Source organism: Antechinus flavipes, chromosome 4 (genome assembly GCF_016432865.1).
Source record: "Antechinus flavipes isolate AdamAnt ecotype Samford, QLD, Australia chromosome 4, AdamAnt_v2, whole genome shotgun sequence".
In the NCBI taxonomy this organism is placed as follows: Eukaryota; Metazoa; Chordata; class Mammalia; order Dasyuromorphia; family Dasyuridae; genus Antechinus; species Antechinus flavipes.
In genome coordinates, this window is record NC_067401.1 from 184,864,353 (window position 1) to 184,984,053 (window position 119,701).

General features: G+C 39.2%; 5 protein-coding genes and 1 non-coding gene across 26 annotated transcripts; 3 read left to right on the forward strand and 3 right to left on the reverse strand.

Annotated features, from left to right (window-relative positions):
* Positions 1–707: 707 nt before the first annotated feature.
* On the reverse strand, positions 708–34,945 carry CNTROB (centrobin, centriole duplication and spindle assembly protein). Of its 8 annotated transcripts, none has more exons than XM_051995752.1 (20): positions 33,999–34,945; positions 33,558–33,838; positions 31,359–31,443; positions 31,092–31,173; positions 30,709–30,865; positions 29,920–30,036; positions 29,364–29,480; positions 28,363–28,461; positions 25,367–25,603; positions 24,690–24,836; positions 22,982–23,115; positions 22,623–22,748; positions 22,294–22,447; positions 3,057–3,324; positions 2,509–2,642; positions 2,226–2,289; positions 1,917–2,087; positions 1,607–1,742; positions 1,124–1,196; positions 708–882 (listed from the first exon to the last, which is right to left on the reverse strand). In XM_051995752.1, the coding sequence occupies exons 1-20, from the start codon at positions 34,021–34,023 to the stop codon at positions 769–771; spliced, it is 2,721 nt and encodes a 906-aa protein (XP_051851712.1). In that variant the 5' UTR covers positions 34,024–34,945; the 3' UTR covers positions 708–768. The 8 variants fall into 8 exon arrangements, with proteins under 8 accessions (XP_051851712.1, XP_051851713.1, XP_051851715.1 ...); XM_051995753.1 differs by having other exon boundaries at positions 1,634–1,742; positions 31,092–31,200; XM_051995755.1 differs by having other exon boundaries at positions 1,611–1,742; positions 31,092–31,200.
* Positions 34,946–35,061: 116 nt separating this feature from the next.
* TRAPPC1 (trafficking protein particle complex subunit 1) lies at positions 35,062–40,914 on the forward strand. Of its 4 annotated transcripts, none has more exons than XM_051995765.1 (5): positions 35,095–35,290; positions 35,461–35,559; positions 35,914–35,984; positions 36,396–36,534; positions 40,520–40,914. In XM_051995765.1, exons 1-5 carry the CDS (start codon positions 35,159–35,161, stop codon positions 40,646–40,648), a joined length of 570 nt encoding a protein of 189 aa, XP_051851725.1. In that variant the 5' UTR covers positions 35,095–35,158; the 3' UTR covers positions 40,649–40,914. The 4 variants fall into 4 exon arrangements, with proteins under 4 accessions (XP_051851727.1, XP_051851725.1, XP_051851728.1 ...); XM_051995768.1 differs by having other exon boundaries at positions 35,172–35,258; XM_051995766.1 differs by having other exon boundaries at positions 35,174–35,290; positions 40,687–40,914.
* Positions 40,915–41,005: 91 nt separating this feature from the next.
* On the forward strand, positions 41,006–54,285 carry KCNAB3 (potassium voltage-gated channel subfamily A regulatory beta subunit 3). Of its 5 annotated transcripts, XM_051995761.1 has the most exons (14): positions 41,006–41,977; positions 43,681–43,724; positions 43,827–43,864; positions 44,199–44,278; positions 45,272–45,316; positions 45,423–45,467; positions 45,980–46,023; positions 46,268–46,354; positions 46,685–46,770; positions 46,910–47,030; positions 47,218–47,312; positions 47,472–47,592; positions 48,385–48,473; positions 48,625–54,285. In XM_051995761.1, exons 1-14 carry the CDS (start codon positions 41,721–41,723, stop codon positions 48,700–48,702), a joined length of 1,230 nt encoding a protein of 409 aa, XP_051851721.1. In that variant the 5' UTR covers positions 41,006–41,720; the 3' UTR covers positions 48,703–54,285. The 5 variants fall into 5 exon arrangements, with proteins under 5 accessions (XP_051851721.1, XP_051851722.1, XP_051851719.1 ...); XM_051995762.1 differs by lacking the exon at positions 46,268–46,354; XM_051995759.1 differs by lacking the exons at positions 48,385–48,473; positions 48,625–54,285 and having other exon boundaries at positions 47,472–47,890.
* A 4,622-nt stretch (positions 54,286–58,907) lies between these two features.
* On the forward strand, positions 58,908–62,374 carry RNF227 (ring finger protein 227). Its single transcript, XM_051995786.1, has 2 exons — positions 58,908–60,969; positions 61,732–62,374. Exons 1-2 carry the CDS (start codon positions 60,477–60,479, stop codon positions 61,782–61,784), a joined length of 546 nt encoding a protein of 181 aa, XP_051851746.1. The 5' UTR covers positions 58,908–60,476; the 3' UTR covers positions 61,785–62,374.
* A 1,037-nt stretch (positions 62,375–63,411) lies between these two features.
* Positions 63,412–92,301, reverse strand: CHD3 (chromodomain helicase DNA binding protein 3). Of its 7 annotated transcripts, none has more exons than XM_051995772.1 (39): positions 92,025–92,301; positions 87,372–87,484; positions 86,889–87,059; positions 86,560–86,681; positions 85,721–85,992; positions 85,314–85,444; positions 84,983–85,121; positions 84,633–84,808; positions 84,048–84,281; positions 83,560–83,763; positions 82,773–82,984; positions 82,155–82,286; positions 81,190–81,289; positions 80,542–80,733; positions 80,034–80,234; positions 79,493–79,630; positions 79,095–79,216; positions 78,556–78,729; positions 78,294–78,435; positions 77,774–77,905; positions 76,596–76,713; positions 75,995–76,119; positions 75,607–75,838; positions 74,026–74,192; positions 72,891–73,068; positions 72,240–72,305; positions 71,689–71,774; positions 71,399–71,532; positions 70,714–70,858; positions 70,290–70,452; positions 70,021–70,136; positions 69,798–69,924; positions 69,255–69,383; positions 68,178–68,286; positions 67,786–67,918; positions 67,181–67,422; positions 65,885–66,048; positions 65,510–65,639; positions 63,412–64,771 (listed from the first exon to the last, which is right to left on the reverse strand). In XM_051995772.1, exons 1-39 carry the CDS (start codon positions 92,284–92,286, stop codon positions 64,537–64,539), a joined length of 6,168 nt encoding a protein of 2,055 aa, XP_051851732.1. In that variant the 5' UTR covers positions 92,287–92,301; the 3' UTR covers positions 63,412–64,536. The 7 variants fall into 7 exon arrangements, with proteins under 7 accessions (XP_051851732.1, XP_051851730.1, XP_051851731.1 ...); XM_051995770.1 differs by having other exon boundaries at positions 84,633–84,826; XM_051995771.1 differs by having other exon boundaries at positions 84,983–85,133.
* Positions 71,121–71,272, reverse strand: LOC127563672 (small Cajal body-specific RNA 21). Its single transcript, XR_007954110.1, has one exon. It is a non-coding gene; the product is annotated as a small Cajal body-specific RNA 21 (non-coding RNA).
* Positions 92,302–119,701: the final 27,400 nt, after the last annotated feature.

Consider the following 119,701-nt stretch of genomic DNA (forward strand, 5'->3'; position numbering starts at 1 on the left):
CTAAGACAAGGTTGAGGTTAGGACATTTAAGAGTTTTAGTAGAGCCTCAGCCTTAAAAGAATGGTCTCTTTCACCTAGTCCAACCTTAACCAATGAATGGATGTGGCCACAGTCAAACTGGGACCTGTTGAAGATGTTAGTTTAAAAATACCAATATCTCTCGCAGCATACGTGGCCATCCAGTTGTCGGGATTTATATCTGGCCAATGACCCCAGATGGATCTGAAGGAAGAAAGTGAAGCAGGTGACCTTGCACAGCCCTCCCTCACTTAAATTCAATTCACTTGCATCAGTTCCCTGATCAGGTCCTCTTTGAAGACAAAACAATAATATTCAAAGCATTTGATAAGCAGTTCAAACTCAAGAGAAGGGAAGATTTTCTCCTTTAGGAAGGAAAAATTATTTGAGGTTTTAAAAAAAAAATTCTAAAATTCAGTGTAGCATTTGTAACTAATTTGAGACAGTATTAACAACCCAACTCAGAAATATATTAAAAGTAGCTTTTAATCCCCCGCATGTCTCATTTTCTTGCAACATCAAACCTCAGCTAGGGTCCCAGGCTAATATTGCTCTCATATATTGTGATCATTTTTTAATTTATTTATTTTATGTGTGTGTGTGTGTGTAAAATTTGTGATTCTTTTAGAGAATTATATTTAATTTACCTACTTTCCCAATTCCCCAAAGATTCAGATACAACCAAGCAGTTTGTATTTAATAAAACTTTTCTTTTAAAAAATATTAAGGGCCTGGATGTAGAATATGGGGCTATCTCCAGATTCCACTTCGACTCCTAGCACTGCCTGGTGCTGGATGGCCGCTTTTCTTCCTACCCACTGGTTTCTCAGCCTTGTGAGTACTAGCGGGGCGACGAGATGAGGCCTGAGAAGGAAGCCGTGAATGAAGGAGAAAGATAAATGTCAGTTTTAGGCATTTTACACACCCTTGATCTCCCAATCACTTACTAAAAGTTAAAAGGAAATATTGGGGAAGGAGGAACCATGAGCAAACAAAACAGATCCAAGTGTCCATACCCAATAGCAGCTAAGAAATAAGGTAGAGTTGAGTTGACTGGGGCTAGCAGGAACCCTCTCAAAGTCTTTAGTTCCTATTCTTTTCTCACCTCTTTCCGGAGAACCTCTCCCAAGCGTGTATCTACATTTCTTCTGGGGATACCATCCCCTCGACCTTCAACTCTGTCACACAAAATTGAGAAGCAATGAAAAGGACATTAAACACTGGCCTAGGAAAGGATAGTTACCAGCCGCTCAGAACTGAGAAACATCTGTTATCCCAAAAGGTAAGGTAAGAGCAGGAAGGGATGACTGCAGGAGAGACAGGACAATGGAGTAAAGAAATGCTGGAAACTGAGCAGTCAGGATGATGGAATCTTGAGTGGGAGGGGCTATAAAGTAGAATGCAGAGGAGAGAAGAGAGAGAAAAGGTAAAGAACAAGCAGTGGGGAAAACTTACAGGCCTGCCTCCTTGCTTTTCCACCACTCAAGACCAAACTATTCAAGATGTGGGATGACAAAACCCCACTGTTTCTTGTCCCTCCCTGGTCCCCCATAGCCTTATCCCACCTTCCCCTATCCAATTCTTTTACCCACTATGCTCCGACCCCCTTAAGTACAGTAAAAGATCCTCAGTAGAAGGGCCACCATTGCCTCGGGGCTGGTACTGTCGAAGCAGCCGAGATAGCTCTGCCAGTTGCCGGGGAGATATTGGTCTCCCCTCTCCACCTTAGGAAAACATGATCATTATTCCAGTAACTTCTATACCTTGCCCTTCCTCCTCTTATTCCCCAAATTTTTGCATTGCTCCCATCACATTTCTCTCTGAAGAAAGTGTTTGTCTCCTCCATATTCACTCTTCCCATACTCAACCCCACTTTTTCTCCCTACTGCACCACTCACCTCTCTCTGGGGAGCAACTTTCATGGCTATAGCTTTGTGGAGGAGTTGGAGAGGGCTCAGGTATCCGGAAAAGACAGGATGCCTTGGCTAGTGGTACTTTAGTTTTGTGGACAGGTGGTGGGGGCCGTGGTAGTGGAGGGGCTTCCTCCCAAGGAGGAACTGTCAGGGTACCTGGATAAGGGATAAGATTTTCCTAATTAGGAAAAGGAAACTATCAGAGATTCCATTCTCTAGTAGGAAACACTATAACTTTGCTTAGCACCTCATTGTTTACCTTAGAAAACCAGGTTGTACATTCCCTAGACTTACCAGATTTACGGGGCAGCAGATCAATGGTGGGACTCACAAAGCTCTGGGGTACTGGTTCCAAGAACTGTGGAGAGAAAGTGGTAGAGGACCCTAGGAAAGAGGTGTAGTCTGGGGAAAGGAAAGGAAATATCAGATGGGGCTGAGTAACCTAAAACCTGGGAATGTCACCAAGAAGTTAATAGCAAAAAGAGCTAGAAACAAGGAGCAACAAGGGATCTGTAAAGAGAGTAGTAATGCCTGAATCCCTGGAGAAGAGCCCTAAAATAATCCAGGAGTCCTATACCTGGTGCAGATAGTGCTTCAGCTCTTCCAGCTGTGGAGGGGGCAAGTCTTGTTCCAGGGTCCCTTCTCCTCTGGCTCCAAGAACCTCAGGGAATGGTCGTTCTGCTCTATGATCAGGAGGAAAGCCTCCAGGGTCTGAGGGGAAAAAATTAATTACTAGCAGGAGTCAAAACTGCAATCCACCTAGAAGAAGAGGCACACTACATAACACAGTAAAAATCAAAGCTAAAGGCAGAATGGTTGTATCTTGGGAAGTTTGGAAGAGAATTAGAAAGAGAAGGCCGAGGATCATACTGCAAGACACATGGGGCCCATTAGAGAACAAATACAAAATAATTAGGAGATAAGATGAAAAAGTCTAGAAACATTATTGAGGGTAAGGAAAGAAGACAGGAAGAAAAAATTAAAATGAAAGTTGTTACAAAGGAGACTAGAACTCAGGGTTAGAAAAAGCAAATATTCAAATTCTAGAAGAAAAGAACTGGAGTCGTGGAAAGGAGACTAGAGAATTAAATAGAAGGAACTCTGGTAATGGTCATTCCACGTTACCTGAAGGTGGAGTAAGATCAGGTTTAGGCTCCAAAGGCTGAAAGTTATGCTGGCTCTGGAAATTAGGACCTAGTAGAAGGCTGAGATCAGGTGAGGGAGTACAAGGATGTGCTAGGCCTCCAGGCAGCTCCTCCCTTAGCTCCCGGTTCTGTTGCAATACTGGCTTCAGAGCCACTGCTGCAGGGGGTATACTCCAAGCCCTCCTCTCCTCTTTTTCAGGTTCTCTGGGACAGGAGGCCAAGGAATTGGGAGTACCAGGAGGAGGGATCTGTGAAGAAATGGTGAAAAGGGGAAAGAAAAGAAGAGAAGTAAAGTTAAGAGCCAACTAAAGAGGCTGGAGAAGAATCAATGAATGTGATAGCTTTTGTGAAAGTGGTCCAGGGCAATACTTTCTATACTACTCTAAAACAGAATATAGCAATTTCTTAAACTGGTCAAAGGATATTCTTTTTTCTTTAACATTCTTTTTTTTAAAATTCTGCATTCCAAATTCATTCTCTCCCTTTCTCCTATTAAGATGGAAAGCAATTAAATAGTTTATACATATACAATTGTGCAAAACTTATTTCCCTGTTAGTCATATTGTAAAAGAAAACATAATCCAAATTTAAAAAAAAAGAAAAATTTAAAAAGTAAAGAAAAAGTATGCTTTGATCATCATTCAGAATCCATCAGTTCTTTCTCTGGACATGGATAGTAGTTTTCATAAGTCCAAAGAAAAGACTTTTTTTTTTTAATTTTTCCTCAAATTTATTTTATTTGAAGAAACAAAATAAGCAAAAAGAAAAACAGAAAAGCAATACAAAACAAAATGAAATAAAGCAAAAGAGAACATTATCATGTGCCCAACAGAACATCAGGGAGGATTCAAAATATGTAACAACAAATACCAATTTAAGAAAATAGTAGAAGAAATTATATTCACAAGTGTCCGTCTTTACTTCCTTGTAAACTGTTCTTTTGTTCTCTGATGCTCACTTTATTTACTTTATTCTTTTTTACTCCTTTCATTCCACCCCCCTCCCCCCCATACCCAATCAGGTTATAGTTAAGAAAGGCTATATTTATATATACATATGTGGATATGTACATACACATACACACACACACATATGAACATACATATCTCTTTCAAGTGTAATTCTGGAGAAACTGAGGCAAGATAAAGGTTAGAAAGTTTTTAATATTTTATTTAAATTTCTGAGAGAGAGAGATAGTATGGAGACAGAACAGAATCCATTCTCCACAGCTGAGTTAGACTTACCTCTCCAAGGACCCAGCATGGAATGTGAGACTCCAGAGATTCTTTATATGGTTTTAGTGATAAAGGACAACAAAGACAGAAAAGGGCAGGCAGAGTGAGTAGTAGACATTCTGATAAGTTGGAAAGGTCTGGAATCATGATGTCTAAAATAGAAGATCTTCCCTTTAATTGAGATTAAACATTTACAGTTTACAACCTTAGAGTAGCCAGACCTAAATTATATCAGTCCTAATGGTTAGGAGGGAGAGGGGGTTTACAACCAGGGAGATTGAGGCAGAACAATTAAGAGAATTGAGGCAGAACAATTTAGGGAAACTGAGGCAGGACAATAAAAGAGAACTGTGGCACAACACAAGGATACATTTTTCAAAAGATGGACTGCAAACTATAAATGATTATTTAAAAACATGCTCTTAACCATTAATACTAAAAAGAAATACAAATTCAAAATAATTAAGTTTTATCTCATGTCCTATAAAAAGTCAAATATGACAAAAAAGGAATAATTAATGCCGGAGGACCTATGGCATACAATGATATACTGCTGATAGGACTATAAATTGATCCAATTGTTCTGGATATTAATTTGGAATTCTGCAAAAAAATTTTCTGAACTCTTTAACCAAAAAAATCTCATTGTTAGAATCTATTCCAAGGAAGCCAAAGGCAAAAGGCAAGGCTCAGTAAAAAATAGCAGCACTCTTTGTGGTACAGCAAGCAACTCATAACCAATTAATCAGAGAATTGCTAAAAAAAAACTGAGGTATATGAATAGAATGGAATACTATCAAATAGTAAGACATAATAAGAAGCAGCATGTGGTACAATAGATAGAGGGCTGGGATAAACTTCTGGGTGCAAATCCCCTGTCTCTGACACAAAACAGAGGCATGATTCCCCACCCTCTTCTTCTCCCCAACCCAAGTTATTTAATCTCTGTGTCCCAGAACTTTCTAAGGCACAGAGATCACTGAATCATATTAAAATGTAATAGGGAAATGTTTCAAAAATAAATAAAAAAATTAAAAATGTTAATGTGTGACTTTTTAAACAATGTGCATGACAATTCAATGTGGTGCAGGAGAAAGATTGGAATTCTTATTTATATATAAAAAAGAAATTGGTCTCAAATAATACTTATGTTCTTTTCTGGCCTCCTCAAGTAGCCTGTTCTCAAAGTATCCAGAGGGAAGAAAGGATTGATAGTGAATCCCTCACGTGTATTGTAATATTAAGTGGATTTATGAATTACATTATCTATCTTTAACCACAACAAACCAGACCAGTGGCTTAAAAAGATTCCTATAGAGAAACTATAGACTGAAGATAATATTAATAATGCAAGCACAAGCAAACAAAAATGGCAGCATTGGTTCTATTCTACTCTTAATAAAAGCTCTTTGTCAATGTCTAACAATGATACTCTAATTAGATCTGTCAAGAAGCTAGCCAAAAGCAAGAAACTGGAAACTGAGTGAATGCCCATTGGTTGGAGAATGGTTGAACAAGTTATGGTACATGAATCTAATGGAATATTATTATTCTATAAGAAATGATCAGGAGGATGACTTCAGAGAGACCTGGAGAGACTTACATAAACTGATGCTCAATGAAGTGAATAGAACCAAGAGAACATTGTATACAACAACAAGATTTTGTGATGATCAACTCTGATAGGCGTGGCTCTCTTCAACAATGAGATGATTCAGACCAGCTCCAATGATCTGGTGATGAAGAGAGCCATCTACACCCAGAGAGAGAACTGTGGGAACTGGGTATGGATCACCACATAGCATTTTCACTTTTTTTGTTACTGTTTGCTTGCATTTTATTTTCTTTCTATTTTTTCCAGTCTGATTTGATTTTTCTTGTGCAGCAAAATAACTGTATAAATACGTATGCACATATTGGATTTAACATATATTTCTACCATGTTTAACATATATTGCTATCTAGGGGAGGGAGTGGAGGAAAGAAAGGGAAAATTGGAACACAAGGCTTTGCAAGGATCAATGTTGAAGAATTATCCATGCATATGTTTTGAAAATAAAAAGCTTTAATAAAAAAAAAGAAGCTAGCCAAAAATAATCAAAATAATCTCAAAACTGAAATTACCAAATCAAAATAAGAATTTATCTTCACTGTCATTAAGAATGAACATTCCTTTAAATCAGTGAGGGTTTGAGCCTTGGGACTTCTTGACAGAATTCTACATTGCCTAGCCCAGAAAAAACTTCCTCTAATATGTGAATTAGCAAATATTCAATTCACACTCTTAGAAGAACAGTGAAACTTTTTTTTTTAACTATATACTCCAATGAATAAAAAAAAATTTTTTTTAGCATGCCTAAATATGTGTAAGGGAAAGAAGTCTTATTCCTCACATCAGGAAATGTTTCAATATATAAACAAGATAAATTTATAGCCTCTAATTCCTTTATGAAGCTCAGGCCAAAGTGGTTCTAACTGTGGAAAATATCAACTAGAAGCTGAAAGCAAAGAGAATGGCCAGTACCAGTAAAAATAAACAAAGCAGCATCTCAGTGATCAGAGATGGGCAAGAGACACATGAAGCCTACAAGCCTCTGTGTCCAAAGGCAGGAAAAGCAGAGGAGCTTCTGAGAAAAGGAGAGAATAGGGAACTTTGGAAAAAGGCAAAGATCAGAGTGCATTCAGAAGAGGGATTCAGAGGTTCCTAATATTCTGCTCAGAGATGCCAGAGAGGGCCCTGATGATAGTACTCAGATAGGGCTCAGAGGGCCCAGATAGTGCTGGAGCCGGAGATAATATTAAGAGGTGGAGTTAACCCAGAAACCCAAGTAACAGCCAGGACAAGACAAATAGAGCAAACCACTCTATCCAAAAGTACAGCTTGAGGCAGAACTAGCTCATAAATCCTCAATCATAAACTAAAGCTGGAAGAATGAATAAATAGCCAAAACCAAAAATTATAGCTCTAGGATAGACCAACAAGGAAGAGCAAGTAACTCAAAAAATGGAATAAAAGCTCTGGAGGAAAGAATCAGAGAAAATGGTATATCTGGCCTAAGTAACAGATGCCCTGAAAATTAGAGTTATCCAACACAAACTCCATGAAACAAAAATCGATTTTAAAACAAAATTAAAAGATTAGAAAAATGTAAGAAAATATAAAATAGCTAATAACAAAAACTGACCAACTGTTGATCAAAGGAAAGGAAAAGAAAGGTATTAATCATTGGGAGTCCTTAAAACTATGATTTTTTTTAAAAACATGAATATTATATTTCAAGAAATTATAAATGAAAATTGCCCAAATCTGCTATTTAAAGTCAAAATGAAGTAAAGATAGAAAAAACTCACTATCACCAAAGAAAGAAATAGCAACAGGAAGTGTTGGGGTTTTAAAGCAGAACCCTAAAATATTGTTAGGGTTCTAGCCAGTGTTACGAGATACCTCAAAATAATTTGTAGGCTTCAATTATCTCTAGTTCAAGAGGAAAAAATTTTATTGCTATGTTGTTAAAGCAGACTTGTTATGACACAATCTCCTTGAATTGTCTTACCTCAGTTGTTCTGCCCCAATCCTTCTGGTTGCAACACACCTTTCCCTCCTGATCATTAGAACTGATATAATTTAGAGTGGGCTATGCTAAAATTATAAACAGCAAATGTTTAATCCAGATAAGGAGAAAGATCTTCTATTTTAGTTATCATGACCTTCCATACTTATCAGAATGTGCCTCCCCCAATTCTGTCATTGTTCTTCTTGATCTCAACTTATCAGAATGTCTGATCCCTTCCCCTACCCTGTCAGAACTGGATTGATAGTCCATTCCCACTCTCATGAGGTGCTCTGACTCTGCTCTACCTCGATCTACCCCAGTCACTTAGAGCCATGTGCATATATACTTCATGGAAAGCATACATTAGTGCTCTTTGGATATACGTCTTGGGAGCAACATGCCCCCAGCCCAATCTCTCCCTCTCAAATAAAATATAAAATATTAAAAACTCTCTAATCTCTATCTTGCCTCAATTTCTCCAGCATTACAAATTAAATTCTAAAAGAGGAAGTAGCAAAGTAGTGGGGAATAAACTTAAGAGAAGTAGAAGGATTTCTAATTTTGCTGTCTGTTTAGATTATTAGGGTTTTAGGGTAATAATTTTCAGTTTATTTAGTTTCAAAGAAAGCCTCTGATTTGTTAATTCTATGAAGGCTACAGATATGCTAATAGATCAGTTGAAAAACTCTATTGATATGCTAATTTTATAGTTTACAGGTTGTTTAGAATTAGGGCTAGTCTAGTCTCAGGTCTTCTTTCAGCTCCATCAGTTAGACATCTTCCTTTCAGAGTCAGCAAGATGCCAACTTTATTTTGTAGTTAGTTATCTCCTGTCCAGAGCCAGCATAACTAAGTCCATAAAACCAATATTCCTTTGTAGTTAAAACTAATATAGTGTTCTTAAAGCAGACATCCTTGGAGTCAAAATGTATATACTTAAGACAATCTAAATGGCAAGGACAACTTGGAGTTATGGTACAGTATTCCTGAGATTACAAACACATCATTCTCCTTTCAAACAGTATTCCCGAGATAGCAATCCTTCATTCCCATCTCAAACAGTATTCCTGAGATCAGTCACACCAGAAATATCTCAAGAATGTCAGAACTAAAGTTTGTAAAGTCAAATGAAAAATATTGGCAGTAATCAAAAGAGTTCAAGTACCATGAAAGTATAGTCAGAACCCCACAAGACTGAGAAACTTTTATTATTTATGAGAGGCAATCTTGGAATACAATACTCCAAAAGACATAGATTTACAACTAAAATTAACTTACCCTGAAAAATTAAGTGAGAATAATCCTACAGATTAAGGGGAAAAAAATCTTTAAGGTAATAAAAGACTTTCCAATGTTTCTGATGAAAAGAGCTGAGTAGGAACTTTAAAATGCAAACACAAGAATCAAAAGAAATCTGGAGGATAAATTTATTCAAGGCAACTGGAAGGGGCTATATAATGATGTAATGTTAATATTATAATAGAAAAAAACTTTATCTTAAAAAAAAATACTGGTCCTGAAGATGGCCTGGTTCTATTCTGTGGGTTTTAAGAGAAGAAAGGGGTAATAGGAATTCATATGGTGTAGAAAGGAGGGGGAAATGAATTGAACTTACAAATGAAGTATAAGAAAGGAGGAAGAAGTGGGGAAAATGGGTATCATTCTCTCACCTTTAAAAGGACAAACAAGATTTGAATACTTTAGCACAGTTTTCTGTAGAAATACATCAGACTTATCAGGGAAACAGAAGGGAAAAAAGGGTGAGCTTAAGAGCAATAGTAATCCTGGAAAAGGGATAACTGTAAGCAAAACAAATTTCCTTATCCTAAAGGAAGGAATAATAAAAAAAAGAGGAAAAAAAAAGCAATAATGATACATCAAAGGGGAGCTGAAGGTCTCTATGAAGAAAGAATTTTGATGCTCTCAGTAACAATAGATGAAAGTCTTTTTTAAAAGGTTTATCACATATGTAATGACGGCACAGTGGATACTGGGCCTGGAGTCAGAAAGACTCTCATCTTCCTGAGTAACTGTGATAGGAAGTGGAAGAATATCACTATTAATGTTAAAGGTGCTACAGAGAATGCAACCAAGAGAGAAGATCTTCTTTTAGTTACAACAGGAATTCTTTTTTTTTTTTTAATTATTTTTATTATTATTTTTTTAATTTAAATTTTATTTTATTTAATAATAACTTTGTATTGACAGAATCCATGCCAGGGTAATTTTTTACAACATTATCCCTTGCACTCGCTTATGTTTCGTTTTTTCCCCTCCCTCCCTCCACCCCCCCCCCCCAAGATGGCAAGCAGTCCTATATATGTTAAATATGTTGCAGTATATCCTAGATACAATACATATTTGCAGAACCGAACAGTTCTCTACAACAGGAATTCTTGAAGAGAAAATCCAGAGACCTCACCAAGTCCAGGAATAAAAATCCAGGGAAAAAACTTTTGTTGAGAGATGTGAATCAAACTTTACAAAGGAAGATTTCAGAAACCAAGACTCTGAAGTCAGAAAAGAGAGTAACAGAATCTCAAAGTTGGAAAGGACCTTTTAGTCCAGGGTTTCTTACCCCTGAATCCATGTGTTTTTAGAAATATTTTGAAAATAAAATAAATTGAAATTATTATGGTTCTCTTAGTAATACTATATATTTTATGCACTTAAAAGCATTATTCTAAGAAGGGATCCACAGGCTTAACCAGACTGTTAAAAGAGTTCCATGACACAACAAAATTTAAAAATAGGTTGAGTACCCTGCATTATTCTACCCCATGCCTGAACAACACAGTGGAGAAGTAAAGAGAGATTGTGGATATCAAATACTATACTGTAAGGTCCAGGCTAGCTCCCTGGAGGCCTCAGGAACAGCTGGAGTCAGGATAAGTAAAAGTCCTTAGTCTTTAGGGGGAGAAGTGAAAGAGACAGACAAAACTGCCATAAGGCTCCTGGATTCTAAGTCCAAAGTCACCAACCTCTCTCCTCCTCATCCTGGGGCCAAGTGAGTCTGGCTTGTTTCACCCACCCTCTAATCCTTGCCTGTATACACTAAACACCAAACGCTGAGTAAGCACCAATAGTGAGAAAGGCCATTTTTCCAAACACATGCTAATAGAGTGATTGTCGAATAGGTAATTAGACTTAAGTGTTGGGTTATCTGATTCAAGTGCACCTTTTAAGAGTTTCGGCCCTTTTCACTATATACAATGTCAGACATTTTTTATACTTAGGTTAGTTCTGCTGACCTGTCCTTTTGTTACCTTTTTTTTTTTAAACTATATCTTATAAAGAATAACTCATTAGAAGGGAGAAGGGAAATATAGGCCATGTAATAACGTATCATATGAAATGTATTATCGTTATTTGAAGATGACAGAGTAGCAGAAATTTTTATAGGAAAAGCTAGAAAAAATCAGTGAGTTATTTGGCCAGTCCAGATCAGCATAGGGAGAGAAACTGAGAGATCTATAGACACTGGGGAAGGTAGTGGACCAGAAAGACATTGCTCCCACAGACCACAGAGGAGGTCTCAGTCTCACACAGAGGTATTATGAAGGGGAAAGGTAAACAATAACAACTTTTGGGGACCACTATCCTTTTCTGGGTTACAGATCCAAGTTGGATTAAGAAAGAACCTGCCCCTAGAAGGTCGCATTTCTAGGTAGAAGAGGTCCTTAGCAGTATACCAAGAAATGAGGAAATTCAGAAGATAATAGCAGCAGTGTAGTTCAAACCTCAAGAGCACAGCAGGATTATTCTAATATCTAGATAATCTATGGAGGATAAGAATCCCAGACCAAAGAGTCTATAATTCTGTTACTCTGAAAGTTTTCCAATTGCTGACAGAGGCTGATGAGTCCAAAAGCAGCATACTGTTGTTCAGATGAAAACCCAGGTCAGGAACTTGCAGAGTTTAAACCAGAAAAACAGCAATCAGACTTTGTCCTAGGTCAGAAATAGAAGCACTGAAAGCTGCCAGATCCCCACCCTGCCACTGAGATCTTGATCTAAAATAATACAATACTCAGTACTCCAAATAGTCTCAGGACCAGCCCAGACCTTCTATTCAGAAGTACAAAGGAACCCAACCTTAACATCAAGTTTAAAGTCAGGAAGTAGGTACTGGGCTTATATCCCAAAGAAATACTAAAGAAGGGAAAGGTTCCTGTATGTGCCAAAATGCTTGTGGCAGCCCTGTTTGTAGTGGCTAGAAACTAGAAAATGAATGGATGTCCATCAATTGGAGAATGGTTGGGTAAATTGTGGCATATGAATGTTATGGAATATTATTGTTCTGTAAGGAATGACCAGCAGGATGAATACAGAGAGGCTTGGAGAGACTTACATGAACTAATGCTAAGGGAAATGAGCAGAACCAGGAGATCATTATACATTTCAACAACGATACTATATGAGGATGTATTTTGATGGAAGTGGATTTCTTCAACAAAGAGAAGATCTAACTCAGTTCCAATTGATCAATGATGGACAGAAGCAGCTACACTCAGAGAAGGAACACTGGGAAATGAGTGTAAACTGTTTGCATTTTTGTTTTTCTTCCCAGGCTATTTTTACCTTCTGAATCCAATTCTCCCTGTGCAACAAGAGAACTGTTTGGTTCTGCACACATATATTGTATCTAGGCTATACTGTAACCTATTTAACATGTAGACAGCTTGCCATCTAGGGGAGAGGGTGGAGGGAAGGAAGGGAAAAGTCGGAACAGAAGTGAGAGCAAGGGATAATGTAAAAAATTATCCAGATATATGTTCTGTCAATAAAAAGTTACACTTAAAAAAAAAAAGTCAGGAAGTAGGAAGAATGAGCAAACAAACATCAACAAAAAAAGAGAGAATCCAACCAGAAGGTAATATAATGGTGGCAGGAAATCTCAAGACACAAATGCAGAAAAGAATGACAACAGCATCTATAAGCAAAGCCCTGGGGAAAAAAAAAAAATACAACTTGAGCAGACAATTCAACTAAAATTCCAGGAAGAGATAAAGCAAAAAAAAAAAAAAAAAAAAAAAATTAATGTTAAAATGTTTTACTAAATTTAATGAGAACATGAGGGGAAAATTGGAAAAACAAATGAGTGCTATGGAAAAAGAACTGGAAAGAGAATTACTAACCTGATAAAGGACATACAAAAACCTTGTCCAGGCAACAAACTCTCTGAAAATTAGGATGGACCAAAAAGAAGCCCATGATTCCATGAGACAACAATTTTCAAATTTCAAACAAAGTCAAAAGACTTAGAAGGAGAAAATGTAACATTTTAATAGTAAAAACAACTGACCTGAAAAACAGATGGAGGAAAAAAAATTTAAGAATATTTGCCATTCACAGACCCACACTTAACACCGTACACCAAGATAAAATAAAAATGGTCTACCAAACATTTAAAGAATAATTAACTCCAATGCTAAATAAACTATTTGAAAAAATAGGGATTGAAGGAGTCCTACCAAACTCCTTTTATGACACAAACATGGTACTGATACCTAAACCAGGTAGGCTGAAAACAGAGAAAGAAAATTATAGACCAATCTCCCTAATGAATAATTGATGCTAAAATCTTAAATAAAATATTAGCAAAAAAATTACAGAAAATCATCCCTAGGATAATACACTATGACCAAGTAGGATTTATACCAGGAATGCAGGGCTGGTTCAATATTAGGAAAACTATTAGCATAATTGACTACATCAATAACCAAACAAACAAAAACCATATGATCATCTCAATAGATGCAGAAAAAGCATTTGATAAAATCCAACATCCATTCCTAATAAAAACACTTGAGAGCATAGGAATAAATGGACTTTTCCTTAAAATAGTCAGGAGCATATATTTAAAACCATCAGTAAGCATCATATGCAATGGGGAAAAACTGGAACCTTTCCCAGTAAGATCTGGAGTGAAGCAAGGTTGCCCACTATCACCATTATTATTTAATATCGTATTAGAAACACTAGCCTCGGCAATAAGAGTCGAGAAAGATATTAAAGGAATTAGAGTAGGCAATGAGGAAACCAAACTATCACTCTTTGCAGATGATATGATGGTATACCTAGAGAACCCCAGAGATTCTACTAAAAAGCTATTAGAAATAATTCATAATTTTAGCAAAGTATCTGGCTACAAAATAAATCCCCATAAATCCTCAGCATTTTTATACATCACCAACAAAATCCAACAGCAAGAGATACAAAGAGAAATTCCATTCAAAATAACTGTTGATACCATAAAATATTTGGGAATCCATCTACCAAAGGAAAGTCAGGAATTATATGAGCAAAATTATAAAAAAATCTCCACACAAATAAAGTCAGACTTAAATAATTGGAAAAATATTAAGTGCTCTTGGATCGGCCGAGCGAACATAATAAAGATGACAATACTCCCTAAACTAATCTATTTATTTAGTGCTATACCAATCAGACTTCCAAGAAAATATTTTAATGATCTAGAAAAAATAATAACAAAATTCATATGGAACAATAAAAAGCTGAGAATCTCAAAGGGAATTAATGAAAAAAAAAATCAAATGAAGGTGGCCTAGCTGTACCTGATCTAAAATTATATTATAAAGCAGCAGTCACCAAAACCATTTGGTATTGGCTAAGAAATAGATTAGTGGATCAGTGGAAAAGGTTAGGTTCACAAGACAGAATAGTCAACTATAGCAATCTAGTGTTTGACAAACCCAAAGACCCTAACTTCTGGGATAAGAATTCATTATTTGATAAAAACTGCTGGGATAATTGGAAATTAGTATGGCAGAAATTAGGCATGGACCCACACTTAACACCATATACCAAGATAAGATCAAAATGGGCCCATGACCTAGGCATAAAGAACGAGATTATAAAAAAATTAGAGGAACATAGGATAGTTTATCTCTCAGACTTGTGGAAGAGAAAGAAATTTGTGACCAAAGATGAACTAGAGACCATTACTGATCACAAAATAGAAAAATTTGATTACATCAAATTAAAAAGCCTTTGTACAAATAAAACTAATGCAAACAAGATTAGAAGGGAAGCAACAAACTGGGAAAACATCTTCACAGTTAAAGGTTCTGATAAAGGCCTCATTTCCAAAATATATAGAGAACTGACTCAAATTTATATTCTCCAATTGATAAATGGTCAAAGGATATGAACAGACAATTTTCAGAGGATGAAATTGAAACTATTACCACTCATATGAAAGAGTGTTCCAAATCATTATTGATCAGAGAAATGCAAATTAAGACAACTCTGAGATACCGCTACACACCTATCAGATTGGCTAAGATGACAGGAAAAAATAATGATGAATGTTGGAGGGGATGCGGGAAAACTGGGACACTAATGCACTGTTGGTGGAGTTGTGAACGAATCCAACCATTCTGGAGAGCAATCTGGAATTATGCCCAAAAAGTTATCAAATTGTGCATACCCTTTGATCCAGTAGTGTTTCTATTGGGCTTATATCCCAAAGAAATACTAAAGAAGGGAAAGGGACCTGTATGTGCCAAAATGTTTGCAGCAGCCCTGTTTGTAGTGGCTAGAAACTGGAAAATGAATGGATGCTCATCAATGGAAGAATGGCTGGGTAAACTGTGGTATATGAATGTTATGGAATATTATTGTTCTGTAAGAAATGACCAGCAGGATGAATACAGAGAGGACTGGCGAGACTTACACAACTGATGCTAAGTTAAATGAGCAGAACCAGGAAATCATTATACACTTCGACAACAATATTGTATAAGGACATATTCTGATGGAAGTGGATTTCTTTGACAAAGAGACCTAACTGAGTTTCAATTGATAAATGATGGACAGAAGCAGCTACACCCAAAGAAAGAACACTGGGAAACGAATGTGAACTATCTGCATTTTTGTTTTTCTTCCTGGGTTATTGATACCTTCTGAATCCAATTCTCCCTGTGCAACAAGAGAACTGTTCGTTTCTACAAACATATATTATATCTAGGATATACTGAAACATATCTAACATATATAGGACTGCTTGCCTTCTAGGGGAGGGGGTGGAGGGAGGGAGGGGAAAAATCAGAACAGAAACGAGTGCAAGGGATAATGTTGTAAAAAAATTACCCTGGCATGGATTCTGTCAATATAAAGTAATTATTAAATAAAAATTAAAAAAAAATAAAATCAAAATGGGTTCGTGATTTAGGCATAAAGAATGAGATTATACAGAGAAATGCAAATTAATTCAACTCTGAGATACCACTACACAGCTGTCAGATTGGCTAGAGTGACAGGGAAAGATAATGCGAAATGTTGGAGGGGATGTGGGAAAACAGGGACACTGATACATTGTTGGTGGAATTGTGAACACATCCAGCCATTCTGGAGAGCAATTTGGAACTATGCTCAAAAAGTTATCAAACTGCACACCCTTTGATCCAGCAGTGTTACTACTGGACTTATACCCCAAAGAGATACTAAAGAAGGGAAAGGGACCTGTATGTGCCAAAATGTTTGTGGCAGCCCTGTTTGTAGTGGCTAGAAGCTGGAAAATGAATGGATGCCCATCAATTGGAGAATGGTTGAATAAGTTGTGGTATATGAATGTTATGGAATATTATTGTTCAGTAAGGAATGACCAGCAGGATGAATACAGAAAGGACTGGCAAGACTTACATAAACTGATGCTAAGTGAAATGAGCAGAACCAGATCATTATATACCTCAACAACAATACTGTTTGAGGATATATTCTGATGGAAGTGGATCTCTTCGATAAAGAGAGCTAATTCAGTTTCAATTGATCAAGGATGGACAGAAGCAGCTACACCCAAAGAAAGAACACTGGGAAATGAATATAAACTGCTTGCATTTTTGTTTTTCTTCCCAGGTTATTTATACCTTCTGAATCCAATTCTCCCTGTGCAACAAGAAAACTGTTCGGTTCTGCACACATATATTGTATCTAGGATATACTGTAACCTAGTCAACATGTAAAGGACTGCTTGCCATCTGGGGGAGGGGGTGGAAGGAGGGAGGTGAAAAATCGGAACAGAAGTGAGCGCAAGGGATAATGTTGTAAAAAATTACCTTGGCATGGGTTCTGTCAATAAAAAGTTATTAATTAAAAAAAAGAATGAGATTATAAATAAATTAGAGGAATATAGGATAGTTTACCTTTCAGACTTGTGGAGGAGGAAGGAATTTGTGACTAAAGAAGAACTAGAGATCATTACTCATATGAAAGAGTGTTCCAAATCACTATTGATCAGAGAAATGCAAATTAAGACAACTCTGAGATACCGCTACACACCTGTCAGATTGGCTAAGATGACAGGAAAAGACAATAACAAATGTTGGAGGGGATGCAGGAAAACTGGGACACTAATGCATTGTTGGTAGAATGGATCCAACCATTCTGGAGAGCAATTTGGAATTATTCTCAAAAAGTTATCAAATTATGCATACCCTTTGATCCAGCAGTGTTACTACTGGGCTTATATCCCAAAGAAATACTAAAAAGAAGGGAAAGGGACCTGTATGTGCCAAAATGTTTGTAGCAGCCCTGTTTGTAGTGGCTAGAAACTGGAAAATTAATGGATGCCCATCAATTGGAGAATGGCTGGGTAAATTGTGGTATATGAATGTTATGGAATATTATTGTTCGGTAAGAAATGACCAGCAGGATGAATACAGAGAGGACTGGCGAGACTTACATGAACTGATGCTATGTGAAATGAGCAGAACCAGGAGATTATTATACATTTCAACAATGTATTCTGATGGAAGTGGATTTCTTTGACAAAGAGACCTAACTGAGTTTCAATTGGTAAATGATGGACAGAAGTAGCTACACCCAAAGAAAGAACACTGGGAAACGAATGTGAACTATCTGCATTTTTGTTTTTCTTCCCGGGTTATTTTTACCTTCTGAATCCAATTCTCCCTGTGCAACAAGAGAACTGTTCAGTTCTGCAAACATATATTGTATCTAGGATATACTGTAACATATCTAACATATTTAGGACTGCTTACCATCTAGGGGAGGGGTTAGCGGGAGGGAGGGGAAAATCGGAACAGAAATGAGTGCAAGGGATAATGTTGTAAAAAAATTACCCTGGCATGGATTCTGTCAATATAAAGTTATTAATAAAATAAAATAAAATATAAAAAAAAAAAAAAAGACATAATCAGCAGGATGAATACACAGAGGCTTGGAGAGACTTACATGAACTGATACTAAGTGAAATGAGCAGAACCAGGAGATCATTATACGCTTCAGCAACAATACTGTATAAGGATATATTCTGATGGAAGTGGATATCTTCGACAAAGAGAAGATCCAATTCAATTCCAATTGATTAATGATAGACAGAATCAGCTACAACCAGAAAAGGAACACTGGGAAACGAATGTAGACTACTTACATTTTTGTTTCTTTCCCCAGGTTATTTTTACGTTCTGAATCCAACTGTTCTTGTGCAACAAGAGAATTGTACGGATCTGAACACATATATTGTATCTAAGATATACTTTAACATGTTTAACATGTATGAGACTGCCTGCCATCTAGAGGAGGTAAAGGGAGGAAAGGGAAAAGTTGAAACAGAAGTGAGTGTAAGGGATAATGTTGAAAAATTACCCATGCATATGTTCTGTCAATAAAAAGCTATAATAATAATAAAAGAATATTTGCCATTAGCCAAACAAAAGATCAGACATTCTATTTCAAGAAATGTTAAAAAGAAAACTGTCCAGATCTCTTAAACCCAGACAACAAAGTTAAAGAATCTACCATCACTTCTTGAAAATCCAAAATGAAAACTTCCAACAATATTATTGCCAAAATCTTGAATTTCTAAGGTCAAAGGAAAAAAATAAAAGCAGACAGAAAGAATTCAAGTACCAAAGAGCCCTAGTCAGGATCAAACATAATTTAGCAGGCATTTCTATAAAGGAGCAGAGAATATGGAATATTCCAAAAGGCAAAGGATATAGGCTTGCAGCCAAGAAAAACTTATCCAGCAAAACTGGGTATAATGCTACAAGGGAAAAAAATTGATCTTTTAAGAAATAAGAGGAATTCCAAGCAGTCTTTTTTTTAAAAGGACTTCCTACCAAATACTGAAAAACCTACTAGACTTCTAAAAAAGCTGTAACTTACACTCAAGAATTCTTAATGCAAAGACCTGAGCTTAATAGATACTCTGAAGTTCAAACACAAGAATTAAGAAACATAAAAAGGTAAACATAAATGAACAACAATAAGCAACTAAACAAGAATAAACTACTTAATTCAAATATAGGAAGATGATACAAGTGGCCCACCTAAACCCTAACACATCATCTTGGGGTTCTATTTATATCTTAATGATCTTAAGAGAAGAATGGAAGGAGAATAAGAGAGGAATACATTACAAATGAGGGAAAGGAAGGTTAGGGAAAATTAACTCACATAATCAGGGAAATAGGAAGGAAAGGAGATGGGGAATTAAAGAGAAGATAGACTAAAGAAGGGTACAGTTCTAAGAAAAACAAACTCTAAGAATATACAGAAATATTTTACCTACGTGAGATGGCAAAGAATGAAAATCTGATGTGTTGTCTATCAATTGGGGAACAGCTACTGTGTATAAATGTGATGGAATTTGTGCCATAAGAAATGATTAAAGTCCTAGAGAAACCTAGAATGACTTATATGAACTGAAAGGGGGTCAAAGGAACAGAATTAAAAGGATAATTTGTAGAATGACCAACAATATGGTCTAGCAAACAACTTTGAAAGCACCAGGAATTCTTCTTAGAATTATGACCAAAACAATTTCAGAGGATTAATAATGAAACATACTTCCCTCTCCTGATACAGAGATGAAGGACCCAAGAATGCAGAATGAAACAATTTGTGTGTGGGTGTGTGTGTGGCCAATTTGGAAATTTGTTTTTAATTACATATGTTTGTAAAGAGTTTCATTTTTCTTTTGTCTTCAACTGAGAGAAGTGCCTGAGCTAGGATAAGAAGGCAGATTTTTGCTGACTGAAAAAAAAAAGAATTATGGCAAAAATGTGTTACAAATGAATGTCATATCAGTTTGGTCCAGTGTTCTAGCATGAAAAAATCTTTTTGAGTTTGATAAATCCAAAGACTCCCAGCTTCTGGGATAAGTACTCACTATTCAACAAAAACTGCTGAGGAAATTGGAAAATAGTATGGCAGAAACTAGGCATCGACTAACATCTCATACCCTATATCAGGAAATGGGTTCATGATTTCGACATAAAGGATGACAACTATAAGCAAATTAGGAGAACAAGGGATAGTCTTGCTCTCAGATTTGTGGAAAAGGAAAGAATTTATGGCCAAAGAACAACTAGAGAACATTATAAAATGGATAACTTTTATTATATTAAATTTAAAAGGTTTTATACAAACAAAACTAATGCAGCCAAGATTAGAGGGGAAGAAAAAATTTTTATAGTCAGCATTTTTGATAAAGGTCTCATTTCTAAAATATATACAGAATTGACTCATATTTATACGATACAAGCCATTTTCCGATTGATAAATGGTCAAAGGATATGAACAGACAATTTTCAAACAAATAAATTAAAGCCATTTCTAGTCAAATGCATTTTTTCATTTAAAGCACTTTGAAAAAATGCTCTAAATCACTACTGATAAGAGAAATGCAACTTAAGACAACTCTGAAATACCACTACACACCTCTCATTGACAAAATGACAGGTTTCCTAAGATTGATCCAATTTTTAATTTCTTTTTTCTGTTATATAATAAATAAACTCTGTTAATCACTCCTTTATCTCTGACCAATGAAGAATCAATGACCTGATTTGACTGGCAAGAACTGACCTTGCTCATTGAATTATTATACTCTGAAGTTTTGAACCTTAGATAGTTTCCCTTTTTTTTTGACTTAAAATCAAAGTGGAAAATGTCAAAGCTAATACATACACTTCAACTTCAGTTTTGACCAACTAGTTCCTCGAGCTTCCTGATAAAGAAATTCTTTTCTTTCCCCTCTGTATTTGTTCTTTGTACCTTCTCCTCTTGCTTTCCATAACATTCCACTGCTTATATATTCATATTCTATATAAGGATATTGAAACTGATGATCACTTTGTGTTCAGTGAAGACTACGTTCTTGGTTGTAATGATTACAGTTAACTATGCCTTCGATAATCAATGGATCCTTAGATAATTTTTATTTCACTAATTAAATATACATTTTTTGCACAGGAATAGTATGACTGACATTATCAAATGTATTAAAATTTACATTGTCTACAAAATTCTCCATATCTAACAGTTTCAAAATTTTATCAAAAAAGAAATATGGTTTGAATTTGGTGCTAGAAGACAGTTCTTAGACAGTAAGGAGATCAATTCAGTTAATATTAAAAGAAATCAATTCAGGCTATTCACTGGAAGGTTAAGAATGAAACTGAAGTTTAAATACTCTAGCCCAGGGGTCCTCAAACTACGACCCGTGGACCAGATGCAGCAGCTGAGGACATTTATCCCCCTTACTCAGGGCTATGAAGTTTCTTTATTTAAAGGCCCACAAAACAAAGTTTTTGTTTTTACTATAGTCCGGCCCTCCAGTCTGAGGGACAGTGAACTGGCCCCCTATTTAAAAAGTTTGAAGACCCTTGCGTCTAGTCACATAATGAGAAAACAGAACTCAGATGCTAGGAAAGACTGAAGGCAAAGGCAAAGGGAAAAAAAGCAGAGGATAAAATAGACAGTGTCATGGAAACATGAACATGAACTTTGAAAGACTTTGAGAGATAGTGGAAGATAGAAGGGCTATGTTATAGTCCATGGAGTCAGGAAGAATTGGATGTGAATGAATGAATGAACAACAACAACTGGCACAATGTGTTCTTGATAAAGCTTTACTGACTCTGTGATCACTACTACTTTTTCTAGCTAGAAATCCAAGTAAAGTTCATTGGCCTCTAACTGATATTCTTTTCATTTTTTGAAAATCAGGACTACATTTGTCTTTCTCCAATCCCGTGTCTATTGCCAAAGATCAGTGACAATGACTCAGTAATTCTATCTACCAGTTTTGGGTTTTTGTTTTAATTTTAGTACGATTAAAGATATAGGTCACTGGGGTCAAGTGACTAGAATTTATAAGGGCATATAGGTATTCTTTAACTATCTCTCTCAGTCTTAGAAATTAACTCCCTATTAGCCACTTTTGTTCTATATTTTTAAATACTAAGATCACTCTCCTTGGAAGAAATGAGCAACTCTGCTTTTTCTCTGACATCAGTTATAACCATATCTATTCTGAAAATCAAATTCTATTCCCCAAAATAGCTTCAAAATACTTGTCTCATTAGCCTTAATATTTTTTATCTGAATCCAAGTGATCTCAGCTCACTGTGCATGTCCAAAAGACAAGACCTACCTGAGAAGGGGCTGTGGTACTGAGCAACTGGTGTGCCTCATCCCAATGAGCCCGAAGCATGGACTGGAACCTTTCTACCAGCTCTACCCGCTGTTCTTCTAGCTGCCTGTGTACCATACGTAATTCCCGTACTCGGGCCTGCTCATGAGCCAATCTAGGAAAATGAGAGGAAAAGGGATTTAAGGCTAGACTCTTGAGTTCCTTGGGAGAATGGGGTGATGAGACAAATTAGGACTTAGGAAATCTGAAGCTTAAAATTTGAGAGAAGCAGAATTCTGGGGCACCTAAAAGTCAGAAGAGAAGTTTGAGGAGGTTCTCAAAGCCAGCACCTGAGTTCATAGTCTTGAGCCACCTGCTGATGCCGATCTTCTCGCTCTGACAACTCCCCCTGGAGCTGATCCAACTGATTAGACAGTTCCCGTTGATGCTGCTCAGTTAACTCCTGTAACTGCTTCCTAATAACAATAAAATTCCAAATAATTAGTTATAAAAACAACTTTTATGGAATACTATAAGTTTCTAATTTCTAAGGAGGTAAGACCCAGAAATGAAAGAGGCCTGAGTCTGGGAATGAAAAGAGAAAAACAAGAAAAAAATCAGAAAAAGAAAAAAGCTAGCTTGCCCATAAACACAGGGCAGGAGTGGGAGACTGCTAACAAAGAACAAAACTGCGGACCATCCCTGATACCTGTGTTGTTCCCGAAGACTGCTCACTTGCCGAAGGCTGCTCTCTTGCACCTGGGCTAGTCTTTCAGTTACTCTCTGCTCTAGCAAAATAGCAAGCTCTGACTCCATTTGTACTCGCTGGGCTTCAAACCGGGCCTGGTAATGAGGATATGCAGAGGATACTCAGGCTGGCCTAGGAAGCTAGGGTACAGTCTCTGCTCCTTATTGAGGTTTAAAGAGGCCAGAGGCAGAACATAAAACAAATCTTAATTTATGTTTCTCTGTGTGTACACACACACACACACACACACACACACACACTCTATTCACAAGCATAAGGAAAGAAAAGCAAAGAGTTTCTTTCAATCAAGATGTCACCTTCTTCTTACATGTCTATGAATTAATCATCTTTCAAAAGTTGAAACCAAATTATTCTTTTAAATGAGAAAGACTAACCACCTTCTAAATTTACCTAACTTGAGAAAGCAGACACATTGATCTACAACAGTTCATGGTAGAGTTATAAATTAATAACACCAATTTGGAAAGCAAATTAGGACAACACCCAAAAAGTTACTAAACTGGGCATACCCTTTGACCCAAAATACAACAATTAGACCTATATTACAAGAAAATCAAAGAAAAAGGAAAAGAATCTGTGTCCAAAAATATTTATAGCAGCTCTTTTTATGATGCAAAGAACTAGAAACTAAGAAGTGGGAGTCCCTATCAATTGGAGAATGGCTGAACAAATTATGGTATGTAAACATAATGGATTATTATTATACAATAAGGAATTAATAAAGAGATAATTTTTGAGAAACTTGGGAAGACTTGAGCAGAAGAATAATTTAAAATATTAACATTAACACTGTAGAAACAAATTTGAAACACTTAACTGATCAACACAATGATCAATTATGATTCCAGATAAGCAACAATGAAGATTATAGCCTACCGTACTGACAGACAGAATGAGGCACATTTTGGATACAGTCAACATGGGCATGTGTTTTGCTTAATTATGAGTTTTTTTTGTAACAAGGGTTTTGCTTTTCATTCTTCACTGAGGGGAGTGAGAAAGAAAGAAATGCTACTATGTATGTGTATGTGTGTGTGTGTGTGTGTGTAATTTAACTATTAAAATTGAAAAAAAAATTGAATTAAAAAATAAGTCTACAAGGAATGAAATACGCATAAACTTATTAACAGATAACATACTAAAACTATGATTTAGACTTGCATAAAGGTACATACTTTACTGCGTAATTACTTCCAATTCTAATAAATTGAACATTAAATATCTACTTTTGTGGCAAGCCCTCAAGACTCCCATGGGATGGGAGTACCAGATCATGTTACTTGTCTCCTAAGGAACTAATTGATTATTTCAAGATTGAGAAAGGAATATGGTAAGTTTATATATTACCAACTCATTTATTTAACTAAAATGAAGAATACATTTTGCAAAATGCCAGGCTGGATGAATCAAAAGTTGGGAGTTGCTGGGAGAAATAGCAACAGCTTCTGACATGCAACACTGACACAATGATGCCCTCAAGTGAAATATATTTGGAGGAAAAGTAAGTAGTATGTGTATTAGTTCTACAACATTGGCAATGTAGTAGAAATATACACTTAGCAACTGAAAATCAGTTGTTTTTTGATCTTGGATAAACCTTTCTCAACTAGAGAAAAAGTCAATAAATTACAATACTCTAACCCCTAACCTGCACCAAGCTGGTTTCCAGCTGTAAAGCATCTCTTTCTCGCCGTACTGTGTCCAATTCCTCTTCTAACCTCTGCACATCAGACTGAACCGATGATAGGAGTTGCTGAGCTTCTCGGGCTGCTTGTATGTCCCGCTGGGAGTTTGCCTGAGGAGAAAGGAAAATCCAAAGACTTTATATTCTCTTCAGAGCATATTGGACAAGTAGTGGACAGGTAGATGGCACAATGAATAAACCACTAGTTTTGGAGTCAGGAGGACCTGAGTTCTGCCTCAAGACACACTTCCTAGCTGTGTGAAGCTGGGCAAGTCACAATCCCAATTGCCTTGCAAAAAATTAATAAACAAACAAACCAAAGGCTATTTTTCTGTCCCCACTCTAACCTCTATACTCTGTGCTCTGCTTCTAAATCTCCTAACTCATGCTTCACCCCTCTTTCTTAAACCAAACTACTATACATCACTAACTCCCCTTAGCAATTTGTTCATCCTGATAAAACCGTACCCTCATAGCCTTGTCTTCTACATTCCTTCCATCATTTGCCACCACCTTCTTAATAAACTCAAGTTTCTGTACTCAGTCTCTTTGCCTTTTCTTTCCTCATTTATGTATAACTTTCTGCTCATTCTCCTCTCTCTATCCTAGGCTTCAGGCCAATGCTTCTCTCCTACCCTTACCTGTTCCCTCTCCAGTTGGATCCGGCCCTCTTCTTGTAGACTTTTACAGCGTTCTTCAAGCTGATGTTCACGCTGGGTCCAGGCCTGATGCTTTTCCTCCAAGGCAGCTTGGAGTGCTTCTAGTTCTCTGTGCTGATTTAGCTGCTCTGCCCGTGCCTCATCCCGCTCCTCCTGTAGAGTCCGACACCGTTGCTGTTCCCGCTCTAAGCTACGAGCTAAAGCTTGTCGAGCTTCTTTCTATAGCCGCAACAGGCAACCAAGTTAATTACAAGATAACTACCAAGGCCCCTAGAGAATCAACTAAAAAACTATTAGAAGCAATCCACAACTTCAGCAAAGTTGCAGGATATAAAATAAATCCACATAAATCATCAGCATTCTTATACATCACTAACAAAATCCAACAGCAAGAGATACAAAAAGAAATTTCATTTAAAATAACTGTCGATAGTATCTGCCAAGGGAAAGTCAAAAACTATATAAGTAAAATTACAAAACACTTCCCATACAAATAAAGTCAGATCTAAGCAACTGGAAAAATATCAAGTGCTCATGGATAAGTCAAGTGAATATAATAATGACGACAATACTCTCTAAACTAATATATTTATTTAGTGCTATACCAATCAAATTGCCAAGAAACTATTTTACTGACCTAGAAAAAAAATTCATCTGGAAGGACAAAAGGTCAAGAATTTCAAAGGAATTAATGAAGAGAAAAGCAAATGAAGGTGGCCTAGCTGTACTAGTTTTAAAAGCACATTATAAAGCAGCAGTCTTCAAAACCATTTGGTAATGGCTAAGAAATAGAGAAGTTGATCAGTAGAATAGGTTAGGTTCACAGAACAAATAGCAATCTAGTATTTGACAACTCCAAAGGCCCCAGCTTGTGTGATAAGAATTCACTATTTCACAAAAACTGCTGGGAAAATTCAAAACTAGTATGGCAGAAAGTAGGGATAGACCCACACCTAACATTGTATACCAAGATAAGGTCGAAATGGGTTCATGATCTAGACATAAACAATGATATAAACAAATTTAGAAGAACATAGGATAGTTTACCTCTCAGATTTGTGGAGGAGGAAGGAATTTGTAACCAAAGAAGAGCTAGAGATCATTATTGATCACAAAATAGATAATTTTGATTATATTAAGTTTAAAAGTTTTTGTACAAACAAAACTAATGCAGTCAAGATTAAAAGGAAAGCAATAAACTGGGGAAAATATTTTTACATCCAAAGAATCTGATAAAGGCCTCATTTCTAAAATATATGGAGAATTGACTCATTCTCCAATTGATAAACAGTTAAAAGATATGAACAATTTTCAGATGAAGAAGTTGAAACTATTTGTAGCCACATGAAATGGTGTTCCCAATCACTATTGATCAGAAAAATGCAAATTAAGACAACTCTGAGATTAAACACCTCTCAGATTTGCTAAGATGACAGGAAAAGACGAATGTTGGAGGGGATGTGGGAAAACTAGGACATTGATAATGTTGTTGGTGAAACTGTGAATGGATCCAACAATTCTAGAGAGCAGTTTGGAACCATGCTCAAAAAGTTATCAAACTATGTGTACCCTTTGACCCAGCAGTGTTTTTACTGGGATTATATTCCAAAGAGATCTTAGAGAGAAAGGGACCCACATGTGCAAAAATATTTGTGGCAGCTCTCTTTGTAGTGGCAAGAAACTGGAAACTGAATGGATGCCCATCAATTGGAGAATGGTTTAATAAATTATGGCATATGAATATTATGGAATACTACTGTTCTGTAAGAAATGACCAGAAGAATGATTTCAGAGAGGTTTGGAGAGACCTACGTGAACTGATGCTAAGTGAAATGAGCAGAACCAGGAGATCATTATACATGGAAACGAGAAGACTATACAACGATCAATTCTGATGGACACAGCTCTCTTCAACATTGAGATGATTCAAACCAGTTCCACTTATTCAATGATGAAGAGAGCCATCTATACCCAGAAAAAGGATCATGGGAACTGAATGTGGATCACAACATAGCATTCTCACTCTCTCTGTTGTTGTTTGTTTGCATTTTGTTTTCTTTTGCAGTTTTTTCTTCCTTCTTGATCTGATCTTTCTTGTACAGAAAGCAAGATAACTGTATAAATATGTATACAAATATTGGATTTAACATATATTTTAACATATTTAATGTATTGGACTACCTGCCAGCTAGGGGTGGGGGTGGGGAGGAGGGGAAATTTTGGAAAAAAGGTTTTGCAAGGGTCAATGTTGGAAAAATTACCCATGCATATGTTTTGTAAATAAAAAGATTTAATAACAATTAATTAATTAATTAATTTAAAAAGGGTAAGAAAAAGCTAACTACCAAGGCCCAGTACATTGACAAACCCCCTCTCCCATACTTAGGAAATATCTCTTGATACCTGTTTTTTCAGCAAGCCAGTTGGATAGCAGTAAAAAAAAAAAAAAAAAAAAAAGAATTTAAGTACCATATCTGTCATTTACTAGCCATATGACCTTACACAATTCAATTATGGAAACTGTGGTTCAGAGAAATTATTTGTAAAATGGGGAGATACTACTTATACTATCAATATCATAAGATTATGGTGAAGAAAGTGATTTTTAAATATTCATATCCTATAAAAATGAGTTATTATTATTATTACAAATTCCAAATTATAAGTCAAATAAATCTCAGTAGACAACAAAAGACCTAAGTTTAGAATTCTGGTTGAACATTCCTTACCATTAAAATTGGTCTCCTTCTATTGTCATCAAGACAAGTCCTTTAATAATATATACCAAATCCCACACTTAACTCCTAGCTTATATTAGTAATCATCTTATTATCTACCTACCACTTGATTCACATATCAGCTTTTCAGTCAGAACCTAGAAGCAGGTTACCAGCTTTCTGCATACCAGACTTCCTTGATAGCCCAGTTCCCAGGGAGTCAAGAGTCCCAGATAAGTGAAATTAGTCTGGCTCTCTCACCAATGTCTCTTGCTCCTGTTGCTGTTGGTTGGTCCCTTCCCGCTCCCTACTCAGGGCTTCCTTCGTCTGCTTTAGACTCTGTTCTAGTCGAGCTATAGTCTACAGGCAGGGAGGAAGAAGAGACGATAGAATTCAGGGAGAATGAGAAGCCAAGTCCCAGAACACATAAAATATACACATTCTTAACTCTTAATATCATGGGGCTGATTAGACAGGGGCACCCAACTTTTTCCAAATATTTTTAATACCAAATGGAGCAAGAAGATGTGAAAGGCATAATGTTGACGATGACATCTGTTACTAATTTTTGGAGTGGAGTGATAGGCTTACCAAGTGAGGCTTCAAGATCATGTTCAATGGACAAAGAATGGATTGTTTTCAAACTAACAAAAGTTATCTGAATAAATGTTCCAAGTTACTAATAAAAGAAATGAAAATTAAAACAATCTGACCATCAAATTGACTATCAAATTGATAGCCACTGAAAAGCCTAATGGGATGATAGGCACATTAACGAACTGTTGGTGGAGTTTGAAATTAGCCTAATTGACCTAGATTGAAATTATGTAAGAAAAATGATTTAAAAAATTTTAGAACCTTTGAACCTTTATAACCTTTGAGATTTCTTGTTCCCTACAATAGACAATTTCATGTCATATATAATAACATGCATAACAGGACTTTTTTGTGGTAGCATAAAATTGGAAACAAAGTGAATACCCATCAGCTAAAGGACTGAAAAATTTGTTGGAACATGAATGTAGTAAAAGATTATGATGATCCTGAAGAATTCAAGGAATTATGGGAAGACCTGTATAAGTTGATGCTATTCTAGGTCCCTTTTTAGAATTATGTTTTTAAATGCATAGGCTTTAAAGGAAATCAATTGAGTTTCTCAAAATATATATTTTTTAAACCAGGTGAACCCAGATCTAGTATCATGTTTCTTATGCTAAAATTCCAACTTCCTTGCTTTCTACTTTAATGCCTAGGTCATGTACCTCTTGCTGTTGGCTTCGAGTAAGTTCAATAGCCTTTTGCTCCTCTTGCAGCCCCTGAAGAACTTCTGTCCTCTCAGCCTCATGTCGGTTCCAGCCCTCTACCACTCGGGCCAAGGTCTAAATAGTATAAGGGAGATGGAGAAAGGGAAGGTATAGTGAGATCTTACAACAGTTGTGTCTCTGTCTTCTGAATGGATTGGTAGCTATCTCTGTCTCCTAGCATGTATATGAGAATAAACAAATAGAAAAACCTGTTTATAATGCCCTCATTCTTCATAACATGAACAATGTTGAAATGTTTTGCCTGACTGCATGATATCAAATTGCTTGTCTTCTCAATCATAGGGAAGGGAGAGAACTGAGAACTCAAAATTTTAAAAAATGAATGTTAAAAATGCTTTTTACATGTAATAAGGGAAAAAATAAAATCATAAGTAAATATAACCCTTCATTTGTTCCACAATTCCACTATGGCTAAATCTAATCCCTTGTCTCCTGTTTGTTTTGGGCAGGTGATATTGTACTCCAGGTCCAGTTTCCCTTGTTCCCCTGGCACCTTGTCCAGTTGCTCAATCATAAGGTCTTTCTTTCGGTCTGCAGCCACAGCAACAGCTAACTGCTGCTGCAGTTCTAACACACGAGTCTGTAGATTCTGGATGTGACGTTCACAATGCTAAGGACAAAAAGCAAGGAACAGCATTCACTTCTTACTTATTATCCTGGCCCAGAGCCTTCTGGCAGGGAAAAATGAAAACTGAAAAAGGTTGTCTAGGTCTCTGGTGGCATAGTTTGGGCTAAAAGAGGGATACTTGGTGACTATGGGGCAGGAATCAGTCACAAAAGGGAAGATGGGTTTAGGATTGAGTTTCAATTATTTCTCTAACATGTTTTTCTTAGCCTTCAGGAATCATACTTCTGAGTTCCTTTTTTTCCCCAGAGCACTGGGAAAGAGTCTTGGAGTCCTTGGAAACACAAGGAATAACAAAGATGGGAAGCAAGTTCCACTTAAGAAGCCTAATATACACATCACCTAAACGTGGCAAGGTCTTAAGGAAGATTCCCTACACTTTCCTTCCCATCTAGATTGCATTGCATGTGGGCAATTAGGTTACCTAGAAGGGAATAAATGAAGGGCAATGTTTATTTTATCTCCATACTTCTTTCCCCTCTCAACTTGTGCAAAGGATGTTAAAATGGGGGACATCAAATAGTTTATAGTTTAGGTCCAGGACCTATTTATCTGGTCATTCTGGACATATCTAGACATTCATTGACTCTTTTCAACATCTCTTATTCTCTCAGGAATGATTCATCTACTTTTTCCTCCTTCAATTCCTCAACTTACCCTACGGCGGGTATGTTCTGTGTCCAAGGCATCTCTTAGTCCCTGCAGATCAGGAAAGTAGTGAGGAGTTCCAGGACGGATACTAGTATATCGAGGAAACAACTCCTCCAGGGCTGGAGCTGAGCTGGGTGGAGATAGCTCTTGAAGGGGCCGGGTACTAAGCAAATCACAGAAACTTATAACTAGAAGGGACTTTAGATTAGATTATTTTTACTGAGGAAATCGAACTCACAGAGGAAAGAAACATACCCAAAGTCCCTTAACTAATTAATGATAGACTGAGCCAAGAGCTCTGTGTGCCAAAAACAAAGCAGAGGTTTAAGAACTAAAATCCTACAGCAGAGAACATCTTTATGACTCACAGGGATTTAAGGGCAACTCACTTTAGCAGAGTGGCTGTGCTGTCACTGTCAAAAGAGTCGTCTTCTCGCCTCTCTGGGACAGTACCTGGAATAAGGTTATCCCCTGCAAGCAGCCAGAGGAATCGAAGGGCTAGGGGTAAGGTATGGACAGGGGCAGAGCCCATTTAAAGATGAAAGAACAAATAGTCCTTTCCACCTCACCTTCTTCCCTGCTGCTTCCCTTCCATGTTCTTCCAGCCCTTCTGGCTATACCCCTTTTTATGGCCCCAGAGAAGCAGGCTCACTTACGAGGAGCAGTATCCCGAGAAGCTTGAAGCATGCTTTGGAGGTGACCCCGTACACTTTCCATTTCCAATATATGCTGGGAACCTCCCTGAAGGGCAGAGACCCAAAACCTGTTTACTCCTACACTTCTTTTCTTATTAAAGAAGATGTTATCTTCCCTTTTCCCTATCCCACCTCCAACTTTAGAACCTAATTATTTTCATGTCTCAGTGAAGACATATAAATGAAGTGACTCCACTGAGAGCCACTTCTCTCACTAGTTTTTTCTTATAGAGAAATAACCCTCTTAATTAAAAGTTCAATTAGAATACTATGCTTTGTGATTAACTTGTTAGATTCAAAATTCAAAATGCTAGTTTTTTGTTTTTTTTTTCAATTCAAAATTGTTACTTTACTATCCCTAACTCCTGGTCCTATCTTGTGACCCACACATTTTACCACCGTGACTATATTTCCCAAGTAGCTAGGACTCTAGATCTTCCTAGGATCTATATTCCCAGCAGTGGCACATCTCTAACTCTTCCCAAAGTATTATTTGTATGACATTTTAGGAAGAATTTTCCAGTGTGCCAAACTCATAGTATCCTGGTCCTTTCTCCTACTCACAAACACAGTTACTAGTAAAGGATATCACTGGTTTCATACTGTAATGTGGTTCAATGAATAGAGAACTTGGAATAAGGAAGATCTGAATTTGAATTTTGCCTCAGATTTTTACTAGCTTGTAACCCTGGGTAAATTCAGTTGACTTTTCTCAGCCTCAGTTTCCTCTTCTATAAAATGGGGTTGATAATAGCACCTATCTTCTTGTTGTGAAGATTAGATAATTTATGTAAAGCATTTTGCAAATCTTAAGGCACTAAATTCACTCTTTGTGACCCTACTTGAGGCTTTCATGGGAAAGATCGTGGAATAGTTTTTTATCCCCAGTGCATTTTATAGATAGGCAAACTGAGGCAAACAGTTAAATGATTTGCCTAGGGTCACACTACTAGTAAATGTTCAAGGCCAGATTTGAACTCAGGTCTTCTTACCTCCAAATTTGGCACTCTTTGCCACCACTTATGCTATCTATTACTGTAATGGCTAGCTTTCTAGGCATTAAATTCTAAGGTTACTTCAACTCAACTGCTAAATTTATATTTTCTCAGTCCTCAAATTATCTAATCTTTACAGTTTTTGTCATTGCTGATTACCCTCTGCTACTTCCTGAACACTTCACTTCAAAAAATAATCACATATTTCCTGCCTTTTATTCTGAGATTTCCTCTCTCCTTAGGATTATAATAGGAGGATGACTCTCAAATATATACATCTAGCCTTAATCTTTATCCTGAACTCCAAGTCCTAAATTGCCAAGTGCCTACTTGGCATTTCTACCTGAATTTAGAATTTACCCTTAAAACCACTCCTCTAGACTCTGCAGTTTCTTTGAGAACAATACTATCTTTCCAGGTAAAGGTTTGTAGGCTCTGAGCCAACAGTGATTCCTTTTCCCTCGCCTGCCACATCCACATCTTCCCCCTTCTACACAGGGCCATATCCTCCTACATACCATTAAGCCAAAGATATCATTGTTTACACTTTCTAATTCTGTTTCTGCTTCCAATTTTCTGTTTTTTCCAAACCTAACTTTACAAAACTGCCAAATTAATCTTCCTAAAGGCCATATCTGATTATGTCACTCCCCTGTTCAAATTTATTCAACAGCTCCCTGATCCCTCTAGAATAAAATATAAATTCTCCAAGTTATCATTTAAAACTTTCTACAATTTATCAATAATCTGACTTGTATTTCATATTTATATATTGTAATTCATATTAATTTCTGCTGATGAATTTCCTGTTCAGCCCAAACTACATTACTAGATGCTCTTCAAACCTAGTATTTTATTATCTAGCTTCATACTTTCCAATGGGTATCACTCATCAGGACCACACTTTTTAGAATTCTTATTTTCTCCAACTCCAGGGGGAATCCTTTCCTAATTCCTGGCCTCCACCCTAAATCTGCTTATCTATGCAAGTTGTTAAAAAATATAAGACAAAGGAGTATTTTTGTCTAGCACCAAACCTTCCTCGGAGTAAGAAGCACTTTACTGAATTAAAGCATGCAATCCAAACTCAACCCTTTAAAAATCCTATCTTTTTTCTATATCCATCCAATGATCAGTTTCCATCACCCCTAGTGCCCAGCCCCACCTTTTTCTGTGAACTGGTCTCCACCCCAGTTGACAGACTCCGACTCAGCTCTTGAGCTAGACCCTCTAATTCCTCAGGAGGGGTTGGAGAGTTGGAGGCCAGGTAGAGATTGGTCCTGGCAGTAGCTTCTGCCTTTTGGCTTTGCCGTAGGGAAGCATAAAGCTGAGAGGTCACTTCTGAAAACGTTCCTTGGCTCCGCCCAGGGGGCCCTGGGGGATCACTCAGGAGGTCCTCTGGCCCGAGGGGTAAGTTGGGGCTTGGAACTTGAGCTGCCATGGAGGCTAGAGGGGTAGAGAGCTAAAGGCAGTGGGGAACAAGAGGTCTCTTGGCTCTATTTAAAAGGGCCCCGGGGAAAAAGAAAACAACATAGGAAAAGGGTTTGCTGAGATGGAGTCTAGGAAGGAGTAGCAGGAATCTCCCCAAAACAGAATGGGCTCATACCCAGGAGGTCAGCCTGCTGAGACATCTCCAGAGGCTTAAATCAATGCTGCTTCTTTGGCCCTGAGTGCAAGCACTTGGATGACTCCCCCTGGATCAGGACTTTAATCCAAGAATACTTCATTGTTCCAAGTCACCATGGCTCCCAGACCAAGCCTGCTGGATTCTCCTGATTCTAGAGGCCACACATGAGCAAGAAACTTCTCTTCTGCAGCTTTTGAAGAGTAAAGGTAGTAGGCAAAGTAAGGGAGCTTACCTGTTTCAGAATCGGAGAAAGAAGAGGAAAAAAAGAAAAAGAAAAAGTGGAGGAGGAACATAATGGCCAGAGGTACCCTGGCATTCTTCCTGACCAATACGGAATGGGAAAAGCAGGAAGAGCAATCTACTTTGCAGCAGATGCCCCACTTTGAGCTCTCAGCATTACTGGTAGGGAGGGGGTGAAACAAACTAGGAGCAGGGACCTCCAAGAGGATACTAAATATAGCTCGGCTTCCTTCAGACCTGATTAAGGTCCTGGAAAAATAAATCCCTAACAGGCCCAGTATACTCCCCAGAAAGAATCAAGGTCTTGAACATACCCTCCAGTCTTTCCTGGGAAGAATTTCATCACCTGGTTTCTCTAGGCCATCCATCTCCTCAGCCAACGTCAGTGGAGAGGATTTTTCCTAGCTGCCCTTGATCGCCACCCTCACCTAGTTCTGGAGCCCAGGCCACCCCCAAGTTCGTTTTTCCTCTCTACTCGGACCCTCCCACCTTTAACCAAGCTAACACAGGAAAAACGGATATACGGGAGTCGCTCTTTCGCAGACTTCCCCTCCACCTCCCGGGGGGTGACCCCTTCTCCCTTCCACCCTCCAAGAACAGTTGGATGCCACCTGTCCGTTCACCCGGCTTCCCGCCCGCGCACCACAGAAACCAGACGCCCCGGCAAGGGTCTGACAGCACTCGAGGCCCAAATCGCCCGTTTGAACCAAGGCAGCTCAAAGAGCCCGGGAAAGGGGCGGGCCAAGAGGCATGGACTTGAATGGGGTTGGAGGAGCTGGGAGAGAGGAGCGTACGCCTTTCCAGCGCCACAGAGGATTGGCTGTGGGGAAGCGAGCCGAGGACGCTAAATGTGGCGGGGCTAGGAGAGATGGAGCCATTGGAGAAAGTGGGATTGTCTGATGCGCGTCTCAGTACAAAGAGAGTTGGGGCGCAGCAGGAACCGGAAGTGGTGGATGATTGGGGACCTTCCCTCTCCACCCCCACTGCCGAGATTCTCAGGTACGCACGCGCACAACCGGTGTGTATTTCTGGTGAGTCCTAGCTGTGTCCTGGAATTTGCGCGGGGAGGGGGCTGAATGGGTTGCTGGGGGGAGGGGGGAGAGGAGGGAATGAGAAGACACCAGGTTGGAAGAAGTTTTTAGGCGGGAACGGGAAGTGGGTGCTCCCTTGACTAACCGGGAGCCCCCACCCCGCCCCACAGATGACTGTCCACAACCTGTACTTGTTTGATCGAGATGGGGTTTGCCTGCACTATAGCGAGTGGCATCGAAAGAAGCAGGCGGGGATCCCCAAGGAGGAGGTGACTCGCAGGATACAGGGAAGGAGGGAGGGAATTCTGCATCACAGCCTGCTCTCCTGAAATCTTGCCCTGGCCCCGAAAGATCTACCCATCCCCTCCCATTCTGAGAAGTGTAGCCTAGTGAAAAGAACCCTGGGCTTAATTCACTATTCTAACTTTTGCCAAGTCATTTCTGCCCTTCCCTGCCTCGGTTTCCTTGTATGAGATAATTTAATTGCTCTGGATTCCTTTCTCTGTAATATGGGTAAAATATAGTTCCTCCTCCCCCAATCCTCCGCAAGAAATGTGGTGAGAAAAGCACTTGCTAAGTACTGCATAAATATGAAATGTTTGTTTATTCCCTACTACTGTCAGGAGTATAAGCTCATGTATGGAATGCTCTTCTCCATCCGATCTTTTGTCAGCAAGATGTCACCTGTGGACATGTATCCTACGGGAGGAAATGGGTCTGGGCTTCTTGGATCTATAGAGAAAAGGACCCTGGGAGGAAGTTGGCTGATCACGAGGAATAGAGATAAGACTTAGTGGATGGGAGCAAATGGGGAGGAAAAAAGTTAGAGCTGGGAGAGAAACGATATAAAGCCTCTCATTAGGGACTGATATTTCCACCCTATTCTCCAAAGTACTTGCAATACTGGGTATTTTTTGGAAGAAGATTTGGGTTCAAGTCCTGAGGAAGTCTCTTAATCTCATAGTACTCAGGCAATTCTCTAAGATAATAAATTAAAAGCTTTCAACAAATATTCATTAGTGGAAGAAGTTTCTACATGATATATACCTATAGCAATAAAATCATAGATTCAGATCAGATGTGTTCCTTAACATCCATTCTGCAGGAAAGATGGATTCCTGGCTTTCCAGACAAGTCGATACAAGCTCCATTACTATGAGACACCCACTGGGGTCAAGGTTGTAATGAACACAGATCTGGGGGTAGGACCCATTCGGGATGTCCTACACCATATCTACAGTGGGGTCAGTATCCTCTCTTTACTTCCCCTGTCAATATCTCCCAAGTACCTCATACTCTGTGGACTCAGCTCAAAATTCTCTTTTCTATTGGTTGTCTGTGGCATAAACAGCTGAAAAAAATGATCAATCAATCAACAGAATATTTATTAAGCATCTATTACGGCCAGGAACTATTCTCACATAGCGCAAAGACAAAAATAAAATGTACCTTACCTTCAAAGAGCTTAACTATTTAGAGAAAGGTCTTCAATAAGTTATGTATATCATCTATAAGGATCTATAGAAGACACTGAGTAAACACAGCATAGAATTAAAAAGCATAGGATTTCTAGGGGATAGAATTGTAAGCTTACCCAGTGGAAGGAATCCCCATATCAATGAGACCCTAAATGCTAGAATACACTGAAATATTGAAATATGATAAAACTTGGTCATAACATACTTTAAAATTATGAGATTTCATTGTGATGGATACTCTCTAATAATTGTCACACCTCCACATCTAAATGTTTTCTCATGAACTGCTATAGCCAAAGAGAAATATCACTTGATAGCCAAACTACTCCACAAATAGTGAGGCTTATCCTCAGATCTTAAATATATAGTCCAGACTGCTATTTAAAAATTTCCCAATATGGTAGGATCTAATAGACCTAGCTTCCAGAAATGAGGTCTCAAAGTAGTACTTTAGTGAAGGTTGTTCATAATATATTAATGATGTAATTGCAAAATGTTGATAAAGGTTGGTTGAAAGTTGCTGATTGTTTGAAAACAAGGACTATTTCATTCTTGTCTAGCCTGTAGTAGGTGTGTAAATGCTTTGTTGATCCATGTTGTTGGTACCAGATAGCATTTGTGCTGTCCATTTGTTATTTTTATCCCTGACTGTAAGGCTAATCTATCTCTCATTCCAATCCATCAGTCAACAAGTTAAGTGCCAGACACTGCACTAGATGTTGAATATATAAATGTAATAGAATCTCTGTACTTTTATATTAAACTAGGGGGACACAACCCCCATTCACAAATAAGGATATAAGGGACATAGTTACTTTTACAAAGTAAATATATAGCGAATGGAAGGGACAGGAATGGGCACTGACAACTGGGAAAATCAGGAAAGTCCTCTTGAAAGATGAGGCACTTGAGCTGAGCTTTGAAGAGAGCTGAAAGTTGAATTCTAGGAAGTAGGAATGAGGAAAGGCACTTCAGTAATAGGGGAACAGCCTGTCCAAAAGTATAGAGATGAAGGATGGAATATTGTATACGGCGAGTAACAAGCAGGATTATTTAACTAGAACATAGTGTTTATAATTAGCCAGGAAAAGAGGCTGGAGACAGATGGTAAACGATTAAATAGAGGACTCTATTTAGTTTTAAGGCAGGGTAGAGCCACCAAACTTCTGGAGCAGAAGGTGGCTATTATCAGATTTTAGAAATATCATTTTGGCAGTTCTATAGAGAATGAATTAGAAATTAGAAAAATATTAAGGTGAGAATAATAAGATGTGGTAACCAATTAGATATGGACAGGGTGAATGAGGCTGAAGAAGGGAAGTTGATTGTTGGGTGGAAAACCTGGATGGTTGGAACAGTGGTGATACTTTCCACTGAAATAGAATGTGAAGGAGAGGGTGCATTTAGATGAAAAGCAAATAAGTTCTGCTTTAGATGTTTTGCATTTGAAATGCCTGTGTGACATCTAGCTGAAGTTGCCCAGCAGGTGGTTGGCAATTCCAGAGCTCTTTATGCTAAATCTATTAGCTTTTTTTCCCCCCCAATCCTCATTTGCCTTGACCTCTGCAGTTTTTGATTCCACTAACCCATCTTTTCATTCTGAATACTCCCCATCCCCTCCTCTGGTTTTCATGATACTGCACTTTTGTGATCCCTTTTCCTAATTGTTGGACCAATTCTTCTTGGTTTGCAGAGTTATCCATATCATGCTTCCTATGCATAGATATGCCCCAGTATTCTGGTCTGAATTCTCTTCTCAACACATTTGTGGATCACTCAGCTCTCTATCACTTATCTTCTCTTTACTCCAAAAATCTACATATTCAGGCTTTCATCTCTCTCAAGTTCTAGGTTCGCTTTACCAATTGTCATCTAGATGTTCCATAGGCATATAAATTCAATATGAATAAAACAATTCATCTTGCCCCCATTCTTCCAAATTTCCCTATTTCTGTTGAGAATATCACTACTTTTCCAGTTGCCTGGAACCTTGCAACCCATAAGTCAGTCTTGATTCCATTAGACATCTGAAACTCATCATGCCCACAATAGTTTGGAGATTGTAATGAGGATAGATAATGGGTTAGGATATGACATCTCTTTACCATATTTTGCATATAGGTCATGATAAAAGCCTATATGCAAAACTCTTATGATGTTACATACAGATCTCAATATGAATTAGTGTTTGACTCCTACATCAACTTCTGAGATAGTCTATTACATTCAATCAAGAAGCATTCATTAAGGGGCTACTATGTGGTAGCTAAGTAAATAGGGTACAAGGGCCTGGAGTCAAGAAGACAAATCATCCTTGGTTAAATCTTAATCAGACACTTACTAGCTTTCCCCCCAGGCAAGTCACATCCCTATTTGCCTTGGTTTTCTCTAAAATGAACTGGGGAAAGAAATGGCAAACTGATCCAGTATCTTTGCCAAGAAAACTGCAAGGGGGACTGTGAAGAGTTGGACATGAGTGAACACCATATACCAAGAACTGTGCAAGGTGCTGGGAATGCAAATATAAAAGTGAAAAATCTTTACAAAATAGTCTGTCCTTAAGGGAAACTACACATGTATAGGTAGATATAAAATATATGCAAAATAAATGTAAGGTAATTTCAGGGAAGGAACCCTAGCATCTGGGGGTGGGGTGAGAGGATTAGGAAAGGAATAATGTAGGAGGAGTTGCTTGAGCAAAAATGATGAGGCACTATATACCATGCATGGGAAATAAAAAGCTTGTGCAATGTCTTGAGAAATAGCTTAGAATGGCCAGATTCATGAAGCTTATGAAGATAAGTAATGTAAAATCAGAATGAAAAGGCAGATCAAAACCAGAGTGTGAATTTCAAAAAAGAATTTGGTCAGACCTGTGTAGAGGATAGATTGGAGAAGAAAGAAATAGAAGATTGTTATTCAGTTAAAGCTGGATTTGAATTCCAATCTTCTGACTCTAGGCCTGGCACTATATTTACTGGTACACCTACGTGCTCAATAGGAGATAGAGTCCAATTAAGAGCCTAATAGAATAGGATTGGAGAGGTAAGGAGCACTTGAATTAGTTATGTAAGTGGAGAGGAGAGATTGTGTTGGGAAAATGTTTTTGGTGTTGGAATAGAGCAAGAATCATGGATGTGTGGATTTGGGACTAGTGCAGAGTGGAAGATGTCTTCAAAATTGTGAATCTCAGTGCTTTCATCTGCATAAATTAACAACTTTGTTCGTTTGGTACTGATGATAGTATCTATATTGGAGTCGGTGGTTCTCCCCCACAATCCCTTAGAGCTCATTAATTGCTGTAGACCAACCACTCCAGTACATGTATTTTCTCCAAGTGCTAAGGGCCCGTGACTTTATTGTGTTTGAACCTGAATTCAAATCTTCAAACATTTTCTATCTCTGATCCTTGGGCAAGTCATGTAATCTCTTGTCTGCCTCAATTCCCTCATCTCTAGGGGAATAGTACCTAGATTACAGGGATATTGCACTATCGAATGAGATAATATTTAATATTTGTAAAGTGCTTTGCAAACCTCAAAGTGCTTTACAAATGCTAGCTAGTATTATTATTATTATACCTGGGGAATTATTTTTCACTTCAGTCCTCATGACTTGGGGAAATGCAAAGATTAAAAGGGAAAAGAGGAAGAGTTTTTAGAAAGAAAGAGGGTTTAGGGGGAAAAACTTTAGCCTTTCTCTTCCGCCCCCAACCCCCTGTCTCTTCACCCCCTCCCTTCTTCTTCCATAGCTTTACGTGGAGTTGGTGGTGAAGAATCCGCTGTGCCCACTGGGTCAAACTGTACAAAGTGAACTTTTTCGCAGTCGGCTTGACGCTTACATTCGATCGCTTCCCTTCTTTTCTGCCCGGGCTGGCTGAAAACAGCATTCTTCTTGAAACATGTGTATTCGTTGTAGATCTTCCTATTTGTTTTTGTCACCGGAGGAGCAATCCCTGCCTCGTTCCAAAGTGGCTGGCTACTCGAGAGAATTTAGGACCGAATTCCCCTCCAGGCTCTTTCGGCTCCAGTTGCCCTTTGCTTCTGATGCTGTAATCCCACCTAGTCAATGCCTACCTTCCATCAATCAATCCCCTTTCTTACTACTGTATTGAGAACAGAAAATAAAACTATCTGCTGTCTGGTGGTCCTGGAAGTGTCTGTGCTAAAGGGAGGGTGTTTTGTGAGACTGGAGGGGAGATGTGGAAGTTCCGGAGCTAGTAATAAATACAGGTCTTGGATGGGTGGCGGCTGTCCTCCAGAGGAAGAAGGACGGAGTCTCCTTTTTCTCTTCTCCACTGAGGAGGCAGGGTCATGCAGATTAGTCTTCTACTGCCTCCTGTCTGTAGACTGGGGAGGCGGAGCTTGTGTGCAGACTGGGGAGGTGGAGATAAAGCTATGCAGATGAGGGGTGGGGGATATGCAGATGACCTAAGCAGCTGCAGGCTGGATGCAAACCCCCCCTCGGATTGCGGTTTGGGCTGCTGCAGCTACACCACTCCACTTCCCTCCTTGGAGTTCCTTGTCCTCTGAGGATCTTCTTAGGGACTAGGAACCCCCAGTCCCTCCTCTAGCTCCTGTGCCAGTTGTCCGGCACCCCAAAACAATTCTCCCCACTTCTAGACGCATCCCCACTTGTCTCTCGGTCCTCGGGATCTGCTTCTACCAACCTGACTCCTGGGCCCTTCTGTTCTCATCCTGCCCCCCATGTTCCCCTTCTTGGGTCTGCTCCAGTCAATCCTCCGTCTCCGGTCCGCTTGGCTTCCTCACCTCGTCCCCTAGTCTTCGCAGAAAACTGAATCTAGACGACCTTCGCCTCCTTTGGTTTGCCCCTAACCCTGCTAGCCCCAAGCCTCTCTACCCCCTCGTTCCTACTCCTTCCTTTCTGCCCTCTTCCCCTTGAAATCACCCCGATTTCTCGAGGATTCCGTTTTCCTTCTTTCCTGAGCCGGAATGCAGGTGTCCATCGCTTGCACTGAGCAAAACCTCCGCAGCAGGAGCAGTGAGGACCGTCTGTGTGGACCCCGACCTGTCCCTGGGGGAGGGAACGGCAGTGGAGTGACCAGCAGTCACGGAAATCCTTCAGGGGGAGGGGGAAACGGCCCCAAGGCCCGGACTGTGCCAGTCGCACGACCCCTGGGTCCTGCAGCTGTGACCCACTCGGGGCCCCTACGAGAGAGCACCGGCCGAGGCACCAGCATGAAGTACAGGTACTGAAGGAGAGGGCCAGAATAGCCCCTTTTTAGCCATATCCCTGCCCCTGCCTCCACCTCCCTTCGCTTCAGCGACCCCACCATCTCATGCCTCCCAAGCGTCCTACATTCCATTATTCTAGACTCCTCAAATTTCATCAACAACATTCCAGTTCCTTACTTACATCTCTGTCTCCATCTCTTTTTCACATTCCCTCTCCTTGGCTTATCTGTTGTTCTCCTTCTCCACCTCCTCATTCTTTTGAGAATCAGAGTAAGTTGTTAAGATTCACTGTGTATCTTCTTGTATCTTCCTTTTCACCCCTAAGGCACAAGTACCTCAAAAAAAAAAAAAAAAGTGTCCTGAGATTGGGCTGAGAGGGTTTTTAAGATTTCCTCATGCTATTCTAGGTCTTCTTTTCTAGGTCTGTTCTCTACCTCTCCCCCCACCCTCCCTAATTGCGGTCCAACCCCTGCATCTCTAGAATTAGCAGGCTCTCTAAATTCCCTATTATCATTAAAGCAATAATGGTTTTGACCAACAGTTCCCACCCTCCTGACTCTACTTTTTTTTCAGCCAGATGAAATTATCCCAATCAAGGGGAAAAAATTTTGGGTCCCCAAGATATCAAGGGGATATGCAAAACTATGGGCAAAGCAAAAGGGGTTTTGGAAGGAGTAGTGAGGAGGAATTGATACTGTATATAAGATACTGCTAGGAGTCCACAACCCCAGCCCATAGAACATAGAGCTCTTTCCCTCTCCCCCCCTTCCACTGCAGAAAAAATAGATGGATTTCTTGGTAAATAGCAATGTTCTGATATTGCAAAAAGGATTGTATCCTATTCTGGGATGGGGGTGAGGTTATTAATCTGATAGGGTTTGGTCACCCAAGGAATCAGATATCTCACCACATTCTGCCCCCCACTCCTATCCTTTCTCATTCTCTGCGAGTTAAATAACTGAAACTTTGGTGGGAGGGGGAGGAGGTTCAAATGGATTTCGAAAGGAGTTTCATTAGCCAATAGGAATAGGGAGGTGGAGAACCATGAGAAGAAGGGCTTGGCTTCCTTGTTTCTTGTTCCCTTTGCTATACCGATCTTGATGATTTAATAAAGATTCCTTCTGATAGACAACTATCTGCCTAAGGGATTGAAGGGGATTAATCATTTATCAACTTTATATCCACCTTTCACAAGCATTTAGGGGAAGATCCCAGGGGTCTTTATTTTTCACCAACCAAAACCTCAATTTGCTGATTAATTTTCTGGAGAAAGCTCACCCTCCCTGGGCCCTATTGTTACCTCTCCCCCTCCACATTAACAGTCCTTTCAGCCTTCCCCAATCTAAAATACTCTCACAAACTAATACTGATCACATGCTATACAGGGAAAACCATGAATATGACTGTGAAGAGAAACATGAGTCAAGAGAAATCAGGTAGCAGATTTTACCGAAAGCAGAGAAAATAGAAATTGCACAGCAGGCGCCAAAGGAAGATCAATTCATTCATTCAACAAATATTTGATTGTCAACAGTCTACACTGATATCACTGTGTTTCCCTCAGAGTAGAATTTGCCTGAGGTTTTGAAATGGGGGAATAGGATATGGGGTGGAGAAACACATTCAGGGAGGTAAAGAGCCAGAAAGCTTATTATTTAGATCTTCAAGGGGAACTGAAGGTGAAAATCCTTCTTTTGGATCCTCTTTTATCCAACAGGAATTTGGGAAAGTCTGGTCTTCGAGTATCCTGTCTTGGCCTTGGTGAGTCTAATGAGAAATGAAAGAATGAGGAGGCTGCAAGGGTAAAGATTTTCAGATGCCTTGTCTCTCACAGCCCCATGTCCCTGGATTTTCTTTCTGCAGGTACCTGGGTCACATTTGGGTCTCAGATCTCAGATGAGGTATAAATATTTCTGACACCAAAAGATAGTTGGGAATACTGGGAGGGTTATAGAGAATAGAGGGAGAAAAGTGAGAGAAATAGATGGGGAAATAGGTGGATTGTGGAAGGGTGGGTAGAGAAGAGATTATAAGGGAATTGAGAAACAAGGTGGGGGGAAGTTGGGAAAAGGGAAAGGTGGAAAAGATATGAGGGGGGGCAGGTATGGAATAATGGTATTATATTTGAAGACCCATAACACTTAAAGTCTGTTGGGATTTGGAGGGTTAAGAAAGGTGAGAAAACCAATGGAAAGGTAAATAGTCTTAACTCTACCCCAACATACTCATTCCTAGATAGCAGAGAATCTGATGACTGTGGCATATGAGCATGGAGTAAATCTGTTTGACACAGCTGAGGTGTATGCAGCAGGAAAGTATGAACCAGGGAAAAGGGGAAGGGCATGAGTTAAATTAGTGAGGGGAAGGTTGGGAATGGAGAGGAAAAGCAGGTGTCTCATCTTTGCTTCAGGTAATCTCTGGCTCCAGTAAACTTGTTCTTCTCCTATCATGTTGGGTCATTGAAGGGATTCCAAAATATGGATGTTGAAACCCCAAAAGTATTTTCTCTTTAAATATTAAGTGTGAACAAACAAAAATGTAGGCAAAGTAAAATAAAAATGTGTATTTATTGAGTACCAACTATGTGAGGCCAACAAGGAGGCACCATGGGGGCTTCAACTATATATATATATATATACCCCCATGGTGCCTCCTTGTTGGCCTCACATAGTTGGTTGATATATATATATATCCCTGCCCTCGAAAAGTTTACAATCCCATTGGAGATTAAAAATTTAGTTAACAAGATGTATAAACTGTAAATGCCCGCAATAAAAGGAATGTTACAAGACAGTGTATTTCTAAATGATTATAAAGATAGAAGACAAAGGAGGAGCTAGGATTCAAACCTATTAAGTAAGATGCTTACTTAGCTGCATGACCCTAGTCAAAGCATTTAACCACCAAATCTGTTTCCTTGTTTGAAAAATAGGAATAATACTTGCACTACCTACTTTATAGGGCTGTTCTGGGGAGGGAAATTGTACACTTTTAAAGTGCCATGCAAATATGAGTTGTATATTATTCTAAAGTTGAAAGGCATTCAAAATGAGATGGTCAAAGAATACTGCAAAGGAAATGGAAGAATGGGTTAGGGCAAATAAAAAAAAAAAAATGCTATATTTTTGTTCCTACCAGACTACAGAGCTACAACTCCCTAGAACAAGTTCTTTGTTCTTTTCAATGTAATATAGGACCTAGGGAATAATAAGTGTTCTTCGTACTCTATTAGAACAAGTAGTGGAGGTCGTAGGGGGCTATCACTAGAAAAGAGAGCCCCTTGCTCCCTGTTATTTCCCCTTTTCTAGGGCAGAACGAACACTGGGCAATATCCTTAAGAGCAAGGGTTGGAGGTGAGGCTGGGATTTTGGGTACAAGGCAGAGAATATTTGGGTGGGGAGGTTACAGTGACCTTATTCCTGCTGACCCCACCCCCACTTCCTTTTTTTTTTTTTTAAGGAGATCCAGCTATATCATCACTACCAAAATCTTTTGGGGAGGACAGTGAGTATCCCCTTTCCCTATAACCTTCATTAGGGATGACGTTTTGAAGTGGAGACATGATAGCTACCCAAATATTTGAAAAGGCTGTCATGAAGAAAACCTTATTCATTTTATTGCAAGTAAGGGGAAAAGAAGCAATGGGTAAAGTTTACAGATGCAAATTTAAGCTCAATACTGAGAATTGTTCAAAAATGATAGAAATAGTGGATTTTCCTTCACCTGAGATTTTCAAGCAGAGACTTTTGAGATGTAATCTCTTGAGTGCAAAGGACTATTTGATTTTTGTTTCCATATCCCAAGTACCTACCACATAGTAGGTGCTTAAGAAATGCCTGTTGATTGATTTATCATTGTGAAAAGGATTCTTGGACTCTGAAGTTCTTTCCAAAGAACGATCCTCATACTTATCACTCTAGCTGAGTCCTTAATAGGGAGATATGGGGATACACTGAATTGTAATTCTTATCACCTATCTTTAGCACCATTCAGTGTAAACTCAATTTTTTCCACAGGGCAGAGACAGAAAAAGGCTTGAGCCGAAAACACATCATTGAGGGTAAGGGACTAGGAATGTTGAGTGGGGAAGGGGATTAAAGAATGTTGTGGGGGAGGGGAATGGTGGTAAATCAAGAAAATACAGGTCAGCAAATTAAGAAGCTGGGGTAGAGGAAAGGGTGTCATAGCAGAGTGGATGAAATATGCATCCTGAACTTCAAGAGGCAGAATATTAGGGAGCTGGAACACAGGGGGCCATTATCTGAAAGAATTGGGTCACTTATCTTCTCTTCCCCCTCCCCCAGGCTTGTGGGGCTCCTTGGAACGGCTTCAACTGGGATATGTAGATATAGTCTTCGCCAATCGCTGGGATCCCAACAGTCCTATGGAGGGTGAAAATAACCCCAAGAATGCTAAACTTACAAGATGTCCGTAAACCCGGGGATCACCTCCCCAGCTCTAGTATACTAACCCCAGAATTTTCCAACCCAGGGACCTCAAGGTGCTCCTATGTTTCCCATATTCCCCATCAGGGATTTCAGAAGAGGGCAAAGGAAAGGAGGGTAGGGGAAAACTGGGACTAACCTTTCAACATCACATAGAAATACCTAGGTTTTTAGAGGGAAATGGCTGTAGAGAAGAGTATTTATCCATCTGGGAGACTGAATGCCTTGAATTCCAGTGATCTAACTGTCAGGATTTCATCATCCTCACACATCTAGAGATTGTCCGGGCCATGACTTTTGTCATTAATCAGGGACTGGCACTATATTGGGGGACATCTCGCTGGGGAGCTGCAGAAATCATGGCAAGTACCTTCCCATTATATATTTCCTTAAAAACATTACAACTTCTAATTCACAGAATACATACTTACCATGTACTTGGGTTGAGGGGAGATATGGACTGAAAGATTTGGAGTATTCTGATGCCTGCTTCTAATCTAGGAGGCCTATTCAGTGGCACGACAATTCAACTTGATTCCCCCTGCATGTGAACAAGCTGAGTATCACCTGTTTCAGAAGGATAAGATGGAAACACAGCTGCCTGAGCTCTACCACAAGATAGGTTAGAGACTATTCTCCTTACCCTGCCTGACATCTCTAGCCTTAGCTTCCCTAGTCCTTCTCCTCCACACATATTATCTCTTTATTCTATACGCTCTTCTTTATATTCCTCCCTTCTGTCAGCCATTAAAATTGGTCCACATTGTTTCCCTATCCCTTTTTCCCATAATCTTTCCTGCTGCCCTCAGGTGTTGGATCAGTGACTTGGTCCCCTTTAGCCTATGGTGTCATAACTAGCAAGAACGAAGGAAGAATCCCAGAGACCTGCCGGGGTACCATCAAGGTAAGACACTCTTAGAACTTCCATTCCATGGCACCTGAAGAGAGCAAAGTTTGGGAATTTTCAGCTACCTTAGCTACTTGGGAAGGAAAAAGATGAATCTGAAGATTATTCTCAGCTTCCTTCTCTCTCCTCCCCTCTTTACCTCCCTTTCTCTTCCAGAGCTACCAGTGGCTTAAGGACAAAGTACAGAGTGAAGATGGCAAGAAGCAACAGGTCAAGGTCATGGATCTGCTCCCCATTGCTCATCAACTAGGCTGCACAGTGGCTCAGCTTTCTATTGGTGAAGAGACATTGCTGTCAGAACCAAAAACTATAAAAGGAGTCTCTCTTCCTACAAACCCTCAACCCATAACCCAAAATAGACTAGCCTGTGTTAGACATTTTCCTCATGCAATTCTCAAAATCATAGTTGAAAGAGGAGAAAAAACCAAAAATGATATTTTCCTTGCCTTCAAACAGTTTATCATAAATCAGAGGATTTTATTTAGTTTGGGATGGGGAGAAAAGAAACATGGAAATGTAATTATAATGGCTAAATTTAAGTACCATTTTAAGATTTAAAAATAGTTTTACCCAAATTATCTCATTTGGTCCTTACAAGAAATGCTTTATCTACTTTCTATTTTGGTTAAGTTAGATTTCATTCTTTTAGGGAACTTTTGATATGGAAACTCTCCACCTATGCAGATGGGCACCTGGTCTGTAAAGTTCTAATAGTAGTGAGTTGCATGAGATGCTGAGAAACAGGATTTTAATCTAAGTTTTCCTAATACTAAGGCTAGCTAGGACCTTATTCTTCACCTGAGCCCTCAACTATATTAGTTTATATAGTTTGGGGGTGAGAGGAACCAAACTTGTGATTTCTGGAGGATTTGTAGCTAGGTATACCCCTCCCTCCACCTAAACCCACTTGTTAGTACGCTGAAATTTAATATTGGATTACTGCATATGATGACCTAAATCAGAAAATGTTTAGGTGCCCAAGAAAAGGTTCCATTGATGGGGATGTCTAGGCCCTTACTCTTCTCTCTCTTTGGCGCTCTTCCCCCTGCCCCTCTTCTTTTCATCCCAGCCTGGTGTCTCCGTAGCGAGGCTGTTAGCTCTGTCCTGCTAGAGGTGTCCAACACAGAACAGCTGATGGAAAACCTAGGGGCCCTGCAGGTAACTGGGAATGGGAGAAAAAGAGAAGGGGGTGAGACACACTCCATGTTATGTGCTCCGGGGCTTCTGCTTATTTCTCGCGGCTCTGAGCCCCACTCCCTCCTCTTCATTTTCCCTGGCTTGATTCCTAGTGCCTTCCTTTCTTTCCCAGGTTCTGGCCCAGCTGACACCCCAGAAAGTGTTGGAGATCGACTGGCTCCTGGGAAACAAACCGCACACCAAAAAATAGTGACAGCCCCACCCCCTCCGGCTAGGCGCAGGCGCATTCGCAGCCAGCGCTGCCGCTCTTCCCTAACCCGCGCCAGCAGCAGCTCCAGCTCCACACAGCAGCCAGGCGGCCCCAAAAGCAAACTGATGCTTCCCAAACTCCGACGGGAGGCCCCCGAGGATCCCGCCTACCAAGGAAATCCGGCTACACGCATGATTTTATAAGCCATATTCTGCCACAGCATGGCTGGTTAAGGAAAGTAGTTCGCCACTTCTCTATCCTCCTGTACAGTCTTTGGCGTCTCTTCCTAACATATAAGCTTCTCCCGGGCATGAGTTGGGGGAGGGAGGAGTATCCCTTTTCTGCCCCATCCTGCACTTTTCCTCCTTTTCCCCCGCCCCTCACCCCCAAAACTGCACAGAGGCCTTGAAAAAACCCTTCCTCAGATAATGAAGATTGCATGACGTCACCCGAGATCGGAAGAGTTCGGCTGGCCGTACAAAAGCCAACATAGAATGGTTTCCAGAGAAGGGAACTCGGGGGAAATAGACAAGTCCTTGTGCTGGGAAGTGAACGCGGTCACTTGACTTGTCCAGAGATCCCAAACTGTATTGTGGTGGTGCCATCACATTGAGACACCATTAGAGCTGGTCACAGGAAGTCGTCAAAAGACATCGAGAAAGCCAGTCCCTCCCTTCCGGAACAGAGCCGGTCTCCTTCAGATATGAATTTATGCACTGCCTTGTGGGGATATACAGGAGTCAGGCCTACAGACTTGGGAGGTGGAATAGGGCAGGAAGTGGGCGACGATGATGTCACATGGGGTACAGGTGGAAACTGACATGGTAAACATGGCATCCTTTCACACTCACACTGAGGAGTGGGACTCTCATAGAATGGCCCCCAAGTGATGGGTTTCCAGAAATGGAAAGTGCTGCTTGAGTATCAGCAGTCACAAACCTACCTTTACCTCCTCGCAGTAATCCTAAAGCAATAATAATGGGCCTTCCCAGGGAAAATAAAGACTTAGCTTCTTCCTTTCAGAGTCTTTGAGGGAAAGGGGGGGGGAAAGTCCCAGTTCTCAAGCACCTAAGCCTGATATCCATAGGTTCTCTTTTCCAATCTTTCTGGGGGCTCTGACATGCTATGACATTTCTTGGTTTTCCTTACCATTGAAACTTCAAGGACCCCTATAGACCCTTTTTATCAAAGGCCCAGAGTGACACACCAGTTCCAGGTCCTTCGCAAATCTTTGTCCTTGTATTTCTCAGGGAGTCAGACATCTGGTTCTATAGGCACATATAATTCAGAGGCAGAAAGGATCATCTTCATTGTTCCATCTTTTCACCCCTTTACATTTTGACATAGCTACATTTGATAGCCAAAAAACTTCTCTCCCATCTTTTGTCCTTTCCCCGATAACACTGGCCATAGAATCATAAGTCTAATGCTGGAAGGGATATCAAAAACTATGTTAGAGATCCCTCATTTTATGAGAAATTAGCCCTAAGAAGACTAAATGATTGGGCCAAGGCAACATAGCTAATAAGGTTGATAGTTCTTATTCTCCAATTTCAACATTCTTTCCACTGTATCACACAGTCTCCTCTGTACCACAACTTCTAGCTCCCATGTTTTTTCCTCTTCTACCTTTTATTGTTTTTTTTTGTGCCACCTTTCCTGAAAATAACTCATTTATGTAATGCTTTTAAGATTTGCAAAGTATGTTACCTGCATTATTTTATTTAATCTTCCTACCAAAACTATGAAGTATGTGAGGATGAGGGAACAGGCTAAGGGAGATTAAGTAGTAGGTCACAGAGCAGGATTCAAACCCGAATTTAATGCTCTTTTCAATATGCACTCTTCCTACTAACCTTTCTAATTATAAATGTTCTTCAATGCTAAGTCCTAGGCACTGTTTTCTTGAGTCCCTTTTTCCTTTCTACATTCCCTCCCTCAGATACTATAGAATGATTATAGAAATTAAATCTTGAAAGGGGTCTTAGATAAAATCTAGACCATTATGACCCCTCCTTATTTTGGAGATAAGGAGCCGAGACCCCAAGATTCTTGCATTCCAAGATCCTGACCACACACAAGTATTCATTCTTTCTCTCCTTCTGAAGAGGTAATACTGAACTCTAGATTTGGAGTCAGAGGGCCCATATTTGAGTAGTGTCCATATTACTCAATTGTTCAAATAATTCCTGTTTTGAAGTCTCAGGTTTATCTACAAAGCAAGGGAATTAGATAGGATGATTTTCAGGCTCCAAGTCCTATGATCCCATCCTGTACCACTGACTTAACTATAAGATTCTGGGCAAATCACTTTATCTTCATCTGAAAAATGATCCTTGGTTCTAATAATCTCTAATTAGCTTTGAGCTACAAATATAGTGATAAGAGTTTTATACCCTTTCCCTCTGTGGGATTCAGTATCCATTTCTTCTAAGAGTTGGAGTTAAAGATCCAAAGTACTCTTGAAGCCCTCAGAATATTGCTGAGCCTGAGGTAGTTTGGGTGGGAACGAGGGGCTGGGGAGAGGAGAAGATGTTGGAAAATAACCAGTAACAAGTGAAGTGAAAGATCTGAAATTCATGACATATGAATGAAAAAACCTTGCTTTAATGTTGCAAGGTACACTGCAGGTATGCCATGCTGCTAGTTATTAGGGTACAAAATACCCCACTCATTAACCCAAAAGGCTAGGGAGACGCACCAATTCATACCTTCACAGCATGTATCACTGGTATTATTTACAATTTACAATTGGTTGAAGAAGGTAGACTTAGAAGACATGGGGGAAGGGTTGCATGATAACTATCTTCAAGTTATTTAAAGGATTGTTACTTTGGATGATGATTGTTACTTATTCTGCTTAGTCCCACAGGACAGAAATCAGAAAAAGGGGTAGAGGTTGCAAAGACACAGATTTAGGCTTAATACCCACTAATGTTAGAAAAAAGTTCTAATAATTATAGCTAGTCAAAAATGATTTTCTTGGGAAGAAGTGGAGTCCTTGATACTGGAAGTCTTCAATCAAAAATTGATTTTAGCTATATTGTAGAGAAAATTTTTGTTCAGTTACAGGTTGTGATATATAGCTTCTAAGAGCCCTTCAGACTAAATTTTTGTAGCACAAAAAGATGAAAAGCAACTTGTGCAAGCTCATACATGTAACAAGTAACAGAATCAGGATTTTAATCTGTCTTTTGATACTAAATTTAAAATTATTTCCACCATCCCACCAAGTCTTTATTCTTCCTCCTTTTTTTATTCCTCCTCCTCCTACAATGGTCTATTCCAAAGGGCTAGGTGTAGTTTACAAACAGTTTTATCATATTAGGATGGATTAAACTAATCCTCATCTCTGTGGATCTGAGCAAGAAGAACACAAGATTCAGGTACAGAGACAGACTGAAGCAGAATAGAAATATTCAGAGAGATGGTCCCTCAAAGATAACAGAAAATGAAATGGGTAGAAATACTGGATTAAGGTGAATGCGGAGATCCATGAAGATGTTCTTGTTCAATTGTTTTCAGTCATGTCTGACTCTGTGACACCATTTGGAGTTTTCTTGGCAAGAATACTGGAGTGGTTTGCCATTTCCTTTCCTAGCTTGTTTTACAGATGAGGAAATTAAGGCAAACAGAGTTAAGTAGTTTGTCCAGAGACACGTAGTAAGTGTGTGAGGCTAGATTTGAACTCAGGAAGATAAGTAAATGAATAAAGATTTGCTAAGGTCCCTCAAGAGTGTTAAATCACTAGGGATATAGAAAATAGCAGCTAGGTGGCACAGTGGATAGAGCACCAGCCCTGAGGTCAGGAGGACCTGAGTTCAAATCTTAACACTTCCTAGCTGTGTGACTCTGGGCAAGTCACTTAACTCCAACTGCCTCAGCCAAAATAAATAAATACTGATTGCTTAGCTAGAAAACTATACTGACATTCCAATCCCTGGTTATTCCTAGCAGCCATCTCCTATTCATCTTGGGTGTCTCACTGTAAGGACATAAAGCACATCGAGAGCAATTTTTCTAAGTTAATATCCTAGAGCTCATCTGTCTACATGAATGTTGTTACATTCAAAGTGTTCTATTGAGAAGCTATACATATTTATTTTAATGATGCTGTCATAGCTCAGGGAATTCCTGGAATGCTTTTTGGTAATCACCTGGGCCAATTTATGGCATATATGAATAATCAAACTCAGCTCCCATTCCAGGCAAACAACATTTCCTGGCTTGATCACATACTTTTCTTGGCTTTAACTGACTGTTGGGCATTTCCAAAATTTTGATTCAAGAGGATATATTTGCTAATACTAAGGATGGTCACAAAATTGTTGAAGGTTCTGGATCTGAAAAGGAAAAGGACATTAGAGATTACTTAGTCCATTTTAATGACCAGGAAACCGAGTCTCAAACAGATAAATTGTAGGAATGCTTTAAACAACTAGGATACATATGGTATTCCAAGATGACAATTTTGAAGGAGACAGTACTTACTTACACATATAACTTCTGGCTTGGTTTATCTAAAACTATCTCATTACCGTTATAGCCATATCTCATATTAGAAATAATCCTTGCTCTCTAAGAATTAACAGGTTAATTGGGAAGAAGATTTACACATATGACACTTTGTTGACTCTCATGTGATACTTGGGGCACTCTAGTAATGGTGTGCCATCTTCCTGAAGATGGAAGGCAGAGGATGACTGCAAGTCTTTGAATCATTATCCATCAAGTGGCTGTAATATCTGAATTACCCACCAGGAAGTGTATCTCTTGATACACTTGCCCAATTTCTGTCTCAATTCTTTAGTGAGTTATGTGGGAACAGGCCCCTAAAAGGTAGCAGTGTTCTGCCTGGTCACTACCAGAAACTATTTAAGCTTAACTCAGGCATGTTACTCAACAATATTTTATTGCTCACAATATCAAAGCTCTAAAATCCACTTCTCTAGAGTCTCTACCTCTACGTAGATTCTTCTATAGTCATAACCCAGGACCACTATTATTCACAAGACTGATATAGTCAAATATCATGCCCTCAAAATTTGATGGAAATAGCAGAAACAGAAATAAAAAGATAATGCACTCCTGCAAGGGGTCATTTTCCTTTCAGCCATTTCCCAAAGCCTTCTTAAAAATATATTCCCACATCAAGTATGTCAATATAGCCATCCAAGGATTATTTAGGGAATAAGATGGAGGATGAATCCAAAACAGAGACTGGTTCTCAAGTAGGATTTGAGAGGCAAAATGAATTTCATCAGCCCCATCTACCAAAGGAATCTCCACTATGATTAATTAGTTGACAAGTCATCCAGTCTCTATTACTTAAAGCCCTCCCAAGGAAGGGGAAAACATCCCCTTTCTAGACTACCTCTTCCACTTTGAGATGCTATAATTATTAGGAAGTTTTTCCCAATATGGAGCCTAAACTAGCCTTCTGGAAATTTCTGCCCAATGCTCCTGGTCCAACCCTCAGGAAAGAAAAGAATTGATTCCTATTTACATGTCAACCCTTTAAATACAGTTATGTCACCCTGAGTGTTTTTCCCCAGAATAAATGTGTCCAGTTTTTTCAACCAATCTTCAGATGTTATAGATTCAATGTCTTTCACTATCCTTAGGTGACTTTCCCTGAACACTCTCCCTCTTATTAATATCTTTCCAGTTCAGGAAAGATTCTGGTGCCCAGAATGCAATAGTCTAGATAAGGGTTGACAAAGGCAAAGTATCCTGGGACTCCATAATGCTGGACTCCCTCTTGATACAACATAAGATCACATTAGATTTTTCTGGTATTTCTATCATATTACTAATTTTGATTAAGTTTGCAGTCAATGAAAACTCCATACCTCCGCATCTTATATTTGTATAGCTGATTTGTGGGAGATTTTGGTATGTTAAGGGCAACACTTTTTTATCTCTATTGAATTTCGTCTTAGAAGATTTAACCCAGTGTTTTTACTTGTCATGGTCTTTTGGAATACTTACTCTGCCATTCTGTGTTTTAGCTCCTTCTTTCAACTTGATGTCATTTACAAATTTGAGTGACTTTAACCAAATCACTGATAAAAATTTTAACCGGGTGCTGGGGAGAGAAGGGAATGCACATTTAAATAGCATCTGCTATGTTCCAGTCACTGTGCTAGGTCCTTTTCACAAATATTTATCTTATTTGATCTTTAAACAACCCTTTGAAATACATGTTATTAGTATCCCCATTTCATAGCTGAGGGAGACAATAAGAGGTAGAGTTGTCAGGGAAATACTTTACGTGAGATACTTTATGAAAAGTTTGGTCAAACTCTAGATAAACTCTTTCTGCAGTTCCCCCTTCCTTGATTAGTGATCCTGTCCAAAAAATGAAATGAGATTAGTGTAATGTTCAGGCTAGCTTTCTGGAGGTCCTTCCAACAGACTTTGGTCTCATCAGGATAGACACCATGAGAATGATCAGGAATAGAGTCTAGAGTCTTTATTCTGGCCCAGTCTTGATTTTAGGAGGCATGAGAGCCAATAGGAGGATGGTCAAAAATAGAATGTCTGTTTTCCGTCTTTCTCAGCTCTTACATTATGTGTGAACTTAAAGAACCATTATATCACCAGGCTAAGTACTAAGTATATGTATACTAAAGAACCATCATCTCATCAATTCCACTGAATTAACACCTCGTTGTAAGAATCCGTATTTCAAATATATTTCTCCAAAGTTCCGGCCCTCCACAGGTTAGTCTGGCACAACTTGTTCTTGAAGTCATACCAGTTCTTTATAACCAGAATTCCTTCTATTAGATGTTTATCAAGCATCTCTTTAAATAATCTTTTCTAGAATTTTTATGGGAATCCAAGTCAAGCTTATTGGTCTATAGTTTACACATTGTTCTCTTCCCTTTACTAGAAGAAAATTAGTAATATTTACCCTTCTCAAGTCTTGTGGTTCACCTTTCATGTTTTCGATGATCTTCCAAATACAAATTACATCAAGCAATCATATCTACCAGTTCTTTTAGAACCCAAAGATATAAGGTCATTTGGATCAAGGGACTTAATTTCATCACAGGGAGCTAGATGCTCTCTACCTAATCACTTACTTTGTATATTAACTCCTTATTAATCATTTTCCCCTCTCATTTCCTGTGTAAAGGTTATCTTCTTCTGCAGAGAAAACAGAAACAAACCAAAAAAATGCCTCCTGTTATCGGTAATCACCTTCCTATCTAGGTCAAGCAGAGGTCTGATTCTTTCTTTGGGCTTTTTAAAGATCCCAACATAGGGTGTCCCAAAAGTCTTAGTTTTAAACTGCACTAAAACCCTGGGGCTTTTACGCTATTAGAACTTAAAATTGCACTAAGACTTTTGAAACTTTTGACTTACCTTGCCAGGCTCAATACATTTCTAAGTGTGGCTCTCCTGATAGGACTGTGGCTATGTTCATATTCTTTCTGTTACATGGTATACTTTCCCTCTTCTTTATAGAGAAGCCAAGGAGAGTAGGGAAAGAAAAATTCTTTCTACCTTGTTTGCTGACAAGATTTTCAATAGATGCTGCCAATTATAGGTGGTCTTTTCTTCTGCTCCAATGTCTTTCCCAGAGACCTCTTCATTCTTGTCTCTGAAAGCCACAGTTATTGGCCAACATGGTCTTGGATCATAACAATTAACAGCTGTCACCACATCAGGTTTTGCTGCTCCCTTTGCTTACATTGACTGGCCCATGTGACAATCAGCAACTCTAGTTCTAACAGCAGTCCTTGATTGCCTCAGTTATCCACAGTGACCAGGAAATCTAAATGGGAGGAAGACAATCCCAAACCTGCACAACACCCAAAGCTTATGCCTTCTTCTTGCCCACTAAATGACTTCCTGTCCATTTCAAGAGCATACTCCCCAAGATTCCCAGTGAAGGAATGTTAAATTTACCTACCCCATTCTCTTATTTATCACTAACTTTAGGTCCAGAAGTAAGTAATAACTGAAAGATAAGCATATAGTCTGGGTACATATCACACCCACACACACGTCCTCATAAAATAGGCAATGTCAGTTGTAATCTGAAGAATCTGATTTTGTGCCAGAAAAAGAAGCTTGGTTTTTGGATTTGTTTTAAGTTTTTTAAATGGATGCAGTATAGTACAGTAGGAATAATATTGGATTTGGAGTCAGAAGACCTGAGTTCAGAATCTGATTCTGTTGTTTACTATGTAAGTATTGGCCTAGTTATTAACTTCTCTGAGCCTCAGTTTTAGGATCAATATGAATCAGTAAAAATCTTAAGATATATTTAAGGTACAATGTCCAGAAAACATGGCCAGATGGTTAGAGAATAAGCCTTGGAATCAGGAAGACCTGGGTTAACACTCACTTCTGTTATGAACTGAGGCAAGTCATTTAATTATTCAGTTCAAGATAATTCTCTAAAATTCTAATTTACAGAACAAATTGCTTTGGTAAAATGTTTGTGGCAGCCCTGTTTGTAGTGGCTAGAAACTGAAAAATGAATGGATGCCCATCAATTAGAGAATGGTTGAGAAAATTGTGGTATATGAACGTTATGGAATATTATTGTTCTGTAAGAAATGACCAGCAGGATGAATACAGAGAGGACTGGCAAGACTTACATGAACTGATGCTGAGTGAAATGAGCAGAACCAGGAGATCATTATATACCTCAACAACGATACTATATGAGGATGTATTCTGATGGAAGTGGATTTCTTCGATAAAAAGATCTAATTCAGTTTCAATTGATCAAGGATGGACAGAAGCAGCTACACCCAAAGAAAGAACACTGGGAAACTGCTTGCATTTTTGTTTTTCTTCCCGGGTTATTTATACCTTCTGAATCCAATTCTCCCTGTGCAACAAGAGAACTGTTCGGTTCTGCACACATATATTGTATTTAGGATATACTGTAACCTATTTAACCTGTATAGGACTGCTTGCCATCTGGGGGAGGGGGTGTAGGGAAGAAGGGAAAAAATCGGAACAGAAGTGAGTGCAAGGGATAATGTTGTAAAAAATTACCCTGGCATGGGTTCTGTCAATAAAAAGTTATTTTTAAAAAAAATTGCTTTGGTAGAGGAAGTTTCTTCACTAAAAGCTTCCTCCACTTATAGAATCACAGGTCTAAAACGAAGAATAAATACTCAAAAGAGAGGGGGTGATAGTCCTACTATACTCTTCCTTGGAAAGATCACAGCTTAAAATACTAGCACCATATTTTAGGAAAGATAAATTCTAGAATACCCAGAGAATGATGAGGGAATTGGGGACTAGACTAGAATGGGAAAAAAGGAGATAAGGAAGAACCTCCTCAAGGAATGGTGGAATATAGGAGATAGAGCAGGCAGCTCTTTAGCTGCCTTTAATTAAAGCCTTAGGTGTGGTTTAGGGTGATAAATTTGGTGATAGGGCCCCAATGGGGAATGTAGGCCAAGGGAACCATGTCCTGTTTACCTATGGGGGAAGCTGGAACCCTGAGTCATACATTATTCTACACTGTGTTAGCATAAAGGATGGTGTGTCAGTGTACAGATCCTGCCACTCTGGAAGGGATTCATTTCTGGCATTCTTGAGGCTATAGTCCTGGAATCTGGATTCATATTTCTACTCCAACCCATCTCCAGCTGGAACTTGGGTATAGGGGAAGACAGCTTTTGTGGCAGTGACAAAAAGAAAGCAGTACTGTGGTATTGAAGAGTCAGGCTGAAGATTGGATCTAAGAATAAGCTAGAAAGATATGAGTTTAGTTAATGTCCTAATGAAAACTGATCCCAACAGAGATAAAACAAAACCAAACCAAAAAACCCAGCATCTCATTTTTGAATGGTCATGAAAACAGAGGATAGTAAAAAAGGTGTGTGTAAAGACTGAAATAGGATATCCCTGTCAAAGAGTATTAAAAAGACTGTGAATAGTGAAGTTTGAGCTTGTCCAGAGAAGATGGCAAGGTTGGCTAAGTTTGATAGGTAAGATTTCAGAATTTAGGAATTATGTTTAGTCATAGTCACATTTCAGGAGGAAGGGGAACTTCCCAACGATCAAATATGATCAAAGTTGTTATGCCCAAAGGGCTATAAAAACTGTATACTCTTTGATCCAATGGTGCCACTACTGGATCTGTTTCCCAAAGAAATTACAAAAGAGGGAAAAGAACCCACATATGCAAATATGTTTGCCTCAACTCTTTTTATGGTGGCAGAGAATTTGGAAAAGGAATGAATTCCCCTCAACTGGGGAATGGCATATGAAAGTAATGGAATATTATCATTCTATTAAAAAATGATGGAACAGGCTGATTTTTAAAAACCTGGAAAGATTTACATGAACCGATGTTGAGTGAAACAAGCAGAACCAAGAAAACATTGTACACAGCTACAAGATGTATGATGATCAACTAAGATAGATGTGGCATGCAATTCTCACCATTTTTCTTTTTTTTCCCTTCATGGTTTTTTTCCCTTTTGTTGTGATTTTTCTCTCCTAGCATGACTCTCATGGAAATATGAAAAAAAAATGTACATGTAACCTAATTTAAAAAAAAAATCAAAGTTTTTTGGGAGGACAGTTGGTAGGTAGAAAATCAATAAAGGGAATAGAGTATTTTAAGAAAAACATGGTATCCCTGAGGGAGAAGTGAAGTTCCACTGTACTAGCTTGTACCATATCTAAAGTACCATATTATTATGGACATATTTTAAGATGGATATTGACAGGATAGAATGTCCAGAGAAGAGAAATCAGGATACTGAAGAATCTACTGAAGAAACTGGAGAGATTTAGCTTAGAGAAAATTTAGGGGAGGATATCTTTCGAAAGAGAATCTTCGAAAAGCTATAATGTAGAAGAGGGGATGCACTTGTTTTAGAGAGTAGAATTAAGAGCAATAACTAGAAGATGCAGAGGAATATATTTGGAATCTATATAGGGAAAAATGCTCCAGCTATTTTCTTTGGTTGTTCTCCATGTCTAAAATACTTTTCCTCCTCCTTACTTTTTTCCTCCTGACTTTTCTGGTTTCTTTTAAATTCCCACCTTTTACAAGAAGCCTTCACCAATCCTTAATCCAGTGCCTTTCCTCTATTTTAACCTGAATCTAGTTTACTTTGTATATATTTATTTGTTTGCATGTTGTCGAAAGCTTCCAAGAGGCGGGAACTGACTTTTACAAACTTTAATGTATTCCCCGTTCTTAGCACAGTGCCTGGACATAATAGGCATTTACAAAAGTTTGTTAGAGCTCTCCGAAAGTGGAACGGGGGGTCTCAGGAAATAGTAGGCTCTCCCTTGCTGGAGGTCTTTGAATAAAAAATAGATGGCCACTTGCTGATGTGTTCTCGTTAGACTAAACAGCTAGAATTCTGGTGTGGAGATCTGTGGTTAGAAAAGAACGAATTTGGGGGAGAAAGACCAAGTTGTGGGAGATAGGGAAAGGGAAGCAGGGTAAATCTGCTTTAGTGGGGAATGATTAGTGAACGAGCTGACTCTCATCCTTCTTCAAGGCCCCTAGCATTCTCAGGCCTCAAACTTCAAAGACTATAATTTGTCAGCTCCAGGGCCAAAGACTCAACCGTGCGCCCGTGACGTCATGGTCCGGCCTCTCCCCTATAAAAAGGGCTGGAAGGCGCGGTGTCGGGCCCCAGAATGGACACAGGTAAGGGAAGAGATCGGAACCGGGGCGCTATTAGACCGCGTATCTAACACCCGAGTCTAGGCTTTAAATAAAACACTACCAAACTTCGACTGAGCAGCTCCTACAACCCGCCGAGAGGAAGATGCAACTGCTATTGAGGATCCCTTCAGTTCCAGAGAGGAGCGAGATGGACTGTAGTATCTGCTACCGGCCTTACAACCTGCAAGGTCGGACGCCACGCCGCCTGCCCGGAACGGCGAGACAGCGATGCGGCCACACGCTCTGTACCTCTTGTCTACGGGAGCTGGCTGCCCGTGGAGACGGCAGCTGCGCCTCCCGAGTGGTGCGCTTGCGCCGGATGGTCATTTGTCCTTTCTGCCGCGCGTCCTCACTGTTACCGCGTGGCGGTGTCACGCAAGTGCCTTTGGACCTGGATTTGTGGTCTCTCCTGAAGGAGAAAGAAGGAATGCAGGAAGATGCCGGGAACTCGGGGCGAGAGCGCAGCGAAGCTTCAGAAATCGTGAGGGAAGACGAAGACGAGGAAGGGGCGGGACCCTGGGGCAAGGCGTGGCGAATGCTTCTTGGGCTCTGGGACAAAGCAGCGAGCCGGCGTAGGCGCCCGTTACCTAGCAATGGTGAGTGATTGATGGGTTTATGGCTAGATGAGAAGCTTTGGTTCTGTGGAATTTGGTGCTGGATTGGGTGACTCAGCATCTCATATCGGAAAGCAATAGAGACGTTATAAGACGTGAATTTCCAAGTCCACCCTGACCTCAGTTTACTCATTTGTAACGCCAGGTTAATTACATCACTAATCGAGTGGTTGTAAGGGACTGTCACTGTGGGAAGGGGAAGGATATATTCAAATTGTTTTATTCGTGCCCCAATTTTCCCGATTCTATTGCGGGTTTTTTTGGCAAAGAGTACTTTGTCATTTCCTTCAGTTTATTTTACCGATGAGGAAACTGAGGTAAATAGCATTGTGACAAACTGCAGCCAGGGTTAAATTTAGGAAGATAATTCTTCCTGATGCCAGGGCCGACACTTAGATATTATGCCACCTAGCCGCCCATAAATACCTAGTTGTCAGTTCAAAAAAAAAAAATCGTATTTGATCCACACAACTCTTCGAGATAATTACCACTATTATCCCATAACAATTGAAGAAACTGAGGCAGTGATTTGCTGATGTCTTGAGGCAGGATTTTCCAGGCTATCTGCTGACAACAGCTGTTTTGTGTAATTTGTAAGCCATGGTATGCACTTGAAATCAAATTCCCCTGAAGGAATTTAGGATAAGAAACTCTGGACTAAGATGCTACATGTGGATTTTGATGGTGGCCGTATGGAGGAAGCTTACATCCTCCTCCCCTTACCTGTCTGCTTATTCCCCCCAGTGCTTTACTGCTGTCCAGAGAGCAAGACCCTTGCAGGCTGCTACATGCTATAACTGAGGATACTGTGGGCTGTAACAATGAAAAGTGGAAACAGCTGCCACCTCCTTTTGCTGCCCACCCACGAGGGTGGGTTAAAAAGCTTTTGTTCCTGCCAGCCTCAGGAATTGGTGTGTTTGTGTGTGTGCACACGTGCGAGCATGTGGAATTTAAAATTCATGAGGAGGTATAGACCTGGGCTCTGGCCTCAGTCTTCCTTTATACTAGGATACAAAGGACTAACAACCTAGTCTCCATATGTGATAGGACAGATCCACACTGGTTCCTTTCACCTATATAGTGAAGCAGCTTCTATACTTCTGTGAAATGGTTTGAGGTGTTAAAAGAATGTCATAGTGGGAAGAGCTTCTTTTAAATGGAATAAATTCCCTAAATGTGGCACTGAGCACCAAAGAAGTCAAGTGCCTGCACTTTTTTGTTGCCTTAGTATTATCACTTCTCCCCATTCAACTGCTGATGAATTTGTACTTTGTATGGATGTCTTTTTTTGCACTTATTCATTTGTTGCATATTTCTTATTTTTCCTACCAAATTGTAAGCCTGTCAAAGATATCCCCAATTCCTAATAAACATTTGTTAAACATAATTTCCCTGTTATCTTTTACTTCAGTAAACTTTCTTCAACTATGCTCTTAATTATTCCTGTTCCTAGTAGCTACTCATTTTCTCTCAATTTTGGGGATGGGTAGCATGTCTTTGTCTCCCCTGTAATAGAAAGTCTGAGGGATATATCATAAAACATGGTGAAAATGGAGAGCAGATGAAGAACCAAGACTCTTTACTCCAATTCTCTTAGTACCCTTACTTTCATAATAGATCTTGTGAAGTGGCAGAGGATACCCCCCCCCCCCCTAACTGCAAATTGTTTTTCTGGCCCTTCCTTAGTTGCCCAGTAGTTCCATTAATCTCTTACCAAAAACTTTACTTGGGGTTTACTAAGCCCTGTAGTTTTCCCTCCACAACAAATTGCTTAATTGACCAACTTGATATGACTATTGTGGGCTACAGGAAGAGGTGGATGAGTAATAGAATTCTTCCATAAATTCGAGCCTCTCCCACCTCAGGCTTCATTGTTCAAGAGAGAGAATACTAAGTAGTACAGGAGGAAGGCTCTGCAGGCAGACTTCTGGGTTTGAGTCCCACCTCTAATCACTGCAGGTTTTCTCCTCTGTAAAAAATGAGGCAGTTGCAATAGATGGCCTTCAGTCCCTTCCATTCAGCTTCACCCCACCTGAGGCAGCTTAGTTATACTTTCAACTCTACTATGCATTCTGCCTAACCACATTTTCATACAGAGTACAGGAATGGGGTCAGGAAGCCTGTGATATCTATATTCTTGTTTGTACATAGTTTGTTAACATGTTGTTTTCCCATTAGACTGTTTAGTCTAAGCTAGAGCAAGGACTTGCTTGCCTTTCTTTATATCCTCAGTGCTTAGTACACTACTAGGCACACAAGTTAACTTCATCCTTAATGACTGAGATTTTTTTTAAAAGAGAAAGAAAAATCATAAAATAGAGAATGATATTCAGAACAGCATCAGAAGTCTGATAAACACCTCCCTTCATCAATCCCCACCCTTCAAAACCAAAGAACCCCACCTCCAAAATAACAGAGCACACAGAAAGGAAAGTATAATTTATATGTACAACCAAGAAACCCGATACAGAAGGAAGTGGGACAGGTGAGGAGCAGGTGAAAAAGCAGAAGGGTTGGAGTAAGGAAAAGGTAGAGGGGATAGCAAAGAGGGCTGTGGTAGCTGGGGGGTCACCATGCAAAATGTCACTTTCCCTTGGTCCCCATGGGGGGGAATACTTCCCTATAGTGCTTCACTCCCAAGTTCTCTGTTACAGTCTCAGAGGTATGGAGGCAAGGTTCCCCTAGCTAGTACACCCCACCTTATCCAGTCAAATCCAGCCCCTTGGTCCAAGCTTGGAGCTGGAGGGGAGAGGGATGAGGACAAAGGAAGGAAGGGGTTGATAGAGCACTCTTAGGACACCTGAGTTTCCAGAGGTGGGGCACAAAAGGGCCTGTTCCCCGGTTCTGGCCCTATGTATTCCTTCCCATCTTCTCTACAATACCTGGGTTGCTGAGATTGTGGATGGGGGAAAAGGGAGGCTCCTCTTTGGCCTGAGTGTCCTCCATCCCTGACATATTTCATAAAGGGAGGTAGTACTTGGTCCTTTGAGGGGAGGGGAGAGAAATCCCCCTAACACAAGGAGCCAGTACACGGGAAGGTGACTCAGCCAGTGAATGGCACCTTTATTCTGAGGCTGAACATGGATTGCCCTCCCTCCCAATTTCCCACCCTCAATTTTGGGGAGGTAGAGGAGAGCAACATGCAGCCATGCCTCCCCTCCCTTCCCCCTAGGGGTCATTTCCCATCCCACCTCAAGATTTTCCCTCCCTTCTCAAGAGTTCTTCCATTTCCCCATGTGGGTCCAAAAGGGCCAGGTAGGGCAAATTCCCCTCCTTGGTTACTGAGGATAGAGTTTAATACTGTAAGGGAATGGGGGAAAATGGGGAAGCCCTACCCCTTTCCCTCCCTTCTTACCCCAAACAATTTGCTCGAGAGCTGAATGTATTAAGATTGGAGCTACTTTGGAAGAGCAACTCCCTACACCCCTTCCCAACCACAGCACCTTCATTCAAAACATCACTGGAGAAGGCACCTGGGGCAAAGGGGTGGGGAAACACAGGGGGAGAAAGCCCTGGTTTGGAAAATAAGGGTGGAGGAGAAAGGGGCTCCTATCCTGATGGTGGCCCAAGGGGTGGGGAAGGTGGAGGATTGGCAGCAAGTTCCAGGGGTGGTATGTGGGCTGGAGGACGGCCCCTGGGACGGGTTGAGTGGCAGAGCTGGGGACCTTTCAGTCGTCTATACAGATCACTTCCCCAGCCCTGGGCTCCTTCCGGTCCTGACCGTCGGACACTATTGCCCCCTCCTTTTCCTTCTTCACCAACACAGGAGGGCCGTTGGCTGCGGCTGTTTTGGGAAGGGTTATTGAGACATCATCAAGCCCCGAAGTGACATCCAGACTTCATTATTTTGAACTTGGCACACACCCATATCTACATTGTTTCATGTCATTTAGAGTACTGAGGATTAAGTGAAGATTCCCCTTTCCCAAGACTCCCTTGTGCCACACAACTATGTTTATGTCCAATTTCCAGAATGGAATATTAACTTCATATCTCCTTTCCCCAAAACTTATTTGGAGTTAAGTCACAGAATGAGTTATGAAGGTGAGGAGATAGGTGATTGAGGTTTCATTGTATGAGGGAGTAACAGTTTCAGTTTAGTTAAGAAAGTATGAGAAGATAGGCAAAGCCTAGAAAGATTGGAACAAGGAAAGAATTTCAGAAGGCTCAGAAGGGACAGGATGCTCCCCTTATGAGATGAACAAAACAAGACTAAAGTTAGACAGAGGAATATGGGAAGAAGAGAAACAACAAAGTAGAAGAAATTAGGAAAAAGCAGGGGACAAAAGAGGTTAATGGGAGTAACCTCAGACTATTTGGAAGTAGTAAGAGAGCTGACCTTAGATCCAGGAAGGCTCCTGACTATCACCCAGGGAAAGTCATTTTACTTTTCAATGTTCTAGGCAATTTTGTAAGGTTGCGGAGAAGATGTCACTCTGCATGGGTAGTGGAAGTTTCCCTGTCTGGGGCTATCCTATTTCAATGAAACAGATTCAGTCCCTATGCCTATCCCCAGGCTGACCTGTGATGAAGGATCCTGCGGGCATCTGGCTGTAATTGGCGCCGCCGGCGGCCAGGACCCCGGCGGGTACAGCTGAGCTGAAGGCTGCTCCGTACCCCAATGGTGTGGCGTAGGGACCCGGAGGGAAGGCCTGGAATAGAAGGCAAAATATCCATGTCTTTGAATCAGGAAGATGCCAAAGGAAGAAAAGCCATAGCTAAACTCTTGGGCTCTTGAAGAACAAGATTTAAAAAAATTGAGTCTATCAATGGAAACAAACATGCTATACCTTCTATACCTTCAGCCAGAGTATTTTTTATTCCATTTCATGGGTCTTTGATGGGAGATGAGGCATAGGGAATGAACTTCATTCTAAGGTAGAGAGTGGAGGATTACCGGTGTGGGATAGGGCTCTGTGCCCTTGCTGGCCAGACGGCTGAGAATACTTCGCTCGGACATCTGTAGGCGGGCTGCGATGGGTGGGATTCGGGACAGGGTGGCTGGAAGACGGGTCACATCTGCCTTCATGTCGCTCAGCAGCTCCTCCAGCTGGTTCAGAACTGGGGCCCGGGCCGCAGAGAAAGAAAGAGCAAGAGAAAGAGACAAGGACAAAGAGACCGGGCCGTCACCAGGAGAGATGGAGGCCAGGAAAGACACAGAAAGGCAGTGTCAGAGAAGACAGAGAGATTGCAATAAAGACAAAGAATGAGAGACCAAAATAGTGAAAGACACAGGAGGAAAAATAATTCAAAAGACTCAAAAGAATGAAAAAAAAAAAAAAAAAAGGAGGTCAGACTACCAGAAATCAGATGGAATGGACTGAGAGGGAAGGAGGAAGGAGGAAGGAGAAAAGTAAAGAAAAGAAAGGGAAGTAGGAGAAATCATAGGAGGACATAGGGGCTTTAGAGGATCCCAGATCCCAGAGAGGTATATTTTAGGAAGGGAGTAATAAGAAGGACACAGGAGGAACTAGAATTAAGTAAAGTTGGGAAATCTAGGATCCATAAGATAAGAGGAAAAGGAAGGATTATTGGGGGTCCAAATCAGAAACTGACAGAAATTCAGAGAACTGGAACTGAGGTCAGAGGTATAAGGAATTACAGAGGTTCAAGTAATCAGTCCATAAATCAAGGGTCCTTGAATTTGAAATGCAAAAAGGTGAAAGAATTTGTGGATGACAATTTTGGGGAGAGATCAAAATAATATTAGATTTTATGGGGATGAATTAGGTAGGTGATGGGGACAGGGAGTAGTATAACGATTATAGGGGTATAATAGTCAAGGAAGGGTATATAGTGTACAGGAATGGAGAAAGAAAATCCACTGGGACACAATATCAGGAGTTTGGGAGTTAAAAAAGCTAAAGGAAGTTCTAATACAATTCAGTATTGGGGCTATGGTACATGTTAGGATAGAGTATATAATTTCTTTTTAAGATTAAGGTTTCATATGAGTTGGGCAGCAAGATTAGAATGTTAGAGGTTGACGGGGGAAGGAGTTTAAGAGGGCAAAGAGTTGCTTTGCTTGACTGCCTGTTACAAGGGTTTTTTCTATTTTCAATTAAGGGAAGGTAGGAAAGAGAGAAAATAGATTTTTGTTAATTGAAAAAACTAAATGTAATTTTAAAAAGGAGGGTATAGGGGTCAGAAGGGTGGGGGAGGGTGTTCCGCGGGATGCAGGGTGCAGACTTACGCAGCGTTGTGGGCCCTCCCCCGCGCGGGGCCGCCGCGGCCCTTACCCTTGTGCAGGACTGCGTTGGCCGGCTTGTTCCCCGCCAGCGACTCCTTGGAGAGGTGCTGGTGGCTCTCAGCCAGGCACTCGGCCTCGGCGAAGCGGGCGTGGAGGGCCATGGCGGGGTGCGCCGGCTCCTGCGACAGGTTCAGGTAGGCCGCCCGCCGAAGCTGCTCCTCGATCACCAGCGCCTGCTCCAGGAGCTGCAGGCATGGCAGGATGAATTCACAGAAATGAGAGTTACAAGAAGATGCTGTGTTAACAAATGAATGTGAGTACCAAAGTACACAAATGACCTAAATTTGTATCTCAGTGTAAGAGACAAGAGCTTACCCTAAACTTGATCTTAACTTTGACACCCTAATTAATAATTCCAACTTTCTAAGAATTTACTTTGAAATCTTGGTTCCAGTTTTCATATTGTTAATCCCTCCTCCAAACTAAACAGAGATATCTTGGCTCAGCCCTGACCGCTAATCCTTTATAAAACCTTAACAATACTAATGATAATATTGATTTGAATTGCCACCGCCAACCCTATTTAGACCTTAACTTCAATGATGTACCTTGAACCTCCGGGCTAGGAACTTGTTTTTCATTTCCAGGAAGTTTCCCTTGTTGGCCTCAGTTTTAAATGGCTCATTAATGATGGCAAACTGGGCATCATTTTGGATGTCCTGCCACCGAGCATAGCCATGGCTACCAGTAGAAGGAAAAGAAGGTTTTCTGTCAAGGAACCCAATAAGGATAGCCTGTGGAACAATAGCTCTTCCTCTGTAATCCCTGTCGCTCTGTTCAGCCTCTCCCAGGAGGCAAGAGCATTCTTTTCTGCAATTGGCCCCATAGAATATGAGCCCCCTTTTCCCTGTGATATGAGAACTTTCTTCATTATAGTCCCCTTTCTCTACAGCTTTTCTCCCTGATATGTGATTTTTTTTTCTCATGTAATGAAGGATACAGGACAATCCCAGCCAGCAACCAGTAGTCATGCCTCCGGTGCCAGATCTCATTGAGTTTACCAGAGGAGATAGCTGCCCGTTCCTCATTCTGCCATAGTGTATGAAGCTCTGGAAAGGGAGGGTGGCAGGAGGAACAGAGAAGGAAGCATCAGGCACCTGTAGTGATCACCTTACCATACTTCAGTAGCCCTTTGTTTTCCCCTACTTCCTAACCCTCGGAAATGGGAAAGATCAGTGATGGAATTACAGGATGAGTTAGGGTAATCAATCAATAAGCATTTATTAAATGCCTACTATATTATAGGCACTGTGCTAGGTGTTGGAAATACAAAGACTAAAGTGAAATCGATTCTATCCTCAAGGAACTTATATTCTATCAGGGAAAATAACTTGTATACATGTAAGTACATACCAAGTAAAATACAAGGCAATTTTGGTAAAGAGGCACGGGGAAACATTGGAAAAGATCTCATATAGGAAATGGCATTTAAATTAAACTTTTAAGGAAGCTAATGATTTGAAAAAATAAGGAAAGAATGCATTGCAGGCATGGGGAACAAGCAGATTCTACAAAAACATGGATAAGACAAGTTCAGAGAGAGGCTTGTTGGAGTTGATACAAAGTAAACTTTCTAAAAATCAGAGATGTCAGAAAGTGAACTACCTCCTCACCCCCCACCACCATTCCCATACAAACATATAAAACAATAGTGTCCACTTATAACTTTATGTAGTTCTGAAGCTGGAATGAAAGCTGAATGATAAAATTAGAATTAAGGATAATGATTAGGTTAGTGTTTGTTTAGAATTAAGGGTTAATGTAAGAAATAAAATATAATTTAGAAAAAGTTTGAGATAAAAGTAGGCTTAGTGTGGGATCAAATTAAGAGTAGGTCATTAATTGTAGTAGAATTATTTAGGACTTTACAGCTTAGAGGAAGGAGTGGATGCAGCATATATAGTCTAAGGTGGAATATCCTAGGAGATCCCCTGAAGACAAGAGTTCCCCATGGGAGTTCTAGACAAAAGAGATAATCTATATCAAAATTTTTGTTGACAGTGAGGATATTCCATACCTGTAAAGCCACCATCTGCAATATTAAACATGAACCGTGGTTTCTCTGTTTTCTCTTCTCGACGTCCACTGGATCGGGGCTCATCTCGGGATGGTCCTAATCGTTGTTCCCTCTCTCCCTTATTCTCTTCTGTAAGGAGAAGGGGCTAGGAGAACTCTGATTTTTTTCAAGCCAGAGAATAATCCTTCAATAATCCAAGGACTATTTTCTATACTCCTTGCTCAAACAACATCCCCAAGAAGTAGACAACAACATTCCTAAGAACTGGCACCCCAGCCATCACCAACCCCATTAGTCTCATTGCTGTTTCCCTCATAGACTCAAGCAACCAGTCCTTCACCCATTACCTTTCTTGCCAAAATCCCCTATCTACCCTCTGGCCTCTCCCCATGTTCCTGTCCATCCAACAAATTCTCCTCCCCCCTTTCTTTTGGTGGTGTCTCTCTAGCTATGAGGAAGAAAAAATATTACACTGGCCTTCTGACCTAAGGAGGAAAACCCAGGAGTCTATTTCTAGTCAGTACTTCAAATGCCAACATCTACCGGGTTTCTCCTTGTCTCCTCGAGTTCCTGGTTCAGTTTCTAACTCTCCAGGGACTCCAGACTCCTCATCCCCTAGAATTATCCTCCTTGGTTCTCCTGGTGAAAGGGCTGGGCTGGGGGCATCAGGCTGGAAAGGATATAGAAAGTTAAAAGATAACAGAAAGCTTAGGTAATTTGGCCTTTAAGCCTAATTTTTCTTTGTGGGATCCAAACACATACACACCTCTACCTCCATCTTTTCCCCTCCTTTCTTGTCTGGCTTTTCATCTGGGTTGTCAGCTTCATCCTTTTCAGGAGGTAGCCTTGTTTCATCTCCTTTCTCACTTGGGGTTGGAGTAGCTGTACAGGAAGGCAGGGACAGATAATTTCTCAGACTGCCATTGAACTTCTGTGCCTCTCTATTTAGCTAACACTCTAAGTTTCTGTCTCAACTCTCCTACACAATTTCCTCCCACTTCAACTTCCAAAAATTAAATTGTATTGTTTGATTACCAGGTTTGGATGTGCAGGGACTATTGGCTGCAGAAACCTCAGGGGTGGTAGGAGATGTCTTGGTAGGGGATGATGCTCGGGATGAACGTTTAGAATCAGCACTAGGGTCAGGCATCAACTCTGGCATTGACCATCGCCCATTGATATGTTCAAACTCCTGCACCTAGGAAGCATAATAAAGGGGTGTGTGTGCGTGCGTGCGTGCGTTGTGTGCCTGTGTGTGTGCGTGTGTGTGTGTATTTCCATTTGGAATTGAGATGAGAGGGTGTGGCTCCAGGTGCTTGGCCATTAGCCAGGTTCATCCCCCATATTCTCTCACCACCCCAGGTATGGAACTAAAGAACAAGAAACAAAAGAAGAAAAGGAAATTTGGACTATGTCTGTTCTTGAAAAAAAAGGCAGAAGAAGGACAAGTTGTCAATACCTTCTTCTTAACAAGAGACATGACTCCAATTCGGGTCAACACCTGCTGTCGGCTTAGCCCTTCCCGAGGAACACCATCAGCAAAGGTCTCAGAGCCATCTGCCCCAGGCTCACAGAGATGTCGCATGAACAAAGAAACATAAGCCCTAAAAGAATGCAAAGTTGAATAGGGATAGAGAATCTTGAGGAATACAGGACTACAAGGGAGGTACAGGGTTTACTGAATCCCTCAGTCATAACTCTCTCCTGTAGTCCTTTCCCTCAGTCCTCAGAGCATTTTACTCACTTGTCATATCACCACCAGGATCCCTAATCCAAACCTATCTTCAGTTTCATTCTCCCTCTTTCCCAGGCCCCATCAGTTAGACTCTTCATCTTCCTCTGCCCACCTCTACTACAATAAGTATGGGATGTGTTGCCATACAAGCCAAATCAGATGTCTGTCTCACACTCCTCTTTGCTCATGGAGTGAGAGTGAGACCCATTCTGGCTCTCTATTCTTGGACCCACTGAGGGGGGGTGGAGGTAGACTGTGCTCACCCCCCAGGAAATAAGGTCCTGAGGAAAATAGGAAAGGCAGTGGTGATCAGTTGAGTAAGGTCACATCATATGGAGGCCAAAGGGAATACTAACTACCACAAATTTGATAGCTATTTCAACTCTATTCCTCTATAACCCATACTCACTTGAACTCCTTTTCAGTTTTGCCCCTCAGGTCCCGTACCAGCCACTGAGATGTGAAGGCATCCTGTGGTGGCATCCCCCAGCGCATTACTGCATTCAGGAAGGCCTTGCGTTGACGGGTATTGAACCCCAATACCTAATAGACAGTGGGATGCAGTGTGACCAATGAACCATGTATTCCCAATTCCTATTCCTCTCAATGATTTTGATTTCTAAGATCCCACTGCTAGGCTTTCTCTTCAAACTCTGATCCAAATAGGTTCTCAGGGAATCTGGGTCCCTAAGTTCTCACCTCAATGTTGCCCCCAACTCGAGCTAACAGTGGAGGAAGGGGTTTATCTTTCTCATTACGTAGTTGCCTCTTTGACTGACGACGTCCTGGTAGGAAAAAACTTGATTAGCAGGCCTACCTTTCTCACCCTTCAGTACACTCCAAGACACAAAAGAAAATGGAGATATGAATTATCTCTGTTGTATTTCTGATTTTTCAAAGCTATGAGGAGCTAAATGAAATAGACCTAAATCAGGAGTTCTTAACCTTTTTCCTGACATGGATCCCTCTGGTAATCTGGTGAAGCCTATGGATCCCCTCTGAGAATAATGTTTGATGCCTACATTTGAAAAAATGCTAAATTTCAGATGGAGGTTAATAAGAATAAAAAAATTTTTTTTAGCTCATTGGAATTCATGAAACTCCCCTAAATGTATGTTCAAACTCCTCAGTATTATGTGGACTCAAGGTTTAATATCCTAATTAAATTATAGAAAATAGGCGGCATGTTTGAAGGAAATTGGAAAACAAGATACTTAACTTGGGTAGAGGATCAGAAAGACAGTTCCCACCTTCAGGTCGTTCATCAAAGTCTTCATCCTCTTCCTCTGACCCCACTGAATATTCAGACTGGTTGTCTACGAAAGTAACAAGTATGTGAGGTCAGAGCTAGTTCCTTGCCCAAGCCGTGCTAGGTTCCTCTCATCTGACTCTCAGACTCTAAATTCTACTTTTGACTCTAGACTGACTCCACTTCTAGCTTGGACTTTGTCCTCCTAAGTACTGAAATGATAATCAAGTCTTATTTTCTCCCAATCTATGGATGACTTTTTTCCCCTCTGTCCTGTTTTGATTTTTAATGTTAAGTATGCTGAAATCTTTCCCACTCAAAACACACACACACATTTGTGACTTCAGATGGTCTCCTATTCCATGACTTCTGACTCAAGTGATCTGCTTAAAGTAGTGTTCCTGAGATGATCCAAGATGACCTCTGGATGACTTCAATATAGCTTCTATTCCCTATTAGATAAGCCAAACCCTTAAGCTCTCCTAAGATCCCAATCTTTCTTAGCCTTTTCCCATTCACCACTACCTAGATTTCTTAGGCTCTCTACATTTTACCAAATATTCCCCTCCCTTCTATCTCCCAATCTTCACTAGAACAAGGGCAGTGTGATCCTTAATCCTCACTAGACAAGTTAAGGGCAAAGAACCCTCACCTTGGTCTTCTTGTGCAGCATCATTATAGTTGACTTGTTTCCGAACACGTTTACCCTTGCCAAGGTTTCGGGCTAGGTCCTCCTGCTGCTGCTCATAGTGATGTCGAAGCAACTTCTCCCAGTAATCAGGATCCACATTTTCTTCCTGCTTGATGATCTCTCGCTCTATCTCCTCTATCTGAAAGGAAGATAAAATGAACATTAGCAGCTCCCTAGTTTCCTTAACTAAAGCTATAATTCTTGTCTCATAGCTTCTGGCTCCCATGTGACCTTTTCTCATCACCTCATCACTTTACTACTGATGTATATACAAATCTTTTTTCCTTTTTCGAATCCAAAACGTCAATATGTCATTTGCCTTACTTACTCCACTTTTTCCCAGCTCCCCCCAATTCTCTACTTTCCCAATATGTCTATATATTCACATACTCTGCCTGCACTAATTCTATATATGAGTTTCTTTGCAAGGTATGTCATATCCATTAGATTGAGAGTTTTTCTGGGAGAGAGGACTATTTTTCCATGCAGATTAATGGTATAGTGGATAAAGCACAGGACCTGGAGTTAGAAAGACCTGGATTCAAATCTATCTGTGTGACTCTGGGTAAGTCACTTCACTTCTGACTTCCTAAGTTTTTTCAACTGTAAAAAGGAATAATAAGAGCAACTATTTCCCAGGGTTGTTTTAAGGATTATATCCCAGCATCTTAAATTGTGGGTTGCACTTCCACATGGGCTCTCCTAACTCAATGTGGAAGGTCACAAAATTATGACTTGTTATCAGTAAATGCTTGGTTTTGTGCACCTGTTTTATGTTATATATCCAGGTTCACATAAAAAATTTTTGGGAGAAAAAGGGTCACGAATGGAAAAAGTTTAAGAAGCCCTGGATTAGATGAGATAATATTTGTAAAATGCTGAGCATGGAGTATAGTAAGGATTTAATAAGTGGCAATTTCCTTTTCTTCCCTTCTCCATTAGACTGAAATCTTCCTGAGAGAAAAAATGTTTTGTTTGTTTTCTCTAATCCTCCATTGGTATCTCACCTCACTTCACCACCTCATAAAAAGGATGAATTGATCATTATAGAAAAGCAAAAGTAGGGGACACTAGTATCTGGCTTCCAGTCCCTCACCTTGTCTTCTTCACGAACCACATACTGTGCTACTTTGAAGGAGCTGAGATACTCATTCATGTTCTGCACATCAGTGTCTTCAGTTGCATCCTGGTTCCGATCAAGTAGTCGCGCAATGGCCTCATTGTCATAGTGGATCACACTACTATCTTCTTCTTTGTTTTCTCCTGAGGTAAAAAGGACACATGGAATTATGAGACTTGAAACATCAACCATAACTATGAACAAGAGGTAGGATCTTACAATGATCAGGAAACAGGGAAAAATTAGGAAAAGACTTTCTGTTCTAGAGAGGTATGTAGGAGGTAGTAGTTTTTCTTCTGGAAATCTTGGTCCAAAATATTTGGGCTTGCAAGGACTATAGCTTTTCAATTAATCAATAAACATTTGTTAACTGTCTACCATGAACCAGGCTCTAGACCAGTGGTTCTCAAACCTTTGTTCTCAGTATCTTCATGTTGCTAAAAAACTATCGAGGATCTGTTCAAAGAGTTTTTGTTCACATGGGTTATATTTATAGCTATTTACTATATTAGAAATAAAAAATAATTTTGAATTTGCAGACCCTCTGAAAGGGTTTCAGAGACCCCAACAATTCTTTAGACTACACTTTGAGGACCACTGCTCTAGATACTAGACAACTGAGGATACAAAAGTGAAAATCAAACAGTTCCTGCCCTCCAAGGGCTTATTATTTTATTGAAGAGACAGCAACTATCCACCAAAGTATACATAAAACAAGTATACGTAAAAGACATTTTAGAGGGAGGTACTAATATCTGGGGAGATCAGTAAAGATTTTGTGTAGAAGGTAGCATTTGAACTGAGCTTTGAAGGAAACAAGAGACAATAAGAGTCAGAAACAAAGAGGAAGTGCATTCTGGATATGGATGTGGGTTAGCCTTTACAAAATGATGGAGACATGAGATGGAGATTTGTATGAAAGGAAATGCAATAAAGTCATTTGGCTACTGCAAAGTCTGGAAAAGGAGTAACATATAACAGGACTGAAAAGGAGGCTGGAGCCAGGTTATGAAGAATTTAATTGCCATTTTTAAGAATCTATAATTGATGCTATATGTAATAGAGAGCCACTAGAGTTTACTGAACAAGAGGATAACAAATGTAAGATGTATGCTTTATGCATATTAGCTGAGCAGTGGTAGAGGGTGAAAATGAGAGAAACTGATGAGAGAGACCAATTAAGTGTCTGTTGAAATAGTCACAATATGGCAGCAAAGTAGCGTAGTGGATAGTGTTGATGTGGAGTCATGAGGACCTGATTTCAAATCCTGTCTCCAACACTAAGTAGTGTGACCTTAGACAAGTTGCTTAACCTCTGGTTGCCTCAGTATCTGCATCTACAAAATGGGAATAATAATATATCCTTCCCAAAGTTGTTATGAGGATCAAACAAGATAATATCTGTAAAGTGCTTTGCAGATCTTAAAGTGCTATATAAAATGATCATTACTACTAGATTACTACTAGCTGAACCAGGGTGGCAGCTGTGTGAATAAAGAGAAAAGGAAAACATTCTAGGATACCTGGTATGAAAGGGGCAGGAAAAAGAATTCTCACCTTCATTTTCATCCTTAAATAGCTCCTCTGTGCCAAATTTGAGGATATCATCAAGCTCTTGTTTGGACATTGAACCTGCCTTAGAGCCTAACCCAGGCCTTACAACCAGGTGTGTCAGCATCATCTTCCTTTTGGCCACCTGGGTAATCCGCTCCTCTACTGAAGCTCGTGTCACAAACCGGTAAATCATCACTTTGTTGGCCTGACCAATCCGGTGAGCTCGGCTGAAGGCCTACAAGAAGGCAAACAAGAGTAGGACCAGTCAGGGGAACAAAGGAGAGAACATATATCCTCAGAGACATTGTGAAAGAGAAGGTACAGCCCAGTCAAAAGATCTTTCTCTGACCCCAGATCATCCTTCTCTATAAGTAGAGTATCCAGTTCTCACCTGGATATCGTTGTGGGGATTCCAGTCAGAGTCGAAGATAATGACAGTATCAGCTGTGGCCAGATTGATGCCTAAACCCCCAGCTCTTGTGGACAGAAGAAAGCAGAACTGCTGGGCCCCAGGAGCTAGGGAAGGAATGAATTGGAAAGTAGACCCACCTACAGGCAATTCATTTCCTAAGCCTCTGGCTCTTCTCTTATCTTATTCTCTATATCCCTCCTTGGGAACTCAGGTAATCAACTTTTGTCAAGGACCAATGTGACTCCCCTCAGGAACTAAAGTGTTTTATCTCTTAGGCACTAATCCTAACAATAATTTCCAGGTCACATGGACTTCCTGGGGGAAAGAATAGGTTTCCACTCACTAGAGGCTTTTGTACAAAGTTTGGAAGATGCTCATTTATTGAGACTACTGAAGCAGGGATTATTGGTTAGGTAAGAATCAGAAGGTCTCTGAAGTCTCTTGTAATTCTGAGATCCTGTGCTTCCAGATGTCTATAACCCCCAGTCATTAATACCAATAAGAACCCATGAAACCATCCCCCAGATATTATTTCCCTTGGGCTTCCCTTGTTCATCCCTTGAGCTTCTGGTGCCCTCACCATTGAATCGGTCAATAGCCTCCTGTCTGAGTGCTCCAGTGATGCCTCCATCAATCCGTTCATACTTGTAACCTTCATAATCTAAAAAGTCCTCTAACAAATCCAACATCTTGGTCATCTGAAAAAGAGAAGGAGAATTTTTTGGGAAGAAGAAAAAGGAAGAATAGAGGGGTTGTCTAGGATAGTAAGGAAAAAGGATCATAGGAATCTACCCATTCGTATTCTACCTTATTCCTCTGGAGCCCTAGTCCTTATGTTTTCTTTTATAAAAAAATCTAAACTTTTAATTTTTAACTTCCATTGATAAGTCTGCCATAAATTTTTAAACCATTCTGGACTGTAGTCCTATTTAGGCCTATTGGAGGCCAAAATTGCCTCCAAAATTTGGCCTCCACTTTCTATCCCCTTCACTTGATTTCCAAAACACACTATTTCTTCCTTTATGGTTGTTTCCCTTTCCTCACTCCTATATTATTCCTTCCAAGAGAAAGGAATCAAATGTCTCCTGCTAGGGGTTGGGCAGAGGTCATTCTTTTACAGATCCCAAGCAAGGGAAAGCAGCTGCAAAATCTATGAGGAAGACAACTTTTTAAAATATCTTTTTTTTTCATAAGTCATTTTTTGGCAGGGGGAAAGGGAGGACGACGTGGGTTGTGATGCAGTTAGAGTTAAGTGACTTACCCAGGATCACACAGTAAGTGTTAAGTATCTAAGGTCAGATTTGAACTCAGGTCCTTCTGACTTCAGGGCTGGTGCTATATCCACTTTACCATCTAGCTACCCCTATAATATTCATGTTTACATGTTTTAATATCATAAAATTCTGTTCTCCATTGTAAGTTAATGTGTATTTTGTGATAAATTGTATTACAATAAAACACTCAAGCCTTGTAGGCACAAAGGAAGATTAAATTTCCAGGTTTTTCCTAAAATACAGAAATGCTTTATTTTATCCCATCTTTGCCTCTTCTTCTAACTCTCAGATTCAATTTTAGAAGGATATTTCCAAAACCCCTTAGAATAAGGATCTTGGGCTACACATGAACTGGATAACACAGAAATTCATAAAAATGTTAACTGAAAGAATTCCCAGTGCCAAAGATTTCAGAGTCTTTGAGAAGTCAGAAATACCAGCAAGCAGAGAGTGGTGAAGGAAGAAATCAAAAGGGAGGAGTTACCTGGGAGAAAATGAGCACTCGGTGGCCCTGTTCCTTCAGTTTCCGAAGCATTTTTTGTAACAGCATCAGCTTCCCTGATGACTTGATAAGAGCCCCACCCTCATATGCCCCACTGGGGAGTTTGGGGGACTCCTAAAATGCAGAAAGGAAAAAGGGGTAGGAAGCATGGATGTTAAAATCTTCCAGTCTCTACTAAATCCAAAAGACTGAATGTCTAAGTTTAACCTAAACCCCACAGTCCTCAGAGATTTAGCCACTGGTTGGGATTAGTATTAGAATTAAGGTTGGAAATGGAATTAGAGTTAGCAAGGGAAATAGAATTAGGGTTAAGGTTACAAATGGGTCAGAAATGAAGCTAGAGTTAAGGTCAGAAGTAGAATTAGACATGCTATTACATATTATCTCATTCTCTTCCCCCAAAATCCAGCTTTACTTTCCCTTGGAAAGAAATATCCTAAATTACTAGCTACTAATTCAATTCCCGGCTCTTCCCTCCCTACCAGCCCCATAGGTCCCACACCATAGCAGCCACAGGGAAGAGGTAGGGGTGGTTGCAGCACTTCTTTAGATCCATCATAATGTTGAGCAATGACACTTGGTTTCCACCACCTCGAGAATTCAATGCCTCAAAATTCCGAGTCAAGATATATTTGTAATATTTCCTGGTAGGAGAGGGAAAGATTAGGATGAAGAATTTGGTCACAAACCACCCCATTCCTGATAAATCCCTACCTACCCCAGCTCAAGGACCCAGATATTTAGTGCCCTCCCCCCAGCCTCACTTCTGCATGGGGCTGAGCTCCACCCTAACAATGAGCTCTGTCTTGGCTGGCATATTCTTGAAAACATCAGCCTTGAGCCTCCGAAGCATATGTGGCCCCAGAAGGTCATGTAGTTTCTTGATTTGGTCCTCTTTGGAGATGTCAGCAAACTCCTCCAAAAAACCTTCCAAGTTGCTGTAAACATAAACAAGAGAAAAGGAAAAACCCCTAACTGCAAGGCCTAGAGTCCCCAGGATACTAAACTAACATTCCTATACCTATCTCTTACTCCAAGTCTGTCCTGTACAAAACTATTACTGTTTCCCAGATTATCCTCGGTCTTTTCCATACTCCTAATTTTCTTCATTATACCCACCAAAACGTTCCTTATACTGCTTCCTCTTAAGTAAGGTTAAAACAAGAAGGATAAAGTTGAAAGCTGAAATTAAAATTGGTGATGGGTAGACAAAGATATTTAAGAGTTTAGGGGAGAAAACCTAAGGAATGGGTCTAGAAAAATATATGTATGGTAGGTGGGGAAGAAGAGTATGGATACTTACTTAAATCTTTCTGGGGTAAGGAAGTTAAGCAAGTGAAAGAGCTCCTCCAGATTGTTCTGAAGGGGGGTTCCTGTCAGCAGCAATTTATGATCAATCTTGTAGCCATTCAGCACTCTAAAGAACTAGAAGTAGGGCCAGGTTGGAGGACAAGGAAAGTTTATGAGCAATTTAATACATCTGATTTCTTAACACCTATCTTTCCTCACTTTCCAGCTCATTTTCTCAGAGACAGTTATTTTGCCCCTAGTATCCCCACCTCTTTCCTACCTTTACTACATTTTTCCCTCAGGGATCCAGGTAATCTGCCTTTAGCCCTCCCCTCCCAAAAGATTTGTCAGATTCTTAATAGGAAATAAATAATAAGCCTTAAGTCCTTTGATGTCTTGCATCACCCTCACCTTGGACTGGTTATTCTTGAGCCGGTGAGCCTCATCTACCACAAGGCAGGCCCAACGAATGGAGCCAAGTGCTGCTTGGTCAATGGTGATCAATTCATATGATGTCAGAAGAACATGGAACTTCACCTGTGCCTCTCTCTGCCAACATAATAATTGATCCATACAGATGCTGCCCAAACAGCACATGAAATCCAGCATCTACTCCTTGCCCGAGATTTAGGTATTCTGTCTCCCTTCAAATCTCCAAGATGAATTAGAGATCTTATCCTACAGTCTTGGCTTCAAAGCCTATAAGGACCCATACATACAGTTCTTAATGTTCCTATTTCTCATTAGATTCTCAAATGTAAAGTTCCACATGCAAAATATTTTAAAACAAGAATCCAAGGCTACAATATAACATATTCTTTGATGAAGGGAGAGAGAAAAGGGAGGTGAGAAATAAAGGGACAAGGCAGGAGAAAGTATATTAACGAGGTAAAGGAGAAAGTGCAGGTTTAGCAGCATGGGAAGGAATGAGGTATATTGTTGAAGTACCTACCCTCATTTTAAATGCCTTTTTGCCACCCTTGATAGCATTATCTTCAAAGGAGAATTCATTCTCTCGGATAATGGCACGACTGTCCTTGTCCCCAGTGTATGTGACCACATAGAATTTGGGGGCCCACATCTGGAACTCCCGTTCCCAATTAATGATGGTTGAGAGTGGAGCACTCACCAGGAATGGACCTTTCGTGTGGCCCTGGATAATAAGAGCAAGACTGGGTCATTAATCCAGCCTCTTAGTTTATACTCCCTCAGTCATCCATCCCTCCTCCATCACAATCAGCCCTGGTTTAATTCAAAGATTAATCCCAAAGATTGGGTATCAGGAGGGAATACTACAAAAAATGAACCCTGGTTTGGGAGGTGAGGAGTAAGAGAAAACACTTTTTAAATCGGGAGTGGCTTCAAGGATAGAGAAGGTAGAAAATAGGCAGCAAATCCTTGCATAGAAATGAGCTCAAGGGCCAATGTCTGTTCCCCTCCAGAACCCTGGTATCTGGCACCTCCTTATAAAGGGAGTAAAGGAAGACGATGGTTTGAATGGTCTTGCCCAGGCCCATCTCATCAGCAAGAATGGTGTCAGTGCCCTGTGCCCATGAGAATCGTAGCCAATTTAGTCCCTCCAGCTGGTATAAGTGCAGTGTGCCCCCTGTGGCTGTGATGAACCGTGGCTGGTTCTCATACTTCACTGTAGGCTGTGAGATAAAGGGACCAGAAGAAGAATGGTCAGAATTAGTCCTTTAGCTACAACCTTCTCCCCTTCCAGTTATAATTTCAATTTGACTACATTTCCCGGTAGCATATAAAATAGGGTTTTTTTATTTCAAAGTGAACTCCTGACACTTATCAGCTGTGTTACCCCAGGCAAATCATTTAACCTTGTTTGCCTCAATTCCTCATCTGTAAAATGAGCTGGAGGAAAAAATGGCAAACCACTCCAGTATCTTTGTCGAGAAATTCTTCAATGGAGTTACAAAGAATCAGCTATGACTGAAATGACCACACAACTTCTCCTAGAGGTTAATTCCTAACAGCTGCAAGATAAGGATAACTGTTGGAGGAGAGCTGATTACACATGAAGTCTCTGTTTCATGAGTCTACATTTGCCTTCTTACTATTTAAGGCCACAAATTTTGATGAGAAGGACTCACATCATTAGTTGGAGAGGTAGGAGGGCCATCTCCCAGAAGCTCCTTTTTCTTTTTCTTATATTTTCTAGGCTGAGCAGGATCCTCCCCCATGATTAGCTCCCTAGCAGACAGAGGAAGGTATAGGTTTAGACTTGGTCTCTGAAAGAATATTCCACAACCTAGTTTCCTCTTGCCAACACATGTCCTTTCTTAATTTCCCACAGCTTTGGACTCTGTCTGTTTTCCACAGCTAAGGTCCCCTCAACTATCACCCTACCAACATCCCATCTCTACAACCCATTTCTCTGTAAATAGACTTGCCAATCCTCCCCCCCGCCAGCCTTAAGACATCGCACGAGGCATGACTCAGGTAAACTGAGGGCAGCCTTGTAAGAGTGAACAAGATGGCATTTGGGAGGAAGGGGTCCCACCTGAGAAGCAACATGGCAGTTCCCAGGAGAGGCATGCCAGATCTGGGATGAGAGAACAATACCCATATACTTTATTAGGAAAGGAATGCTCACTTTGTACTTGTGTGTAGCTTCCTGTAGGGAATTATATATCTGCTATAGGCTAGAATGTGCTTACATTAAGTTATAGGACCTAGAGGCATATTCTGAGAAGATAAAAGGGCTTGCTGTCTTTGTAATAAATGAGTCTTAAAACATCCTGGCTCTTGCCCCTCATTATTCACGGTCTTCATCATTCTGGTGAGCAGGCATTGCTGGTCACATAAGACCACCTCATTCGGGAGTTTGGGCCAAAAACCTGAACATTTCTCTACATCCATGAATCCCCTTTTAATTATTCCCAAGCCAGGCCTTACTCCTTGTCTTATACAACTCCTCTTTATGCCTATTCCAAATAATCACACCATAATCTTCTTTTAGTTGAGTCTGTTTCTCTTCTTCCTCTTTCTCCCTACCCTCCAGCTATAACTGGCCATTTTTCTATTTCCCAATCCTTATGCCCCCTTTTCCCCTGACCGGTGCCTCCAGTAGCTGTTTTTGTGGGCATCATATTCAGGAATGTTCATTTCATCTTCCTCCCAAGTTGACTGGTCATATGGCAGGTCTCTCCATTTTACCAAATAGTGGTAGTTTCCCTTCTTGTCCATGCTTTGAGGGGAAGGGAGGAGAGGGGAGGGAAAGGATCAGAAAGAATGACATGGGATATATATAAAAAGTCTTACTTTACATAATAAGCAGTAGACATATATAACTTAATAGCTAAGGAAATGATATAGGCAGAAAACACAAACCCTTCATAAACAAGTTGAAATATTTTAAGTATATCTCAAAACATCTGATGCTGATATCTTCAAAGATATGAAACATCTCATGGGTCAACTTTCTACTCAACTGACTGAACCACAGCATATCTTATGCTTTTATGAATGAACAGCAATAAAGGTGTATATAGCTCTGCTGGAATACTATTCTCCCCAATGACTCTAAATTGTCTGATCAAGTCTTGATTATAATTATCCAATATTGAATACACTATTTCCCTTCTAAAGAGAAGAATTCTTAATATTAAAGGGTTTTTACTGTAATAATATGAAGGACAATTTTGAAGGGTCATCCTGTGATTCCTTCACTTGCCTGTGATTAATGATTCTGTGAACTGTCATCCATTCTGGTTTGATGCCAAATCGGTAAAACTTTTCCTCCATCTCAGCATAGTGTGGGTCTTTACTCTTTCGCTTGTCACTCTTCCCATCATCTTCTCCAGAACCATAGTCCAGTGGTGGAGGTTCATCCATATCATTCTTTCGTTGATAGTTACGGTACATCACCAGATGAAAAATCTCCAACTGGTAAGAATAAAAGAATAAAGATGTTTAGAAACTTTTATGTAAGAGAGGGAAGGAGGTAGGGAATAGATGAGAATAGAAAAAGGGAAAATGGATGGCTCAAGGGAAATGTAAAGTAGGCATCAAGAATAGGGAAATGAATAGAGAGTGTTGGAAAAAAGGAATGCTGAAATTAGGAGACAGTATTGAGAAAAAATGTAGAGGTCATCTAAGTTCAAATCCCTTATTTCACAGATGAGAAAAATGGATGCTTAAAGAAATGATTTGTCCAAAATCATACAGAGAACAAAGTATGAAGATTTAACTTTAGGTCATTTTACTCCAAATCTATTATTCTTTCCAGTATACTAAGTTGCTTTTCAGATGTCTGGAGACATAGGGTGATAGGTACAGAAAAAGAGTGTGGCAATGACAGTGATAAGAAAGGGGACTAAAGAAAGTGAATTAGAAACAATAGTTAAAGGCTAAGCATATAGATTAGAATATGAGCTTGAGAGCTAGGTGATAAGAATGGGAAGAATTATGTGAGGAGCAAAGGATATAAACCATTGGAATGAGAGGATAAAAACCATTACCTGAAGCTCCTTTGCCCAAGAACAATGCCAGTAGGACAGTCCAACCCACTTAACAAAAAACTCTCGCTCAGAGCGGCCTTGGAGAGGACGGGGAACTTGGATGTCTGGTGACCCCTCAGCCAGTTGAGGGGCTGGAGCTGCCACAGGGGGCTCCCCCCACCTCCAGTACAAGATCTTCTGTACCCGGCCCTTCAGCACAGGGCACTTCACCGCAAAGACAGAAAAAAAAAAAGATAGAAAAAGTAACACCAAAACAGTATAGCTGGCATTTTATAAAGGAAATAGATAGCCTAGGGGAGAAAAAATAAATCTGAGGATTGCAAGTGAAATGGTGGTGGAGGAAAAAGTGAGAAATGGAGAGTAGGAGACCAGAGATAAGGACAAAAACTAGCATTAAGGGCTAGACGCTTGATTTCTTCTGGAAAGTATAGAATAAAAAGGGGGAGCTGAGAGAAGGGACTAGCTACGAGGGACACAACAGTGCTTACCGTGCATCGAGGACATAGCCATTCACCATTGGGAATGTCTGGCAGTGGAGGATTCAGGCAATGGATATGATAAGAGGAGATACAGGCATCACAACAGAGTAACTCCCCTCCATCTTTGCATACTCTGCAATACTCCATGTGATCATCTTCTTCTTCCTTTTCCCCTTCCTCTTCTCCTTCCTCTTCATATTCTTCTTCTTCTTCCTTGGCTTCCCACTGTACTCCCTCCTTTTCCTGAAGATCAAGGTACCGACAAGACATAGAAATATACCAGGAGAAACAGAGAGAAACCATTTATCAAAGAGGGTCACTTGGTATCTTTAGAGTGGAGTAAAGGAGAAAATATTTAAGGAACAGGACAATTAGAAAAAGTGATGTTACAGGTAGGAGCAATACAAGGGTATGGGCAGGGGTGATGAACCAGGATCTTATGTACTCATTTTTTTTTTTTTAGACTAAAGAAACAAGACTTGGGGGTAACAAGAAAGAGGATGAGTATAGGAACTACGGGGAATTTGGGCCCTGAAAGGAAGGAAATGTCTAAGTCACTGGGATAAAAGAATGCCTAGGTACTGGTTTACTCACACAATGAGGGCAGCTCCACTTGCCCTCAGGAGCCCTGTCAAGCTCAGGATCAAGGCAGACAAGGTGATAAGCTCGAGGGCAGGTGTCACACAGAATGATCTCCCCGCCCTGCTGGCACACCTCACAGTAATCCTGGTGATCCGTCTCATAGCCATCAACTTCCTCCTCCCCAGCCACTGCAGGACAGCCCAGAACTGTCAAACATCCCAGTGAAGACAAAGAAACAGACACAAACAGAGAGACAGAGAACAGGGAGACCACAAGAGAAAGTAAGAAAGACAGCAAGATATTTAAAGAAAGACAAACACAAAGGCATACATGCCCATAACATGCCCTTTCCATTTTCTTACCTTTTTTCTTCTTCCGTCCTGGCCGGCCCCGCTTCAGTTTCTTGGTTCGGGTGGTGCCATCAGGCCGGCCTGAGGCACTGTGGATACTGCCACTCTCTAGGTCAGACTCCTCAGCTTCAGGCTCAGGACCTTCATCACTCTGGAAAACATACTGCCCATAGCCCCATGGCCTGTCAGCCAGACCAATACCTGCCCAAACTACCACCCTAGACATTGTTTTCCAGTTTCTACTCCTCTCATAGACTCCAGCATTTGGACCCCACCCCCGAGATGTCACATTTTTTCAAGTGATCTCCTACTCCCCATTAAGGGACAAAATAAGGATACCCACCGAGCCTCCCTTCTTTCTCTTGCCACCCAGCAACCCAAGTTTGATTTTGAGTGGTGCCATCTTCTTTCCCCGAAGTTTCTTCCGGCCATCAGGCACTCTGGGACTCTTACTTCGCCTCTTATGACCAGGCCCTAGAAGATGGAAAGGGAAGAACTTTTCAACTGGAAGAGGTTTGTTTTTTTTTTTTAATGAAATTTTTGAAATCCTTTCCGGAGGCCAGGATTTTATCAACATCAATTTTTGGCTAAGTTTCATATTACCATTCAGGACTAGATAGGAACAATTTTATGATTTAATTCCCTACCCCCTTGTCCCACCCAGTCTATCTTTCCACAACAAAATACCTTATGCTTCTCTTTCCTCTCACGTACCAAGGCCTTGGGGAAGGAAGTTTGGAGAATATTTACCTTTGCCTTCTTTGGTTTTGGCTCTTCGGATAGGTGGAGGCTGGACATCAGCAGGAGGTGGTAGAGACCCAGGAGGAACTGTATTGGTGATCGATGAAACAGCAGATGACACCTGTTCAGCTACAGCTGCTGCAGCTGCTGCTGCTGCGGCTGCCACAGCTGCTGCAGAACCCTTAAAAGGGTTGTTGGCACTGAATTCTCGCCACTTGGCCCCTAGGATTGTCATCATCTTAGACATTGGAATCTTGGGGTTCTTCTTAGCAATCAGGGGCCTGCAGGGAAGGGTGTCAAAGACTCAGAACTCCATCTGATAACGATTCCTAATCACAAAGTGACAATGACCAAAAAAATCCAAAAAATCAAGGCTTCCCTTGGGTTAATGATGTGAGTTATAGTCATGCAGGAAGTGTGCCAACAAGACTTAAGTTCTTGTCTGGAATGAGAGATGAGAACCTTGAGAGACAAAAGGAATCTAAGTCTCAAAGTTAGCAATGGGATACCTGAGGTGACCCCAAGGTTATCTGCTCTTCAAAGAGAAATAAACAACTCATGACTCAGGAGGTACTCTTTCTAGCCAGAAGGTGGCAGTGTCTGCCACAGTGATAATGTCACTAATTTTTTCACCCAGGGCTAGGAAAAGGATCAAAGTAAAGCAAAAACTCAGGAACTTGGGGCCACTTTCAGTCACGATTAATAGAGAACACCCATTCTGAAGACAGTAGGATTATAAGAGGAATCTGCTTTGTTACTAGAGATTCCCCCTTAGCACCAGAGTTTAGGAACAGTTTGAATGAGATTCCTCATGATCATTTGTGAAATATTCCACCATCCCTTCCCACCTCATGAACTGGCTGAAGGCCTTGTAGTTGGTTAGTGTGTGGTAATCTTCCTCAGAGAATACATGTTCTACATCCTCTAAACCCCACGTTAGGAGCAGCATAGCTGATGACTTCTGTTCAACCTGGTAGGGAAGGAGTTATTAAAAGCTGAAGAGATTCTCCCCACTCTTTCTTAGCAATTTTTGAAAATACTCTTGTCTTCCTTTCCACCCTCTTAACTAGTTGTCTTGGCTCTCTATTGCTTTATGTAGCATTCCAAAATCTGTTCATTCCTACCAGTGTCTCCATCACATTGTTTCACTCCTAGTCCTCTCCATGTCTTTATTTACCTTCTGGCATCCATCTCCCTCCCCCTTTTTCCGCCGTTTTGTCTTCTTCTCCTTCTTTTCACGGTGCTTCCGACGTCGTTTTCGGCCAGGTCCAGTACCATACTCACTGCCTCCACTCTCTGACTTTTCCCGATAGTCATCACGTTCAGAGCCAAATTCTTCTTCACTATCCTAAGTGGAGAAAATAATATCTAAAAATTGAGGTTCCTCTTTTCCTAAAAAGCACTGATCATAATTGGAAGAGTAAAGAACGCTAGAACTTGCTGGGGAGAGGAGGTGGAGAGTGGATTACAAATCATCTACAAGATGGGAGACAGGCAGATAAGGTTTGGGGTCTTCCCTGAGGGTTTTAACAGGGATGTAAGTAGCCCTCCTTTTGGGGTCTAGAGAGGAAATGAAGCTCTTCTTGACATCTAGTCTAAGGATTTTTGAAGGGTTTTATATGGCACCTCTGGGCTCTGCTGCAGGTTCTTCTATACTCACAAGCTTCTTTCGTTTACGTGGTTTCCCTGGCTTGTTTTCCTTCTGTTTTCTGGGTCCTCGTTTTCTCTTCTTCACTCCAAGAGCTGAAGGTGGGAGTCCAATCTCATCTTCATCTTTAGGGCAGAGAACAATCACATTGGAGAACTTAAACATCTAATCTTTTACATCTTATTCCTCTTAGAGACTCAGTTCCCACTTTCTCCAAGGGCAGAGGCAATTTAACCTGTCCCTCCTCTGTCTCCCATCATTGGATATTTGCATCTAGTTTGTTTTTTTGTAAGTATTTAAAGAGATACTGAGTACAGGACTGTTCTGAAAATGAGAAAAGAGTTCAGAAGTAAAGTGTAGACAAACAGAGAGAGAGAGAGAAAGAGAGAGAGAGAGAGAGAGAGAGAGAGAGAGAGAGAGAGAGAGAGAGAGAGAGAGAGAGAGAGTGCTAGGCACTTTTTATATTCATTTGAGATAACAAGTTACTTGTCCATTCTTACACTAAAAAAGTATAGGGTATTGGATCAGACAAATAAATTCAGGTCTTTCTTATTTTTGAGTCCTGTAATCTTTCCATCTTGGGGATCTGGGCTTTTTGACTCCACATATACTTCAACACATACTCAGTGTGATATGTATAACAAAGAAATTCTGAAACAAGGGCTGACATATTACATACACAATAAACACAGGCTGGTTACATCTACTGAAAGATACTATATATAGTAACAAGCAAACTCACCCACAACCCCCATCCACTCTCTCATAAATAGTATCTGCCAGCATCAAGGTAAAAACCAACTTTTGTCCCAACTGCTTATTTCAAAAGAAAGGGACTGGTTCTTCCCTTCTCTAGTGCCCTCTTCCTCCTTTTTTTCAGTGACCATGCTTACCATAAATTTTGGGAAGCAGTAATGCTACAAAGACATCATTCTCTAATATGCTTTCTTTAGTCCCCTAGTACTAGTCCAAGCAGCCAGACTTATGATGGGGCAGAGGCAACAGCAGGAAGGGACAATTTTGTGAAGCCCAGCCCAATCCCCTTACTTTAGGCTACACTTTTTCACCTTCCATAACCAAAGGCAAATTAGCAACAACTATCAACAGATTACTAGAATGTTTGTCTCAAAAGCCCATTACAATTCCTTTCTTCCCCATAACCGCTGCTTCTTTCAAAGATCAAGATACTAAACCACTAGTCCTTTTATATGAAAGAATTTATGTTGAAGACAGAAAGGGGAATGTGGGGACAGAGCTACAAATGCTTGCCTGAATATTGAGAATAAAATGAGAACTATTGCTAGAAGCCCTTTGATCTCTCTAAATCCAAATGGTTTATTAATATGAAAATGGAAAAGGGTTAATTTGGAGGACAGGCCAGGATGAAGTAGTTGGGGAGGCTAAGAGGGACAGGACATAGGCCTGAGTAACTCTTTAATCTGTTTGACCCTTTCCAGCTACAGGTGGAATCTCCACCTGACCCCGGGCAAAGTGGGGCTGTGGAAGAAAATCTAGTACAGAAAAGGAGAGCTACAGAAAAGAGAAGCTAAGTCTCAACTCCTCTGTCTTACCCGCTGGCCTAAAGCCCAGGCTCTCCCACTTTCCTGGCTCTGATCCCTGAGGGGGCTGGCAAGCTAGAAAAAGGAGGAGGAGCTTTTTCTAAAGCCTGCCCTCCCCTTTCCTTTCTATCTCACCATCAATCTCACACACATATATTTATTTTTTCTCAAATTCCCCTCCCTCCCCCAACAGCGAACCACCATAATAGGGCCCCTGCACATGCGTATTGCAAGGAAAGGGTGGGTTTTTATTTTCAAGCCTTTTGCAAAGAAACTACCAGAATTTTCCACACCTACCCATATCCTACCCTCCTCCTTCCAAGTAATCAAATCTAAATATTATATTTCTTTATACTTGCCAGAAGGGGGAGGAGAAAAATACAGTTTTGGCTCCCTTCTTTCCCTTCCCCCTGCAGGAGTCTTTGAATTTGAAATACTGAACAATGTACAGAGGTTGGTGGGAGGAGAAAGAGGTAAAGTTGGGCCCAGTTCAGAATGTGAAACAAAATGGGGATGAGGGAAAATCAGTCAGAATGAAAAACAATAGAGTGCTACAGAACATACAAATTCATATTTTCCTTGGGAGTTTGGGCCAAAAGGATAGAGTTAAATACATGGGACAAACTTCTTGGGGTTGGGGTTTGCCTTCCTCATACCTAGGGAGACAAAGAAAGGGGAGTAATATATTCCTCCCAAAGTTTTTTTACATCAGAAAATTACTCAACAAAGATTTTTTTTACTCATTCAAACTTGGAGGGATTAGGCATAGGCGTGCCTCGAGTAGAAGGGAAATGATTTTTAATTTCAAAATCAAACAATTTGTTACCTTCAAATATCTGCTTATTAGGAAAATTGGGTTCAGAAGAGGGGAGCAAAGAAAGCCAAACAAAGACACACCTCAACCCCTGTAGGTTTCTTTCTTGCTTTCTTTCCCAGCTCTCCCATCTTTTATTACCCAGGTTTTGAAAATGACCAAAGAGGATTACCTAATCTGAAAACTCAGCAGACAAGAATCCATCCTCTAATCTTATCTTCCCTCCTCCTCTTTTTATTGCTCACCATCCAGATATATTATAGATGTTTAATATTTAATTGAATTTGTACCTATCTCCCAAATATTCCCATTTCCACTTTAAATGAAAAATGTTCCCCTCAAGGAATTTTTCCCCCCACTTGTTTACTATTTCTCAGAGGAAGGAGAGGGGATTAATTATTTCATGTTCATTAAGACACTTCCTCTCTCCCTTCCTATCCTACCCCCCTCCTCTTTTGTTGTTCAACTGAAGTATATACAGGCATATCTGCCATGCATGGCACTAATCTATATTTCAATATTAATAACATTGGGTATATCTCATCAATAAGGACTGGAGGGAAAAAAAGAAAAAAACACAAGGCAGCATGGTATAGTGAAGAGGACTTGGGAGTTGAATTTCAACTCTCTAGGTCCCTTTACCACTTTGTGAGACTTTGGGCAAATCATTTAACTTCTCTTTGACTCAGTTTCCTCATCTTTAAAATGAAGGAGTTAAGACTCCATGACCTCTTAAATTCCCTTCCAACTTAATCTATAAAGCTATTGAAGTTTGCTCCCAGGCATGGGGATTAAAGTGTCCTGTCATTTTCTACATATAAGGTATGTATCAACATGTAAAGTTGACTTTTTTTTATGTTTCTAGAACTAGTCACACAAGGTTGTTTGATGTGGGGTGGTTACTGGGTCCCTGAAGAGGCAACTGTTATCTGGAAGCAGTGGCTAGCGACATTAAAGGTGCCCATGTGAGAGAACTGGGGATGGGAGTGATGGACCTTATAACAAATACCACGGGAGGTGAGGTGTATCCATAAACCCTCAGTCATCCCCTTACAGAGATGATTGTGGTGGGGACAATCAGAAAAGTCACAACCACGGAAACCCAGGACCACAGTAGTAGGGTCACTCAAGGACAAAAGAGGGTCAATGGCTCATAAGAGTACAAGGTGGAGTCCCGGGGAGTGAATACACACTGCTTTGCTACCGAGGGGCCTAGCACTTACATAAACGAAGGGGAAAAAAATCTAAATAGATGGAGTTGTCGGTGGGTCTATTTGGTTTGCTCTTTAGGCACCCTGCCCATCTCCAATTCCAAGATCTTGGGTGGAAAAAGGGAGATTTACTCGCTGGGCAGAGGTCTGAATACAAAAGTCCCAATGCCACCCGCAGAACAAGCCCAGTTCCCACACAGACAGGAGCGTCCGTGCGAGCAGCGTGTCCGTCCCCAAGTGGTCAGGGGTTATTCCTTGCTTATTCCGAACCCCGAGGTGGAAGGCTAGTCTTACGCTGACTCCCACAAACGTACAGACATTATCTAATTTTACATTTAGTCACACTCCAAACGAGCTTGAACTTTCAGAACCACGGCCACGGTAGCCACTCTCAGCCGCCGCCTCCCCTTTCCCCCGCCAGCCCGGGGGAGGGGGGATGGGGGAGGAAGAGATGTCTAGAGCTCAAGTGGGGCCCGAAGGCTCGGCTGGGGAGTGGGGGGGGGGGGGGTCGTCTTGGGTTCGATCGCTCCTAATCCCCCGAAGAGAAAGGAAGAAAAGAGTGGGGGAACCCCACACACCACCAACCCTCCCCTCCCCCTACGGCTGAGACCAAGAGTTGGCTCCTCAGTCCGCGCGCCTGCTCAGCTGGCGCCCGGCGTTCAGCCGCGGCCGCAGCCGGAGGCTCCCCCCAGAGCAGGGGGTGGGAGCTGACTTGGGGGAGGGGAGGCGAGGCCCGCTCGGCCAGCAGGTCGGCCCACCGGCCCGTAAAGCTTCCCGGCCTCCAGCCCGGGGCGGGCGGTGAGGGAGTGGGGGGGCATGCAAGCAGACGGGCCGGCTGTTCCGTCGTCCGCGCGCCCCCGGACTCGACTCCTCTCCGTCCGCGCGGTGGGTGCCTTTCGCGCTCCCTCCCCTGCCCTCTTCTCTCCACCCCCACCCCTAGCTCCTCAGCGCGCGCCTACCCGACACCCCCCACCCGAGCCCCCTCTCGCGCCCAACGGTTTCGGAACTTTGGGCTGGCGGCGATCGGAGTAAAAAGGGGGGGGGGGAGGGTTCGGCGGGTGTCCTTCGTTCGCGTCTTTACCTGGCGGTGGGGGCGGGGGCGGCGGCGGCGGCGGCGGGGGCGGTGGCGGGAAGAGGTGGCAGCTGGGGGGACTGTGGCGGCCGCGGCCCCGGTCGTGCCCCGGCGGCCCGCGTCCGACAACTCCCTCGTCGTCTTCCTCTTCGTAGTCTTCATCCGCCGCCTCCACCTCCTCTTCGCCCTCTTCTTCCTCCTCCTCTTCTTCCTCCTCAGATACTACCATCTCCTCCTCCTCCTCCTCCTCGTCCCTCAGAGAGGAAGCCATCCTGTAGCTCTGGCCCCCCCACCACCCCCCCCACCCACCGCCCGCCTGCCTCCCCCACCACTACCACCACCACCACCACCACCACCACCACCACCTCCTCCTCCTCCTCCTCCTCCTCCTCCTCCTCCTCCTCCTCCTCGTCGTCGTCGTCCTCCTCCTCCTCCTCCAACTCACCTCCTCCCCCAGCCCCCCAAACCCCCGGGCCACCCCCTACCCCCACCTCTCTGTCTAAGGAGGGGTCGAAACCACCTCCCAAAAACAATTTACTATTGAGAAAAATTAAAGGGGGGGGGGGGACTTTCTCCTCCTCTTCCCTGGGAGACCAAAAGAGAGAAGGGGGGGATAAATATATATATATTATATAAATAAAAGTTTTTCTACTCTTTGCCCCCCCCCATACTCCCCTCTCCGTTGTTTTAAATATATTTAAATTCTGAGGGGGGCGCTGAGAAATATTTCCTAGAGCTGAAGCACTAAGATGGCCGCCCTGAAATTATTTTTAAAACCCCCCCTCAGCACCGCCACCCCCTCCAAGGAGAAAGAGAGGAAAAAAAAAATCTGCTTTTAAAACAAAATGGCTGGCTTAATATTTCATTTTTCACCCCATACACCCCCACCAACAGAAATGCTTCCAATTCCCCCCTTCTCATCTCTAAAACTCTCTCTATCCAGAAACCCACAAAAGTCTTCCTTTTTTCATAGTTGATTAGTAAACAGATTAATAAGATATTTTCCTTGTATATTGAAGGGGGGGAAGAAACATGAAGGATTTCTGCATAAAACAAAAATGGCTGCTGACTAACCTCCACCCCCCCCATACACCTATAAAAATATTTTGGGGGGGGCATTAATCAGTACTCATGCTCAGTCTGACATCAGCATAAATTACTAAAGGTTAACTAGTTAGATACTAGTCCAACTAGCTTTTAAATTTTTCTTTTCTATACTAGTCTCTTCTCTCTCCACCTCCCTCCTCAAAAGAAAAAGCTTTTTTTCCCCCTAAGTACTTCAGAAAGGGAGTGGTTTAATGTGAAGGGTTTTTTTTTTTCCTCCCTTCAGGCATTGTCAAAGAAAAAGATGAAATACATATATTTATATATAAATTTGGCCATGTATATATATATATATATATATATATATATATATATATATATATATATATATATACACACACACACACACATACATACACCTTGTTAAAGTTGAAATGCATTTAACTTTATGTATTTTATAAGATTTTTTTTCTTTTTTAATGTAGAACCCTTGGGGAGGAGGCAGAGAATGGAGCCCAATCTTGAGTTTTTTCATTCAATCTGAGTTTTATGTTTGATGATTCTTAAACACAATCATTTTAGTAATTTGCAATCATTTAAAATTATATTTTCATTTCATTTTCCTTTTCTCCCAGATAAACTTGATTAGGAAATCTTGATACAGAATGAATTTTGCTGTAAATGGGGAGCACCAGGATCTGAAAAAGAAAAAAAAAATTTGCCCCTTTTCAATAGACTCCTTTTTCTTTCATTCATCCCCCATTTCCAGTTCTATCAAAGTGGAAGAAATTGAAATATAGTAGGTGAGACGAAATTAGCTAAAGTGAAGAAAAAAATGAAAGAAAATGACCAGGTATTTGATTTTCTCATCCAATTTTTCAACCAAAATATCCCCTTAAAATAGGAATGGGAGGATATTGGAAAGGGGTCAGGAGAGATCGCTCTTAGGAACTATCGAAATCAAAACAAGGAAGCCAAATTATCTTTCAAGAAACATTGTCTGTTGGGGTAGGAAGGGAGCTTTTAGACTTAGGTAGAAAGAAGCAGTATCTCTTTCCCTGGGTATGTCTATTAATAAAGAAGAGAGTATCTCTCCTGAAATGTTTGTTATCATTACGGTGGTATAGAGGAAGGGATAGGACAGTAATCCTTCAAATCATCCCTTTACAGTCTTGATTCTGTTCACTTTGCCCTCTTCCTCATGGTTCTCTTTTTTGCACCTGCCTAGAATCATCTCTTACTTCAAAACTACAGATATACATTCCATCTCAGGCAACCTCTGTAGACCAAAGAAAAGAAGTCTCCCTTTAAATGCACATTAAATATATATATATATATATTCCAAAGGATACTAGGATGAATTGTCATGTAATTTTTACTTGACTTACTTGACTTAGGGCTCTATCCTTCACTTTATAGGCCTCAGTTTCTCTTTTTTTCTTAATCTGGATTTTATTGTCTTTTGTCTTCCTTTCTGATAGCCTCAGTCCAACTATCCATCCTGGCCTCTTGGTTTTATTTTCCTGTTCTCTATGTTTCAAGTTCTCTGTTTATTTTGATTTTTTTTTTGCACATATCTATGCAAAAAAATATATGTTTCTCACTTTTTCTCTGAGTGGGGAGTTTCTGTCCTTCATTTTTTGTGTCTGTGTGGGCTTCTGTCCCTTTGTTTCCATTTCATTCATGGGTTGTCTCATGCTGTCTCTCGTCTCAGTAACTCTTCAACTGTCATCTTTCAGTGATTCTTGGACTCGCTATCTGTTTTATCATTTTGCTCTAGCTGTGTATTTCAGTCTTTATGTGCATATGGGTCATAGTGTGCCCAGGAACCTGTATATATATATATCATATTCTCCTTTGCTTTTGCATGGGTGTTCATCTCGTTTTAAGTATGTTCATGTATATTTATTTGTCCCTGTGTTTCTGGGGTTAAATGTCAAGATCTCTGAGTATGGATGCTTGAGAGTCTGTATGTTTCTGTGGGAACACTTCTATGACTATATCCATCTTTACATGTCTTTCTGCAGACTTGCTGGTCTCTGAGTAGTTTTCTTTCTCTGTTTTACTTGTTTCTTCTCAACAATAAGCCTGCTTCCTGGCCTTTTTATTTTTGCCTGTTTCTATCCTATTTGCCAACTTCTCTTGCTTGCTTCTATTATGGAGTCTGCCTAACTACCTCTTTTCCTCTGGCTATATGGCCTGCTTCCTCTCTCTGGCAATCTTGTCTGTCCCCTGGCCTGCATCCCTTGGTCTGTCTACTGCCTTGCCTCTGATGGTTCTCCTCTGCTTGCCTATCTACTTGCTTCTGTGTCTGTCTTTCTACTTGATAAATTCTTATTGTCAATCTGTGTCTGCGTCTATTGTCTGTCAGCCTCTCTCTCATTCTGTCTCCCCACCTGCCTGCTAGCATCCACTGTCTGTTTGTTCCCTGTCCTCATTTAGTTAATGTCTGCTTGCCTGCATCTCTTAATCTGACTACCTATTTTTTGTAATTCTTAATCTCTATTTCTGTCTCTGCCTCTAAATTTTCCTCTTTTGCTTTACTTTTAATTTCTCTTTTTCTATATCTTTTAGCCCTTGCCTTTTGCTCTGTTCTCTCAGCTTCTGCCTGCTTCTTCCTCATTTTATCAACTTTTCCTATTTATCTGCTTCTCTTCAGTCTGTCTCCCTCACTTGTCTGGCTGTCTTCTCTTTCCCTCCTATCTTTTCTATCATTTTCCTGATCCCTTGCCTCTCTCCCTCATTCAATCCATGCCCCCCATTTCTGTTTCAACCTTCTGCTTATCCCTCCAACCACCCCCATCTGTTTGCCCTTTCCCTGCTGCCTCTCTGCATCTGCCTTCTCCATCTGTCTGTCTGCCTTTCTCTTGATATATAATTTCTTACGTCCTTGGCTCTGTCTGTCACTTTCTCTGCCCACCTGTCTGCTTACCTGCTTTTTTCTTTCCCTCTGCTTTCTTCTGTTCAGTCTATTCCTTTCACTCATGGTTTACCTCTCCTTCTGACTGTTTGCCTCTGTCTCTTTCAATCTCTGTTTGTCTCTGCCTTCCAATATTAGTACCTGCCTTGTTTAGTTTTTCTGCTTCTTCCATTTCCTTATAGCTTTTCCCTTAGTCTTTTTGTGTGGCTGCTTGTCACTTTGCCCGCCTTTTATGTCAGTCCATCTGTCTCTCACTTTCTCAATGTCTGTCTCCTTGCCTTTGCACAGCTATTCTGTTTTTCATTGTTTCTTGTAGTCTCTACTTCTCTGTTTGCCAGATCAATCTTTCCACGGTTTTCTGCTGTTCTCTTTCCATGTAGGTACCTAGAAACAATATTTCTGTTATTTGCCCCTCTATTCTGTCTGTGGGCTCACTTCCTATTTGTCTTGTCTGTGCCTCATTCTCTTTCTACCTGACTACCAATTTCTCCATCACTTGTCTGTATATGTTTTTCACTGCTCCTCCCAAAATGCACATGACTAACGTCTATAATGGGAAATTAATCCCTTAACAAATATGGAAAACCGCTCACCTGAAGAGAAAAGGAACCCACAAGTATAACAGAGTGAGTAGAGACCAGAAATTGAATAATTATCTTCTTTGGGATTACAATACTAATAGCAAAAAATTAATTTAAATCAAAAACAGGAAATCATCTAGAGAATCGGTGCAACTACTTGATGGTAATGATAAAAAAAATTGGCCCAAACATGAACAATAACAAAAATGTTGAAATTAAAGCTCAGATTTTACTTGCTATTAAATTACTGAAGATGATAAAAGATGAAAATAGTGTTGGGGTGAGAGGGGTTCTATGTGAGCATCCTGTGTGTGCATGTATCCATATCTTTGCATAACACATAGCAATTACATATTTGTTATTCTGAATTTAATGATAAATGATAAACATAATAAGTCATTTCTATCTGCAAAGAAGAACAGAAAAAGAAGATTGTACATGAAATTGCAAGTCTTTACTATTCTATCCGTATATTTTGGCTGCAATTTTTTTTGGGGGGGAGAAGTTATAAATGACATTCATTTTTTGGATATTTCTCTATGAGTCATTTTGACAGAGAAAAATTGGAACAAAAGGGAAAAATCATGAGAAAAATAACCAAAAAAAGGTGAAAGCAGTATGCTTTGATCTACATTCAGTCTCCATAGATCTCTCTCTGAATATAGGTAATATTTTCCATCCAAAGTTTATAGTTGTCTTGGATGACAGAATCATTAAGGGCCAAGTCTATCGTAGTTGATAGATCTTGCTATTGCTATATACAGTGTTTTCCCAGTTTTGCTCAATTCACTCATTAGTTCATATAATTCAAGGCTTTTCTGAAATCAGCCTGTGCATAATTTTCAACATTCACTTTTGCAAAATCTTGTGTTTCAATTTGTTTTTCCTTTTCCCCACTTGCCTCCCCTAGATGGCAAGTAATCCAACATATATATATATATATATATATATATATTAAATAGCTTTTTATATACAAAGCATATACATGGGTAATTTTTCAACACTGACTTTTGCAAAAACTTCTATTTCAACTTTTCCCCTCCTTCCCTTCAGGAAGGGGGCCTCTCCTAGATGGCAGTAGTCCCATCCATGTTAAATATGTTAAAGTATATGTTAAATACATGTATACATATTTATACAGTTATCTTGTTGCACAAGAAAGATTGGATTTAGAAAAAGGATAAAAATAACCTGAGAAGTAAAAACAAAAATGCAAGCAAATAATAACAGAAAGAATGGAAATGTTATTTTGTGGTCCATACTCATTTCCCAGTGTTCTTTCTCTGAGTGTAGCTGGTTCTGTTCATTACAAATCAATTAGAACTGATTTGGATCCTCTCATTGTTGAAGAGAGCCACAGCCATCAGAAATGATCCTCATATAGTATTGTTGTTGAAGTGTATAATGATCTCCTGGTTCTGCTCATTTCACTCAGCATCAGTTCATGTAAGTCTCTCCAGGCCTTTCTGTATTTATCCTGCTGGTCATTTCTTATAGAAGAATAATATTCCATAACATTCATATACCACAGTTTATTCAGCCATTCTCCAACTGATAACCATTCAATTTTCAGTTTCTAGCCACTACAAAAGGGCTGCTACAAACATTTTTGCACATACAGCTCCCTTTTCCTTCTTTAATATCTCTTTGGGATATAAGCCCAGTAATAACACTGCTGGGTCAAAGGGTATGCACAGTTTGATAACTTTTTAAGTATAGTTCCAAATTGCTCTCCAGAATGGTTGGATTCATTCACAATTCCACCAACAATGGATCAGTGTCCCAGTTTTCCCATAACCTCTCCAACATTCATCATTATCTTTTCCTGTCATCTTGGCCAATCTGACAGGTGTGTAGTAGTATCTAAGTCAATCTAATATATCTTAATCAATGATTTGGGACACCTTTTCATATGAGTAGAAATAGTTTCAATTTCTTCATCTGAAAATTGTTCATATCCTTTGACCACTTATCAATTGGAGATCCAATATATATTAAACATGCAAATATATATATAAAATCTTTTTATTTTCAAATCATGCACTGATAATTTTTCAACATTGGCCCCACATTATCTTTTCCTGTCATCTTGGCCAATCTGACAGGTGTGTAGTAGTATCTAAGTCAATCTAATATATCTTAATCAATGATTTGGGACACCTTTTCATATGAGTAGAAATAGTTTCAATTTCTTCATCTGAAAATTGTTCATATCCTTTGACCATTTATCAATTGGAGATCCAATATATATTAAACATGCAAATATATATATATAAAATCTTTTTATTTTCAAATCATGCACTGATAATTTTTCAACATTGGCCCCATGGATAGCCTTGTGTTTCGGATTTTCCCCTTTCGCCCTCTCTCCTCTCGTATATGGCAAGCAATCCAATATGTTATACATGTTAAAATATATGTTAAATCTCATAAGTGTAAACATATTTATAGCTCTCTTGTTGCACAAGAAAAATCAGCTCAAAAAGGAAAGAAAATGAGTAAGAAAACAAAATGCAAGTGAACAACATTAAAAAGAGTGAGAATATTGTGAACATTCAGTTCCCACAGTTCTCTCTCTGGGTGTAAATGGCTCTCTTTATCACAAGATCATTGGAATTGGCATCAATCATCTCATTATTGGAAAGAGTCACATTCATTGGAATTGTCATCTATACATATTTCCACAATTATAATGCTGCATGATCAAAAATCAAATCAAAAAGGGAAAAAATGAGAAAGAAAACAACTTACAAGCAAATAAGAAAAAGAGTAAAATACTGTGTTGTAATTCATACTCAGTTCCCGCTGTCCTCTCTCTGGATGTAGATGACTTTATCACAAAAACATTGGAACTGGCCTGAATAATTTCGTTGCTGAAAATCGCCAGGAATATAAAATTTCATCATATAATCTTGCAGTTGCCATGTACAATGAAATCCTGGTTCTGCTCCTTTCACTTAGTATCAGTTCATGTAAGTCTCTCTAGGCCTCTCTGAAATCATTCTGCTTATAGTATATTCCATAACACTCATAACCATAACTTACTCAACCATTCTCCACCTGATGGACATCCACTTAATTTCCAGTTTTTGCCACTACAAAAAGGGCTACCACAAATGTTTTTACACTTGTGGGTCCCTTTCCTTTCTTTATGATCTCTTTGGGATACAGGCCCAATAGAGACACTCCTGGATCAAAGGGTATGTACAGTTTTGTGGCTCTTAAGCATAGTTCCAAATTGCTCTCCCAAAATAGATCAGTTCACAACTCTACAACCAATGCATTAGTGTCTCAGTTTTTCCACATCCCCTCCATTATGCATCATCTTTTTCTGTTATCTTAGTCAATCTGATAGGTGGAGGCAGTGGAACCTCAGAGTTGTAATTTGCATCTAATGGTGATTTAGATCATTTTTAATATGACTATAGATAGCTTAAATTTCATCTAAAAAATGTTCACATCCTTTGACCACTTATCTATTGGGGAATGACTTACATTATTATTTAATTCAGTTCTCCATATATTTTAGAAATGAATCCTTAAAGAAGAGAAAAGGACCCACATATACAAAATTCCACAGTTGCAATGATTTTGTGATGAATAGAGCCATCTACACCCAAAGAGAGGACTGTGGGAACTGAAGGTGGATCACAACATAGCATTTTCACTCTTTTTGTTGTTTGCTTGTATTTAATTTTTTTCCTTTTTGATCGGATTTTTCTTATACACCAAGATAATTGTAGAAATATGTGTGCATATATTGAATTTAACATATATTTTACCATGTTTAATATATATTGGATAATTTGCCATCTAGGGGAGGGAGTGGAGAGAAGGAGGGAGGAAATTTGGAACACAAGTTTTGCAAGGGTCAATGTTGAAAAATTACCCATGAATATGTTTTGAAAATAAAAAGTTTTAATTAAAAAAAAAAATGAGGCCTTTATCAGAAACACTGGCTGTAAAAAAATTTTTTTCTCAGCTTTCCAATTCCCTTCTAATCTTGTTTGCATTGGTTTTGTTTGTGCAAAACCCTTTTAATTTGGTGTAATCAAAATTATCTATTTTGCATTTCATAATGTTCTTTAGTTCTTTTTTTGGCCATAAATTCCTCCCTTCTCAAAAGATCTGACTAGTAAACTATCCCCTATAGTGTCACCCCTTTATGCCTAAATTATATACCCATTTTGACCTTATCTTGGTATAGGATATGAGATGTTGGTCTATGCCTATTTTCCGACATATTTTCCAGTGTTCCCAAGAATTTTTGTCAGATAGTGAGTTCTTATCCCCAAAGCTAGAGTATTTGGGTTTATGAAACAGTAGATTACTATAGTAATTGATTGTTTTGTCTCATGTAGCTAACCTATTCCACTGATCTACCTGTCTTTTTCTTAGCTGGTACCAAATGGTTTTAATGATTGCTGCTTTATACTAGTGTTTTATGTCTGATAGGTTGTAGTTTATTTGAAGGAAATTTTCTTTTCAAGAAATATCCAAAACTGTTTTGCTTGCATTTCCTTTTGTACATTTTTAAAAGGCCTTGAATTTATTTCTTTTCTGTAATCCTATCAGCTCCTCTCCCTTACACCTATCTCCCAATTAAATGGAAGGGAGGGAGGGAAAGAAAAACTTATTTGTTAATAAGCATAATAAAACAAATATTTTGAGACACCAACTGTATCAAAAAATGTAGGTCTCTTATGGAAATATGTTTAAAATGATTGGAGAGAGAAAAAAAAATTGGATCTCAAACTTACAAAAATGTTGAAAACTGTATTTATGAATTTGTAATTGGGGGGGAAAATACCATTAAGTCTTTTGACTTAAAAGATCCCTTTCTGCATCTTAAGACCATCACCTTTCTTCAGGAAATGAGTACCATCTTTCATTAGTCCTGTGGAATTGTAGATGTTCATTGTACTATTCAGAGTTAAGTATTTCAGAGTTGTTTTTCTTTACAGCATTATCATACAATTAGTTTTCCTGGTTCTACATATTTCATTCTATTTTAGTACTTACAGATTTCTTTCAAACTGTTCCCTTTCATCATCTCTCATGATGCAATATTCTTTTATATTCATATATCAAATTTTGTTCATTTACCAACTGATGTGCACTCCATTCCTAGTACTTTGATGTAATAAAAAGCTTCTATAAATGTTTTGTACATATAGGTTCCTTTCCTCTTTTTTAAAAATTTCTTTAGAAAATAAGCATAATGGTATCACAATCAAAGGATAGGAGCAGATTAATGACTTTGGGGACATAGTTCTGTTTGCTTTCGGTTGAATCACTTCAACCTTTCACCAGTATATTAGTATTTCATTCCTTCTGAATTGCTTTATTGTTGCTAATGATTTGGAGCTTTTTTTTTTTTTTACTTTGTGATTTGCCTTATTTTTGAGAACTGCCCATATTTTTTGACTATAGGGGAGGGATGGTTGTTCTTATATATTTACATCCTTAGGAGCAGGAAATTCCCTCCCCCATCTATGTGTCTCTATCACTTAGCACATGAAAAATACTTAATAAATGCTTGTTGACTTGAAAATCGGATTTTTATTAGAGAAATTCGGTGCAAATAATTTTTCTCACCTTTCCCTACAAATCTTGACTTGGTAACTATTCAAATAATTTTCAATTTTATATAATTCATATTGCTTTTTTTTTTTTTCTTCTACAATGTGTTCTCCCTGTTTGGTCAAGAATTCTTCCGTTATCCATGTGTTTGCAAAAGATATTTCCTTCCCTGTTACTCTTCTGATTTGTGATTATGACTTTTTATGTTTTCAATGTGTATACTTTTGAAATTTATAGTGATGTATGTAGGAGATTCTAGTCTAAATCTAATTTTTTCCATATTCTCCCATAAATTGTTGTCAAATAGATTAATCTCAATGTTGCTATCTTTCAGTGGATACTGTTATGTTCAATTACTATTTCTGAAATATGTGTACTTAATCTGTGTCATTAATCAATTTCTAGTTTTAAAAACTTTTTTTAAACTAGTGCTTTGTAGTATAGTTTGAGATTTGATACTGCTAGATACCTTTCCTTTCCCACTGCTTTTCATTATTTCCAGTGAAATTTTTGACCTTTCATTTCTCCAGGTGAATGTTGATATTATTTTGTCTAGTACTTTTTTTCAGCTTTTTAAAATAAGTTTTATGGAAATTTTTTGTTTTCATTAGAATTTTTCCCAGCGTTTCCTCACCACTGAAAATGGAAGAGACAAAAAAAAAGCAATCCAATATACTGAAAAGTTTGAAAATATGTGTAATGTGCCACACCCTTAGATCTACCATCTCTGCAAAGGATTGGATTAGGACATATTTTCTCATCTTTTCCTTGAATCCATTACTATTGTAATTACTATTGTTTGTTATTTTACAGCATTTCCTTTTCATTATCTTTTGATTCTTTCCGTTTATATTGTAGTCATATATAATGTTGTCTTGGCTCTGTTTAGTTCATTCTAGTAGCTTATCTCGTGTTGTGAATTTTTATTTTTGCTTTGTCTGATAGCATAATTGTAACTTTTGCTTTATTTTTTGATTCACCTAATACACAGAAAATTTTGTCCCCACCCTCATTTTTTGTGTATATTTTTGCTCTTTTTAGTATGTTTCTTTTAAGCCACTGATTGTGGACTTTGTGTGACTAATGTGTCAGTCTTTGTTATTGTATTGTTTAAAACTCTTTTCCCTGACTCTCAAGTCTCCTCACTCCCATTTGAAACTCATAACATTAGTATTTTTCTGCTGTTAATTCAAGTTGTTACCTAATTAAGGTGTAATTACTTATCTCTTAAACATAATTCTTATTTTGAAAAATTTTGAGAGGTCATAAAGATCAGATAAAATGTCCTCTATCAGTTGCTCATGTGACATGGATATCCCTGGGACTTGTTCTTTAACCTTCTTTTGGGGAGAGAGGGGTTAAGTGACTTGTCCAAGGTCACACCACTAGTCTAGTAAGTATCTGAGGCCATATTGAACTCTGGTCTTCCACTGTACCACCTAGCAACACTAAAATAATCTTTTGATAATTTAATATGACATTGAATCTACAAATTCTGGTAGCATTGGCAATTATTATATTAGCAATAAATTCCTCTCCAATTATTTGTCTTCCCTTATTTCTATAGAGTATCTTGCAATTGTATTCACATAAATCCTATGTTTGTCCTGGTTGGTGGACTCCCAGATATTTCATACATTTTGTAGTGATTTTGAATAGATTTTGTTTTCTTCTGCTGGGATTGTTGGTAGTAAACAGAAATTCAAATGATTTTGTAGGGTTTATTTTATATTCTGCTAGCTTATTGAATTTATTATGTATAATTTTTAAAGCTAGGTCTCTAGAATTCCTATCATATTATCTTGCAAAAAAAAAAGGATATTTTTCCTTCTTTGTATATGATTATTCCTTGAATTTCTTTTTCTTTTCTTACTACTGTAGCTAGCATTCCTATAACTATATCAAAAAGTGATTAATATTTCTGCTTTATATCTGACCTTATTTGAAAGATTTTTCCATTTTTCCATTATATTTTCAGATAATGCTACCTCTTGGTTTTAGATATGTACTACTGACTATCAAGGAAAGATCCTTTTATTCATATATTTATTTATTAAAGGTTTTTTTTTTTTTTAAACATAAGAGGATGGTATAATTGTCAAAATCTTTTTCTGCTTCTTTTGGTATGATAGTATAATTTTTATTGGTTTTGTTATTGGCATTTTCTGCTTATAAATTTCCTAATATTGAACTGACCTACACACTCATATTGAACAACCTATAACCAACCTACAACTTACAACCTGATATAAATCCAACCTGCTCATAGTGTGAAATCTTTTTAATATGTTTCTGAAACTTTTATAATAATATTGCAAAATGTATTCATGGATATTTATCAGTAATATTGGTCTGTAGTTCTTATGTTCTAAAATCTCTTCCCTGGTTTGAGTGTCATGACCATATTTGCCTATAGGAGTTTGAGAGGACACTACATTTCCTTGTTATTACTTAGTCAACAATTTTTGTCAAATTGAAATTAATTGCACTTTAAATATTTGGGAGAATTTACTTGTTAATCCATCTAGCTCTGAAGATTTTTTCTTTGGGAGATAATTTATGGGTTCTTCAATTTCTGAAATTAGATTATTTACATTTTCAATTTTTATTCTGTTAATCTGGATATCTTATAGTTTTGTAAATATTTTTTTCATATATGTTTAGTTTTATTAGTATCTAGTTGACCAGAAATTTCTAATTTTCTTTATTTCTTTATCCTCTTATAAATTCTCATTTTTCTTTTTTGATTTTGGCTTTGATTAGTTTTCCTATTGATGAGGACGTCAAATTTTTGGGATTCCCCCAATGAGGTCTGATTTAGGGAACCAAAATGAGATTAGGGTTTCTGGTGGTCAGGGAGTTAAATGATAAGGCCTAGTGGCAGGTTCAGGATTCAGAGAACCAAATGGAGAGGTCTGGCTCCCCTGCACCCCCTTGGGATTTGGTGCAAGGGTAGGGAATTTTGGGAACCTCCTTCTGGCAATGCAGGGATTCTCTATAAAAGAATTAAAAAACCCGAAAAGACTAGATTGATAAAAGAGGTTTATAAATCAGATCAATAATCTATCAACTCTAATGAATTAGCAGTTTGTAAAGATTCCAACATTATAGGGATTGGGAAGTAAGATTAGAAATCCCAACAGAGAGGCATAAAGTCTCTTTAGGGAAATAGGTGAGGATAAAAAGAGGGTAGCACTGGAAAAGAATATCATCCAGTGGGCAGAGACCTCCTTGGCATAGCAAGCATGGCATAGCTGGCATGTCTAGAACCTCTGCAAAGAGAAGATTTTAGATTGGCTCTTTTATAATAGGAGTTTTAGCTACAAGCTGGGTTTCAGCTTGAGCTAAATTTGAGTAGAATTGATTGAGTTTCTTTAAATGAATGGGGTTGGAATTCTTTTAGCTAGGTATTGAACCAACCCCACCTAGATAACTCCACCTAGTAACTGTTTATCTTGTTTCCCTTTGGCAGGGTCCCTCACTAAGGCAGAGTCCAAAGAGAATTTCTCCTTCAAGGAGTTTTAGAGTTTTGGAGTCCCTTCTTTATTATCCCTTTTAAAATTATGTAATGATTTATCTATTTTTTAGCTTTTTAAAACAATAATATATAGTTCCAGTTATATTTATCCATTAATTGTGGAGGTTTTGTTTTTTATTTTATATCTGATTTTGATAATTTTTGTTTTTATGTATAGATTTTTGATTTCTTGCTTTTATAATTTTTTATTTAACACGTTCAATTCATTAATTAGTTCTTTCCCTTTTTTTGTTAATGAAAGTGTTTAGAAATACAAAATTTCCCCTAAGAACTGCTTTAGCATCATCCCAAAAGTTTTGGTATGTAGTGCCATTTAAATTTTTTTTTCCCTTTCCTTCTTTCCTTCTCTCCTTCCCTTCTTCTCTCTTTTCCTCTCCTCCCTCCCTCTCTTTCTTCCTTCCTTCCTTCCTTCCTTCCTTCCTTCCTTCCTTTTTTCTGAAGCAATTGGGGTTAAGTGATTTGCCCAGGGTCACACAGCTAGGAAGCGTTCAGTGTCTGAGACTAGATTGAACTCAGGCCCTCCTGATCAGAATTGATGCTCTATCCCCTGCACTGCCTAGCTGCCCTGTCATTATCTTTTAAATGAAATTATTGTTTTTACATTTTTCTCTTTGACCCACCAATTCTCTAGCATTACATTATTGTCCATTTATGTTTGAATTCTTTGTTTAGAGATCCTTGACTAATGATAATTTTTTTTATTGTATTATGGTCATTAAAAGATCTACTTAATTTTTCTTATATTTTTTATGAAGTTTTTATGCTGTATCATAGTCATTCTTTGTACTATGCACATCCTAATATATGTAAATTTCCTTCATTTTCCATTTAATTGTCACTAAAAATGGGTCATATTTAATTTAGATCTGAATGGAGCACATTGGGTTCTCCCACACTTTGCCCTAGCACATAGTAGGCATTTAATAAGAGATTTCCTTCTATCGTTATGTAAATACTATCATTTAGCTTTTTTTTTTTTTCTTAACAAGTTCATTGTATTTGATATAGAAGATTATACTCAGTTTTGCAAAGTAAATTATTCTTAGTTGTAAACCTTTGTCTTTTATATTTGGGAATATTTTATTCCAAGATTTCTTCTCTTTTTTAGAAATAGCTGTTAGGTCTTTCATGATCTTTATGGTGGTTCTTGAACTTTTTGTTTGACCCCAAAATTCTGACTTTTGGCTGTGACATTCCTGAGCATTTTCAATTTGAAGGTTTTTTTTTTTTTTTGGCAGGAATTGGATTATTTCTAGTTTTACTTTGCCCAGTGTTTCTAATTGGTCTGGACAGTTTTCTTTTATTTTCTGACACATGATGCCCAGATTTTTCCTTTGTTCCTAGTTTTCTTGAAACCCAGAGATTCTTAAATTATTTCTATTATTCTGCGTGTCAGATCAGTTGATTTTATAACAGATACCTTACATTTTATTCTTTTTTTTTTTTTTTGGTCTTTTGATTTTGTTCTAATTTTTTATTTGTTTCAGGAAGCCATTAAATTCTTAATTTCGTCCTTTTTCTAGGGCTTTCCCTACTTCCTTATGGTTTTTACCTGCTATTGGGTTCTGTTATATAACTATTTTCTTTTTTTATTGTTGTTCTTACACAACTTAATTCATATTTTATTTCTCAATTTATTTTTTTTAGATGCTCTTGTGGTTCTTGTTACCAAACCATTTTTTGTTTTTGTTTTGTTTTTTTTGTCAAGGCAATTGGGGTTAAGTGAATTGTCCAGGATCACACAACTAATAAATGTTAAGTGTCTAAGGCCGAATTTAAACTCATGTCCTCCAGTGCTCTATCTACTGCAACATCTAGCTGCCCTCTCCTCCCCACATAGACACTTTTTTGACCAAACTATTTTAAAAAAAAATTTATTGGTATTTTCTTCCCTTTAATTTTTTAATTGGAACTTTGTGCTTGGTTCAAACTGTGTTCTAAGCCACACTCTTAAAATGGGATGTCAGGCCCTGCTTTGTAGTCTGGATGCTACTGCCTTCACTATTCTAAAAAAAAGTGGTATTGGCTTAGATTAAACTTTAGCCTCTGTAAAAATTCCTAGCCTGTGGGTCAATTTGGGCTTTAGCTTTAACCCCTTCATTCTTATCTTTTCCTTGTTAAAATCTCAAACTGGAAATTGGTTCCATCCTTTTCTATGATCCCAATGGGGGCCAACAGGTTGACAATTTATTGTCAATTGTTCTTGTTTCAGGTCTCCTACAATGTTCTGTGCTGTGGTTCTGACTTGAAGTGCCTAAACTCAGAGGTGCTAATTTGACTATTTCCCACTCTAGCTTTAACCTTTGACACAGGCTGGCTGGGTACTATGGCTTCCACCATTCTTGGCTTGTCTCCACTAAAAGCGTCACAGGCTTCTGGCTGTCTTCTTGTATAATCCCAAATTGGAAAGAGGAATTTATGTAGATATTTTTCTTTGATTTTCTTATTGTTCCTTTTGGCGTATTTTTAGAATTTTGTGGAATGTTTTGGAGAGATCTGGGCTTCTTTAGATTACCATTTTAAACTTGAAGTCTCAGTTGCAAACTAATAGTAATCATGTAAAATGTTTTAAAGCAGGGGTTCTTAACTTCAGGGTCTGTAAACTTAATCTTTTAAAAAATCATTTTGATAACTGTTTTAATATAATTGATTTTTTTGTAATCCTACTGTATTTTAAAATTTAAAAACATCATTCTGAAAAAGATCCAGATGCTTAGCTGCTAAGATGGGGTACAACACTTTTCCTTCAGTCCTCTGAGACACTAAGGCTAGACTGCAAGAGGAGTGCAAACATAGAAAGCAATACACAAATTAAAATAAAAATACCACTACAAACAAGCACAAAGCATGAGATAATATTCATTTCCAAATTTAATTTGAATTTCGACATTAGTTCAAAATACGTTTTACTCCTCTTTAAAGCAGTACCAAAAGTAAGTTAAGAAAATGATCGTGTTTTAGATACTAGATACTCTAAAGGAACTGAAATATATAAGGAAATAAAGGAATTATAGAGGAATTAATATTAATGTTTTCATGGATAAATACTGGTGGACAATGAGTTATGATGCTGTAAAACAAAAGAATGGATAACAGAAATCAAGTGGAAGAACAAGCTTAGAATGTAACAAACTTAGAAAACCAGTTTGTAGCAGTATAGGAAAAAGTGACCTACCCCTCAGGAGACTAAAACCTCATAATTAACTTTCCAGAGGGCAATGATAAGGGAATGAATCTGAAGAATTAGTTCCAAGAAAATTTCCCAGAATTAATAACGCACTGCATTAAGAAAAAAAAGTCAGAGTCTTTTAACAAGAAAAAACCAAAAATTTAAATCTCCAAGGTGCATCAAACTCCAAAAACTACAAAAGATAAAAATTACCTAAATCTCAAAAAAAAGAACAAATCATTTATCAGAAAGAATCAGTCAGCATTTCAAGACTTTACAGCTAAGGCAATGGAAGAATAGGACAATTAATCAAGGCTAGATAGACAGATAGACAGACTGATAGAGATACTTTAGGCTAAGGGATTTGGGCTTAGTTCTTAGAATCACCTTTCCAGCAATTTAGCTTTCTTTTGGAAAGCAGAAGAATAACAACTTGAAAACAACAACCCTTCAAAGAATTCTGTGATTAAGGAGTTCAACTGAAAAGAAGTTCAGAAAGATACAACAGTAATTCCATATTAAGTAGTTAAAGATATTCAGCAAAAGATTCTTAAAATATATTGGTAACAATGGTTGTGATTATAAAGCAAAATTTACAAACAAATTAAGAGAAATGTAACTATTGTATTAGCCTCAACTCAGTTCAGTAAACATTAAATTCCTACTGTCTACAGAAACACTACATGCCAGTTGAGATAGGTTTCCCCTTGAGATTATATTCTGTTAAAATTAATGTGTATAATACTAATTTTGGCAATGGATGGAGGGGATTCCATATATATTTGGAAAAATATATAATATAAGGAAAAAAATCTAAATTTTTAAACAGAGGCTAAAGGAAACAATCTTCAAAGTGATAATGTTGGAGTTGAAGTTGAAAATAGGTCAGAGTGGAGAGAGGAATAAGCCAAATCTGACAAAATATAACACCAAATACCATGGATTCAATGAAAAGTTGCCAGTAGCAAATACATCTAAAATATATATATATGAAGACTGAGACTATATAATATGCTTGACTATAATCCATCATGAAGTGACCACTTCCAAAAGAAAAAAGTAACGATTACAGCAGATAAATCCAAAATGAAAAAAAAAAAAAAAAGAATATTAGATTGTGACAAAAAGAATAGTAATTTTTTAAAAAATGGAACAATGTTTTTATACCTCAACAAGTTGAAAATTCAAAAAGTTGAGTAGAAACCAGTTTTCTATGTGTGTATTTCTTAATATGGAATGTCCACAGTTATAAAGACATGACAAATTAGACATGTTTATTGAATAAATAGGAATTCTTAATGTCTAAAGAAAAAATGAGGTAAAACACACTTCTCTTATGTGTATAAGTGATGAAGGCTTGAGGGTACTGAAGAAGAGGTTAGGCAGGAATGGATGAGGTTCAGCTATACAAGGCGCAAATTTCACTAAACCCAAAGGCTATGGCAAAAAAAGCTTTATTGTTGAACACCAAGAGGGATTCTCTTGGAGGGCATATCATTCTCAAGAGAGAAGTGATCTGTGAAGAGTCATTTTCTGAAGACCTATTTTATGCATGAGTCTAAGGGAAATATGTGAAATCTTGCCAGGTCATGACTTCCCACAAGAAAGCTTATCTTGCTCCAGAGGATACAAGACTATTTGGGTTTATAGATCAAAGGAGACATTTTGTTGATTTTACATAATTTTATAGGGATGACTCAGATCAAGCAGAATTTTGCTCTCATCTTGTACCATTTGCAAAAATTGTGTACAGACAAGGAAACTCTTTAAGTTTGAAAAGACTCTATCCTTAGCAGATAATAAAATACACTAAGACTCCAAAAGGGGGGGATGGGCATAGGCTTCATTTGCCTGCCAGAAGGTGTCTATGATACAAAAAAGTTTTAAGAACCTCTGCTCTTAAATAACTTGTCATAGAAATGCAAATCAAAACAATCTGATCTGAAAGCAGGACAAGCCAAAGAAGTATATATTTATTCAGATTAGTGTAATTGTGGTATGGCAAGCAGCAGGGGAGCTGCATGACTCAGTAGAGTACCCACCTTGAAGTCAGTAGAACCTGAATTCAAATCTGACCTCAGACACTTAACACTAGCTGTGTGACCCTGGACAAGTCACTTAACTCCAATTGCTAAAGGGAAAAAAAAATAAAATGTTTCCCTCAAACTCAAGCTGACACTATTAGAGGAGTTGTGGAAAGATGGGTGTACCTATGCATTGTTGAAGAAACTGTGACTTTTTCCAAGAAAGCAATTTGAAATAATGCAAAAAAAAAAAAAAGACTAAATTGTCCATGCCCTTTTGACTCAGAAATTTCCCTGCCAGCTAATTGCCTTTAGGAGATCAGTGATCAAAGAAATGGCCCCATATACATCAAAGTATAATAGCACTTTGTTGTAGCAAAGAATTGGAATCTACAAAACAGATTCCAAATCAAATTGTGGGAAATTAATGGAATGAAATTTTGCTGAACTTTGAGAAAATAAATATGAGGACTCTTAAGGAAGTAAATTTGATGCAAAATGAATAAGCAAAACCAGAAAAACAATATACACAATATCTATAGCAAAAGGAAAGAAAAAAAACCACAATGCTATAAAATAATTGTTCAAAGATGAGATAGGAGAAGATGCTTCCCCACTGCTGCTCAGGAAGAAAAGGTGAGGAACACTGAATATGTTAGAATGTTTTTTAGAATGTTGGTTTGTTTTGTTGAATTTTGTTACTTTTATAAGAGATGGCTCTCTTGGAGTAATAAGGGATAGACTACTTTGGTAAATCCTAGTGGTAATAAATACTGAGTAATGAATGAAATATTTAAAGAGAAGATTTTAAAAGAAAACAGCACCCTTCCCCATCTCAAACCAGAACAATAATTGCGTTATATGAATCAATAGATCATAGTGGATCTGGAAGTCAATTGAAAACAAGTAGCCAGAAACAAGCTATGACTACCAAAACCAAAAAAGTGTCTTTAAGATATCTGGAAACAAATCTTATAATTTGTCTTTCAACCTGAGACATAATTTACTCTTATTTCTTTCATGCATTCCAGGTTTTCTGGGACATTTGCTACCACTTCTCACAGAGTGGGACCACACTTTTTGGCTAGAATGTAATCTCCAGATCTTGTGAAGATCTTCCTAGTCATGTAATGCCGGAGAAACTGAGGCAAGACAGGGATTGGTTTTTAATTTTTTAATGTGAAGAGTTTAATAAGGAATCTGACCAATGGGACTGTCTTCCAAAACATTCAATATAGAGACACTGAGGCACAGCATTTATATAGGATTGTAACTAGCAAAGCAAGCAAGTGATACATAATCAAAAAGATTAAGTCATCAGGGCAGCTGTTATACCAAAAAAATATTTCTCACAGCTTAAAGCAATAACTGGATGCACACATCCAATGATGGGAATGGGCTTGGAATCTATATGGTGGGACTAACAAGATGTATACAATGATGGGAATGGGCTTAAGGGGACCTTCCAGGGTCAGTATTTTTGGAAAACAATAATTGATCTTGATGAAGTATAGAAGCACCTCACAGGTGTGATGCCCAAGTAAGCAGAACAACAGAAATAGACAAGGTCACTCTATGGTCATGCTTGTCATTTTGATCTGTGTGAGGCTAGATTTAGGTTCTCATGAGAAACTTAACAGGGTCCTTTTGGGTACAGCAGCCATCCCTTAATTTTTATCCATGGATAGATGACAGTTGGATAACATCTCCATTATCTCCCACTTTTGCATCATTACTTGAACTTTTCCTGTGTAGTCAAGATCCACTATCTCTCCACTGTCAAGCCCTCTTCGGCCTTCCTTGAGATGATTTGCCCATACCATTAAGGGAAGAGCAAATGTGAGGTTAAATGAAATAATCTTACAAACATTCCACAGGTAAGATACCTACATCTAATGCTTTCAACATTGGGCCTAAGCTCTCAATGCAGCCAGACTTGGGGCAAAAAGACATTTAGCTTAATATGGGGATTTCAGTGTGCAATAAAACACTCTTATCTCCTCCCATTACCTTTATTGGAGAGCTATTTCCTTTAGTAACTTGGCAATGATTAAGGACAGATCATCTCAGAAAGGAAATGAGTTCATTTATCAGAAAATATTTCAGAAATCCATTCAAGTATCCAGCTAGACCTGCCACTACAGGGTAATAAGGTAAATGAATATACCAAGTGATAAAAAGATTTGGCCCATTCCTGCCAAAGCAAGGTGAAGTGGGTTTCTTAACCTGAGGAAATGAAAGCAGAGCAGAGACAAAGTAGTATATATTCAGCTCATTGTAATGGCAGTTGTGGTATGCCAAGCAAGCAATGCCACAAGACAGTATTAATAGCAATGAGGACAAAATAACCTCACATTTGATAATGGGCTAATCCATTTACTCATCTTGGGCTACACAGTCCTGCAGGGCATAATACTATACTATTGTAGGGAAAGGATTGAAAAAACTAACACCTTGAAGTGCAACAATCCATGCTTTCTAATGGGATAAAGTAAAATGATCCCTCACTCTTAGAAGCATGGCAACCCTTCCCTAAGAACTGAAGCAAAGGGATACCTAGTGAGGAACAGCAGTGGCTGTATACAGAATTATTCCAATAAGGTAAATTATGAATATTGGTGATCACTAGCATAGTCCAAATGTAAAAATGATTGGCTATATCCACAACATTATGCTAATGGTCCTAGCCATCTGAAAAGCCTGATGAAGCATTTTAGGCTTTTTTGTTGGTTAGGACAGCCACCATGGTTGGAATGGACTAGCATTAAGTCTAGCACACAAAGATTTTAATTTTATTTTAGCTTTTCAATGGTAGTGATAGGGACTGAAGAGGATGGTGTTTTTTCCCTCCTGTAGACGAATTTCTTGGAGACTTCAGAGGCTCCAAATATCCCACTGACATTGGTTGTCCCGCACAATGCACTGATGAGTGTCCCCACTTTGCTCCCTTTCTTGCCATTGCCATCTTCCTGTTTAGTGAGCCATTAGCCCATCATTACCAAATGTTCTAGGCCAAATGCTTGTTTCCACATCTCCCTCTGCCTTCTCATAATAAAACTTTACTTTTTATTCACACTGTGATTTACAATCCTTTAGCCCCTCAGATCTCCCCTAGCCTGTCAATCGAGAACCAAGCACACCCTTCCCTTTTTTTGTGCTTGGTAAATCAGTTTATTTTGAATACCTTGCCCCTATATCATGTTACCAATCATGCCCTAACAGACCCCAGCCTTAAATCAATCCCACTGGATATAAAGAAAAATTAAAATTCTGACTACGTTCCTACAAATGTTTTACATAATATTAATTGGGTCTTTACTACTGCTAGGCAAACCACCTATCCACATTGAAGATTAACTATTCCACATACCAAACCTTTTAATGTCTTTTTTTATATAAAGCTTTTTAAAAAACATATGCACAGATAATTTGACAACATTGACCTTTGCATAGCCTTGTGTTTCAGATTTTATCCTCCTTCCCCCCCACTCCCTCCCCTAGATGGCAAACAATTTAAAATATGTTAGTTAAAACATGTTAAATGCAATATGTATAGACATATACCATTCTCTTGCTGCATAAGAGTAATCAGATCAAAAAAAGTAAATGAGTAAGAAAGCAAAATGAAAGTGAGCAACAACAAAGAGTGAGAATGTTATGTTGTGATCTACATTCAGTTCCCACAGTCCTCTCTCTGGGTGTAGATGGCTCTCTGCATCACAAGATCATTGGAACTGGCATCAATTATCTCATTGTTGGAAAGAGTCACATTCAGTTCATCAGAATTGATTGTTGTATAATATTGATGTCTCATACAATGATCTCTGGCTCTGTTCATTTCACTTAGCATCAGTTCATGTAAAGTCTCTTCAGGCCTCTCTAAAATCATCTTCCTGATCATTTCTTTTATAACAATAATATTCCATAACATTCATGTACCATAATTCATTCAGCCATTCTCCAACTGATGGGCATCCACTCAGTTTCCAGTTTCTTGCCATTATGAAAAGGGCTGCCACAGACAATTTTGCACATATAGGTCCCTTTCCCTCCTTTAAGATCTCTTTGGGATATAGGCCCAGTAGAAACACTGCTGAGTCAAAGGATATGGACAGTTTGATAACTTTTTGAATATAGTTCCAAATTGCTCTCCAGAATGTCTGGATCCATTCACAACACTAGCAACAAGTTAGTGTTCCAGTTTTCCCATATCCCTTCCAACATTTGTCATCTTTTCCTGTCATCTTAGCCAATCTGAGAGCTAGTGGTATCTCAGTTATCTTAATTTACATTTCTCTGACCAATAGTGATTTAGAGCACCTCATATTAGAAATAGATTTAATTTCTTCATCTGAAAATTGCTTTTATCTTTTCACCATTTATCAAATGGAGAATGGCTTGGACTCTTATAAATTTGAATCAATTATATATTCTAGAAATGAGGCCTTTATCAGAACCCTTAAAGATAAAAATTCCCAATTTCCCAATTTATTGCTTCCCTTCTGATCTTGTCTGAATTAGCAAACCTTTTAATCTCGTCTCAAAATTCCCATAACTTTGTGAGGGATATGGAAGACCCTTACCCAAAATGACTACTCAGAGATCACTCAGTAGAAGGCAGAAAAGTCCTTTATTGAAAACCTCCGGAGGATGAGCCGTCCCATTGCGAGATAAGAAAGAGAAAGCTCAGGGTAGGAGGGCTAAAGAAGTAGTAAAGATACATAGCTTTTCTACAAGAGATTACATCACAAGTAAGAGAGCATTGAGAAAGGGAGGGGGAAGCATCTAATTGGTTGTTGCTATTTGGAGAGATTGGAATGGAAGGTTTTTGTTTCCCTGAAATCTCCTGATTCCTAGGAAACAGAAAGTCAGGTCTTCAGGCTTAATCAAGCAGACAGTGGTCCAGCTAATAGACTAAATATCAATAAATGTCAAATACCAATAAATGTCATCAGCTCAAGTTAAGTAAATATGTTTCTAGCTGGCCAAGGCTCAAGTAGATATGAGCCTGCTCTTATTATATAGTTCATAGGGGAAACACAGAAATAATGAAAATAAAATACAGAAAAATAATTCATACATTTCTGTAATTTCTTCACCTTAACACTCTATTCCCCACACCTTAACTTCACTCAGTTCATAACCTTGCTTCATATTTCACTGAAAAAACTGAGACTATATCTTTCTCACCTATCACTGATACTTTTTATCTTTTTTTACCCAACTCACCTAAAGATGTAAACCCTCTCCTAGCTAAGAAACTTTTCTAGCACAAGTCATCCTTTTTCATCCTACCTCCTCCAGAAATGTACCTCCCCCTCATCCCTATTCTTAGTTATCTTAAATCTTTCTGCTTCCATACTACCTATTATATATACATATATGTGTGTGTGTGTGTGTGTGTGTGTTATACATTCTCCCCCATCTTCAATAAAACCCTTGCTTGATCTTTCTTGCTAGTTATTGTTGCATATCCTACTTTGTGGCTCAGCTAATTGAATCAGGAATATCATTCATGTCTCAGGTAAAAGCCTCTTCCCAACTCTGTTAACTCAGATATTAATCATACAAAGATGTAGGCAACTTTCAGATTTTGTTTACAAACAGAGAATACACATGATGGGATGGCAAAAGATAGAAATGAGCACTGGCCATTTTGTCTGGATGTGGGAGGACTTCTCTGTGTGTATTCCTCCCCTAAATGGATTAGAATTGATGGGTCTAACAGGACCTATTGGAAAAAGACATTTTTGGGTTTTAAAATAATAAATTGGTGGAGACTCTGAGTTTAGTTGACTGATATATTGAAGTTTCATTAAATAAGAAAATATACACCCTAAAGCTCAAGATGGTTAACTTAGGTCAATCTTGTTACACATGTAGGCTATCTTTTCTTTAATTTTAGAGGAATCATCTTCCTACCTGATACATATAAGAGGTTATGTGCTTATAGGAATTCTGATTATCACTACCCAACAACAACTTATGAAAGTCAGGAATAAAGCACCAAGAAATCATGCGTCTTTTGAGCCTACTTATTCCCATATATCCTATGTACAAGATGAAATGGCTGCTTCTGTCCTTTATTCTTAGAAAAGCAAGGTCAAAAACATGGTAAAACTAAATTCTGTGGTAATGTTTTATCCATCAGGCATTTGGAGATCTGGCATCTCTTATGGCAGTATTTTCTAAGTAGCCGCCTAGGAGCCAAATATTACATTCCTACTGCATGATTCTTGGATAAATGACAGAAGTAATCCTCCCAATTATTGGCAAACAAGGTATAAAAGATTGTATGTCCACAAATATCATAGACAAAGTCCAAATAGAAATAAGATTCTTATAGATGGGAAAGTTTTTTGGGGGGGGAGATATTTTGTTTTGCTGCAAGGCAATTGGGGTTAAATGACTTGCCTAGGGTCACACAGTATTGTCAGACAGAATTTGAGCTCCTGCCCTCCTAACTCCAGGGCTGGGGCTCTATCAACTGCACCATCTCTCTGGTAAAGTTCTTTTTGCAGGTGATTGTGCTAATTATATAAAGTATTTTAGAGTCTTTTTATGTTAATATTTTATTTTTCTCTAATTACATATAAAAACAATTTTTAACATTCGTTTTTAAAAAAATTTTGAGTTTCATTCTTTTTCCCCTCTCATTAAAATGGTAAGTAATTTGATACAGATTATACATGTTGCAGAGCCTTCTTAATCAGATCTGATTACTCAAAAAAGATAGCCTAACAAGCCATATTAAAAAAAAAATTAAGTTAATGAAAAATGCTTATCAGAGACAGTATGATGTAGCAGTGTTTGATTTTAGAGTCAGAAGTCCTAGCTTTTTTTGTTGTTGTTTTAGTTTTAGATTAAATATGTGCAATTCTTTTAAACATATTTCCATAATTGTCATGTTGTAAAACAAAAATCAGACCAAAAAGGAAAAAAAAAAACAAAAACAAAAAAAGATGAAAATTCTATGTTTCTCCCTCCATATTCAGGTTCTCTCTCAGGATGCATATGGCATTTTCCATTCAAAGTCTATTGGAATTAACTTGAATCACCACATTGTTGGGAAGAGCCAAGTCTATTAAAGTTGATCATCACACAATCTTATTACTGTATATAAGTGTTCTCTTGATTCTGCTCACTTTACTCAGCATCAGTTTATGTAAATCTTTTCAGGCTTTTCTGAAATTGCTCTGCTTATCTTTTCTTAATAGAACAATAACATTCCATTATTTTCATATACCATAACTTATTCAGCCATTCCCCAATTGATAAGCATCCACTCAATTTTCAGTTTCTTGCCACTGTGAAAAGAACTACAAACTTGTATGTGATGGACCCTTTTGCCTCTTTTATGACCTCTTTGGGAATCAGACACAGTAATGGTACTGCTAGATCAAAAAGTATGCAGAATTTTATAGCCCTTTGAGAATAGTTTCAAATTGTTCTCCAAAATGGTTGGATCAGTTCACAATTCCACCAACAAGGCATTAATATCCCAGTTTTTTCATCTCGCCTCCAACACTTATCATCTTTTCCTGTTGTCTTAGCCAATCTGAGAGGTGTGAAGTGGTATCTCAGAGTTGTCTTAATTTGCATTTCTGTAATAGTGATTTAGAGCATTTTTTTTTCATATGATTAGAAATGGCTTTACTTTCTTCATCTGAAAATTTCCCATATTCTTTTGACTTGTATTCTTATAAATTTGAGTCAATTCTCTATCAGAAACACTGGATGGAAAAACATTTTTCTCAGCTTTCTGCTTCTCTTCTGAACTTGACTGCATTGGTTTTATTTATGTAAAACTTTTTAATTTAATGTAATCAGAATTATCCACTTTGCATTTCATAATGTTCTTTAGTTTTTCTTTGGCCATAAATTCCTCTTTTCTGGCAGGTAGACTTATCTTTTGCTCTCCTAATTTGCTTATAGTATCACCCTTTATGTCTAAATCATGAACTCATTTCAACCTCATCTTGTTATAAGGTATGAGATTTTGAATCAGTGCCTAGTTTCTGCCATACTATTTTCAATTTTCCCTAGTTTCTGCCATACTATTTTCAATTTTCCCAGCAATTTTTGTCAAATATGAGTTCTTATCCCAGAAGCTAGAGTCTTTGGGTTTATCAGATGCTAGATTACTATAGTAATTGACTTTTGTGTCTTGGGTACCTAACCTATTTCACTGATCCACTACTTTATTTTTTAGCTAATACCAAATGGTTTTGATGACTGCCACTTTATAATGTAGTTTTAGATCTGATAAAACTAGGCCACTTTCTTTTGCATTTCTTTTTATTAATTCTCTCGATATTCTTGACATTGTGTTAGTTTTCTCACTCTATAAACTAATTTTTTGGCAGTTTGATTGGTGGTGTTGTGCCTCAATTCTCTTTTATTGTCCTGCCTCAGTTTCCCATTCTTTCAGGTATTTAGAGAAAAATCTGCCTCAATTGCATTGATTTCCTAAAAATCCCTCAAACATAACAGCAATAGTTACACAATTGTAACAATTTCCAACCCAAATCTTAAATACACAGTAATAGATGATCCAGTCAGGATTTAACATTCATTCATCAACCATTCCCAAATTCCCCTATATCAGTCCAAAGTACACTAGGAGCAGCAGTCATGGTCTCTCATTTAAAAACTGTTTCGTGCTGAGGATGGGCAGAGATGCTCAATCCAGGGAGGGAATGGGTGTGATGTGGCATGCCGACAATCAAAGCTGATCTAGGTCCCAGACATAGCTGTAATTTGACCAAAATCTAGGAAAAAACAAATCTGACAAATGAAGGTTAGAACAGTCTGAGATAGAAAGACT

What these genes read in the sequence shown, in the direction of transcription:
- CNTROB (XM_051995751.1), bottom strand. Translation starts at nt 34,023, where the DNA reads ATGTCTCAGCAGGCTGACCTCCTGG. An exon ending in GCTCAAGACTATGAACTCAG is followed by an intron (nt 22,448 to 22,622) that starts GTGCTGGCTTTG and finishes TCATTTTCCTAG; the next exon opens with ATTGGCTCATGAGCAGGCCC. An exon ending in GAGAGGTTCTCCGGAAAGAG is followed by an intron (nt 883 to 1,123) that starts GTGAGAAAAGAA and finishes CTTCCTTCTCAG; the next exon opens with GCCTCATCTCGTCGCCCCGC.
- TRAPPC1 (XM_051995765.1), top strand. Translation starts at nt 35,159, where the DNA reads ATGCGCGTCTCAGTACAAAGAGAGTTGGGGCGCAGCAGGAACCGGAAG. An exon ending in CGGGGATCCCCAAGGAGGAG is followed by an intron (nt 35,560 to 35,913) that starts GTGACTCGCAGG and finishes TACTACTGTCAG; the next exon opens with GAGTATAAGCTCATGTATGG. An exon ending in TACACCATATCTACAGTGGG is followed by an intron (nt 36,535 to 40,519) that starts GTCAGTATCCTC and finishes CTTCTTCCATAG; the next exon opens with CTTTACGTGGAGTTGGTGGT.
- KCNAB3 (XM_051995759.1), top strand. Translation starts at nt 41,721, where the DNA reads ATGCAGGTGTCCATCGCTTGCACTGAGCAAAACCTCCGCAGCAGGAGC. An exon ending in CCGAAAACACATCATTGAGG is followed by an intron (nt 46,024 to 46,267) that starts GTAAGGGACTAG and finishes CCCCTCCCCCAG; the next exon opens with GCTTGTGGGGCTCCTTGGAA. An exon ending in TCCCAACAGTCCTATGGAGG is followed by an intron (nt 46,355 to 46,684) that starts GTGAAAATAACC and finishes TCACACATCTAG; the next exon opens with AGATTGTCCGGGCCATGACT.
- RNF227 (XM_051995786.1), top strand. Translation starts at nt 60,477, where the DNA reads ATGCAACTGCTATTGAGGATCCCTTCAGTTCCAGAGAGGAGCGAGATG. An exon ending in GCGCCCGTTACCTAGCAATG is followed by an intron (nt 60,970 to 61,731) that starts GTGAGTGATTGA and finishes TATTCCCCCCAG; the next exon opens with TGCTTTACTGCTGTCCAGAG.
- CHD3 (XM_051995769.1), bottom strand. Translation starts at nt 92,286, where the DNA reads ATGGCTTCCTCTCTGAGGGACGAGGAGGAGGAGGAGGAGGAGATGGTA. An exon ending in CACGTAAACGAAAGAAGCTT is followed by an intron (nt 87,060 to 87,371) that starts GTGAGTATAGAA and finishes TTCTCCACTTAG; the next exon opens with GATAGTGAAGAAGAATTTGG. An exon ending in TGGTTCGTGAAGAAGACAAG is followed by an intron (nt 73,069 to 74,025) that starts GTGAGGGACTGG and finishes TCTTCCTTTCAG; the next exon opens with ATAGAGGAGATAGAGCGAGA.